Source organism: Polypterus senegalus, chromosome 1 (assembly GCF_016835505.1).
Source record: "Polypterus senegalus isolate Bchr_013 chromosome 1, ASM1683550v1, whole genome shotgun sequence".
Lineage (NCBI taxonomy): Eukaryota > Metazoa > Chordata > Cladistia > Polypteriformes > Polypteridae > Polypterus > Polypterus senegalus.
In genome coordinates this window covers 79,123,676-79,238,925 of record NC_053154.1, presented here as the reverse complement: position 1 = coordinate 79,238,925, position 115,250 = coordinate 79,123,676, and the positions used below count along the sequence as shown (strand labels likewise).

General features: G+C 37.2%; 3 protein-coding genes across 9 annotated transcripts; 1 reads left to right on the top strand and 2 right to left on the bottom strand.

Moving 5' to 3' along the window:
• Positions 1–20,938: 20,938 nt before the first annotated feature.
• Positions 20,939–52,967, bottom strand: LOC120527772 (membrane-spanning 4-domains subfamily A member 4A-like). Of its 4 annotated transcripts, XM_039751589.1 has the most exons (9): positions 52,622–52,967; positions 52,398–52,497; positions 49,461–49,506; positions 47,361–47,513; positions 46,352–46,459; positions 33,667–33,723; positions 29,605–29,742; positions 23,150–23,269; positions 20,939–21,752 (listed from the first exon to the last, which is right to left on the bottom strand). In XM_039751589.1, the coding sequence occupies exons 1-9, from the start codon at positions 52,647–52,649 to the stop codon at positions 21,627–21,629; spliced, it is 876 nt and encodes a 291-aa protein (XP_039607523.1). In that variant the 5' UTR covers positions 52,650–52,967; the 3' UTR covers positions 20,939–21,626. The 4 variants fall into 4 exon arrangements, with proteins under 4 accessions (XP_039607523.1, XP_039607545.1, XP_039607538.1 ...); XM_039751611.1 differs by having other exon boundaries at positions 49,461–49,566; positions 52,398–52,967; XM_039751604.1 differs by lacking the exon at positions 46,352–46,459.
• Positions 52,968–58,476: 5,509 nt separating this feature from the next.
• Positions 58,477–75,305, top strand: LOC120527762 (membrane-spanning 4-domains subfamily A member 4A-like). Of its 3 annotated transcripts, none has more exons than XM_039751557.1 (7): positions 58,477–58,579; positions 63,768–63,986; positions 66,071–66,172; positions 66,594–66,644; positions 69,037–69,177; positions 74,111–74,218; positions 74,855–75,305. In XM_039751557.1, exons 1-7 carry the CDS (start codon positions 58,481–58,483, stop codon positions 74,924–74,926), a joined length of 792 nt encoding a protein of 263 aa, XP_039607491.1. In that variant the 5' UTR covers positions 58,477–58,480; the 3' UTR covers positions 74,927–75,305. The 3 variants fall into 3 exon arrangements, with proteins under 3 accessions (XP_039607491.1, XP_039607511.1, XP_039607501.1); XM_039751567.1 differs by having other exon boundaries at positions 58,551–58,637; XM_039751577.1 differs by lacking the exon at positions 69,037–69,177.
• Positions 75,306–81,655: 6,350 nt separating this feature from the next.
• On the bottom strand, positions 81,656–114,281 carry LOC120517975 (membrane-spanning 4-domains subfamily A member 15-like). 2 transcript variants are annotated; one of them, XM_039740521.1, is made up of 8 exons: positions 114,206–114,281; positions 108,013–108,215; positions 105,487–105,564; positions 99,911–100,018; positions 98,130–98,186; positions 89,750–89,917; positions 85,293–85,406; positions 81,656–82,926 (listed from the first exon to the last, which is right to left on the bottom strand). In XM_039740521.1, the coding sequence occupies exons 3-8, from the start codon at positions 105,559–105,561 to the stop codon at positions 82,906–82,908; spliced, it is 543 nt and encodes a 180-aa protein (XP_039596455.1). In that variant the 5' UTR covers positions 105,562–105,564; positions 108,013–108,215; positions 114,206–114,281; the 3' UTR covers positions 81,656–82,905. The 2 variants fall into 2 exon arrangements, with proteins under 2 accessions (XP_039596455.1, XP_039596462.1); XM_039740528.1 differs by having other exon boundaries at positions 108,029–108,215.
• Positions 114,282–115,250: the final 969 nt, after the last annotated feature.

Below are 115,250 nucleotides of genomic sequence, written 5' to 3'. Positions count from 1 at the left end.
TGGGTCACTGCTTTTGCAGATGATGTTGTCCTGTTTGCTTCATCAGGCCGTGATCTTCAGCTCTCTGGATCGGTTCGCAGCTGAGTGTGAAGCGGCTGGGATGAGAATCAGCACCTCCAAATCCGAGAGCATGGTCCTCAGCCGGAAAAGGGTGGAGTGCCCTCTCAGGGTTGGGGGAGAGATCCTGCCCCAAGTGGAGGAGTTCAAGTATCTCGGGGTCTTGTTCACGAGTGAGGGAAGAATGGAGCGTGAGATCGACAGGCGGATCGGTGTGGCATCCGCAGTGATGCGGGCTCTGCATCGGTCTGTCGTGGTGAAAAAGGAGCTGAGCCATAAGGCAAAGCTCTCAATTTACCAGTCGATCTACGCTCCTACCCTCACCTATGGTCATGAGCTATGGGTAGTGACCGAAAGAACGAGATCGCGAATACAAGCGGCTGAAATGAGTTTCCTCCGCAGGGTGTCTGGGCTTTCCCTTAAAGATAGGATGAGAAGCTCAGTCATCCGGGAGGGGCTCAGAGTAGAGCCGCTGCTCCTCCGCATCGAGAGGAGTCAGATGAGGTGGCTCGGCATCTGATCAGGATGCCTCCTGGACGCCTCCCTGGTGAGGTGTTCCGGGCACGTCCAACCGGGAGGAGGCCCCAGGGAAGACCCAGGACACGCTGGAGGGACTATGTCTCCCGGCTGGCCTGGGAACGCCTTTGGGATTCTCCCGAAGAGCTGGAAGAAGTGGCCGGGAGAGGGAAGTCTGGGCCCTCTGCTTGCTGCCCCCGCGACCCGACCTCGGATAAGCGGAAGAGGATGGATAGATGGATGGAGGCTGACTGGAATTGGAAGAGTGAGGAAGGAGTGGACAAAGTGCGTATACTGGACCAGAGAGAACAATTAAAAGAATGGACAACAAAGTTAAAAATGAGAATGAGATAGCAGGTAGTTGGGAGCTCCCCAAAAGGGTGTAATCTCAGGTGACTGGCACTTACTAACATTAATTGACTGAAATTAGAGAAGTAACAGTTAGATTCAGGTCAGTTTAAAAGTATTCATATTTGTTATTGTAGATGCGTTCCAATTGCTCTTGCAGCAGAGAAGTTTGCATTAGAGTTCGGAGGTAGTTGGGTTGTCATAGTTCTCTCCTGTTCCTTTTGTTGTTCCAGCTGGATGCAGGAGGAAAATCTGGGGAATCGTTTGAGAAACTTTTGGTACCTCAAAGTATGTTTTCATCAGGTATGGACTGGGAAACAGAGAGGCCATAAGACTCAGAAGTGGGGCCCCAAAAGTATAAGTAACAAAAACCTGTACAGTTAGGGCCATAATGGTTGCATAAGAACCATTGTTTCCAGTCACGTGATCTTGGAGTGGAAAGTAAATGGACAACCTGAGTACAAAGAAGTTGTATTGGTATAGGACTTAGTCTTTGCAAATGAAACTGAAACATATTTTTACAGCTTTTGGAAAAGTCAAAAAACAGTAGCAATCCTGCTTTTTTGTAGTTTTACAAAGGTGACTATTACGGAATTTTTAGTTTATATATAAATATATATATATATATATGTATTAGTATTTTACAATTTATTACATATATATAAGTTTTTACTATAAATTATTAAAACATAAAGAAAAGGACTGACAGTAACTCAAAGTTTAACTAAACATAGTTTAAAGATTGAGCTCCTGAGGTCTTTACCCCCTTGAGAAACCAGCAACTTGAGTTTTCCAAGGTTAGAATGAGGTAAATGAGTAACAAACACACCTGTAGAAAGCGGGGATAAGATAATGGGAAAACCCAAACACCCCTCCTATGAAACGGTGCTAAGATCAATAGGGCAATCTAGAAAACACCCCTATCAACAAGGCAGCATTTGGAATAATAGGAGAATCAACAAGAGTCAGAAATTACTTGTGGCTTTATTTGATTAGATAAAAAAGTCAGATGACATGATGTATTAGATGAGGTAATGACAATTGAAAAGTACCGTATAATTGAGAATGTATTGTTTTATTGATTGCTGTGTCCATGGACTGAGACATTTGTGCATACTCTGTGCAAACAAAGAAAACTCCTGCATTTTCATCTGGGCTCCGTTACTGCCTTCTTTGAAGACAGTGGAATGTTTTTTTCCACAACACTACTAAGATTCATGATGCTAATAAGAAAGCATAGTTGGAAAATTTTTAATAATAAAGGCAGATTTAATTTATTATGGAGTTGCTGCTGCATGCTTTTCATCTCTGGCTACTGTCATGGCTCCCAGTGGCCACAAGGGCAAAAGTAGCAATAGTTGTCAAGTGAGCAAGGAATTAATACATGAAGTCTTACCATTTGTTTTAATTTTGTTAATTTAAGACTGCTTTTCTATAAAAGATTGTTAGCTCTTTAAACTTTTCATTCGTTTATAGCTTGGGGCTGGAACAACTTCAATTAATGTATCTTCAGTGAACATGTGGCAATGGAAAATGACCCATTTTTTTGTCTTGTTGCCATTTCTTTTTAAAGGATTGTTAGCACGGGTGTCAAGGTGGTGCAGAGGTTGCGCTGCTGCTTCACAGTTAGAAGACCCGGGTTCGCTTCCCGGGTCCTCCCTGCGTGGAGTTTGCATGTTCTCCCTGTGTCTGCATGGGTTTTCTCCGGGTGCTCTGGTTTTCTCCCATAGTCCAAAGACATGCAGGTTAGGTGATCCTAAATTGTCCCTAGTGTGCGCTTGGTGTGTGGGTGTGTGTGCCCTGCAGTGGGCTTGTGCCCTGCCTGGGGTTTGTTTCCTGCCTTGCGCCCTGTGTTGGCTGGGATTGGCTCTATAGATAGGATATAGCAGGTTGGATAATGGATGGATGGATTGTTAGCACTAAGGTTATAAAGTAAGAAGATCCAAAAGGTTGTACTCAGTACTTAATGCTGCTATATTTTGTGGTGGAAGTATAAAGATTTGAAATTCTATTCACTTTGTAATTCATAAGTAGCATTTGATGAATAAAGTAAAAATGTATAGAAAAACATGACTTTTTTACACTAATTACAGCAAATAAACCGAATCATGTACTTCTTATTCTTTGCAATAAACAGTCTTCTTTCTTCTCAAAAGGCTTTTACATTTCCAGTTAAATCTGATGCTAACTTCAAAATTAAACAGGTTACTTTATAAACAAGATTAAAACCTTATACCTTTTAGCTCTTAGTTCAAAATTACCCTTCAGTAATGTAATTTGTCCTTTGCTCTCATTACTTCAGCTCATTAAAACTACTTACTTCTGGCTAGACACTATTCATATATCATTTCTGATGAATGTACTCCCTGTTAATCTTTTACCTGTAATTCTTAATTTCTTCAGTGTGTTAGTTTATCTGGTGTAGTCCCTAATAGTTTCAGTACTGCAGTTACTTAATATGTCCTGAAAAAACAAAAAAGTCTGGATTTGAAAAGGCTCATAGCGCCGAAACTGCTCTGGTCCAAGTTGTGCTGTGCCTTTCAACTGTTATTTGACATTTAATCACCAAATTTTGGAACTTCACTCTTTCCTTCATGTTCAGTAGTTCTTTAGGGAATACTAGCTGTGTAAGCCTCTGGTGTAAAAAGCACAGGGTCCTAGAAACTATTGAAGTTTTCAGTTAAGTCTTAAGTTATAATGATTACATTCAAGCAAGCAAGTCAAGTCATAGTTGAGAAGACAAGTAAAAACGTGCTTACATTTTCACCACTCTCTGCAATTAATGTAATTATCAAAACCTAAGAAAAATTTAGACAGGAACAAGCCATTCAGCCCAACAAACCTTGCCAGTCCTACCGACTTAGTTCTTTTAAAAGATCAAGTTTTGAAGTTCCCTAAATTCCTGCTGTCTACCACACTACCTGGTAACTTTTTCCTTATGTATATGGTTCACCACTCTGCATAACATCCTTGGAGTTGTACTCTACACATTGTGCTATATGACCTAACATTCTGTTAGCCTTCTTAATGGCTTCTGAACACTGTTTGGAGGTTGATAGTATCAAGTCCACTAGATTCCTAAATTCTTCTCATAAGTTGTAAAGTTCAGACATCCCATTGTGTATTGATATCTAACTTTTTTACTTCCTAGATGTAATACTTTATATTCATTTGCATTAAATTTCATCTGCCACAAATCTGCCCAAACCTGTATGCTGCCCAATTCTCTGTAATGATTCAACTGATTCTAGATTATCCAGCAATCCACCTAGCTTTATATTATCAGCAAACTTAACCATCTTATTTTTTTTTCTATCCAAATTATTTATATATAACAAATAGCAGTAGCCCTAGTACTGACACCTGAAGGACAACTCTCTTAACATCAACTATAATAATGTTTAATGTATAATAAAATATAAGATGAAAATAGACTTTAACAGTGAAATCTATTCTTAATAAGAAGCAACAGCGATTGGTATATTCATCTTTTGCCCATCACTTTGATACTAGGAAAAGGGGGAGTTGTTGATATCAGAGGTAGTGAGGGTGTGCAATCCTCACTTCACTTCCTGTCAGGAATCCACATGGCAAGCTGTGTGCATGATGACGAGAGATAGCATGAAGTTGCTCCACTTCATATCGATACTTGGTTGGATTGGGGTTAGAGTCAGTCTTAGTCAAGACCTCACCTCTGACCTTACTGCCATAGATGGGTCTACCAGGAGCACACACCACCTGATGGCATCAGTCTGGGTGATCATTGACATGCAAACCACTCCCCCATATTAAGGAGCTGACTCAGTGGAGGGGACTGGCATTTGTACTATACATTTTCAACACTTTCCTCATACTGTTCATGCCTTGTGTTTAAAACATACTGTATTTACAGAAAACATTGAAAGGCTATGCCATTTCAGAGCAATACAGCTACATTATTAATTTTCATTAACAAAAAATTCAAAACTTCTTCACATAATATTCTCTGGAGTTTAGTTGAGTCTGTTAAATAGGCAAATATTTTCCAGGCACCTATGACAATCTGAGCAATGTAAAATAGGACATTAAAGAAGGTTAGCGATAAGAGCAGGTGCAAGGTTCCATTTCGGCAGAAGAAGGTTAAGGCATGTATTGCAAAAGCTGATCAATTATATGCTATATTGGTGAAAGGTGTCTAATCTATATACATTATTGGTAAGAAGAATATGTAAAGAGCTTATTGACTGTGCTAAACAGATAGAAGAACTTAATCTATATATTGAGTAATATTGCTCATTAGAAAGTGTTCATGTCTACCTTTAGAATGAGCATATAACACTAGGCTGACCCGCCTTTTAAGGCGACCGACTTTTAAGTTGACCACTTCTTAAGGCAATTCAATATGTAGATCAATTTGATATTTTATACAAACTCATTAATTTGGTTATATTGCATTTAAGCGGTATTACTTTAATACTCGTAGTTTCTGTTATTTTTGTGATGAAATTTAAACTTTTTTTCTACATTGAGGTCGCCCTTTTGAACCCCCTGATATTTATTATGCGGTGAGGCATTTGTACTCCATCAACATTCATTATTTCCAGAGACATAATTTTGTCTATTTTTCCAGCGCATCGCGCACAAAAAGCAAGGGAACGATGGGAGAACCAGAACTCTGCTCATGTCGCTTCGTACCGCAAGCTGCAAGTATTAAGTCTGTGATAAGTGGAATACCGCTACGCTTTCCACTCACGGGACGGAAGGACAATCCCGACCGCTTTTATATAGTAAGAAAGAAGAAGATATCGCACAGTCTGGAGTAGAAAATCATCTTTTACCTGGAAAAACGAAACTACAAATCCCATCGTGCATTGCAAAATGGACGGGGCGTGTGTGAAACTCCGTGCCTGCGTAACACTCACGGGACGGAAGGACACCCGACCGCTTTTATATAGAAGGATTTGTCACAGCCTCATTGAGCCAGGAGCCAGTTTTCAGAGATGGAACTCATTACATCAGGTCCGTGGCTAAGATAATTGCTTTCCACTACTCCGAAGATGGACGTACAATCATCAAAGACCCTTCTGAAAATGGACAAATAATCATCAAAAACACAAGTAAAGAACTGTAAGAGAGTTGAATCATTCCATTGTTTCTTATCAGCTCTATGTATGCTGTCATGTGGCTCAACCGACTAAGGCGATTGATTTTTGCATTCTGCAAATAGTATTGACCCAGATTCAAGTCCTAGAGAAAAGAACGTTATTAAATATCATATATTGCAGAGGCAATTTAAAAGACAAATAAAATGTTAGGTTATATCATATAAACCGGTGAATATTAATCGTGGGATGTTATACTTGGACCATATACAGTCATATGAAAAAGTTTGGGAACACCTCTTAATTCTTTGGATTTTTGTTTATCATTGGCTGAGCTTTCAGAGTAGCAACTCCCTTTTAATATATGACATTCCTTATGGAAACAGTAGTATTTCAGCAGTGACATTAAGTTTATTGGATTAACAGAAAATATGAAATATGCATCATAACAAAATTAGACTGGTGCATAAATTTAGGCACACCAACAGAGATATTACATCAATACTTAGTTGAGCCTTCTTTTGCAAATATAACAGCTTCTAGACGCCTCCTATAGCCTTTGAGGAATGTCTGGATTCTGGATGGAGGTATTTTTGACCATTCTTCCATACAAAAGCTCTCCAGTTCAGTTAAATTTGATGGGTGCCGAGCATGGACAGCCTGCTTCAAATCATCCCATAGATTTTCGATGATATTCAAGTCAGGGGACTATGACGGCCATTTCAGAACATTGTACTTTTCCCTCGGCATGAATGCCTTTGTAGATTTTGAACTGTGTTTTGGGTCATTGTCTTGTTGGAATATCCAACACAAGCATTTGTGACTGATGCTTAAACATTATCCTGAATAATTTGTTGATATTGGGTTGAATTCATACGACCATCGACTTTAACAAGGGCCCCAGTCCCTGAACTAGCCACACAGCCCCACAGTACAAATTTGATAGTAGGTAGCAGGTGTTTTTCCTTGAAATTCGATGTTCTTCTCTCGACACTCAAAGCACTTTTTTTATGACAAAATAACTCAGTTTTTGTCTCTATAGTCCAAATCAATCAATCAATCAATCAACATTTATTTATATAGCACATATTCATACAAAAAAATGTAGCTCAAAGTGCTTTACAAAATGAATAGAGAAATAGAAGACACAATAAAAGATAAACATAAGTTAACATTAATTAACATAGAATAAGAGTAAGGTCCGATATCCAGGGTGGACAGAAAAAACAAAAAAAAACTCCAAAAGCTGGAGAAAAAAATTAAATCTGTGGGGTTCCAGACCACGAGACCGCCCAGTCCCCTCTGGGCAATCTACCCAACATAAGTCAAACAGTCCTCTTTGTATTTAGGGTTTTCATGGAAGGACCTGATGATGATGGTCTTGTAGACTTCTGGCTTTCAGTCCATCAATGTTGGTGCATCATGATGCTTTGAGTATATGGTGGTGGCGCAGGCCGCCACCACAAAGAAACCGGAAAAAGAAACAGAAGAGAGAGTAAGGGTCAGTATGGATTTTGGAGCCACTGTGAATAATTATTATGAAGAATTGAACATACAGAGTATCAGTATTAAGTTAAAGTGAAGTTATAAAAAGGCCATGTTAAAGTAATGTGTTTTCAGCAGTGTTTTAAAGTGCTCTACTGTATTTGCCTGGCGAATTCCTATTGGCAGGCTATTCCAGATTTTGGGTGCATAACAGCAGAAGGCCGCCTCACCACTTCTTTTAAGTTTAGCTTTTGTTCTAACAAATGTTCTTTGTGCAAATAGCGCTGAACTGTATAACGATGTACAGAAACACCATATGCCACAAGATGTTCTTGCAGGTCTTTGGAGGTGATTTGTGGGTGGTCTATAACCATTCTCGCAATCCTGTGCATATGCCGCTCCTATAGTACCAAATTCCACCACAACTCTTTCAGTAAAGAAGTACTTCTTGACTTCAATGTTATTTATCAACACCTTTGAGGATTTTGAAGACATAGGTAAGATTTTTACGTGGTGTCTTCTGCTTGAGATTAAACAGGTTCTCTCAGCTTTCAGAGTAGGAGATGTTCTTAAGATCCAGGGTGCACTTAGTTGCTCTCCTCTGCACAGATTCAAGTGCTATTGTGTCATGTTCCTTGCATAGTGATCAGAACTGCCACAATACTCCAGATGTGTTCTCATATAGTACCATATAAACTGCCTAAAGAAGTAATTACTTGACTCCAAATGCACACATACATCCATTTTGAAAACAAACGTTTATGGAAAGGACCAAATTTATAGTGCATACTGGTGAAAGGGCTCTCTGGAGTGTATGCAAATGCATTAAATACTATACTACTTTACTTTACTGTTGGTGCACTCCTTCTAGTCTAACCACTGTTTTATAAATTCATCCTATTTCTGCATGAGTTTTTCTGATAGTATTCTAGTTTTCCCTACACACTAGAAATTTGCAGATTAGGTTACCTGCAAGTTTAAACTTTCAGTATTAGGAAGAGTAACTGTTATTATACCATGATTAGTTCATATACTGTTTGTGTTTGTGTTGCTATTCTGGTTTACCTCCCACATCCATAAAGACAACCATGTTACATTAGCTGGTGAAAAGGCTGGTGAAAAGTGACCTTCTCTGACTTCAATGAACAGGGTATTTATGAACGGAACATGCAATTGTCTGTGGTTGGAATAGGATTTGGCACCACATAGCCATAAACTGGGTTAAATGAGTTTTAAAATATTTTTTATTATACCATAATAGAAAAATAATTATTGTTATTTGGTAGACAACTTTATCCATGGTAACTGGCAGCATTTGCAAGATAGAATTGCTTAGTGTTTCTTTTGTTTTTCCATTTGGAGTATAACTAGGTAAAGTGAGTTGTTCATTGTTACACACTGTCAGTAGTGGGATTTGAACCAAGAACCTCAGGGGTTCAAAGCTAAAGCCCTTAACACTACTACACTGCCTGTCACTACCAGTGATTGTATAAGACTGTCCAGATAATATGTTAAATATTTATATTCTATAAGAACTAATACATTTTTAATTGTACAATTGTTGGTTTTCATCTATGATTAGGTCCTTGCAGGGACTGACTTGTAGTAGCAGCAATCATGAATCAGAAGAGAGTTAATCCTGTCAGTTTCTAATGCATATATAGTATACTATAATAAATCAAGACTACAAATATAGAAGAAAATCATTTATTACGTACAAAATAATGGAAAAGACAGTACAATCAACATATTGCTTTACTGGTCATAAGTAAACATGGGTATGAACCCTATTTCCCCAGTAAGACGGTATGTTCACTTTATGTCTCTTTAAACACTTTTTTGTGTTTGTGCTGTATTGCTCTTTCTGTCTGCCTTTCTTTGACCTCTCTTCCTCTCAAATGTTCAGCAATATGCCATCACCTGTCCTCCAGATGCAGTGCTTAAAGATAAGTGGATGGAAGGGGCTTTAAAGCCCAATCTAGAGACTACTGCCTGGGAAAGCCCAAAGATTAATTGCAGAGTCCCTTAGAACCTATAAGTAAATAGTTACAGGGCTATACTCCTAGCATCTTTCTTAGCCACCCCAAGGTGTCTCTGTAATCCTTAACTCTAATTATTCCTTAGAAGGCCAGGTCACCTTCAGGGCACCTTTCTATTATAATGGGAAGTAAAGAGCTTCCCATCAGCTTTGGGGATATCTGCTCAACTTCCTTATGTCTATCTAAGACAATTCATTAGCCAAATCTATTGTCCAGGAGTAATTCTATTCTAGGCTGCATACATTATAATGGGGCTTAGTACCTGTTATTGTTGCTAGTTGGTTTTTGTATGTGCAGTACAGTAGCAGGGAAGAGGATGCAGGTGCTGGCTGTTCGCCGCTTCTCCATGCTATATTCATTATTTAAGTATTATTTAAGTACTTGTATTACTTGAATGATTATAGCTGTTTTTTTGGATACTATGCAGAACTTTAGCATTTAGCGGCTGTAATTTGCTGCTAACACTTTACAGCGTTTAATATTGTTGCTTTTGGGAGAAATCCTACCTGCGGCAATCGTTGGCCCGATTTGTGTTGTGTTATCGGCGCTGGCCTGTATCGGTCTCCAATTTACTGATACTACTTGAGTTTGCAGTGGATGGCATTTGGAATTTCTTCTGGTATACTGTCCACTATTACATTTCCTGGATGTCGGCTTTGTTGCTGATGATTGTCTTGCTTCTGGAGTCCTCTGTAATTTGCACCACAGCTGTCCAACTGTGCACATAAGGACTTTGGCCGACTATTTACATCGGGACCTATCACCTCCACTCCTTGGCATGCTTCAGTATCTGCTATCGCAACTGTTGGAGCTCAACAACCACAGCCTTACAGACATAGACATCACAGTCATCAAACAAGTTGGACTCCTCCGTCGACCCCGCTACATCCATAGGGGGTCTGGTCGGCGGTTTGTTTACATCAAGACCGGGAGCTCCGTTCCGTCCTTTTGGTCAGCAGCAACTTGCTCCGTCACAACCCGAACACGTCATCCAAGCACCATCACCATGGAGACTAAAAACACTGCCTGGCGGTAGTCCAGGCAAGACGGAAAGCCTGGAGTGGGTTTCAGCTTTCTTCATTCTCTGGTTATAAACAACACCTCGCTAAACATCAAAATTAAACTTTTTAATGTTCAGTCCCTGACAAATAAAAGCTGTCTAATTTATTATCACATTGTAGAAGGGGATTGACATTATTTGTTTGACTGAGACCTGGCATTAATCCGAGGTATACTCAGTTTTCAACGAGTCTTGCCCTCCTGGGTACACCTACTTTGAAAAGGCCCGCAGCTCTGGACGTGACGGTGGTCTGGCTGTAATCTATCGGACAGGTTTACAATTTTCACTTCACCCCCTTCCACAATTCTCAACTTTTGAATGTCTGGCAATAAATTGCAAGCATCCACAATGGATCTATCCACATATTCACTGTACTCTAAATCACAGCGCTGCATCCGCTTCAGAAACTTGAAAAACGTAAATTTGACTGATTTAAATGCTGATATCAAGAACTGTTCTATTGCTCCACACCTTTCTTCTGTTAATGAATTAGTTGATCATTACAAAAATAGGCTCCAGAACATCCTTGAGACCCATGCCCCAGTTAAACCACGAGTGGTCTCTTTTGTAAAATCTGCCCCATGGTTTACAAGTGAGCTTTGACAAATGAAAGCAGTTGGGCGAGCCCTTGAGCAGTGTTTTGTTGCAACCAGTTTAACGGTCCACAAACTAGCTTATTGGGAACATCAAAAAAAAACTACTCCAGAGCACTAACCACTGCCCAATCTCAATATTATTCAAATTTAATCAACAACAGACCTGGAAATTCCAACTTTTTTCCGTAATAAATCATTTACTTAATCCTCATATCTTCGTCTGTAATAATTCCACAAAGGAGCAGTGCAATAATTTTATTGAATATTTCACCTCTAAGCTAGACATCATCCGCTCTTCATTGTCTGTCTCCAGCGCTCCATCGTTGGATCTTAACACATCAGAGCCAATGGGCTGCCTCTCCCAGTTTCACTGTATCACAGTTAAAGAAGTTGAGGGCATCATACAGAGGATGAGGCCTTCAACGTGTTCTTTGGACCCCTTTCCTACTCCTCTGGTAAAATCAAATGTATCAGACTTAAGTCCTCTCATTGCTGATATCATTAATAACTCTCTCCAGAGCGGCTTAGTCTCACTGGCCTTGAAAATCGCAATTATTAGACCTCATTTAAAAAAATCCTCTTTGGATTCTGAAGTGTTAGCAAACTATCGTCCGATCTCCAACCTTGCATTTTTGTCTAAGGTTTTGGAGAAGGTTGTTTTGGTTCAGCTTCAGGACCACCTCAAAAAATTCAATCTGTTTGAAAAATTTCAATCTAGTTTCCGAACTTCTCACAGTACAGAGACAGCCCTGGTCAGAGTCACCAATGACCTCCTGATGGCTGCTGACCAGGGCTCTTCATCACTCCTTATCCTCTTGGACCTCACAGCTGCATTTGATACGATAGATCACAATATTCTCCTTCATTGTCTTCACTATATGATTGGACTTTCTGGCTTTGCTTTGGAGTGGTTCGAGTCCTATCTTACTGATAGGGCTGAGTATGTGGCCCCGGGGGATGCTAAATCTCGTACCCACACTGTCACCTGTGGGTTCCTATATGCTACCCCTGGGCCACATCATCCGCAAGCATGGAGTTTCATTCCACTGTTATGCTGATGATAAGCAGCACTATGTAAGACTGGATTCGATTTCTCTTACACCCTTATCAACTCTTTCTTCCTGCTTGGATGAGACTGAGGCCTGGATGTCCAAGAACTTCCTCAAGATGAACAGCACTAAAACTGAATCTCTTTTAATTGGCACCCCCCATCAACTTCATTCCTCTGTAAATTGTATTTCCTTTTCTGACCATACTATTACCCTCTCTCCTTCTGTTACAAATCTGGGTGTCAAGTTAGACTCCCATCTGACATTTGAGGCACATGTCCATCACCTTTATAAAACTGCATTTTTTCATCTACGAAACATAGCCAAACTCCGTCCCTACCTCTCCCTCTGTGATGCTGAAAAACTGGTTCATGCCTCTGTTTCATCCAGACTGGATTATTGTAATGCCTCATTGGGATCCCCAACAAAAGCCTTCAAAAGCTCCAACAAATTCAAAATAGTGCTACAAGAATCCTGATGAGGGTGCGGAAATATGAGCACATTTCACCAGTCCTTCAGTCACTTCATTGGCTCCGTTTCCACCTCCGTATCGAATACAAACTCTGTCTGCTCATTCACCAGTGTATCCATGGAAATACTCCACAGTATCTGAAGAAACTCCTAATACTACAATTCACTACAAGAAACCTCCGCTTTGCAAATACCCACCACCTTCGCCCCTCTGTGACCAAACTGCATACAATGGGTGACCGAGCCTTTGCAGCCGCTGCACCACGGCTCTGGCCTACCAGAGAGCCTAAGAACAGAGCAGACTATGGCCTGTTTTAAAAAACAGCTAAAGACTTTTCTATTTAGGAAAGCATATTAACAAAAATGCTAAAATTATTGTTGTTTTATCTCTGTTTTTATCTTGCTTGTCGTTGTTTAAACTTTTTATGTAGCACTTTGAGATTTACTACTAATGTAAAGTGCCCTATGATTAAAATGTACAGTATTATTAGTAGTAGTAGTAGTAGAAACTATACCCACAAGCCATAAATTTCCATTCTGTCAAATATTTACAAGCAGTAAGAAATTAAGGAGAAATCTCAGGCAGATAGGTAAAGACAAAAAAGGAGTTACAAAAGAAAAAAAACTGTATAAGGCATGTAACATTAATATCTCCAACGCAATCCGAAGGACATATGAGAGTATGAGAGCTGTGGTTAAAAAGAATATTAGGAAGGCAAAAAGGAAGAGAGAGAAATATTGTAGATAAGGTTAAAGATATCTCAAAGAGATTCTTTCAACATTTCAGTAGTAAAAGAATAGTCAAAGAGGAGGTGTAGTTGACATAAAACATAAGGACACAGAAACAGCAAATTGCTTGAACTTGCATTTAATTGAATTGTATACATGTGACTAAGTTCATAACCTCCCAAGAGAAATAAAGAATTCTATAGAGGTACTTAGAGATTTGAACATTGTGGAGGGAGAAGTGCTGCTTAGATTAAATAGGCTAAAATCAAGCAAATCATAAATAAACCCTTGGCACATTTTTTAGAAAATGTGGCACTGTATACTTGAGAAATTTATATGGTTTGGCAGGCGGCCAGGTACAATGCCTGGCCGGGACATCCCTTCTACATATATTCCGGGGGAGCAGCCGTGGACTCCTCAGTACCTTCCCCAGGATGCTTGGTGGCAGCCTCCCTGGGTGACGCTGGTGCCTCAGTTTCCTGCAGGGCTCAATGCGAGATGGAGTTCTCCACAACCCTGTGGGGATCTGGGGTGGCCACCAGGGGGTGCTGCATGGATCCCGGAGCCGTTATGGACATCTCTACAGCCCTGCCTGGAAGTGCAATTAGCCATAGGTGATCAAGCACCTAGAGCACTTCCGGGTGGGCTATAAAAGGGGGCCAACATCCACCACTCAGGGCCGGAATTGGGAGGATGAGGACGAGGTTGCCTGAGAGGAGTGGTGGTGCTAGAAGAAGAGTGTTGTTTGTGTTGTAATTAAGTGCTTTGGGACTGTATTGGACCGGTGGGACACGGGGAAGGCGTGCCCCACGGTTGAAGAGAAAAATAAAGAAAGCCTGTGTGTTTTAACACATGCCTCTGCATCAGTCTGTGCCGGGTCGGGCGCCATATAGCACCTTATTACAGAGGACTGGAAAATATCAAGTATTAAACCATTATTAAAAAAAGCATGACCAGGCAGATCCAAGTAACTATAGTCCAGTAAACTGATTACGCGCCTTAGGTAAATTAATGGAAAGAATTATTAAGGAAAAGATCGAGCATCATATGGCAGGAACAAGGAGTAAAGTAAACAGTTAACATGGGTTCAAATGAGGGAGGTCATGTTCAACTAATATGCTGTAGTTCTATGAGAAAGCAACAAAAGCATATTATTAGAGAGGTGCAAATGATGATTTATCTTGATTTTCAGAAGGCATTTGATAAGGTTAGCACATGAGACATTGGACATCAAACTAAAAGAAGTAGGAACTGGAGTGTAGGATGTAGAGGGTTGAAAAACTGTTTTAAACACAAGAATGAAAGGGTTATGGTGAGATGGAACTTGAAATCTGAATTAGTTGATGTTAAACATTGTGTGCCTTAGGGGTCAGTGCTGTGGTTGCTGCTGTTTTTAATGTATAAATTATATGAATAGGAATAAATACAACAAGCTGGCTAAGGTTTCAGATGATACCGAACTAAGTGGAAGGACATATGCTGCAGAATAAGCTAAATTATTACAAAGGAGCATGGACAGCATACAGGTTTGGGCAGATTTGTGGCAGTTGAAATTTAATGTAAGTAAATGTAAAGCATTACACATAGGAAGTAGAAATTTTAGACTTGAATATACAATGGGATTACAGAAACCCAAAAATACCCATTATGAGATGGGCCTGGGAGTCATAGTGGACGTATCACTTTCTAAATCCAGATAGTGTGCAAAAGTGATAAAGAAAGCTAATGAGATGTTCTTACAGTATGTTTCAGGATGTGTAAAGTACAACTCAGGAGAAGTTATGTTTAAGTTGTAAGGTGGTAGTGTAGCCTTACCTACAGTGAAACCTCACTCTGTATTTTATAATGAGTAGTTTTTTCTCCCCTTGTCTCTGTTGGTTTTCCTCAAGGTACTTCAGCTTTCTTCCCACATTAGGTTAAGTTGGCAATTCCAAATTGGCTTTTTGTGAGTGTGGCTGGATTGCTTATACAGAACTGGTCTCTGCTTTGTGCCTGGTGCTCTGGAGTAGGCTTCAGCTTCCAGTTACACCAAGCTGTACAAACTGGGTTGGGTATATGTATTTAATGTAAGCTCTGAAACAATATGAATAATGACTACTGACAGAGGCCTTTTCAAATCACCCATGTTTGCAAACAGGGTTTTATACTTAAATATTTACTTTACTAAGGAAAAATTATCTGTTGTGGCTAAAGTAAATATAGGTCATTTATTCAGAGCATTTTTAATATAGAGAACTAGGAAACGTGTAGTCCAGAGTTTTCCAACTTCGGTCCTGTGGCCCCTCTGTGGCTGCAGGTTATTGTTCCAGCCAGCTTCTGCTTTTAATTGGTCTCCTGTGCTAATTAAGTGATGTGTTATTTCCCAGGTTCTGTGTCTTGGGAACAATATAGAAATAAGAAAACTAAGTTTGTTAAAATATATATATATATATATATATATATATATATATATATATATATATATATATATATATATATATATATATATATATATATAATAAAGGCAAAGCCCTCACTCACTCACTCACTCACTCACTCACTCACTCACTCACTCACACTAATTCTCCAACTTCCCGTGTGGGTGGAAGGCTGAAATTTGGCAGGTTCATTCCTTACAGCTTCCTTACAAAAGTTGGGCAGGTTTTATATCGAAATTCTACGCGTAATGGTCATAACTGGAAGCTGTTTTCTCCATTTACTGTAATGGAGATGAGCTTGAACGCCGTGGGGGAGTTTCGTGTGACATCATCACGCCTTCCGTAATCACGCAGTACATAGAAAACCAGGAAGACCTCAAAAGCGCTGAAGAAAACATGCATTATATAATTGAGAAGGCAGCGAAACAATAAGAAGCGGCGAGTGACATATACAACCATATTCATGAGTTCTGCTACCGGAAACAAAGCACGATGTAAACCTACACTTTAAATTAAGTTCATAGACAGGCTGCCGCTGGCGTTTGTAATTTAGTGCCTGCCCATATAAGGCCGTCCGTCAGCGGCAATCCAATAGCAAACTCCACTAAATATTCACGGGTTAAGGACTGTGCTTATGCAGAGGAAGATGAGATGGTCAGGGTGGTGTTTGGTACAAACTCAGCGAAACTGCGAGAGAAAGTTTTAAGTGCCAGGACTAAGGTAACATTAAATACAGCCATGGACATAGCACGAGATGGCACCAGCACAGCTGGGAAACTTCGATGCATGTACACGAGCGGCTCACGTGAACTGGCGCAGTGCACAGATAAAAGCAACAGTTCCAAAAGGCTGAACAAAAGCGAATTACACAATTGAAAAGGCAGCAAAAAATATGAAGCGTCTGATACATACAAGCATATTCATAAATCCAGCTACTGCGGAAACAAAGCACACGGTGGAAAAAGTCAATGTCCGCTAAAGGAAGACAGTGTAAAAAAACCCGTGCATGCAGTGTGTCAGGTCTCAGATAAAGAAGAAGGCGAGCTGTTTATTGATGCAGTAAGAAAGCGAATCGATGAATGAAACCTGTCATCTTTACAGCGATTGACAAACACGGAATGTAACTTGAACACAACACATCCTACAAATACGAACCTGATTGAAAGAAATAATGATAATCAAATCCTTGATGACAGTAACACTCACAAAACAAATACTGTATATTGACAGTCATGTTACGTTATTTTTAAAATGTTCCCTTTTCTTTTTCTAGCTTTTTAACACACTACTTCTCCGCTGCGATACACGGGTATATATATATGTATATATATATCCCGATCTACATACTCGAATAATGGATACTTTATTCGCCATCAATGATTGTTTTGGTAAAGCCATACTCAGTGTATTCATTAGATGAGCGGTAAAAAGTAAGAGCGAGGGAGGATGACTTATTGAGGCATGCAGGCTGTAGTGCGTCAACTCTATCTGAATTGCGATCACATTTGAAAAAATATATCTTTTCAAGTTCTATTTAGTCCATATGTGTCAAACTCAAGGGCCGCGGGCCACATCCGGCCGGCGTGTAATTATATCCGCCCGAGATCATTTTATATACTGTATTATTGTTATTAATGGCCGGGTATATGAAGCGCTGGTAACACAATAAACTACAGATCCCATAATGCAGCGCTTCAGCTGCCTTGCGAACACTTACGCGTTAATCAAGTCTACCTTATGATGCTGCAAGTTATTGCGAAGCTAGCTCACACGATGCTGAAGAGAAAAGTTGATTCTGAAAATAGAGCCTTTAAAACCGATGGGAGGCTGAGTATATGTTTACTGAACCCGTGTGTCTCATTTGTGGAGCTAATGTGGCTGTAATTACAGAATTTAATCTAAGGCGGCACTATGAGACAAAACATCAGGGTAACCTGAATGCAATGCAGAAGATACAGAAAGCAGAAGAATTAAATAAGAATCTGACACTTCAGCGGACGTTTTACCGTGCACAATCACAAAGTGATTTCAAGTGAAGCTGCTTTTATGGGAGACACAAATGCACCAGTGCACCTTGCCCCACTTTCCCTGTTGCCAAGTAATGTTAAACCAAGTCGTCACTACGGTGTTCCCAAATCGCACTTTGCTGATAAACTGGCGCACTGAGTTTGCACGGCGCTTTGGTGACTTTGAAGAACAAAAAGTCCGTCTACATGCGGCTCGAACCTTGTGCATGTTTGGTAGCACATATCTGTGTGAGAAGCTCTTCTCAGTGATAAAGACTAACAAAACAGCACACAGGAGTCGCCTCACTGATGAGCACCTGCAATCCATCCTGAGAATCTCCACAACACAGAACCTCACACCAAACATAAACGAACCTGTTGCCAAAAAAAGATGCCAGGCGTCCAGCTCTAAAATGACATATGAGCAAAGACAACTGAATGATTTGATTTGTTATTGCTGAAAGGAACACATTTTATTTATATTTCTAGGTTTTGTTATGCAGCATGTTCATATTTGAATTTGTATAATTTTGACAGGATATATTTTTATGGAGAGCAAAATCTTTTGGGATATTTAAAATCTAAGTTTATTTTTTATATAAAATTACATAAGAGTAAAGAAATGTGAATGTTTGTTCTTTTAACGTTTACTTTATTTCTAACTTGTATAATTTGGTATTTTTATGGAGAGCAAAATATTATAAGTTGTTTAAGGTTTGAGTTGATTTATTCAGAATAATATTCCTGTCTGTTTTACCATTCCTACCAAAGATATTTCTGTCGACTAAATAAAAATTCCTTCTATTTAAAATTTAAATAGAACTTGAACAAATCGATAGTTCATAATATCCACGCAGACTTGCGTAAAGCGGAGTTATCCGTTTTAACAAGCAGCGTATTGCACTGATACGAAATAGCTGAGTGTGTATATATGTAGATATGTATGCATATGTATATATATGTTTATATATATGTGTGTGTATGTATATATATATGTATTTGTGTGTATATATGTGTGTGTGTATATATATATGTGTATATGTATAGATATGTATATATATGTATATATGACAGCAACACTCATCACTCACAACAGTGACAAAACAATTACATTGACAATCATGTTACGTTATTTTCAAAATGTTTCCTTTTCTTTTTCATTGCTTCTTTAACACACTACTTCTCCTCTGCGAAGCGGGGATTTTGCTAGTATATATATATATATATATATATATATATATATATATATATATATATATATATATATATATATATATATATATAAAAATGCACCAAACAGTTGTATGGGAATAATGCTAAAGTACTTGCAGCCTTTGATTATTCAGTGTTTTTTGCCAGTGTGTCTGTGCTGCTCATTTTTAATTGTCATTAATAAGATAGAACAAAGGGGAAAAACTGCACAGAGAAAGGGCAAAATATAATGAAATAACTAAAGAGAGTTACGTATTTAAATCTATAGCAAAAGCAGAAATATTTTTAGATGTCTTATAAATGTAAAAATCATGCTGCTGTGCTTTCCTGAATGTAGAATAAAAGAAAAAAAAATACCAGCTAATTAAGTGAGATCAGTGCTACCAGGTGTTGTAACTGATTAGGAACCTGGTTGGAACAAAAACCTGCAGCCACAGGGGGTCCACTTAACTGGGGTTGGGAAACACTGGCGTAGTCATAACAAGAATATTTGCAGTTAGTAATAAGTAGATATAAATTTCTATTTTATCATACAATTACACAGACAAGAAAAGAAAATAAAATACCTCACAATGTTCCCTTTTCATTCTTACATTTCCTACTTCCTGGTGTGGCTCAGAGGGACATCTCAGTAAAGTTCAAACTTTAAAACTATCTAACAGTAAGTATGAATGAAAGGCGAAGGCGCAGGTTTTGATAATACACATAGAATAAGGTTTCACAAAATCCATCACTGTACAAACATCTGAAAGTTTCATTTATTAATACAGAATTGTTTTACTTAATATACTGTATTGTACAAGTTAATATGAAAAATTTCAGATTGGGAAAGTGACTGAGCTTGTAAGCTTCAGGCGATATTGAAACCTTATCTTGTGTTTATAGTTTATAATTATTGGCACTTTATTTTTCTTTTTCAGGTTTTGTGATGCGCAACTTTCGTACGTCTACATGTAACACAAATACAGTGGTTATGAGCTTTTAACTATATATCCATCCATCCATCCATCGTCTTCCGCTTATCCAAGGTCGGGTCGCGGGGGCAGCAGGTAAGCAGAGAGGCCCAGACTTCCCTCTCCCCGGCCACTTCTTCCAGCTCTTCCGGGAGAATCCCAAGGCGTTCGAGGCCAGCCGGAGACATAGTCCCTCCAGCGTGTCTTGGGTCTTCCCCGGGGCCTCCTCCCGGTTGGACGTGCCCGGACCACCTCACCAGTGAGGCGTCCAGGAGGCATCCTGATCAGTTGCCCGAGCCACCTCATCTGACTCCTCTCGATGCGGAGGAGCAGCGGCTCTACTCTGAGCCCCTCCCGGATGACTGAGCTTCTCACCCTATCTTTAAGGGAAAGCCCAGACACCATTACGGAGGAAACTCATTTCAGCTGCTTGTATTCGCGATCTCGTTCTTTTGGTCACTACCCATAGCTCATGACCATAGGTGTGGGTAGGAGCGTAGATCGACTGGTAAATTGAGAGCTTTGCCTTACAGCTCAGCTCCTTTTTCACCACGACAGACCGATGCAGAGCCCGCATCACTGCGGATGCCGCAATCCGCCTGTCGATCTCACGCTCCATTCTTCCCTCACTCGTGAACAAGACCCCGAGATACTTGAACTCCTCCACTTGGGGCAGGATCTCTCCCCCAACCCTGAGAGGGCACTCCAACCTTTTCCGGCTGAGGACCATGCTCTCGGATTTGGAGGTGCTGATTCTCATCCCAGCCGCTTCACACTCAGCTGCGAACCGATCCAGAGAGAACTTTCATTCATACTTACTGAGAGATTTAACTATATAAGAAAAGGATAACAATATATAAAAACAAATTATTTTAAAAACGGGAATAAAGTGATTTTTTTTAAGGCAGGAATTTACAAAACATAAGACATTGTTACACAGATATAAGAAAATAAGTCAAGATACAACATATACAACATATAAAATAATGAACAATACACAGCAATAACTCAGAACTCACTAGAATCTCTAGAACTACCAGAATGAAAAAGCACATAGTTCTGTGGTAAAAGAGTTCTTAAATCTGTTGCTCTTCACTTTTGGGAATCTAAATCTGCAAGTGGGTGGCTACAAATCAAACTTAGGAAACCAGGGATGGCTGCAATTTGACAGAAATGATTTAGCCTTCTTTCAAATTTCTTTGTGATACAGCACAGGAAGAGTGGGCTGCTGCAAGCTAGTAATTTTACTGCTAATTTTAACAATGTTGTTCAAACAGTTTTTGTTCTTATTATTAAGATTCTAACACATAAAACCAAAAGAGAAAACAGACCTAATAATAGTCGATAAAAAGTATCATTGCAGTTTTGTCGATTATAAAGCAAATGATTTTCCTTAAAAAGAACAGCCATTTTTGTTCCTTTTTGTAGATTTGACCTATAATTAAATATTCAAGAAATCTCATTGTACATTCATTTTATAACAGAAATAAGACACTAAGAAGATTGTACTGTTTTTCTCTAAAATCCTTTTTACCCCTTTTCACTCAACAGATGCACCGCTGAATTACTTGTAGGGCCCTGGCATTCCAAGAAGTTTGCTGTATATATTAGTTTATGTTTGGTGAATTGCAAGATGATGAAACAAATGGATTCTGAGTTTCAGGGATGGTAACTGCCTGGATGTTTGGCACCTGGAAGGCAGCATTTACTGGGTTCTGAATGATAACCACAGGCTACAGAAAAAAATAAAAGAAATACATTAACCATACGCAACATTCATAATGCAATGCAGTAAGTGAAATTGTAATTCATGTATGAGTACATACCCCACCTCTATATGCATTAAGTATCTTTAGCCATGATTATATAAGTAAACCTAACTTTATCATAGTACACAGAAAAGTTAAATGATTAGTTAGGTATAAAAGCTGATTAATTGCCAAGGAATTATATAATGGTAATTTCTCATCTAGTGACATTATAAGAAGAGGCAAGTGGCCCAGGCTTATGCTGAAACCTGATGAGACAATTCTACAATATTGGTTGTCAACTTTTTAGAGGAGGGTGAGACTTGACAAAATCTCTTGGCAAAAAGTCTTGTCTCGTGGAACCTGAAATTATCTCTCACAGATTATCTCATCCCAGGATTTCCTTTTATAATAGAGAGATAAGGTGAGCTGCACTGGACTTTAAGAAGCAACTATAAAATGACTTATGGCTTTGCAGTGTTTCATTTAGTACTATATTTTGGAACCAGACCTGGAAGAGACACCAATCCATTGCAGTGCACATTTGTGCTGACATTCATAGATGGCCAGTTTACAGGCCATAAACCTGATAGCATGTCTTTGTAGTCTCCAGAGGAAACCAACACAAAACGGGCACGAGCATGTGTTGGTGTTATACATAGACAATCTGACTGTCAAATAAATTATAGTTTAAGACTACCTGAAATGCAACCACTCTAATATCATCTTTCAATGTATATTATAACTTAAATTGTGACTGCAGTATTCTTTACATCAGGGGTGTCTAACTGTGATTCCAGGGGGCTACAGTTGCTGTAGGTTTTCATTCCACCCATTTTTTAAATTATTGACCAGTTTTTGCTGCTAATTAACTTATTGCTTTCATTTATTTGGCTTGCTCTTTAAGACTCAGACCCCTTGTTTTTTTCCTCACTTAACAGCCAAACAATAATGAGGTACAAAATGAGCCAACGCATGAGACAGCTAACTAAATTTCTCAACACAATATATGAAATAAAAGAAAGGTGAAAGGTCTCAATAATGTTGATCTGCTGAGGTCCACAAAACACCCTGACAGTGCTTTAAGAAAAATGAAAATTGACAGTTTTGGAAATGTCTACTGTGGCAGAATGAGTGCAGCAACGAGCAATGGAATTGGTTTAATGGGTTTAATTAACAACAATTGGGTGAAGGTTGAGGTCCCAACTTAGCTTGTGATCCGTTGGCTCACTTCACGTTTCATTTTTGTTTAGCTGCCAAAAAAGTCAGAGTTCTTAAAACAAAGCAATTAAAATGAGGGTAAAAGAAGTGAATTAATAGCAGTATTTGGTCATCTATTTAGAAAGTAGCAGAAAGGAAAGTTTAAAGCCACTGTAACCCACCAGGATTGTATCTTTAATTTGACAAGCAGCTGTGCATCCATAAATAGACAGGGAAAAGGCAATACAGAACTCCAGAATAGAAAACAGTAGCAGAAGAGATTTTATTCCATTAGCAACACTCTGCAAAAAATAAATAAATAAAAATAAATAATCATTTCATCTTGTAATTTAAGTTTTATAATAATAGTCTATCAATTGAAAAAGTAAACACAAGTGTTATTATAAAAAAAGAAAAAAGACAATAATAGCTTGAAATTACATTATAGTCCTTGTCACACAAGTGTGCATGGGAGACAGTTTAAAAGCTCAAATAACTGTCATTACCTGCCAAACCAGGGGTTGGTGCTGTCCTCTAATGCTTTCTTTCTCTCTCTCTCTCCAGACCAGCAGTCTGACTGTTCCACAGCTAACATCACTTTCGATTCCTCTTCCTCTGGACCTGTCTCATTTTGTCACCCGGCCATATAAACCACCATTTTTGTTCTGTGATCAGTTCTGTTATGAGCTCCCCTCTGAAAAGACTGTTTATTTACTTGCCTTTTTTCAAGTATACAGGGTTTCCACATTGGTAACCCCAACTCTTTATCTTTTGTCATGTGCTTTATCACATCCTATTACAATTATGCAGCTAGAATATACTGCATCTTTCTGTATTATAGATTTTAGATTTTATTGCATAAATTCACAGGTATTACATTCAATAAAATCCAGGTTTGTGTGAATGTCATTTAATGACAAGCTGATACAAGAAATTATGGAAAAACTTTTTTGCTACAAATGATAAAAGACAGCAGTTAAACTCCTTAAATGGGGTTATCTAGTTAGCTAGTGTTAGAGAAGATATTTAGTTAATACAAAAGTTATGTTTTCCTGTTTGACAATATGGTAAAAGACATACTGCTGGCTATTGAAAGTTACATAAATATAAGTAATTAGGTTTAGCCATCTTGGAAAGCCAGGCAAATTCAAAAGCTTGACTATAACAGTGATTGAATAATATGTTGCTTTAAGAAACATTTGCCTGCAAAAAAAAAGCATTTCATATGAAGTGGGAGAAATACTTTTAACAGCTACTTAACACATTTTATTTTAGGAAACTGTACCTGAATCCTTCTTGGATGCAGACTATTTATTAGTCACTGCTCTTTTTACTAAACTCTGTAGTAACAGATTTACATGAATAGGTGAAATGTACCCAAATTGTCAGGTCTCACCAATGACCAAGCACATTTCGCAACATCTCAATTCACAATATAACTCTGGAATTACCTGTGGTCATTTAACTCTTAGTTAATTTAGAATATAAAAATACATTTCTACTGATTGAATTCTTTGTTATTTAATCTAATATACTTTGTATAAAGCTGAACGTGTGTTTGGCTGGAATGCGTATACACACCATCAAACCTATCTCCACCAAATTTTGCACATATTACCCATTTGTAAAAGGTTTGACTGTTTGCCATGTTTTGTTCCAAAATTTATATTTATATAAGCAAGAACTACTACCCCTTGTGGAAGGGGTTGCCAGAGTACAAAATGTTACCTACAATACTATGTCACTTTGATCCCCATAAATGCACGAGTTAAAGTTGTTGACGGACAGACAAGAGATCAATGTGCAGCTAATATTTGACAACCATTGGGAATGTGGACTTATAGAGGACATCTTTCTTGTTGGAAGATGTTTGCTTAAAAGGTTGCATCTTTGTCCTAATCCGTCTGTGTCATCGTGTTCAAACTTAACTGGTTAACTCCCAAATGTGGCTTGATTGTAAACAGATTTAGCTCCTCCAGATCTCAGCTAATGATGCTCTTAAAAAGAAGTACAGTACTCACTGATTAATTTACTTAAGAGGGAAAAAAAAGAAAAGGATCAAGAAAGATTCAACTGCTTGTAGCAGAGAAGTCTGAGTGCCTCAGAGTCGGGTTCACAGTTGGAGATGGGGATAGCAGTAGTAACTAAAGAATTTATGCAATGTGAAAATGAGAGCAAAAATCAGAAAATGCATGCATGATGTAACATGTAGGTGCCTAGGGGAAATAGTTAACTGTTTTTCAATACATAGATTTCACTTTTTTTGTTTGTTAAATATATTTGTAAGAATTAGGATTACATGACCCTTTGCGCCAGATAGATGCAGACTAGAGCAGCTACTCTGAGATGCCCAAGTTCTTCTTTTCTTTGCCAGTCCATCCTCCCTGTGTCCAGTAATAACTACAGATTTCAGACTTCTTTTTCTTGGTGGACGATGCTATAAAAAATTATGATGATGATATAAAAAATATTGTAAATGACATTCTGATATTCTCTGATGAAGGAAACTCCACTGTAATTATGTTGCTAGACTTAAGCACAGCGTTTGACACCATTGACCATTCCATTTTACTGCTCAAGCCAGAAAATAATCTTGGGCTTACAGTCACTGTCCTTGCCTGGTTTAGCTCTTATTTATCAAATCAATTCCAGTTTAGACAGAAATGAGCTGATAGCACTCCATCATTATACACAGTAGTTCAATATGATGTCCTGCAAGCCTCAATACTGGGACCTTTACTGTTTTCACTTTACATGCTTCCACTGGGATCTATCATTAGAAAACCTAATGTTAATTTTCAATTATGTGCAGATGACACCCAGTTATACCTTTCTTTTAGACCAAATTAAGTTGCTCCAATGTTATCTTTAATTAGTTGTGTTAATGAATTAAAGGAGTGGATGAATGAGAGCTACTTGTCTTTAAACACAGATTTAAAAAAAAATATGTTAAATATTGGAGGGAATGATGCCGATCACAACAATATTTTGTCATCATTTAACTCGGTTAGAATCACTATTAATTTTACTGAATCAGCCCGCAATCTAGGAGTTATCTTTGATTCCAGCATTTCATTTAAAGTACACATTACAAAGTATGTCTAAATCATGTTTCTTCCATCTTAAAAATGTTAGGAAATTAAGGTGTTTTCTAAATAAGCAGGATTCTAAGATATCAATTAAGAAATTTCTAGTAGGATTGACTACTGCAATTCGGTGTTCACTGGATGTTCAAACTGTTCTTTATACAACTTCCAGTTAATCCAAAATGCTGCTGCAAGAATTATTACAAGAACAAGAAAATACGAACACATAACTCCAGTTCTTAAATCTTTACACTGGCTCCCGGTTAAGTTTAGGGCAGATTTTAAAATCCTCCTTTTAACATATAAAGCCTTAATTAGCCAAAGACTGGCTTACTTATCTGAACTTATCATGACTTACAAACCAGAATGTACATTAAGATCTCAGGATGCCGGTCTGCTTATGATTCCAAGGATTAATAAAATAACAGTGGGAGGAAAAGCTTTTAGTTACAGGGCCCATAAACTGTGGAATGCTCTGCCTGCTACTATAAGAGATGCCCTTTCGGTCTCAGCTTTTAAATTCCAGCTGAAGACTCACTACTTCAGTTTAGCTGCTGATTAACTGTACATACCGCATCTCTGTTGTTAGTCGTTAACACTAAAACATAAGTAATATGATAATTATAATTTGTTACTAACCCTCACCTATTCTGTTTTCTTCTTGTTGGTACTCAAATATGCCACTTGGTGCCACTGCCTTAATGCCAAGTTGTTTTACCTGCCTAAGGTGTGGAATGGCCAATAGAGGGAGGCAGCTTTGAGGACTTTGAACAAATCCAAATCATATTATGTAATATAATCTACTGTTGAATTCTGCTCTGTACTTATAATATTTCTATTGCACTATTAAATTGTATTGAGGATTACTTGTGATCTGTTCTGTATATTGTATTGTGTTTACCCCCTTTTTTTGACACCCATTGCACACCCAGCCTATCTGGAAAGAGGTCTCTCTTTGAACTGCCTTTCCCAAGGTTTCTTCCATTTTTTTTCCCTACTAGGGTTTATTTGGGAGTTTTTCCTTGTCTTCTTAGTGAGTCAAGGCTGGGGGGCTGTCAAAAGGCAGGGCCGGTTAAAGCCCATTGCGGCACTCCGTATATAATTTTGTTGGGCTATGCAAAAATAAATTGTATTGTATTGTAACTTCATTGGCTTCTTCATTTTGCTTATCTGTTTCTAAATTTCCTCTTCGCTTCCTTTTCTATCATCATTACTTTTCATCCTCAAATCCGTTTTCTATGGTACCTCTAATATTTATTTTTCTCTCTCCACTCCAGCTGAAGTTATTTTCTGTGCACACAATTGTTGCCAAGTTAATTCTAGCCTTTAGCTGAAAATCTGCTGATTCTCCTTCTTTTCACCAATGGAAAACACCTCTCCTCAATCTTATTTTACGTGAAGTGACAGCTGCATGGATTAATGAGTCTTCCAGCCATGACATTAATAACTATACTATTAACAACCATTTAGCAAAGGGATAGGTGTCATGTGATCCTCGTCACCACTGTCTATCTTAATCTTCTTGCTCGGTATTTGGATTTTACTCCTATACTTAGCATAGCCAGGCATTGTCTTCCCATTTAAATTCCAGCACCAGATCTTCAGGGTCATCGTAAGAGGTGGTGAAATGAGTGAGCAGGGGGTTTTCAGTGGGCAGGAATCCAGTTCTTATTTCATTGTTTCTTTTCCTCTTTCTCTATTTGATAGTTTGGACAAAGTTATTGAATATTAATTTCTAAAAATCCTGCATCTCTTCTACCAACCTCAATAAAAATTTGGTCATAAAAATATTTGAAGGAGAATACTCAAATGCATTTTTAATACCATTTTACAAAGTCATGTAGTTAGGAACCAAGATCATATATGGCTTGTGGTTGCTAAAGCACCATGTGTGAATAGTTAAGAGGGAAGCAATGAAGAATGTGTTTCTGAAAACAGCAGAAACCTACGGTTGTACAAAGAGATTTCTGAGATAAAAGCAGATGAGTATGGAATGCTGAGTTAGAGGTGGCATTAGAAGAAAACTGTAAATGCTATAAGTAGTTGAAGAACACAAGAAGAAGGTGAAAGGATAGAAGAAAAGTGAAATGTGAGAGAATTAAATGATATCCTTTAAACCTGCCCTAGATAAATGGGATGGATAGTGATGAGCGAAACAGCATAGTTTCAAGTAGCTTACAGTTTCTTAAAACTGACACTAAATCTCCTTCCAAAAGTAAATGGCATTTATGAAAGACAAAAGTCACTAGGAAGATTTTTTTGGAGGTTTTAGGTTTTTTGGTGGTGTAAAACAAGGAAAACGGCTCCCTAAAGCTTCAGTCACACTTTACCTGTGTTTCTTTTCTATATCTGTGAAATGTATGTTATCTGTCACTTACCAATAAAATCAATTCCATTTATGCCTCTAATTCACAACACTATGGAAATGTGACATGCTGAATATTTTCCACACAAAGACACACTAAAATGTACCATCTAGCTCCCTAATGTGTTTTTTGCAAAGGAAAATCTCACTACACGGAAAGCCTTGCAATTGCCCTCTCTTGTCTTTTGATTCCTATAGAAGAAACTGAAGAAATGCATATTCTATTCACTATAGAGCTTTGAGTTTTTTTTCTATCTCTGATGCCTCTTTAGAACTGTGATTGTCAATGCTATCATCATGAATGGCAAAGTGGGGATCATACCACTACTAGAACACAACTGGTATCCCAACAAAATGTTTACATATAACAAGAAATGAGTCAGGTGATTTTTTCCCTATTGCAGATCTTAATAGTAAATGATAGGCAGTTGTATGCAGAATTAATGCATGTAAATCCTTCCAGACAAAACTAAACACTTTTCTTCTTGTTTTAATGGCAAATTTAAATGGAAGCAAACACTTTGTTGCTAAATTGCTATGCAAATTAAATTTTTTGCAAATTATTTTATTCATCACTAAACTTCATGACAATTTCAAATTTCACTGAAATTGGCTAGCTGGAAACCAAATGTTTAATGTGGTCAGACAGACAGAAATACATGATGACGAATGTGCAGCTAAATGTGTCATTCCCAATAAGGTACTTGGCAGTACAGTACTCTTTAAAGGATGACAGACTTAGAAATTACATTGAATTTTGTGGTAGAGCTTTTGCTCCTTTTTTCATAGGAGTTAAATGAGGTTGTTAATGCCACATAGAAATACTTCCTGGATGTCTACCACTGGAGATAACCAGGTATGGTCTACTAGGAGGTGGTCAAGGGCAGGAGAATGGCACGTTGAAGAGATTACATTCTTGGCTTGTCTGAGAATGTACAGCATGGAGATGCTAGAATATATCTTTATTTTTCCCTATTTCATATATCTAATTTTCAGAAAAAACTTTGTTATTTATTTGTTTATTATTTTTTGTAATTATTAATGTCCTTCACTTAGAAATTTTTGATGCCATTTGTTTTAATTCTTTTGCCATTTAACTCCAAATCCTACTCTATCAAGATTATCCACATTAAGTTATTTATTAAAATTAATTAAAAAGTAAAGCTAACAAGTATCAACAAATTACCTGTATCAATGCTGGTACACAGTTTGAACCATCACATTCCATTAAACCATAATAAAATGGTATGTCCAATGAGTACATGCATATTCCCAGGATGGTGAAAATTGCACTGATGATATTCATGGATAAAGCTCCTTTCATCTGCAAACATATAAAACAGCCATTTTTTAACACAGTTTTTAATTTTCTTTCCTTCCAGCAACTTATGTAGCCAATTTGTGCTGTTAAAGGAGCACCTTTGCTTAAATTCAATTGAACGCCCTTTCTTGTTCTTTTTCAGTTGGGTCAAAATGTCTTTAATGTGTGTATTTAAGATCAACAAATTAGATATTTAGTACAGTTCATTGTTTTGCCATTTTTCTCTTATACGTCTTTCCACATAATGATGGAAACAGCAACTTTAAGATTAACCTAAACAATTGCAAATGATGCCAACTTATAAACTATTTTGCTGTTTAATTATTTATTGTTTGACAAAGCAGTGGCCAGCCCATTATTCTATGGTCGAATCCCACAAATGAATTTTGTCCATTTGGAAATTTCTTGTTCTTCCTGATTTCAGAGGGTGTTCCTCTGCATAATCTAGTTTTATTCCCTTATATCAAAGTTATGCAGTGGAGTTAATTGACTCTTTCAAACTGAACATTGCATGAGCGTGAGTATGTTTGTGTTCAGGAATTGACCCTTTAATTGACTGGGGCCCTGTGCAAGGCATGTAATTTTAACTAACACAAAAAAGGAAGTTGGTTATTTAAGAAATAATTCTTTAACACTTAAATATTTTCCTTAAATAATCTGTAATCTCTCTGCGGTGGATTGGCACCCTGCCCAGGATTGTTTCCTGCCTTGTGCCCTGTGTTGGCTGGGATTGGCTCCAGCAGACCCCCGTGACCCTGTATTCGGATTCAGCGGGTTAGAAAATGGATGGATGGATATTGCTAACTTTTACCTCCAGGTGTCCTCAAGCATGAGCAGATTTTCTACTGCAGAAGAGAATGATGGAATTTAAACATAGAGTATCTAGTGTGTATGTATCAACCTATGATTATCAAGAGTAACATATGATGGAATAGATAATAAACTAGGCAGAGTAATCGTTATTGGAAAAGCATGATATCTTCAAAGGGTACAAGAAGTAATCTACAACTACAATGACATATATTTCTAAAATATTTTTATACCAAGGATGTAGCTCTAACTACTTTTCAAGATGTCAAAGAAATAGTAACAAGAAAAGTCAAAACAAATTAAATTAGGTAAGAATAATAATGAATAAACAACACAAAATAAATTAATACAAGCTCACATAGCATAGATCCAGGTTAAATCCCATTATAGCAAATACTGAAGTAACAAAATTTTTAGAACAACAAATATTTTTTGTAGGCCCAGACAAACGTTCATAGAACATCATGTTAAGTGAATCTAGTTTTAATGAAATGTAAATCTCAGTATAGTTAATGTTTTTTCAACCAAAAATGGCCACCAAATATAAAAATGCGATGCAAAAAATACAGTCTGTTGCGAAGTTTCCCATCTCAGGCAGTCTCAGTGAGCATGTAGGCATGACATCATACACACAGCCAAACTGTGAGTCAGTGCTCCACTGAGTGTCCGGGTGGTGTTGTGTGCGGATACTGTAAAGTTCGGGTTTCATAGCACTTCTCAAAGTTTTCTTTGAGATGAACAAAAAAAAAAAAAAAGTGAGAAACAGTTTCAGTTTACGCTGAAAGAAAATTTAACAAAGTTGATTCTGGAATCAAGAAAAATGACGTGGCAAAAGCATTTCCGCATCATGCATTCATCTCCATCTAACAACTTGTTTTCATTCTGAATTTTCATATTTCTGTTTAAAAAAGTTACATTTAACATCTTGTCTTCATTCTGTATTAATACCTGTATTTCTATTTAAAAAAAAATTACATCTAACATCTCGTTTTCATTTTATATTCATACCTGTATTTCTATAAAAAATACATCTAATGTATCATTTTCATTCTGCATTCATACCTGTATTTCTATTAAAAAAAATTGCATCTAACATCTCATTTTCATTCTGTATTTTCGTACCTATAATTCTATACAAAAAGTAACATCTAACATCTCATTGTCAAATAAAATATTTTTTGCTGTTTAAAAAGCACTGTTTTTCTAAACAGGTATTGTAAATGTTGGGTAACAGAGTTGCACAAGAGACAGGAAGGTGAGTCCAGGTTTCCAAGGAAAATACAGGTACTTTATTACTGTATAGAGAAGGCAGGTACAGTGTCAAGACTTCATTCAAAATAGGAGCTATTAGGAGCCGCAGCATGGGCAATTGTCCTGCTTTAACTCCCAACTTTAGATTAGAAGAACCCCAGCAGATTGGAATCACCGCTGTGGCAGACACAGTCTGGAGAAGACTGATCAAGGAGAATGTGAGGAAGAGCAGATCAAAGCCCAGTGTTAAATGTTAAACATTGTGCGGCAAGCACTTTATGTGGTAGCCCTGATGCCACAGAGGACAACCAATTGATTTGCCCTTGGTTTACTGTTTACCAGATGTAGCTGAGCAACTACAGAGATGTCCTTGCGCCACTGCCATTAAACATGGTGAATCGTTGGCGTTCCTGGTCACAATACTATACGCATTTTTCCGATATTCATTTTAATGAAATTTCCGTTTTAACGAAATAATTTTATGGTCCCTTGAGTTTCATTATAATGGGATTCCACCTGTATATAATTAGTAGAAACATATACAATACATACATCATATTGTAAGCCTCTAAAGATGAGTCCGATGGTAAGGTCAGATGGCAAGGATAATATCTGACCTTATCTAGAAAATTAATAAGTGACATTCATAATTTTATTATCATTTGTATATGCATTTATCATTATCATTCATGGTGGCTCTGAAATCCATACTAACCCCTACTTTCTATGCTGATCTTTTTCCAGTTTTCTGTGGTGGCGATCTGGTCATTTTACTATGTGGCAGTTGCTTTGTTGTTATTTTTACACCAATGTACATTATTTTTCTTTAAAAGAACTGTTACTAAACTATATACAGTACATGTATATATATTCACATATGTATGTCTGTGGATCATCCTCTGGGCTCGTCTTAAACAGAGAGGGAGTGTTCATGCTAACCTTCTTCTTTTCTTTTCCAATGCAGACACCCACTGAGGGCAATTGACTCCTTCTCTTCCAGTCTTAAAGCCCTCAGCTGGTGGAGAGAGGCAGTCAGTTTTGACTCGACTGAGCCAAATAACAGAGCTCTGAATACCTTTGTAAACATTTGCCATATTTGCATATTTGTTTGTTATTATATATTACAGAAGCACACATATCATTCCTTTTTGTTTTATTTGTTGGACTATACTATAAAGGGATGAACAGGTTAGTGCCCAAGTCCTTCTTCTGCGACCCAAAGTACCTCATTTTAACCACAATATTTATATTTGCCCTCTTTGTAAAAGAACTTTAATTTCCACAGCATTATGTGGGAGGCTGCTACCACATTCCAACAAGTTTGCTAGTTTACCTTAAAATGCACAAAATAAAGTTTAAGCAGATGGTGTTCTGGATTTCAACTATTGTACTGATTCAATTTACTTAATGCTATGAGAGAGTAGTAAAAGTCCTTTTAAAATTAGGAACCTATTCATATTTCATAAAACTGTTATCTTCTACCCATTACATTACCTGTTATGGACCTAAATAGATAAAGGTTCTTTCTTTAACCTTCTTGTGGCATCACTCTAAAGAACTGCTCTGGCACCTTTATTTTTAAGAGTGTAAAGCCTACATGAAGAGCATTATCGAGAAAGTAGAAGCTAATGATATGGAGCAATAGTACATTACATGGTAACTCTTATGCACCCATGCTTTTGGAATAATCAAGAAAACCCATGCAGACATGTCAAGAGTTTATCTGCTAGACTAACCACTATAATACTATGGCACAGTATCGAAATAATAAATTAAATAAAAAAATACCAAAATTAAAGTGCATTGGAAGAATGAGGAGAACAAAAAATTAAAATTAAACAGTTTTGCCAGAAATCTTACACTCACCAAACAAGGAGTAGGTTTTTTTGTAGCAGCAACAGAGAGTGATCCAGAGATGATGTACTGTTAGAAAAGCAAAAGAAAATCTGAGCAGATTTAAAAAGATTTTGTAAAGTCTTAATTGTTATGATTCTCGTGTATCAATTGATTAAACCTGCTGTCTTCTTCATGAAACCTTTATTCTATGAAACACTTTAAAGAACATTTCTTGACAAAATTCACAATGCAATAAAATAGTATTATTAGAAATGTCTAATCAGATTTTACTTGTTTTTTGAAGTACAGTATAATATGCAGTTTGTGAATCATTATATATATGATAATTATGTTTCGTAAAAAAAATGCATGGTTTGCATATCAAAACGAATAAAAATGTGTCACATCCAAGTACATACCGTACAATATGTAGTGAAATTATTAGTTTCTGAATTCCAAAACTTAAAAAGAAGAATATAAAAACTCAAGAAACAAAAAAATCCATGACTCTAAAAAGATAAATAAATATCTAAATATACATGATGGCAACAGTAGTATGCATTGCAGTAATTTGAACATATATATATACATATACAGTGGAACCTCGGTTTACGAGTAACTTGGTTTACGAGTGTTTTGCAAGACAAGCAAAAATTTTTAATAAATTTTGACTTGATAAACGAGCGATGTCTTGCAATACGAGTAGTATGGATACACTTCGTCTGCTGAGCGTCATGTGATCACAACTGAGCTGATGGTTCTTCTCTCTCTCTCCTTATCTCGCTTGCTCGCCCAGCGCGTCTCTCTCTCTCTCTCTCTCTCTCTCTCCCTCCCCTTATCATGCGCGCGCGCGTGTGTGTGTCTCTCTCTCTCTCTCTGTGTGTCTCTCTCTCTCTCTCTCTCTCTCTCCTTATCTCGCTCACCCATCTCTCTCTCTCTTTGGCAATCATCTCCTATTCTCCGTCTGAGTCTTTGTGCCTCACTCATATAGTCAACATCTGTACGAGCGTATACTGTTTACTACAGCATTGTGACTGTGTGTGTGTGCGCTGTGAAGTGTGAGTCCCCATCTTGCTCCCCAAAACACGAAGCTGAGTCTCAGTACTTTAACACCAGCTTTATTCAGCTTGAAACAGCCACAGCGCTGTTATTTATTGTAGCGGGATCTTTATAATGTTCCTTGTAAGACCCATTGACGACAGGCACTTATACGGCGAACTGCTACAGCGCTGGGAGACTGCGATTGCTTTGGGACGCTCTTTCGCGTGTCGTCCCGTTGGGTGGAATCCCACATGAGTTTAGAAACTCACACCAGCCATGATTCTTTTTAAAGGAAAAGTGCAGGTTAATTTGTATTATGTATTTTACTTTATATTTTGTATTAATCATTTTTATATGAATAGTTTTGGGTTGTGGAATGAATCATCTGAGTTTCCATTATTTATTATGGGGAAATTCGCTTTGATATACGAGTGCTTTGGATTGCGAGCACGTTTCCGGAACGAATTATGCTCACAAACCGAGGTTCCACTGTTTATATATATATAGTGGTACCTCGGTATATGTTCACTTTAGAATAAGTCCAACTTGGTATACGACCTTTGTTTGGAATACGACTCACGTGCTAGAACACTGCGTGCTACCCTTGTTTTTCCTCTCTCGAGACAAAGCCACAACTGCCCACAAGCGTCAGTACGCTGGTTGCTAGCATTCAGTGAACAACCCGCATGCTACCCTTGTTTACCTCTCTCAAGACAAAGCCACGACTGCCCATGAGCGTCAGTATGCCAGTTGCTAGAATTCAGTGAACAACCCGCGCAATAACTCTATGTGAATTTTCATGTGATTTTGTGTTTTTTTTCGCATAAATTTGAATTGATTGTTGAAAAGTATAAAAGTGGCATGCGTATCCGGGACATGGCTGCTGCATATCATATGCCGATAACGACGATATCTACGATTGTGAAAAACAAAGACGTTATTAAAAAGTAAAGTAAGGTTAAATTTTCATTTATTTCTTCTAATTGCTTTTGTATTTATGTATATTAGTAGTAAGTAGTGTTTAAATTCTTTTATACAACCCCATTAATGTATAATATGCCAATAACAATAGGATTTTTTTTCATGGGAACAGATCAATCATTTTCCCTTTAGTTCTTATGGGAAAAATTTGTTTGGTATAAGTCAAAGGATCTGGAACGGATTAAGGATGTATACCGAGGCACCACTTGTATATATATAAATGTTCTTGCATTCTATACAGTATGTATTAGCAAAACATTACTGTAAAAAGTAATTGGCACCTCTGGATTAAAGCAGAATTCTGCTTTTTTTTTTTTAACAGTCATTGTTATCCGTGTTCCCATTGTTCCGTCCCCTGGTCATATGGTTAAACCCCCAGTGCCTTGAATCTGAAACTGTGCAACGGTACCATTGCATAGGGCACCACAACTGCATATTAGGATAAAAAACAAGCAGTTAAGTCTAAAGAACTCTCTGTAGACACCAGTGATAGAACTGTTGAGGAACCAAGCAAAGTAAGGGTATTAAACCATTTCAAAATCTTTAAGTGTTCCTAAGAGCACAGTGACCACAATAATTGTGAAATGAAAGATGTCTAGAACCACCAAGACTCTTCCAAGAATTGATCATCTAGCCAACCTGTTTAACCAGGCAAGAAAAGCATTGGTTAAGAAGGTAACCAAGAACCTATTGTTCACTCTAACAGAGCTTCAGAACTCCTCTACTGAGATAAAGGAACCTGTTGGAAGGACGGCCATCTCAGCAGTGTTCCATCAATCAGGCATTTATGGTAAAGTAGCTCAATGGAAGCCACATTTGAGTGAAAGGCATACTGTATGACATGCATGAATAAAATGGTTCTCTGGCCTAATGAAACAAAAATAGAACTCTTCCGAAGTCCAGGCACTGCTCATCACATGCCTAATAATATCTCTATGGTAAAGCATCACACTATGGTAGTGGTCCTCAGTAGAGGTTCAGGCAGTCTGGTCAGAATTGAGAGAAGGATGAATGTACCTAAATACAGAGAAGTTCTTACAGAAAACTTACTGCAGAGTGCATGCAATCACAGACTAGAGTGACTGTTCAATTTTTGAAATGGCAATGACCTAAAGCATACAGCCAAGACAATGCTGGATTGGCTTAGAGAAATCTCTGACTATGCCTGAGTGGCATACTAAAATCCCAGACTTAAACCCCATAGAACATATGTGGAGAGACCGGAGGACGGCCATTTAACGTGAGATTTTTTAATAGACATTTTGGATATTGCTTGCTGTTGTCCAGCACTGGGCACCAAATGCTCCCATTCTATCAGAAACATGGTTATAAAAAATTACAGTTTTATGGTGGAACATTCCTTCAAATTATATTTATTTTTGAGTAAATTACCTTAATATTTCAGGCAGAATTTTATAGTTAATTAGTGCCAACCAGTCCTATAATGGAAAAGTATAATGTGCCATCTTGAATGTAGTTACACCTTACAACTATTTGCTGACTGGAAGAAAGTATGCAAATATGCATATGTCAAAATAACAATTTTACACACATGTATGTGGAAGTTACTCTTTAAAAAATCACATCATTTTTTAAATTTGCATAAGTAAATGCATCTGGAACATTGTCTGGTTGCCACTCTGAAGCAGTTATATATGAACTATGCTAATAAACCTTGTATGTATGCAACTGAGATTCTGTGGACCTAGTGCAGTAGCCACCCACCTGATATATCAAGACACTACCACCTACATCTTGCCTGAATCTGAGGAGTGCAACGGTGCACTCTGTACATCACTGAAGCACAAGGTTGGATAAAGGCATAATGAGCTTGATTTGGGTAGCCTCTATCACCTGGCACATGTAAAGACATGATTGCTATTAAAATGAATAGTATAGGCCATATGATAAACTGTGGGTTCAGCCAGTTACTTTATCAACAAGCCAGACATCACATATAATACCCTCAGCAAGTTAATACTATAATAATAATAATAATAATAATAATAATAATAATACATTTTATATTGTGTGGCAAATATACTTTGCCTCAGAATAAATTAACCCAGGCCACCAAGTCATGACATTTGTCAGTCTCATCTTAGCCTAACAAACAGCTTCAATCTCGCTAGGTACAATTGTTGGTGTGAATGCTGTCAATTGACATAATTACTTTAGAAAAACTGAAGCAAATAGATTGGCTCAAAAGTCATTCATCATCATGAGCAAAAAACATCATATCTGTCTGTTAGAGCTCATTCCTTTTGAGTATGTCCATTTGTATATTTTCAAGCAGCGGCAAACAATCCATACTGTGCCAAACTATTAAGATATAAATAGGCTATAAGTATGATATTTTGAATTTTCTTTACACAAGGAGTGAATTATGCTTGGGTTTTTTACTGCACTCTGGTTTCTAATCCTGAGAAGTGACAACAGGTAGGCTTATATAAACTAATGTAAAAATAAAAACATGCTTCAGTGCAAATACACAGCATCAACCCTAATAAAAGAGAACTAAAATAGTCTATTCAATTCAATTCTTTATTGTCATGTGTATAAGTACAAGTAATTCTTACTTGCATGTGCCTCCACACACAGGGAACAGACAAGTCAAGTCAAGCTGGGGAGCATGCACCCACCGCATGACGAAACAGCTCAGGATCCCAGTTGGCAACCTCCAGGACAGACACGCAGTACAATCCCACCCTCTGGAAATTACTTTCAATCTGCAGCAGCCAGGTGTTACGTGGGCAACCCCTTGGCCTGGTCCAATCACTTGGGAACCAACAATGAGAATCCTGCGAGCTGGATCACCCTCAAGGAATCACACAACATGACCGTAGTGTCGTAACTGACGCTCCCTCACAGGCTGGTCATGATATCCAGCAACCTTGAGGGGATCCCGTAAATCCTCAGTATGTCCCTCAGGGAAGCTCGATCAACTGAGTCAAACACTTCACGAAAATCGAAAAAGGCTGCAAAAGAACTCTGCTGATATTCGCATTTGTGCTCCATGAGAACCCTCAGTGCCAGAATGCGTATATGGTAGACTTCTTAGGTGTAAACCAGACTGCTACAGTCACTTGTAGGTGAGTAAGTGATCACGGATCCTATTGAGGATGACCCTAGCAAAGACCTTACCTGGTACCAAGAGCAGTGTTATCCCTCTGTAGTTGTCACAATCCAGGCGATCACCCTTCCCTTTCCAAATAGGCATGACAAGTCCCGTTTTCCAGTCAGATGGGATGATCCCAGTCTTCCAAATGGAAGCAAAAATTGCTTGCAATGCCAGGAGGACAGCCATACCACCAGCCTGGAGAAGTTCACCTCGGATACAACAGATCCCTGCATCCTTGCCTCCCTTCAGCTGGTTCACCACCTGTGCAATCTCAGTAAGATTGGGTGGTTCACAGCTAATTGTAGGATCAGCCTCAAGAACCGTGGACCCAGAGATATCCAACATCCTATCCGGAGGACCAGCTTTGAACAGCTGCTCAAAGTAGCCAGACCAGTGGGTCACAACTGCAGTGTCATCCGTAAGGACCGTTCCATCAACTGCCTTGACAGCGACTCTCAGAGGAACAGATTTGGATGTGCGTAATGCTTCGATTCCTCTGTAAGCAGGACGTGGGTCGCTAGACCACAGATGGTGTGTCACTTGCTCAAAGATTCCTCTAACAAACGCCTCTTTATTTGCCCTGAAAGCCCTTGCAGCCATCCTACTCAGTTCCCTGTACAGACCAGAGTCGCCATGCACTGTGACTCCTCTCAATGATATCTGGGGTGCCCTGCGAGATGAAACACCTCCTTCTGGGAACTCCAGTAACACCAACCCAACCCTCAGCAACCTTCAGGGTCTTGTTACGGACGGCCTCCCACATCACTTTACGATCAGTAGTCACACCCAAATCCACAAGTTCCTCACACAACCTGCGTGCAGACTCATTAGAAACAGCTTGGTCTTGGAGTCTGGCCAAGTCCAGGCTCATTTACCCAATAGGTGATATCCTACTGGACGTAAGTTGGATCTTCAGAGTAGCAACAACAAGTTTGTGGTCAGAATTCACAAACTGGGTACTTCTGTATACCCTGCAGTTTTGCAAAAGCCTCCAGCATCTGACCATGAGGATGTGTCACCGCATGGGCATCCATCAACCACTGTGTGAATACAATGTCTCCCTTACCGAGACATCACTCACTGTGGTCGGAGAATACAACAGATAAGGCAGCCAGGGAGTGCCGTAATCTGAGTCTCATAATACGCTCGTTGAAAGGAGTGACATCGGACACCATTGAAAGAAGTCAATCTTCTACAGCAACAGCTACTCTCCGAGTATGACAGCCATCAGAGTGACCAGACCAATAAAATGTGTATACACCTGCAGAGATCTGACTAGTCCCAGGTCTGTGCACCTCAGAGAGTGCCGCCACTGAAATGCGGAGTTTATGCAGCTCCTCCGACAGCAGAGGAAGATGATCATCCACACACCTACCCAGATGGGCCGCCTCAAATTGGGACTCAAGTGCTGCTGTGTAGCGGGCAACGCCTCGGCACCACACCAGTTCTGATCCCCAACAGACCTGACCTGATTGGCTCTCTGGCGGTTTCGACTCTCCCGGGTATGGGGCTCCCAAGGACTTTTCCCCATTCCCTTCATGATGTGAGCAGGTTTTCTATGGGCAGCTGCAGCACAGCTACTCCCACGGAGAGCAAAAAGGAGTCCCTTTTGTCGTCTCACAGCTGTGTGAATTTTTTTTTTTACTGTGGCTGGAGTGCTAATCCTGCCACCAACCCCCATGACTTCCAAGCAAGTTGGAGGACAGCTTGCAGGGCCAGATGCAATTTAACGTCATACCCAGGACATCAGAGACAAAATATTCATAAGTCTAATTGCACTTGGTAAAAACTGTTCTTGAATCTGGAGGTACATCTTCAGATGGACTTTAGACACTTCCTAGATGGGAGGACAATGAAAAGTGGCAGTGCAAAATGGCTGGAGTCCCATCTGATACTGTTTACCTTCCTACCTGAGACAGCACGTGGTGTGGATGTCAAGGATTGCAATGAGCTGTGTGCCTGTGATCTACTGTGCTGGTTTCACCATGTGCAGCAGAGCTCTGCAATCCTGAACTGAGCAGCTGCTGTACCAGGACAGTGGTGTCATCAGCAAACTTGAGGATGGTATTAGAGCTGTACTTAGCCATGCAGTCATAGGTGAAGAGAGAGTAAAACAGGAGACTTAGCAAACTGCCCTGTGGGGTGCCAGTGTTAATGATGATGGTGGATGAGGTTTTTCCACCAATATGCATATACTGAGGTCTGCCAGTGAGGAAGTCCAGGTCCCAATTGCACACAGAAGAGCTCAGCCTCAGATCCAGGACTTTAGGGATGAGCTGCGATGGGATGACAGTGTTAAATGCAGTTTTGTAGTCCACAAACAGCAGCCTGGCATAATAGTTCTTGTTCTCTCGGTGAGACACAGTAATGTGAAGTGCCACATAAATGGCATCCTCAGTGGACCTGCTCCAATGGTAAGTAATTGGGAGGGAGTCCACACTGTCAGGGATTATGTTCTTAATGTGTTCCAGCACCAGGCTCTCAAAGCACTTCATTTCTATGGGAGTAAGTGCTACTGGTTGTGTTCTTGAAGCAAGTGGGGACAGATAAAACTCTCAAAGATGTGTTAAGAATGCAGAAGACTGCAGCTAGCTGATTGCATTGTGTTTTTAAAATGCAACCTGAAACTCCATCTAGACTGGCTACTTTCTGGATGCTGACTAAGGAGAAAGTCCTCCTCACTTCATCCTCAGAGATCCTCAGTGTAGAGTCTTGCAGCTCTGCAGGAAGTTGCACAGATCTGTCCAAGTTAGCGATCTCGAAGTGAGCGAAAAACATGTTCAGCTGGTCTGTGGCTGAAGCAGTGGTAGTTGTAGCCATATGTGTCCGGGGTTGGTAATCTGTAATTTTCTGGATGCCATGCCTTGCGACAAGTGAGAGTATCTGTTGTGCAGTTAAACTGAGAGTCCAGTTTGTGGGCTTACGGCGCTTTGTGTGTTTAATAGCTTTCCAGAGATCACACCTGCTCTTTTTGTATGACTGCATATCTCCAGAGTGAAATGGACTGCTGTACTCGCGGATCTGCCAGAGGACTTCTGCATACATCCAGGGCTTATGGTTGGGAAATACACGTACAGACTTTGTGGGCACACAGTCATCCATACATTTCTTGATGAAGACTGTGACGGCTAAAGCATACTCATCCAGATTATTGGAGGACTCTTTGAATGAGTACCAATCCACAGAGTCAAAACAGTCTCTAAGTTTTTCCTCCATTGCTGGGATCCAACAGTGCCCCTCTCACAGGGCTTGCTTTCCGTGCTCCAACTGCTGCTTGTAGGGAGGAGCAATACAGTGTAATTTAAAATACTTGCCATTTCAATTCATGTTATAATAATAGCGTGGTGGTATAAATTATTACATACAGGACATGCATTGTCATTTAGGTAGTTTGGCTGCAGTTTCCTGTTTGGTTAATGGTGTCGCCATTTCCCACTTTTTCATGCTATGTTGTTTACACCAGTGTTTTTCAACCGATGTTCCACGGCACACTAGTGTGACGCGAGATGTTGCCTGGTGTGCCGTAGGTGCAGACAAGACAAGACACTGAGACAGACTGTGTTTTTTTTGTGTTTTTTGAAATTCACGCCTAGACTCCCCCGGTCCCCTCTGGGACACCTTCCACTTCCTGGCTCCCTGATGCCCGGAAATCGTCACTGCCTGTGACGTCATCCGGCATCGGATCCAGGAGGGCGGAGCAACCAGAGAGGAGAGGCAGCACTATCTTGCCCTGGCACAACCCGACCGGGGGGAGCAACTGCCCAGGCCCTGCCCCGACAGACCAGATCCACCAGGGCCAGGCCCATGCACAGACAGAGCTGTCATCTGGAGCTGTCAGTGACAGTGAGATACTGCAGTGATGGACAAGTTTTTGAAAAGGAAAGAACTGGACTCTGAACAAAATTTGGAGGCAGATGAGAGCCCAAGTATGAGTGGGGGTCAAAAGAAAGCAAAGATGGTTAACGCAAGCAAATTCTCTGGCGCAAGGCAATATAGCGAAAGCTATATTTCAGTTGGATTTACTTGCACTGGAGATACAAACAAACCAACTCCACTGTGCGTGGTGTGTGGTGAAAAGCTAGCTAACAGTGCTATGGTCCCAAGCAAACTTAAACGCCATCTCCAAACGAAACATCCTTTGCTTCAAAACAAGAATGCGGACTATTTTATTCGCCTGCGTGACAACATGGAGAAACAGGCAACTTTCATGAGAAAAACCACAAAGGTAAATGAAAGAGCTCTTAAAGCTAGCTATCAAGTTGCTGAACTTATAGCCAAGTCAAAAAAGTCGCACACTGTGGCAGAGACATTAATACTTCCTGCCTGCAAAGCTATTGTAGAGGAGATGCTCGGACCTGAAGCAGCTAAGGAAATAGCCAAAGTCCCTCTCTCAGACAACACAATTTCAGACGTATTAATGACATGTCTGCAGACATCGAAAGTGTGGTTTTGGAAAAGATCTGTATCAGTGAGAAATTTGCATTGCAACTTGACGAGTCTACTGATATCAGTGGACATGCTCAACTCTTGGCCAATGTGCGTTTTGTTGATGGTGATGCAATTAGAGAAAACTTCTTTTTTTGCAAGGCATTGCCAGACAAAACAACAGGAGAAGAAATTTTTCGGGTCACATCAGAATACCTTGAACAAGGAGGACTTAAGTGGGAATACTACACAAGTGTCTGCACCGATGGAGCTGCAGCCATGGTCGGGCGCACCAAAGGCTTTGTAAGCAGAGTGAAGGAAAGAAATCCAGATGTGATTGTTACGCATTGTTTTTTCACGCGAGGCCCTCGTAGCCAAGACTTTACCAGCAGCCCTAGTTCATGTGTTGGATGATGTTGTGCGCATGGTAAACTTTATAAAGTCACAACCCGTGAAAAGTCGCATATTTTTAGCTTTGTGTGAGGAGATGGGAGCGAAGCATAAAACCTTGCTGTTGCATACGGAGGTCCGGTGGTTGTCGCGTGGCAAGGTCTTGGTTCGTGTGTATGAGCTGCAGGAGGAACTTAAAGTGTTTCTGACAAATGAGAGGTCAGATTACGCAAAGCAGCTTGCAAGTGATGAGTGGTGTGTAAGGCTGGCATACCTGTCAGATATATTTTATCATCTGAATGAACTGAACACACGAATGCAAGGCCGAAGTGAAAACCTGCTTACAAGTACAGATAAAATAAATGGATTCCGTTCAAAGGTGCAACTCTGGCATCAACACGTGGAAAGTGGCAATCTTGAAATGTTCACACTCACCAAGCAATGGCAAGGTGTTCACACTGCTGCACTGTGTGAGATAATAGTTAAACATTTAAAAACTCTTGAGGAGAAGTTGTCATTTTATTTCTCTTCAGTCTCCACTGAATGCCCTGACTGGGTTAGGGACCCTTATAGCTCAGCATCAGTTGGTGGAAAGGACAAGACTTTACAGGAGCAGGAGGAACTAACTGAACTGAGACAAAATCGTGGTTTCAAGCTAAGATTTGCTGATCTACCTTTGGACAGTTTTTGGTTGGATACCGCCAAGGAGTTCCCCCTTCTGGCAAATAAAGCTATTTTGACATTGCTCCCATTTTCCACTACATATCTGTGTGAGATTAGCTTTTCAAGCATGATTGCTATAAAAACCAAATACAGAGAGAGACTGAGAGCTGTCGATGAAGAGCTACGTGTGTGTCTTTCTTCGATTCCAGCCAGAATATCAGCTTTGTGTTCAGCCAAACAGGCCCAGGTTGCGCACTGAATTTTATAATTTTTCACTATTTTGTTTACTTAATATTTCATAATAAAGTAATTATAAAATACTTTCTTTGTGTTTATTTGATTCCTATTCAAGAGAATTACTTTATATATAGTCAATATAGGCACAGAGTTAAAATTTTTTAACATTTTCTAATGGTGGTGTGCCTCGTGATTTTTTTCATGAAACAAGTGTGCCTTTGCCCAAAAAAAGGTGAAAAACACTGGTTTACACCTTGGTCAGAGCTGTCGTAAATAATTGCAAGTTCTCCCTTTATGTTTTCTTTTATAAATTCTGAATTTTGCATGGAAAGTTATGCATGCACATTTCAAGCCTCTTTTCTGTTTTATAAATCTGACCACTGATCTGTAAATTTTACTGATTACTCAACTTGTTGATTTCTGCATAATGAGGGTTTTTATAATTATGATTCTGCTACTCATTATAAATGCTTGGAAAATAAACACCTTCTAGATTTGGTTTTTCCAGATTAAAACTTGAAAGACAACAAAGAAAATATGAACTCAGTTTTATGAATCTTATTATGAACCTCTCTGCTGCATTCATAAACTATCTTCAGTATGAATATTCATATCAATACAAAAGCTCAGCCTTGAGGGGCAACTGGGCAACAGACTACTCAGCAAAAGACAATTTGGCAAAAAGGCAACTCGGCGAAATCCTTTGCTAGTTAGGTAATAGGTTCAAAGAGATTTTTTAATGATATTTAAATGACAAAGTAGGGCGCTGAAAAATCCACAGAATCACCTGCTTTATGAGAGTCCCAATACTTTGAGAGTAAAGATATTCCTTAAGCCGCACACCTTTTGTATTCTAAATGATGTTATCATACGATTACAATCAATACAATTTATATAAAGGATTAGCAATTTTGGTTGCAGAAGATAATGTAAGATAGAGTTTGTTCCATCTGCAGAATAAAGTTTGTTCGTCCATTATATGCATATATTTTCAACATTTTAAATCTTATAATTTAAATATAATTAAAAAATCTCTTTGAACCTATTATCTAACTGGTAAAGGATGTCACCGAGTTGTATTTCGCAAAATGGCTTCTTTGCCGAGTTTTCTTTCCGCCGGGTTGTCTTTTGCTGAGCTGTCTTTTTGCTGAACTGTATTTTACCTAGTTGTCTTTCGCCAAGTTGTCTTTTGCCGAGTTGTCTTTTTGCTGAGTTGACTGTCGCCCAGTTGCCACCGAACCAAGTTCAGCTTATATAGAACTAATAACTCCTCTTCTAATACAATCACAGTTTTTATTATGCTGTACTAACTTGTATACATTTTTAATTTAATACTAGCACCAACTCTTAATTATTTTGTGGTGAATATTAAAAACTAATCATATTAATTCCTTTGTAATGTACATTGTCATTGTTCTACATTTCATATCTCAGTTAGTAAATTCTGAATACAAAACATGTGACAAAATTAACAAAAATATGTTATTCCCTATTTCTGCTATTTATCATTCATCACCAGAGAATTCAGATGAGCACTGATTTACTTTTGTGGCAGTAGTCAGTGCCGCCTCACAGCCCTAGATACATTATGTCTGTTCATTTCTTATCTATAAAATTGCTTGTGTGTAATTTTTGGTTTTCAGCAATTACTTATTAGGTAAATTAGTGACTCTAAATTGACCAAGTATTACAGAATGTTAGAGAGTGAGTGTATGTATGGCGTCCTGTGTCCCTGTTTTAAACTTAGTGGTTTCAGAATATGACTGGGTGTTCAGTTAAAGGGAATTCAGCAAAATGGTGACAATTATTAAAGATTTGGCACATAATACATGAAGACACTATCATGCCTCTCCTTACCAAAATACTTGGCCAAAACGGGATTCCTCCTATAAATGCCATGGAACCAGTTAATCCCAATAATGCTCCAAAAGAAATGCTTAAAACAGCAATCATAATCTGTACTGCCTATAATAAATAAACAAATAAATATTATTATTTGCTTTTTTATAATATGGAAGCAGAGATTTCAAAATATGTCTTTTGTTTCAGAACCAAATATCAGGCTTGTGAGATGCATTTCTATTTTCTGAAACAGAGCTATGATGTAGACATAGACAAGTACAGTTGAATGTATAAGGAAAATTAATCCTTTATTTACATATACACTCCAGCAGTTCAATTTGTAGACCTTTCACTCCTCCTAAGGGACCATACATTAAATGAAACATAAATGTTTGTGTGTGTGTGTGCGTGTGTGTGTTGGGGGTTTCATTCCCAAAACCCCAGACTCTTGACACAACTACAAATACACCGGTCCTCATTTAATGAGATCTTTTATTTTAAGAAATACCTTCATGCAGGTTTCTCCAGAATAAGCACAAGGCTTTTTCTTTTTATTTCCCTTTCATTGACAGAAGGTAGCAGGGTATCACTCTTGACTCCAGGGTTTTAAATGGAATCTTCCTGGGTAATTTGTTTAGATGGTTTTAAAAAAAAAGTTATATTTGTAAAATCCTTGGGTATCACTTGGTTTGTAAATTTGTAATAATATGTAAGGTTTATTTATTATGGACTCTGTTTTCTATAGTACTCAATACAGCCATTAGCTCTATTGCACTCCTACATTACAAATGTAGGAATAAAAGGAATAAGAAAATCATATGAGGAGGATTAAATTTAACAAAGCTCATTTCTTATAAAGAAACTACATTAGTAGTTGGAAAAGAAAAAGGTACTGTACGTAATTTCTTAACATCGGTTTGAACATTAAGTGGACAAATTCACAGAAGCATTATTTTGTACATTACTTTATATACATAGTCAAGTAACACATATACCTAATAGTGGTAAAATTGCATTAACTTACACCCAGTGCCTTTGGTTCTCCCTTGAGAAATGCCTTTAATGATTGTTGCATTCGAAGAAGATTGCTGCTGACTGGTGATTCTGCATTCTGTGGAATAACTTGGGTGATGACAAGTGCTCCGTTAACATCTGTGACTGTTGTGGAAATGTTCATCTGATGTCGATAATATAAAGAAAAGAAAGAAAGTATACAGGGTATTCATAACTGACTATGTCAAGCACTCCTTTGCATTCTCAGATACAGTCCACACTAAAACAAAGTCTGATTGAAAATCAAGTAGCCAGAGTGGTTGTTCAGAGTAATGCCTTAGGGGAACCAGTTTTGGTTCCCCAAAAGACCCATCCACTTGAAGGTTCCAGAAAGAAACTTTAATTAGATCTGTAACAGGCTCGATAGAGTTATTAACCATAAATTGTGAAATACCAATAGCTCATGATTTTAAAATGAATCTTGCTGAATACAATGATACAGGCCAAGTCCAGTTTTTCTTAATCCATTAGTGTCCTGTTAGGTAGCCTGCCAAACAATAAAGATTTCATTTTTTTTCTACATATTACACATTTTTTCCAAGTGCAAACAACCAAATTCATAAGCAAAGAACCTTTCCTGATTGAAATGGTGCTTTGCTAAGTATTAGTTTCATGAGGAACCACACAACCCAGTAAAGAACCTGAAAATGCCATTAAAGAACCAGTATTTTTAAGAGTGAATAATGTAAGAGGCAAAGCAGTCTCGGCACCATTTCAAAGCAGATAAGCACCGCATATTAATTTGTAGTCATAAGTTGTAACCAGAAGATGCCAGTTACAGTTGCTACCAATCTTTAAGCAGTTCTAAATGGTGGTATTATGGTACCACCTTAATTGTATTATGGTTTTAACAAGCATTGATGTGTATGTTTCTTTCTTTCTTTCTTTCTTTCTTTCTTTCTTTCTTTCTTTCTTTCTTTCTTTCTTTCTTTGCTGTTGTTAAATAGGATCATGCACTGGTTATCCCTGCTACATCATGGTCTCATAAATGTTTGATTTCAGTCCCAGTCTAGTCACTACCCGTGTGCCGTTTTCTTGTTCTCTTCATGTCTGTGTGAGTTGTTTTTTTTTTCTTGGGAACTCTGTTTTTTTCTCCAATATCTTTAAATATGTACATGTTATGTTAATTGGCAACTTCAGATTTTCCAAGTACAAGTAATGTTGCATGTGTATGTGTAAATGTCTTGCAATGGACACCCTCATCCATACTGCCTTGTGCCCAGTACAGCTTGAGATAGGTTTCAACTCCTCAAACCCAGAAATGGTTCAGCAGCTTAGAAAATTAACAGATGGATGCATGAAAATACAATAAATAACTTTGTAGTATATTTTCATATACAGTTTATTTTGTTAAATGTGTGTTAGTTCTCATAACAAACAATTGATATATATTGGAAAAAAAGTACAAGTGAATTTCTGTTTGGGGAGAATTCTTTGTGTGCTTGTTTTCAGTCCAGACAGCTTTATGATCAGAAGTGATCTCCTTTTTGAGTAATTTGCCTGCTATATACATTAAAATTTTGATTTCTAGTTACTTCCTTTAGCATTTTAAATTACAAGATAACCAGCAATGTGCTTTTCACCTTCGAAGCAAGACCACAAATATTTATGTTTTAAGAATATTTTGCTCTACTGTTTGAAAATGGTGATGGGGCAAATAATACATACTAGGATTTTTATTTAAACCCAAGTTTTAAATGTTTACATTTTAAATCAGATAAACAAGTTAGAAGTGATTAGAAGTTTCAGACATTATTTAAACCAAGTAAAATAACAGACAAAATAGACTGTTTATAAAATGATAAAGCAATACACAAATTTAAAAAGCTAGAAGTGTGAAATGCACAGATTGTAATTTCTGAATTTTCAGATTACATATTTAGAAGTAGGAAAGGAACTGGTTAAATTATGCAAGGCTTGTCACTAAGACAGCAAATGGACCTAAACTTTAAAAAATGACTGGACTGAAATCCATCAGGCACAGAGTTCCCTTAATAATTAGAAAGCACCCTTACACAAAACAGTTCATTGGTTTTAGAAAAAAACAAATGATAGAGAGCGACTGACCTACCTTTTTGTTTGTTGTGTTCTCCTCAGTGTGGATAACGATAATAGTGCTGGAAACCAAACGGGAGATCTTATGTTAACAAAGTTTACCTGGGCGGCATACAGTTACACTGAAAAAAACAGATTAGACGTAAGGCATTATGTTTAAAGACAAGCAGGAAGTGACTTTTATGTTTTCAAAGCTCAATATAATTCTTAGTTCAAAGGTCATCCTCACTTGTCATGTGAGCTAACTAAATGAAGTCTGATTATACCCAATAAAAACATTCTGCTTTGATTTGTCATATAAAATAATATAATAAACTGAGTTAGTGCATATCATGATTTTCACAGAAACAATGGTATTTATTTTCTTAATTTTCTGGCATCAATATATTAGCATTGACAGAAGTATGGAATTATGATTTCTAATCATTTTTGTAATCATCTATGTTGTAATGCAGTAATGTAATGCATCTGATTTAATGCAAATTATAATATCAGAGCAGAAATTGACAAAACTAACAAATATTTATAAATAAAAATGATCACAATTGCATTGATAAAGACTTATGATACATAAAGCATTAGTCTTCAATAATTTTTGAAACAGGCAGCAATACAATGGAGATGCATTAACACCTTAGTGCAAAACAATAATTTAAACAGTTAAAATGTGCTTTGCCTATAAATGTATAAAGAATTTGATATTAAAATACTTTTCAATTATTTTGTAATAGCTTAAGCATTTTTTAAAATAACGCACATGAAACAAATGCTTTGCAGGCTTTGCAATGATTTTTCAATTGTCTAGTTCTCATCACCTACTCAGATATAAATAAAGGAAAAATATGTTAACACTGCCTGATGTACTATCCTAAAGAGCATGTCTTGATAAACATACAAGTAATTTTTGTGTGAGGCAGTATAACTGAAATAGATTTATGGAGGAGAAAGGCAGGAATCAATTATGGAAAAATGGCTTGATCACAAGTTACTATGTCTAACAAACAAAATTAAAAAAGATCTATGAAAATCACCTCAGAAACAAAGGATTTGTGATTAGGGGGAAATTAAAAAGAACCCTTTTTCAAATAAACTTCAAAAATCATTCCACACGTAAATAAAAAGTAATAATCATTTCTGTACATATGTATAGATATTAAAATGAGATATTATAGATATTAAAGTACTCCATAGCAGTCACTAGTGCAATTGAAGTAGTAAATAGGCCGTGTGGTGTAGTGGCTAAGGCTTTGGTCTTCAAACCCTCAGGTAATGGGTACAAGTCCTGTCACTGACATTGTGTGACCATGAGGAAGTCACTTGACGTACCTGTGCTCCAATTGGAAAACCAAAAATGAAATGTAACCAATTCTATTATAAATGTTGAAAGTCACTTTGAATAAAGGTGTCAGCCAAATAAGTAAACATAAATAGCATATGCATTTTGGAGAGCTGGTGAGCTCAGTTTCTGAACATAGCAGATACTAGAGTCACCTTTGTAATTTTAAATATGACAGAAGGCCAAAGGCTAGCACATGTCTAATGTGTGAAACTGCTTTGTTGTGGTGTATGGTGATTACTGTGGATTCCCAGGTTGAAAAAAAAAATGTCATTGCTCCATCATTAGTTGTTTGACAACATTAAACGTTGTCCATTGCCACATGAAGGAAAGTAAAAGAGACCATAATGGGAATTTCAGTCAGTCATTTGCACCTCACATTAGCATTAGCCGATGATAATGGAGCAACCAGGCAGTGAGTGTACACAGTGATGTTGGCATTTTACTCATTTTACTTTAACCCAAGTTGTGTAATATATAATTTGCTAGTATAATAATTGGAACTTCAAATACTGGAAATATGAATTAATACTGTTAGATTTGTTTCTAGTGGATGACCACTATTTTCACTTATATGATAATTCAAAATTAGATTTGGGAAATAAAGTGATACAACTTCACTTCATTATTCATTAGAATGTATTGTAGAACAAAAAAAGTAACAGGTCAATTAAAATGTATTTGATTGATTATTATGTGTTGTTAAACAAATTTAATTATTAAGTATATCATATCTTTTTAGTTAGCCAATAAAAGGTGTCATTTGCTTGACTTCTCACTACATTCATAATGGCTAACACGGTACAACACGCTAGTACTATGTCAATATTATAAATACATTCTAAAAATAGGTTTTAGGCTCCTGCTCGAATATACTCCATATGATTTGTGCCTGTTCATTGTATTTACTTATTGAACTGGTATAAGTCTAATGTAGGTGTCACAATAATGTACTAAATTGTTTAATATTCTGCTATACATACGGGCCTGAAAATGCAATTCCTTGTTTTGGACTGCCACCTGCTGGTTGGATTGCAGTTATTACTATTAAAGAAAACCTAAGGGAGAGCAAGAGGCAGTTGGTGGAGAATTGAGTGTTTTAAGTGTGGAACTGGCGCTTAACTGTTTCATTAACAGAGCTAGGTTTGGGTCTACTTCCCTTATTCTTGGTATGTATGATCACTAGCAGAACACTTCCTTCTGTTTCACAGTACCACGGACAGGAATTTTCTGTACTTTAGAACATCAAAACAGCCTAATGGATTTAAAGTATGAATATATAACAATACATCTACTATACGTATTGGCTACAATGTTTTATATCATTTGTGTTGACATGCTTTACTACATAGTGAAGAATTTATGTGCATGATTTTTTATTATTATTAAATATTTGGATGATTATGTAAAAGAAATCCAGATTATTGTATTTAGTGAATGACTTTTTAATATCTTGGACTTTTAATTATACGTATATCTATTTGCTAATAAATACATTGTCTGATTGGTTTTGAATATTAATAATCTTCTGAAAGTTAACTGATTTTAGGTGCTTTAATTCTGTAGTGCCTTCAAGAACTTATTAATTTAAAAATCTAGTGATTCCATTATACTTACTAATAGATGGATCCACACTTCAAGATGAGCACTACATGCTGGAAGTCCCCATCAGTTGTTTTTGTTGAACTTCTGCTCTTTCTGTATGAAGGGTTCTTGGCTTGAATTTGCAGATTGTTTTGTAAGACAAGGGAAAAGATGTAGTCACAAATCTCAAAGTCTGTACAGTATATAAAGATAAATACAAAGATAAAGATATAAAGATAAATACAAAAGGTGCCCACCTAAGTCAAATGTTATGAAATATGTCATTGTCTGCCTCTAGCCAGCACCCACATTTTTGGATTCCAGGTATTGATAGTAATGCTTACTGAGATGTGGGTTCTAGTGGCAGAATTCCTTCCAGCTCATGGATTGTTAGAAAGAGGTCTAGTTTGATGTTTCTGTAGCAAGAGTAGGGCCTCCTCTTACCTTGAGAATTATCTGGCTGGCCTCAAAATGACCTCTGAAATGGGATTATACCAAACTTAAGCCAGGTGGTACTTGTTTCCTTTAGAAGAAAAAGCTCCCTAATTGGAATATGTACTTTTACATTGCGGCATTTTAAGTAACCAAAAATATATAGATATGATAGTAAAAGGCGATATCCCTCCCATAGTGATTATGGCGGTACAAAAATCACATAAGAGAATTATACTTAGCTTTCTTTAATAACAGTTTACGCGACATTACAGACGGGAAGCCTATGGCAAACTTTATCAAGGTGGGAATCTTGATCTATGCAGTCTGCCATCTTTCGTCCGCTGCGCAGGAAGGCTTTTTCCGGGCGGAGGACATATTCTTCTGTCCACCGGCTTCAAAGTATCTTGCCAACAGTCCAAGCCTTATACACTGTCTGCTTCACGTGCAGGATCTCTCTGGTCTCTAAACAAGGAAATGGAAGATCTCAACCCACCTCCAAAAAATACAGGAATAGCACAATGCCTACACTGCAGTTTGTTCATTCTTCAAACTGCTAAAGTAATGGTTTTCTAAATGCAGGCAGACTAGCCCCTGTGTGCCAAACTTAGCCTGCACATGTGAATGAATCCTTTAAAAGTGTTTACAGAGACAGTGACATTAACCTAAATATTATAGCAAACATATTATAACAGTACTTTAGGTATTACATGCAGGTAAACAGAGGTCAGAAATGAGAGAAAGAGTTAGTTTAGAAATATGCCCTCAGACTACAGACTGCTTTGTGGACAGAGACAGAGAAAGGTAGGCTAAGTTGTTTCTTTGATATTTTGTGTTCCTTTTCTCATCTTTCTCATGTGCTTATGAATTAATAAATGTCCACCATTTTTAGGTTTTAGCAAAAAAAGGATTTTAGAAGTTTTTTCAAATTCTTGGGTGTTTTTTTTCTGCCATTCTCCTCTGCAGCTCCTCTCAAGCTCTCTGTCAGGTGGGATGAAGACCACTTGTGGACAGCTAATTTCAGGTCTCACCAGAGGTTTTCTATTGGATTCAAGTCTGGGTACCTCAGGGACATTGCTAGAGTAATCCCTACGCCAATTGGTGCTGTCTCTGCTTTGTGTTTAAGACACTTCTTTTGTAAGGCGGACCTTCTGCTCAGTCTGAGATCCAGAGTGCTCTAGAACAGATTCTAATTAAGGATCAGTGAACTTTATTCAGTTCAGCTTTCCTTCAACCCTAGTCTTCCAGATCCTGGTGCTGAAAATGACCCCACAGCATGATGCTGCCACCACTAGGGCATGTTTCACTGTTGTTATACATTTGATGAGTGGTGCCTTGTTTCCTTGAAATGTGATGCTAATCTTGGTTTCAACAAATCAGAGAATCTTGTTTCCTGAAGTCTGAGAGTCCTTCAAGTGTCCTTTTGCAAACTCCAGGTGTGATTCTGTGCGTCTTTTACTGAGGAAAGGCTTTTGCCTGGCCACTCTGTCATAAAGCCCAGATCAGAGTATTGCAGTGATGGCTATCCTTCTGGACGTTTCTCCAATCTGTGATGCTTCAGTGTGCCCACTGCCAAGACCATCAACAGTCACAGGCGAGGATGGACCAGACCAATGAAATAATCAAGCGCTAGACTTGCTAGTCAAAAAAATAAGTTTATTTAAAACTCCAAGAATATAAAGTGAATTTCAATATGATGTGCAATTTAGAAGTTAAAAAACTTTCACAAAGATAAAAATCAATAAACTGTCTTAAAGTTCAAATAAATAATAAAAAAGTTTAAATGCTCAAAACTTTTGTGATAAAACCTTTACATCATTTCTTGTACTTGTTTGGTCCTCGCCAAAATAAACTGAGACATTAAAGTCGCAACCGGTCACGTCTTCGACCTATCATGCCGGTCAGAATTGCAACATCCACGGCCTCCTGGATTTACAGTCCGTATACCAATTTTGCAACGACGAGCTCTTTCCTTGACGCAGCCCTTTGAGTCCATGATCTGAGCCTCTGTCACAACGGCTTCCTCGCAGCTCCCAGGGCGTCTCGTCAATCTAACAATGCCATCTCTCTCTCTCTATTTCTGATGGTCAGCCAGACCGAAGCAAACCCTTTCCACTAGTGATCGCTGTTAAAGGGTTATGCTGCCATCTAGTGGCAGACACTATATAGAGAGACGAAGAGTCATTTTGGCAGCTGTTTACTTGACAGGCTTGTGGAAACCGGCTCAGCGTGGTTTTTAAGTACAAACAATCGCTCATAATTCGATCATTTCTTCTTTACTTTGGAGCTCACTCTCACATTCTAGCCACTCTGTAACCTGCGCCTGCTGATTAGCTTGTGTAACTGCAATCAGATTATTAAGCCGCTGCCTGCTTCCACTTGCTTACATCTCACTGGCACGGGACAAAACGGATGCTAAATGTATTAAATAATTAAACAAATGAAAACACCCCTTAATCATACCACACCATCTCCACACAGGTTTTCTGGAGGTCAGTCAGAGTGAACATTGGGTTCTTGGTCAACTCTCTTACCAGGGTCCTTCTCCAACAATTGCTCAGTTTGGCCAAGTAGCCAGCTCTAAGGAGAGTTGCGGTTGATCCAGATTTCTTCCATGTAAATCTTATGAAGGCAACTTTGTTCATGGGAACCTTCAATGCAGCAGAATTTTTTAGCCATCCTCAAATCTGTGCCTTAACACAATCCTGTCTCTAACTCTGCAGTCAGTTCCTTTGATTTCATGGCTTGGTTTTTGCTCTGATACACATTATCATCTATAATAATATATAGACAGGTGTGGGCCTTTCCCAATCGTTTCCAATCAATTGAAGTTATCACAGATGCACCCCAAACAAGGTGTAGAAACATTTCAATGATGATCAAAAGAATGGGCTGCATCAGATTTCAAGAATCATATTAGAAGATTTAAATGCAGTACTTGTGTCAATGTGATATTTCAGTGTTTTTTTTTAATAAATACATACATTTTTTTCACTTTTACATTCTGGGATATTGAGTGTTGCATGATTGAGTGTTGGGGGGAAATATTTAAATTATTTTATCATAAGGCTGAAGCCTGTTGGTTTTATTTCAGCACAAAATAAACATGTTAATATTGCACTCGATTAATTTATATACACTGCTCACAAAAATTAAAGGAACACTTTAAAGAAACACATTAGATACATCAGATCTCAATATGAAGTTGGATATCTATACAAATAACGACAGGGCAATGTCTTAGGAACAAAAGGATGCCAAGTCTTTTAATGGAAATAAAACTTTTCTGCCTACAGAGGGCTCAATTTTGTAGACATCCTAAAATCAGAGTGAAATGAAGATGTGGCAGGCTAGTCCATTTTTTCAAAAACTTAATTTCTGCTACTCAAAATGCTTTTCAGTATCTTGTGTGGCCCCCACGAGCTTGTATGCATGCTTGACAACGTCGGGGCATGCTCCTAATGAGACGACGGATGGTGTCTTGTGGCATTTCCTCCCAGATCTGTATGAGGGCATCTCTGAGCTGTTGTACAGTCTGAGGAGCAACCTGGCGGCGCCTAATGGACCGAAACATAATGTCCCACAGATGTTCTATTGGGTTTAAGTCAGGGGATCGTGAAGGCCATTCAATTGTTTCAATTCCTTCATCCTCCAGGTACTGCCTGCATACTCTTGCCACATGAGGCCGGGCATTGTCGTGCATTAGGAGGAAACCAGACTTACTGCACCAGCGTAGGGTCTGACAGTGGGTCCAAGGATTTCATCCTGATACCTAATGGCAGTCAAGATGCCGTTGTCTAGCCTGTAGAGGTCTGTGAGTCACTCCATGGATATGCCTCTAAGATCATCACTGACCCACCACCAAACCAGTCATGCTAAACGATGTTACAGGCAGCATAATATTCTCCACGGCTTCTCCTGACCCTTTCACGTCTTTCACATATACTCAGGGTGAACCTGCTCTCATCTGTGAAAAGCACAGGACGCCAGTGGTGGACCTGCCAATTCTGGTATTCTATGGCAAATGCCAATTGAGCTACCCGGTGCTGTGCAGTGAGCACAGGGAGCAGTAGACATTTGGGCCCTCAGGCAACCCTCATGAAGTCTGTTTCTGATTGTTTGGTCAGAGACATTCACACCAGTGGCCTGCTGGAGGTCATTTTGTAGGGTTCTGGTAGTGCTCATCCTGTTCCTCCTTGCCCAAAGGAGCAGATACTGGTCCTGCTGATGGGTTATGGACCTTCTATGGCCCTCTCCAGCTCTCCTAGAGTAACTGCTTGTCTCCTAGAATCTCCTCCATGCCCTTGAGACTGACACAGCAACCTTCTGGCAATGGCACGTATTGATGTGCCATCCTGGAGAAGTTGGACTACCTGTGCAACCTCTGTAGGGTCCAGGTATCGCCTCATGCTACCAGTAGTGACACTGACTGTAGCCAAATGCAAAACTAGTGAAGAAACAGTCAGAAAGGATGAGGAGGGAAAAATGTCAGTGGCCTCCACCTGTTAAACCATTCCTGTTTTGGGGGTCATCTCATTGTTGCCCCTCTAGTGCATCTGTTGTTAATTTCATTAACACCACAGCAGCTGAAACTGATTAACAACCCCCTCTGCTACTTAACTGACCAGATTAATATCCCATAAGTTTCATTGACTTTATGCTATACTCTGATTAAAAAGTGTTCCTTTAATTCTTTTGAGCAGTATATTTTAAATGTATGTGTAAAGCCAGGAAACTATTATTTTGACAGAAAACCATTAAGAGAACTATTGTATATGACATATCCCGAAATTATTTTGAAAGTGTAATTATCAATGCCGCAAGACTAGGAAATGCCTAAGAGACCTGGTAATGAATTCAGTTTATTACAATGGCTTCTCCTGTCCCCAGGTCTCAGGCTAATACAGCATGTGTTGGATAAGATGGAGCGAGCTCTTCAGATTGGATGCTCAGCCCCAGTTAATTTACATTGGCTCTGGAACACATTGGAGCCCACATATATTCTTTGGCTACTCTTTTCGCCCACAATACAGATCAGTTATAGTTATTTGACTGGATATTTTAAAATGTTGCTGCTTTTTGAAATGTAATACAGGTGGTCCTTAGACATACCAAGGTTTAAATCCTAGCAAAGAACAAATCCTACTAAGTTTACTTTCAAAAAAAAAAACATTGTTGATTGCCTTCAGAGTAAACTGGGCTGTCAGTAATATCCTTCGAATTAATAAAAAGATATCCGTGATTATATTAGGCAGTTCAGAATTTTTACGCTTTAATTCAGCCTTATATTACAGGGCTAAGAATAAGTAAAAATCGTATATTTTTACATAATCATTTGTCACAAAATTAGCAGGGTAAATACTTGATTGAAAAATGCAAAGGGATCATTACAGTCCTTACATTTTGTGCATTCTCAGTAGTGTTTTCTAGACAGCAGTCTTTCTTCTTCTTCTTCTTCTTCTTCTTCTTCTTCTTCTTCTTCTTCTTCTTCTTTTTCTTCTTCGTGATAATACTGAGGGATATTAAACTTATTTGAAATTTTCGTTTTGACTTCATTTTTACGAAGGCTTAAACGCTGAACGTGATTGAACTAGCGTTCAACACGTAAAAGTCAAATTACTAAGAGCTAAAAAAGAAGCAAGTCAGCAGTTCCTCGAAATTCTTCTTTGTACAATCGTCACATTATGGGAGGAGATACAATGCATTTCCGGATCGTTACTCTGTATACTGCTCTTTCAAGGATATCATCATTAAGTCAAGGCTTTCAACGTTTTAACTGCCTGGTAAGAAAGTCAGACAGCTGTTGAAAAAAAATCTTTACTTCTACGGATTACACTCTCTGTAAGTCTGTGTAACGGAAATGGGTGTTCTGTCTATAACGAAGATGAATCCGCACTCAGTAATAACACAAACATTTGAAGAGCGAGTAATGATTATAGTTAATGTTACTTGGCGATCTCTTCGATGATTTGAGTATTTTTAGATAATTATTTATACTGGATCTTTACAAAACGGCATGTTTCTCAACAAATTCCTAACTAGAATCTTCTAATGTTGTGAATGTTCTTTCTGCATAGTCTGTACCTTTCACAGTTTATAACTCCGAAATGCTTACTGTTCACTTTAGCTCTGTTATGTTGGGCTTCTTCAGAAATGTATATTTAAACGCATTGCGCATTGGAAACGTCTGTGTGAACCCAAGATGGTTGGAATATATGCGACTTCTCAAAACGATTTCATTTTTTCATAGATTTACTGGGGACTCTCCTTTTACTTAAAGATGGTTTATTATTGCATAAGAAAATTATTATTATTATTATTATTATTATTATTTATTATTATTATTATTATTATTATTATGCTAGCTGGTCGATCAATACAGAAACTAAGCTGTTTAGGATACTCTTGCCATTTGTGTCACTCACCCTTAAATACGCTCGTCTTGAAATAATGTGAGTGTTCTGTATGTGTGTATTTGTGCGAATAGACCTTAAGAAAAAACGCACTTTTAAAGTGGAATTTTGTTTACAAAGATTTCAGTTAATATTTCGAACGCGCATCTTGATTACAGAATATATCTTTAATAAACGTCTCTAGCAAATATCATCCAGCTTACATTGTTCCCTACATATATATCCATATCTGCATATGTTATACATACATTTAAAAGGGGATTGCATTTTGTTTGAGCAGTATTACGATGCATTTCTAAGCTAAGCATCAAGTAACATAAAACTGAGCATTGCAGACATGGTTGCCGACTAAATAAGGTTTATGTTTATAACTTTATACTGCCAAAATTCTATTAGATCCTGAACAGGCTCCAAAACATTGTTGCTGAAGGAGTAAGTACAAATATATTTAAAATAAATGTACGGTCATGGCCAACTGACAGTACGTGTGTTCGAAGAGGAATATATTTTACAGTGATCTATTTAAAGACTATAGTTAGAAAGACAAACTGATGTTCATACATAGACGTGAAATTCACCCTTTACTGGCACTTGTAATCGGAACTCCGCAATGTTAGATCGACCCTCTTGTTACTAACCCTTGTTAAAGGTCAGCATTTTTTTTTTTTGTGAATATCAAAGTAGAAGTATTACAGGACAACGTATTATCCACCAAACGCACAGATACGAACCGTCAATGCATACAGTTTTAAATCTTAAAAACCAATATTACACTACAATGGTGTTTTGTTTAATGAGGTGTCATAGGAGGGACAATCAACTATCGAATGAGGTTCACAGATAATAACAAGAAGAGATTAGAAAGAGGAAACGCATCCACCTGACTTTGATGTATTTGTCATAATTAGAAACTTTAGGCAAATCGGAACTTGACCTTGCTGTATTTCTGCAATGGGCAGATTCAGAAGGCCCAAACGGAATACTGGTCTGATTACTGCCTTTGTGAATTTTTTTTTTTTTTAAACGACCGATCATATCCTTAAGACTGGTTGATTGATGACTAAATTACCAGAGTGCTTGTCAGTGCCCTGCAGTATGGTGTGCAATGCAGAGTTAGTTGTGCTTTGTGCCCTTTGTTTTATTAGTGTGTTTAGAAACACTAATGGATAGAAATAAGAATTGCATATCACTCATCAATTATAATTTAAGAATGCATTTTCACATTAAAAGAAAAAAGCAAAGTAATGCTAATTAGGCATAGGTTTGTGGTGAAACCATTCTCCTCATTAAATTAGTGAGTAAAAATTTGAATCAACAGCTTCCTACAAATGCCTTTAAATTACTCCAATTTAGAATTGCAAAGCTTATGCTAGCACTGCGGTGGCACAGTGGTAGTGCTGATGCCTCGCAGTAGGGTTCACTTCCCGGGTCATCCCTGCGTTGAGTTCTCCCCGTGTCTGCGTGGGTTTCCTCCCACAGACCAAAGACATGCAGGTTAGGTGCATTAGCCATCCTAAATTGTCCCTAGCGTGTTTGTGTGTGTGTCTGTGTGTGTGTGTGTCCTGCGGTGGGCTGGCGCCCTGCCCAGGATTTCTTCCTGCCTTGCACCCTGTGTTGGCTGGGACTGGCTCCAGTAGACCCCCGTGACCCTGTATTAGGATATAGCGAGTTGGAAAATGACTGACTGACTGCTAGCACTGGGCACAAGGTTGTAAACAGGTCTGGACAGGACACTATGGTATTGCAAAGCTCAATCATTCACACACACCAACGCTGGGGTCACCTTACAGACGTCATTTAACCTAAACTACCTGACTTTGAGAATTTGGAGAAGAATTAGTGAACTTGACAGAAAACCAATGGAAACACTAGGAGAACATTCAGATTTCACAAGTAAATGACCTGGGGCCACATGTATAATGCGGTGTGTAGAACTCAAACTATAACATGGCATAAGCACAAAAGCAGGAATGTGCGTACGCACAGAAAAATCCAGATGCATAAATCATACATAAATCCCAATTTGTGTGAAAAGTAACACACGTGCATGCGCCTCCTGCCCCACCCCAACTCCTCCCAGAATTATGCCTCTTTGAATATGCAAATCAATATAAATAGCCCTTAAGCTCAGTGTTCTGTAAAAAGGCAATGGCAAAAACATGAGGGAAAATAGAATTTCAGCGAATATCAGGTGGAGGCAAGGAAAAACATACTAATTGTTGGTTTAAACAGTGGAATAAATAACAAAAGGAAGTTGATCGAGTGACATAGCATGTTGGAGAAACTTGAAAATTGAAGTTCACAAAGTCGCACAGTGCCCAAAGTAAAAAAGAAGTTGTCAGATATCAAAATCACTGTGAAAAGGCGAGTTGTAGCCCACCGTCTGAGTGTCATATGAAAGCTTATTAGGATACAGAGAAAAAAAAGCCACACAGTGGGAAAAAAGAACGAAATGTCAACTTTAATCTCAAAATTTCCACTTTAATCACGTAGTTTATTTTGTCATTAAAGTAGAACATTATAAACTTAATCTTAAAATTGTTTAATTTACTAGTTTCTCAAATCCCATCGTAATTAAAATAGCACGTTAAATGCTTTGTTTTGTATTTGTTCTTCTATGTGCTCTTTGTGTGTGAATCACTACATGCTTCTGGGCTTTCTCTTCCTCCGACAGGACACAGAATCCATTACATTCGTGATATTACAGCCCTCTGAATAATTACAATACTGAGATGTATGCATGATATCATTTTCATGATGATAGGAGTTAAAGCATGTTATTAAACATGGGAACACGGTGGCTCAGTGATTGTTCATATCTCATGCAAGATGCTTTCTGCGCCATGCGTGACCTTCGATGAAATACTTTATTGTAGCAGTACTGTCTCTTTCAAACATACTAACCTCCAATTCCTGTCCTTACTTTTCTTTCTCCAAATACCCAATCGCCATGCAATCAGCTCTGTAATAGATGTTAAGCCATCTGTAAGCTTATAGCGCTGATTCTTCAAAACTTTTAAGGAACATTGAAATATCTTCGTAGTACGTGTTTAATTATTCTATTCATCTATCCTTCCAGTGTCACGCCAGCCCCAGCAAGAATACAGCGCAAGACAGGAACAATCTGTGAACGGAGCGCCAGTGGCTCACTAGCGTTGTGGCAACGTGTCTTCACAAGTTTAATTATTAACAATATAGATTATTTAAATGAAGCTAAAGTTTTATCTGTATAATATAATAAACATATTTTGCTGTATTTCATCTTAAAAATGATATCTTATATGTAAATGCGCGCTTTATAAAGTGGCTCAGGTTTTGCAATATTATAACTGTATCGCATGTTTACAGTGAGGTAATTGTTCTTATAAGTACTAACAGTTCCACAAGAAGCACTTGATAGACTGATTGAGTACGTTTATAGTTCTTGGGATGAAACTGTTTCTGAACCACGAGGAAAGGCTCTGAAGCGTTTGCTGTATGAGAGCAGTTCAGCAGACAACATTCCTGAGACAGCGTGTGCTTGATGTTGCATACCGATAATTCTCTTTCCAATCAGCTGCTGTACAGCTGTGATTGACATTCAGATACAGTGATATAAATACTCCGAGTGGTGCAGTTAGAGTAATATGGAAAAAGATGATCCGATGTGGCAACCCCTAATGGGAGCAGCTAAAAGAAGAAGAAGAAGGTGCAGTGAGAGTAACAATGCTAAAGCAGTTATGGTATTTGGAATAGTTTGACCATTCTGTGGGCCATTATTTTGTTACAGGTTAATTACAAGCAGATGCATTAAACTAATAAACAATATGTGGTTAATTTCAGTGTATTTATAAAGCTGTGTTGGAAAAGAAAGGGTAACCAAACAGGAACAGCAGCACTGTTTTGACGCTGGGTGCTGCCAGTCTGCAAAACCGAGCGCAGAACTTGCGTACACCAGGGTATGAGCTACTGTGGAAATGTGCGTGGCTTTACGCCAAGTTTAGGTTTTATACATCGCGATTTGAATGTGGAAACGTTCGTACGCAACATTTTTGTGTGTACACACCGTTTATACAGTACATGAGGCCCCAGGTGAGGTATTCAAACTAAGAACCTTGGAAAGGAGTAGTTACCACTGTGAAATCATGTGAGTTGAAAAATATTACACAACCGTTGCTGAAATAATTTTATGTAAAATAACATTACTTAATCAGTTCCCAAAAGTTGCATGTTATGACAATTAGCAGAAGGCTATTATATATATATATATATATACAGTCTTACACCCTCATCCTGCTTTAACTCCAACCTGAGCTATCAGTTAGTACTTTTTCGTTATTTTGTGAGTTGTTGGACTAGTCAGATTACATTCTCTTGTGTTTTACAAGTTAATGAGATCAGAAATTGGGCTAATTTACAATCAAAAGTTAAATACATATATTTTTTAGGTTGCAGACGTCTCAGTGTCTCTCTTTTATGTACGTTATTAAAGATGTAGTATAGGCTACATAATCCTGAAGTTCAACATCCCTGGGGATAATTAAGAAAGGATTATTTTCATTTAATGCTTTGATTGCAGAAAATACTTCAGTATCTTAGAGACATGACAGTGGTTGTCACAGAGGAGGTGCCAGGCTTAATGCCCATCCAAGTTATTTCTCAAGACTCCATTCCTGTTGACCCATCTCCCAGTGCTGGACGCACTTTTCCTTTTTCACATGCAAAACTCGCCAGTGACTTCAATGAGATAATCCTCAAGTTAAATAAGTTCAACAGAGGAGAGCCACAGTCTCTAGGGGTAAGTTATAATGCAAATTTAATAATGGATGTGAATAATTAATCCACAGTAGTTGAAAGTCATATACCAGTGGTGTTTGGTCCCCTGTTTTTATTTGTATTGTTAAGTGGCACACTTATTGACCACTGTTGGCTTTGTGCTGTGCTGTTTATTTTCTTCCACCACTAATATGTTATTCAGTAATGCAATCAACTTTAGAAACATTCAGAATTGACAGATACGTGCCATGTGAACACTTACATGGCATGTTTGAGTTATACCTTTCTGTAATGTTGCTCCACTGGACTTTATCATTAGGCAATGGTGTCATATTCTGTTTCTGCAAAGCATTATTAAGATAAAGTTTTATAAGGATTACAAGCAGGTATGCTAGTCTAATGCACTTTTATGTTATATGTCTGAGTTTACATTATCATCAACTGTTAAGTCCATATTCATGCAAACTTAATCAAAATGGTTTTCAGATTTATGTCTTCAAAATCTACTTTAAGAAGCCTGTTGTATACCACAATGCGAGTGCTGCATTGATCACAGCATAATGTCAGACTATCAGTTACAATAAAAATATGAACTTGTACATACTAAATATGAATTAGACATGATGATTATGTAGTAAAGCTGCAATCTAATAGCTTCTGTATTTGTACTTATGTCTGGATTTGTCTTACAACTGGGCCTATTATTGGAAGACCTTTAATTTTTGCTTTATATGTGTTCTAAAAATATATATAGTAAATTTATAAAATGTTGAGGGATGTTTGCTAAAGTTATTATATATTTCTGTATTTCCATTTGAAAAACCTACTAAATAAATATTAGATTTGGGTAGTGTACATATCATGGGCAACATAACTACCATTATTGATTAGCAAATTTACTTCATTCATTCACAATGGCTACAGACTTTCCCCAGGACACTGAATGCCGGGCAGGAATCAGACCTCTTTTAATCTTCAGTCCATCACAGGCTACATGCACTCATATGGGGCAAGTTAAACACTGATTATCATAACTAGTCTTTAAGAGGAAAACCTATGCAAATACAAAAAACAAATGTGTAAATGCTAAGTCTACTTTACAACATTCATATCATGTCATCTAAAGAATTAATATGTTATCATACATGGACTCCTGCACTTATACTTTAATGCACTTGGCAACAGTCTAATACATAAGTAGATGCAAATTGAAAATGGTTAAAGGTGAGATAAAATGTTATAAAAATTAAAGTGAAAGACATAAAGGCATTTCGATGCTTTCAAACGAAACCTAAAAACTTATCTTTTTAGAAAGGCATTTTGCTAAATTATTTCTATAGATTATCTCGTTTGTTAATTTATTCTTTTTTTTGTAGCACTTTGAGATTGTTAAATATAAAGCGCAATATAAATAAAATGTATTATTATTATTACCCATCCATCCATTTTCTAACCCGCTGAATCCGAACACAGGGTCACGGGGGTCTGCTGGAGCCAATCCCAGCCAACACAGGAACCAATCCTGGGCAGGGTGCCAACCCACCGCAGGACACACACAAACACACCCACACACCAAGCACACACTAGGGCCAATTTAGAATCACCAATCCACCTAACCTGCATGTCTTTGGATTGTGGGAGGAAACCGGAGCGCCCGGAGGAAAACCACGCAGACTCGGGGAGAACATGCAAACTCCACACAGGGAGGACCCGGGAAGCGAACCCAGGTCTCCTAACTGCAAGGCAGCAGCGCTACCACTGCGCCACCGTGCCACCTATTAGTATTATTATTATTATTATTATTATTTTACTAAACTACTTCCGAGTGGTTAAAATGCATTACATGTTTGGGATCTTTTGAAAAGTTGTTTAACTCATGATGGCTTATAATGTTAAAATCTAATTTAAAATGTACAATAAAAGATTTGATAAAAAATGAATGAATTCAGCAGTTAAGCATATAAAACAGAAGTTAGATGAATAAAAGTTTAATGCATGTCAGTAAGCACAGTGGGATTTCAGACATGTTCTGTTTATTAAGAGACGTTTTCAGCATTTTCAAATTAGTCAAATGAATACAAGTATAAACGCAATCTTGTTTTACAGATTGTTGAAATCATGATTGGACTAGTAAATATTGTGTTTGGCTTCATATTTTCATTTCCTTTGACATATGCCAATGGCACTCCATTCTGGACAGCTCCAATGGTAAGAACATTGCATGTATTTTGTTATTTATGTACAGCAAAGCAAATCAGAGTATGAGTAATTAAATATATATAACTTTTTTTTTTTCATGGACATAATTTCCTCTGTTATATAATGGCACATCTTAGGCATTTTAAATGTGTGGAAAGAATATTCCAGGAAGCTCAGAAGAAATGGGCAAATGGGTCTGATATATGTTTGGTGGTGCTGGCTCATGTACATCCTGTACTATTGAATTGAAGGAAAGTTCTTAAACAGTAGGGAACAGATGGGTGCTAAATCTATATTACCATTGCTGTTGTAAAAGGATTATTCTTTGAAAATATTTTTTATGTTAATAATAATTAATATGTAAAACATTGAAGAGACACATGTTGTTGAAAAAAATATTTTAGAATATCACTCATTCTATATTTATTAGTATATCATTTCAGGTTCTGTCTGTATTATTGCTAACAAGAATCCTGGTGTGGTAAGTAATGATTCAGAAATGGCATTTCTTTCTCATATTTTTCATTTGTCCCGTGGAATTAGCCGTTGCCTTTAATAATATTTATAGTTTCTGTACCTTCTCTGTATGCTGCTCAATGTCAAAAAGAAGGACATCTCTTACAAAGTAGACATAAAGAGCATGTAATTAAAATGCTCAAAAAGTAAATAGTTATTAATAAAGTGGTTTAAATAAAAAAAAAAAAACTACAGCCCCTTCACACCCCACACAGCCCAGAATGAATATGAGATTGTAAAATGACTCTTCATAAAGAGTGGGAAAGGGTTTTTTTGATAGCATTAACGAGTCTTAATTATGGTCAATCAAACATGCCTATTTTACTCAATACTATTTACAACAATAAAATTTAACAATATTAGTTATTATATGTAAACTATTTAAAAATACTGGGAAACTTGCTATATTTTGGTCCTAACAGTTCAACTACTTATACTCCCTGAATCCTATCTTGATTATTTCAGAATATTAAGTTTAGACAGGCTTCTTTTCTTCTGTGTTTTAACATGCTGTCTTAAACAATTGCTAATTTTATCTATGAATTCCTGTTCCTGTGTTTGCTTTTTAGGTTTTTAATTTTATACTTGGAAAAAATCACATTGCTATAGCATCCTGTTGTAAACGTACGTCTAAAACTCAATATTGACCATTTGCTTGAGGGAGGTTAAAAACTTTCAGTTTCATGACTACCTGTGCTGCTTTGTAGGCACTAACATGTGGCTCATCACCAGTTTGAAACAGAAAAGTGGTTACCCCTCCACCTTTTTAATTGGCATGTCTTTTCTAAATAATCTGTATCATTTTGTATTATACTATCCCCAGTTTTTCCTGTTGTATTTATGCCTATCTCTGGCATTTAGTCAGGTTTCTGTTACTGCTATAACAACAAACTCCAGCCTGCCAATCTCCCAGCCCCTCCAACCCTGGTCTGGTCTGGATTAAGCAGGTGTAGATTAAGCATCTACGTTTTGCTTGTCTGAAACTTTCTTCTCTAAAATCTCTACTTGAAACTGTCCTCAATAACATACTCATACTTCAATACGCAATACTCATACTCAATACTTCAGTTTCCTTGTGGTTCAAATATAAGCATTCTCAGCAGTACAGGTTGCAGATCTTCACAAGTTGCTTAAGTGTCCCATAAACCTGTGCTCCTCTACACACCACGTAGATTTGATATCTGCAATAACCCTTCTAATCTCCTAGTTTACCTAGGTAAATGCAAGGCACAGGCTGAACTTATGAAAATTTATCAAAATTTTTCTCTTTAGCTTAGCACCTAGCTGTATAAAATTTTCTTGCGGAATAGGCAGTTGACTCTTAACTATAGTATGTCATTTCTTCCAATGCAGGCGATGACAGCATCTGTACTAGAGCATTTCCAGAGATTAAGGGATGTCTCCCATCTGTGCATCAAGGAGACAATACACTGTATGAGATGCTCTGTAACATAAAGGAGTGTAAATTTTCTTATCACAGAGACCTTTACTAACACTGCCTCCCTCTTTTTCTGGGCTAGTTGAGGCTCTTTATTCCTGCCTACCACTTCAGAATTACTGGAGCCACTGTCCATCTCCATGATGTGCTGAAAATTGTTGGACACCTCTAAATCTAATGATCCTGAACAGTGTGTGTTAACATCTGGCAGTAACTCAACTGGACAAGGACATACTTAATACTTAGTTCTCTTTATCCTGCTGTTAATATGATAGTTTTACTTCCTGATGTGAAGTGATTTCACAGTTGCCTCCAGGCCCTCACCTGCTCCCCTAGTTTTTTTAATTTTCCATCTCTTGCTGACTTGCCTGTATGTCTGTCTCTCTTATTGTTTTTTAACAAATCTATGTTTTTATGTGTACCAATTCTGTATTTACTAATTAGTATAATCAATACATGCATTTTAACAGAATTGTTCATAGCACTCTGTTCCCACACTCTACAGTATACAAAAATAAGTTGTATTGTATTGTATACTTATGAGAAACTGGCTAGGCCACAGTATATTTGATTAAGTGTCCTCTTCCTCTTTAAATGTACCCTTTGCTGTTCTTCCTAGATTGAATGTTGACAATATGCAAATTCAAAATAGAGTAATATCATTTAGTTACCACAGAGATAGATATTAATTCTCTAAACCATATCTACCAAAATTGTCTGCTGATTGCAGATAATATTTTAAAACACAAAAGAAGTATTTAAATAATAAAAATTAATAAAATAGTCATAGAAGGAGCTCTTGTTACAGTGAATATTTTAAGAGATTTATTATAATTGTATATAAGCTAAAATAAGCTTATGTGCTGTAATATGTGGAAATTCTTTAATCGTGTTTTGTTTTTTTCCTTTGCCCTTTCAGATTATTGCAGCCTTAACTTGCAACATTGTCACTGCAGTAATAAGTGGAAGTACCATCTATATATATTTGTTTGATTCAGCTTTTCGATTTTCATACTTTTACAAAGTTTCTGACTGCCAGAAATTAATAGACTTCTTAATGGTAATTTCTTTTAACTATTAACCTTGAAAATCTTTGCACTTCAGTTTAGCCGTCATGCTTTATGTGACCTGCCTAGATTTCCAATAGTGAAAATTATTATAGTGTCAGTGAAATGACTTTCAAAAAATAATAAATCACAACACTTTATTTGAAATACATTTTCCAAATAATATAAACATTTTCATTTTTAGACATAGACATTGTAGGGATATGGATACAAATGCTACTTTACAGCACATGGAACACAGTTTGATACCCACTTAGTTCCAGTTAAATGTCTGCTTGAGCTCTGTTTATGAATAGTTTTTCTTAAATGAATGGGAATTGTTTATAAACTATTTTCAAGTTCATGATTTTCATCCATTATAGTTCTTTGATACAAAATGGATAGTTAAAAAGTATAGATATTTTCAGATTCTTGTATTCAGTTCCCAGCCTGTAGAATTAGCAAATTCTTCCCGTCTCCATGGGTGTGAATATACTTCCTTCCACATCTGAAATATATGTGTGTTGGACTGATTAGCAATTCAAAGGTGGATGTATAAGAGAGCAGGTGTGTGAGTGATAATGTTTTGTAATGAACTGGCGTCTAGACTAGAAATGGTTCCTGCCTTTATGCTTTTTTTATTTGGCCATCTTAGCCTGAATACGCACATGTGAACATAAACTCTAAATACTACATTCACTTATAGCATTTCCGTAGTAGTAGAAGTCTTCATAACTTCATTAAAGAAGTTTATTGTTTAGGTTGGTTCTTATTAACTCCCATAACTTCAAATTAGAATGAGGTCACCATACCTTGTGCTTGTTGTAAAAGACAATTAAAGGAGGTATCTCTGCCATTCATTTGTTCACAGAAAATACGTAATTAGAAGCACATGCAAATTGTCACAACAATGATACAATTTTGCATAGCCAGAAAATGCACAGTTCTAACCTTTTATCTCATCATGATGACGACTGCATGTGTTGTACATGTGCCATCTAATTTTCATAACAATAAAGAACCAAACCACAAAATCATGGCATACATAGTAAACAAAAATGAAATTAGGAAAAGATAGGAAAATATTAAAAAAAAAAACAACCAATGTAAAACATATATCAGAAATAAATTCAGCAACATTCAAAACTGCACTATCTATACACATTTCTCAAAAAGACACAAAGTGTTCAGAAAATGAGCAAAAAATTAATACAAAAGACAAAAATCATAACAATCCCTGCAAATGAGCATGACAAAGTTGCTGGCCATTTTAGTTAATCCCAAACATGCTCTTTAAGGTTAAAGTCAGAACAGAAGGTTATCCAAGGCAGCACCAGAAAACTAGCAATCTGTCCTTCGGACACTTGTGAGCACAGTAGCTGCATATTGCCTGGTATTATCCAGCTGTCTGGTCAGATATCTAGGAGGTTTGAGCAAAGAGTCTCTGACAGGTTGCTTTGCTCTAAGGCCAGTGTCTTGAAGTCTGTCCCTCACTGGAAGCTTTTAGTAGTAGTTCAAGAGGCAGATCTGAAAGTGTCCCTCATAAGGTCCATTTTGTTGAACTGGCTCTGTTGTGGTCATTCAAGATGAATGAAGATTTTGGATGGTCATACTGATGAAACCTAGAGTGCTGTTGGGACACAATAGAGTGGCTTAATCATTAGCATCTGGCAACACTGGCACATGACATGTCTGCCTGCAAAGAGCCAATGGCCAAACCCCCTACTGTGTACTAATTAGCAAATTCAAGTAAGAATTATACTGAAAATTTTACATGTGACAAAACTGACCATATAAAACTGCTTCTGGTGATATTTCAGGTATTATGAAATGCAAAGAAGACTAAGTTTGGCTTTTGAATTGCTCTGGCCTAAGCATTGATTTAAGATATTTTAAAAGTTTATCTTTTTGGGTAAAAGAGCATCTAACAAGCTCTTATGTGTTTAACAAGTTGCAGTGCACCATAAGCTGCCAGGGGTTTCAAAACAAACTGACAGTCTTTTGTGAATGTACTGTTCTGTAATGGGTTCACAAACACAACTTCACCTGTTTTTCAGTATGAATTTGCAGATATGCCAGCCACAAACCTCTGGATTCTAATGACCCTCTAAATCAACCTTCTTGTCAGTGTTTTGAGCTAAAAGAGAAACTTTCTTCTCACCAGGTGCAAGGACAGACTGTAAGCAAGTGAAATGGAGTGCTTCCTGGTGATGTCAGCTTGGCTCTCCTCTCTACTGCGCAACTCCACACCAACACCACAGTACACCAACAATAACTTATAATAAAAATAATAATAATAATACATTTTATTTATTCGTAGGCACCTTTCTAAACACTCAAGGACACTGAACAACAGATAAAACACACATTATAAACAAAACTTAATACAAAATTTAAAACCAGACAGAACAATTGTATTCAGAGAGAAAAAGCAGTCTTACACAAATGAGTTTTAAGTTTAAATTTGAAAAGTGAGAATGATTCAATTTTTATAAGCTCAGATGGTAGTGAGTTCCAGAGCTGGGAAGCAGAGCAACTCAATGCTCTGCTCCCCATTGTGGTAAGACGGACGAAAGGGACAGTCAAGTGGATGGAGGAAGAGGATCTAAGGGTGCGGGAGGGAATGGCAACATGGAGAAAGTCGGACAGATATGGAGGGGCAAGGTTGTGGATAGCCTTAAAAGTTAACAGAAGAATTTTGAATTGAACTTAACTGGAAGCCAATGAAGCTGCTGCACGACTGGAGTGATATGGTGAACAGAGGGGGTTCTAGTAATGATGCAGGCAGCTGAATTCTGGACCAGTTGAAGCTTATAAAGAGATTTGCGAGAAAGACCAAAGAAAAGGGAATTACAATAATCCAGTTGGATTGGGGAGTAGGGGAGGGGCGAAAACGATTAATGTTACGCAGGTAGAAATATGCAGAACGAGAGATGTTATTGATGTGGGACTGAAAAGATAAAGTACTATCAAGCATGACACCCAGATTCTTAACCTCTGGGGAACGAGAGACAGAGGAATTATCAATAATAAATGAAAAATGATCAGTTTTGGATAATGTTGATTTTGTACCAATGAAAGGAACCTCAGTTTTGTCACTGTTTATTTTATGAAAATTTGAAGAAAACCAGGATTTAATTTCTGCTATGTAATCAATAAGCAAGGAAGGTGGAAAGGAAAAATGAGGTTTGCTAGTCAGGTAGAGCTGGGTGTCATCAGCATAACAGTGGAAGCTAATGTTATATTTATGAAAGATATTGCTGAGGGGAAGGAGGTAAATAATGAAAAGGAGGGGCCCGAGGACACAGCCCTGGGGCACACCTGAAGTAACAGCGGTGGGTTGGGATGTAAACGTTTTAAGCTGAACAGTGTAGCCTGAGAGATAAGATCTAAATCAATCTAGAGTGTGGGTAATGCCAATTGAAGATAATCTATTAAGAAGAGTAGTGTGACAAATAGTGTTAATGTCCGCACTCAGATCAAAGAGGATGAGAATAGTGATTAAACCAGAATCATCTGCCATTAGGAGTTCATTAGTAATTTTGATAAGTGCCATTTCTGTTCTATGGCGGGGGCGAAAACCAGACTGGAACTGTTCACACAGATTATTTTGAGATAAATGAGAATGAAGTTGAATAGCCACTATTTTTTCAAGAATTGTGGAAATGAAGGGTAAATTAGAAATAGGATGAAAATTACTGAACTTAGTAGGATCAGCACCAGGTTTTTTTTAGAACTGGGGTTATTGCAGCAGTTTTAAAAGATGAAGGAACAGTACCAGGGGAGAGAGAGTAGTGACTTATAGCAGAAATAAGGGGGACCAGAGAGGGGAGGCAGGCTTTAACCAGAACTATGGGGAGGGGATCCAGTTGACAAGTGGGTGGTTTAGACCTACAGATGAGATCTGAGATTTCTGAGAAAGCAGGAAGCTGAAAAGAGGAAAATAGGGGAGTAGGTGGGTGAAATTCAAATAAAATACTGAAGGAATCTGTACAGAGAGACTGTTGTATCCTCTGGATTTTTACATTAAAAAAGGACATAAGGGAATTGCAAAAATCAGTTGAATAAAGGTGAGAAGGTAAAGAATCCGGGGGTTGTGTGATATTATTAGGCAATGAAAACAATGACTTGGTGTTGCCTTTATTGGAAGAAATTATGTGAGTATAATAGATTTAGTTCAAGCAATACAGTCCTTATTAATCTTCTTCTTCTTCTTTCGACTGCTCCCGTTAGAGGTTGCCACAGCACATCATCTTCTTCCATATCTTTCTGTCCTCTGCATCTTATTTTTTCCTTCAGTATACAATATATCCCAGACATTCATTTTATGTTAGCATCATAAAATGATGTTCCCGATTTGTCAACGAGACCCTTTCTGCCTTGCTTTGGTAGACTTATTATTAATTCTTTATGATTAATTGTTTAACTAACCTTCCCACCTGTCCATTTCAATCTTTATATTTTTTGTTTCTTTTACTTTCCAAAAATACAAAAATAACATTGCTGAACATTTGTTGTAATCGTAGGTCAAAACATCAGGGAAATTCTACTACTGCAGTAAGAAGGTCAAAGTTTCCTGTGGCTGGAGTGGGTGATGTGTTAGATTAGGCAAAGTAGACATTAGTCACTATTTTTGCAGTTGCATGACTGGTTTGTAGACTGTATTTAACAGTGTACCCATTAGTAGCATCATAAATTGAATGACAATAAATTATCTGTTGGCAATAGAGATGTTTAATTATTTAAAAATCTTGATTGACAATGTTGTAAAATAAAGCATTCTCCATTTAAGACAAAGCTGAAAGTCTTATAAAAGAGAAAAAAAATCACTAGCTTTGTGGACACGTTTAGTGAGAAAGAAATGTTTATGTATTTCACTTTAAACAAGTTTTTTTTTAACTATTGTCCTTATATTTTGAATTAAATGTTTTTGTTTGCTTTCTGTAGAGTATAGAAAATGGAATCAAAGTTGTTTTGCTAGTTTCAGCAGTCTTAGTATTTTGTGTTTCCACCTCCATTGGAGCCTTTGGATTGAAAGAAGTTTGCGGTATAAAGGTATCTTGTATTTTTAATTGAATAATGTTGCCTAAACAGGAGTTAATTGATATATATATATATATATATATATATATATATATATATATATATATATATATATATATATATATATATATATATATATATATATATACTGTATATATCAATTATTTAGTTTCCTTTCAACACATTAGTACAATAAGTCTTTTAAAGCATTTGCATTTTTTATGTGGTATTGCCAAGCAGTTAAATATAACACAGTTCATGTTAGAATTAAGTAAATAATATACAGAAATCTAGCATGGTTTATGTACTATGAGATAAAGCAGCATAAGTGTAATATTAATATTTAACATCCTGGTTGGCCTTGAGTAACACCAAAGAGCCACTGCCATAGTGTTTAAAGAAACTGAAGGAAAACTTGAATATCCCATTAAAATCTTATGTTTATGTTATAAATTACATAGATTATAGTTTATTAAAAAAAATGACTTTTTTATATAAGGACACAAATCTTTAAGTGATATCCCTAAAATTAGTGCTTGACTTTTGTGTAATTATACTTCATTGTACATAGCATTTGAATACTGTAAAACCTGGATCTGGCACTGCAGTAGTAGTACTGAGATTGTGTTTCATTCCATTCTATTCTAGTCTAAGTGTGTTTTCAAGCCATGTTTTGAAGAGGCAAGACCACTTCAGGTGCCTTCAACCCAAACAGTCTAGAAGACTTTCTATGTTCCATGTACCGAAGTCTGCACTGAAGCTATATCACTTCTATTTTGTTCAACATTAAATCTGGCTTATATCATATCAAATAAGACAGTTGACAAGCAAGACCTTAGATTTTGGAATTTCTGAGATAGGTAGCCATATGATAGTGCTAGTAAATGCTAAGCATTGTTTTTTTTAAACTTATACTGAAATGCTGTTCACTCCATTCTTTCTATGTTGTTCATTATAAATGTATGAATGAAACTTTCTGTTTCAAGAAATCTGAGTCAAGTGAAGATAAAATGTTTTTCAGTTTATACCTTGGTTTTGTACTATAGTTTTCCATTTTCCTAATGTGACAAAAATAAAAAAACTTTATTTACTTTTGTTATCGAATAACATTGTACCTTTCTGTAAATGTAATATTGCTGTCATTTTACAACTCATAAAAGATGTGCTATTTTCAGTTTCCAGAAACAGGTTTCTCATTGGATGGACAGGTGTACTTGTCATATTGTTTCTCTTTTTGTAAAGTACATTAACCTATCTAGGCCAGTCAATCTACCCTGCATATCTTTTGCTTGAGTGGATGCTGCTGTACGTGCAGAAAGCCCATGTAGACACTGGGAGAATGTACAGTTTTTACCTAGACAATAATAGGATTTGAACCAAGGACTCTGCAGCTGTGAAGCAGTAGTGCTTACCACTGTGTTACCCTGTCACTTTTAAAGGTTCTGTTTGTGTTTATTTTGAAAACTGCATATATTTGCAGAGAATCTTGCTCAAAGAAATGCTTTGCATATTCAGTATATATAGAGTTCATTTTGGTAATCCATTTCAGAAAATCTTATATAGCTTCTAGCTCAACAGGCAGTTCACCTTCTTTTCACTAACTGTCATGTCCATCAGCACACTGAACTTTGACTTTCACATCTCACATCCTTTAAAAACATCCTTCTGGCAGTGATGAAACAAATGCCATGCCAGTACAGTCCTATCTCTCCTTTTCTGACACAGTAATTCTGAGTTGCAAGTATAATTGTACCAGTCTTTTTCATGGACCTGATAAAACATACATAATATTACAACAGGGTCAAAAAGCTCCTGCTAGGGTCTTGACTCCGACCGGATCAAATAGACACATCACCCCCATATAACTCACATGGACTGATTTCCTCTTTTATAGCTTCATAGTTTTGTAATCATTGCTAAACCAAATCATTCTGCTCAGATTTTCAAGCATCACAGAACCTGCTTATACAATTCCAGGTGAATGGCTCTTTAGCTTTGTGATCCTAACTCCTTGCAATTTTCACTCTAGGTCTGTCTCTGAGGCTTGATCAGCATTAATGTTCAAATCTCTTCAGAAAAGCTTAATTTTTACAAACTAGATTTTATTGTTGCCATATTAATTATAATATGTAATGGACACATTTATACCTATTGTACTATTGCCCACTTCAACATGCTGTTCATCAAATCCTTTTTAGAATTTTCCCCAATTTACAGAATTAAAGCCAATCCGAAGGTCATCAGCCCAAGACAAATGACATCAGCACAAGACAAAACCCAGCCTTGAATGAAATACACATGCATTATAATGTACACACATGCTGCCATATGGAGGTAATTTACAGAAATCAGTTAATCTAACATTAGCTCTTGGAATGCGGAGTAAAAACAAAGTATCCATGAAAAACCTATGCAGACAAAAGGAAAATATGCAATCTCCACAAACACAGTGGCAGGACCCTGGGTCTTGGAATTCTGAACAAACATGATCTCCACTGTAGTATTTTGTGCAATGCATATAACAGACTGTTTGAAAATTAAATGTTATTGGCAATTATTGATTTATTCTATACTTTTTCACACAGCCAAAACCATGGTTAGTGCAGTAATTAGCTCTCATTGCTAATGAGACTTGGCTTCAGACCCTGGCTCAAGTATGCCCTGTATGTGGGTTTCAGGTTCCCTCATATCTACATGGGTTTTTTTTCTTTGTCCTCTGGTGTCTGTTTCACATCCCAAAGATGTCAGTGCTAGGGTAACTGGCGACTTTAACTTTAATGAGTGTTCCCTGACATACACTGGTGCTTAATTCTGGCCTCAACAATACTGAACTGTATTGAACAGCTTAAGAAACAGATGCCTGTTAAATCATATTTTGATTTTTATGTAATGATTCCCACTTGTTTCCTACTGTGTCATTTTCTTTCATAATTTAATTATATTCATTTTTTATGACATAGATAAATAGTCCTAACTGTGAATCTCCAAAAGATGTACAGAAGTATGAACCAAGATCCTTTGGCAAGCTGCCTTTTAAATATTAAATCAAATCAAATAAAGAAAACGACATATGTGAAAAATTCCTTTTTTAAATTAACAAAACTCCTGTACCCTGCCATTACTAATACAATAGTTAATAATGAAAGAGCAGGAATGCTTTACTAAAATGATGAAGGTTTAAAGCATTGTCTATTTAGCAATGTTGTATCAGTTAGAATTAAAACATGAGTATGAACACATTATAGCTCTCATATTGGTATACTTCTTTGGCATTGTTTGAAAAATGATGGATTCTGACCTAAATTTTAAATTGCATGTTAAGTATATTACTGCGACTGCATTTTTCTATTTAAGGAACATTGAAGTGTCAATTTAGCATCACCAAATCCCCTAAACTGTATACCTTTAGAAGAAAAGCGAAGTACATGGAGGAAACCCACCAGAAAAAACATACAAACTCCAGGCAGAAGACACCCAGGGCATGAGCACTTCTTCCACTCCAACATGAACCACATGTCTAATTGTTAACAGTATATATTATTTAAATGAAGTTAACAATTTCTCTGTAAAATGTAATATACATTCTTTAATGGATTTTATCATAAACATGATATCACATATACATCCTAGTATTCGAACAGTAAACAGCTTCAAGAAGATAGCTCTTGGAAATTAAATTTAACTTAGAAGTCAGTCATCTTTATGGAACAGTAAATACGCACTCAGTTCTTCCATTTGCTAAATCATCCATGGTAGTTGGAATAGTTTGGGCATTCTGTGCACCATTATATTGTTACAGAATCATTACAATCAAGTAAATTAAATTTGTAAATGATATGTAATTAATTTCAGTGAATTTAACAAAGCCCATGTCATGGATGAAAACCTAAAATGAAAGGGAGCCCACAAAGAAACAATAGCACTGCTTTGATGCTGGGTGCTGCCCATTTGCAAACGAGCCGGATGCATGTGAAAATATATACATAGCTTTACGCCAAGTTTAGTTTTAGTTTAGTTTAGTTTTTATACATTTCAATGTAAGTTTGGAAATAAGTGAGGCCCCTGGCATCTGTCCAAACTAATTATGACAGATAATAAATTTATGTAAATTTTTTAATCTGCTGACAGCCCACTGATCCAAATGAAAGTTGTTATGATAGGAGCAATGAAAGGGAAAAGCATACCAATCCCTAGAACTCCCTGAAGTCCTTCTAGCCAGACATATTGAAATCATAATGGTAAATGAGGCCTATCATCTTCCTTGAGTCGTGCTACTGTACCAAGAATTTGTCACATCTGACAGTATCTTTGAGAATATGTTGCCCAAACTTAAGCTACTCTTCAGACTTCTTCTCCATGTCAGAATAAGTGTACAGTATACAAAGCGGATAATGGCAGATGTCAAATTGGACAAGGATATTCCTGATCCATAAAAGGCTTGTTGTGTGATGTATTTAGCTTTGGTTATGTAAATCAGAAGACTGTCAATTGTTATAAGATCAGCAGCTTCAAGGCAGAAGGTATCATCTGTTTAGTTAGCAATTGATTGCTGAATATTCTCTTAAGCTTCTTGAAAGTCCCTTGAAGTCTCAGAAAAAAAGTAATACATGTTAAAGAGATTCACAGCTTTTCAATAACATTTACAGTTTTAATAATTTCTTTATTAGAGTGAAAGAAAGAAAATTGCAAGTAACAAGGAAAGATTTTTTTTTCTTCTGTAGGAAATTTGTGAAAACAAAAACAAAACCTTCATTTCATGGGACAATAGTTAAAAATAGTATGTTCAAACTTTAAAAATCTTTGTTTATATGATACATTTTTATGTACATTAAAGTGCAATTCAAAGCATTTTACAGGTAGGAGATATAAGACATGTGACATATGGGCCAAAATTTCAAAAAGAGATTAAAATAAAATAGGTGGACATTTGGTTTAAAAAATAATAAACCTAAAAATAAATGTAAAAGTAAATATATTTGCAATAAAATAAGATATATAAATAATGTGAACAAATAAACTGCTTAAAAAAATTAAAGGAACACTTTGAAAACACATCAGATCTCAATGGGAAAAAGAAATCCTCCTATATATCTATACTGATATAGACTGGGTAATGTGTTAGGAACGAAAGGATGCCACATCGTTTGATGGAAATGACAATGATCAACCTACAGAGCCCTGAATTCAAAGACGCCCCAAAAATCAGAGTAAAAAAATTATGTGGCAGGCTAGTCCATTTTGCCAAAATTTAATTGCAGCAACTCAAAATTATACGCAGCACTTTGTATGGCCCCTGTGTTCTTGTATACATGCCTGACAACATCGGTGCATGCTTCTAATGAGATGACAGATGTGTTGTGGGGGATCTCCTCCCAGATCTGGACCAGGGCATCACTGAGCTCCTGGACAGTCTGAGGTGCAGCCTGGTGGCATTGGATGGACCAAAACATAATGTTCCAGAGGTGTTCTATTGGGTTTAGGTCAGGAAAGTGTGGTGGCCAGTCAATGGTATCAATTCCTTCATCCTCCAGGAACTGCCTGCATACTCTCACCACATGAGGCCAGGAATTGTCGTGCACCAGGAGCCACTGTACCAGCATAGGGTCTGACAATGAGTCCAAGGATTTCATCCTGATACCTAATGGCAGCCAAGGTGCCTTTGTCAAGCCTGTAGCGGTCTGTGTGACCCTCCATGGATATGCCTCCCCAGACAATCATTAACCCACCACCAAACTGCTCATGCTGAATGATGTTACAGGCAGCATAATGTTCTCCATGGCTTCTCCAGACCCTTTCACTTCTGTCACGTGCTCAGGGTGAACCTGCTCTCATCTGTAAAAAGCACAGGGCACCAGTGGTGCCTCTGCCAATTCTGGTATTCTATGGCGAATGCCAATCGAGCTGCATGCTGCTGGGCAGTGAGCTCAGGGCCCATTAGAGGACATGGGGCCCTTGGGTCACCCTCATGAAGTCTTTCTGGTTGTTTGGTCAGAGACATTCACACCAGTGGCCTGCTGGAGGTCATTTTGTAGGGCTCTGGCAGTGCTCATCCTGTTCCTCCTTGCCCAAAGGAGCAGATACTGGTCCTGCTGATGGGTTATGGACCTTCTATGGCCCTCTCCAGCTCTCCCAGAGTAACTGCTTGTCTCCTAGAATCTCCTCCATGCCCTTGAGACTGTGCAGGGAGACACAGCAAACCTTCTGGCAATGACACGTATTGATGTGCCATCCTGGAGAAGTTGGACTACCTGTGCAGCCTCTGTAGGGTCCAGGTATCGCCTCATGCTACCAGTAGTGACACTGACTGTAGCCAAATGCAAAACTAGTGAAGAAACAGTCAGAAAAGATGAGGAGGGAAAAATGTCAGTGGCCTCCACCTGTTAAACCATTCCTGTTTTGGGGTCATCTCATTGTTGCCCTCTAGTGCATCTGTTGTTAATTTCATTAACACCACAGCAGCTGAAACTGATTAACAACCCCCTCTGCTACTTAACTGACCAGATTAATATCCCATAAGTTTCATTGACTTTATGCTATACTCTGATTAAAAAGTGTTCCTTTAATTCTTTTGAGCAGTATAGTATATAAAATAACAATTAAGATGTTGGATTAAGCAAAAGTAATGTATAAAAATATGTTTTTAAAATATCTGTAGTGTCCTTAGATCTGACAGAAGGTTATTCTAAAGCTCGGGTTTACAATATGCAAAAGATGCCTCATCAAAAGTTCTATGTACACTACTAGTACATGTAATTAAATTCTGTTATCACTGTTATTTTTGATTTTGACTTACTGTTACAAAAACATGTAATAAACAAAATTGTGATAGCAAACTCTTTGATGCAGTAATTTGAAATTTAAAGTGTCCAACTCTCAAGTCTGAGTGCACTTGAATGTTATACCATACTTACATTTTATTATTTCTTCATTTTAGGAGATAACAAAATGCTACCTTCCAAAAGCTTTTTATTTTCAAGAAATTTGGCTTGATCACCTTTTTTGATGCTGGAGCAGTTTTATCATTTTTTTAACTAGTCAAAGGAGAAGTTTGTTGCTACTCAAAAATGAGTCACCTGGGGTGACAGGTTTCATTCTAAAGATTTTCATGTTGAGTTTACTAGTGAGTGCAAATTGACCTGATTTGGGAGAGTACAAGAGTACAGTGCATCAAGCTCTGTCTTATTTAACCTTGGTTCTGCTTTACTCCTAATAATATCTACTACATATCTCTGCAAGATGACAATGAAAATGTAATCTTATTAGGTGTTTAAGCTCAGAGCTTCAGAAAATAAACTATTTCAAAAATTATTGTAATTTTTACATAGGATTACTTTATGCTTTCTTTTTGAAGAAGACAATGATTGAAGTCATCACTTGTTTTGCAGCATGGCATTACTAAAGCTGTTTTACAATAACCCTTCAAGTAAAGTGATTAAATATTAGTGCCCATCTTTATTTAGAAACACAAGACAAATCAAATGTATCTGCAATACTACAGTGCCAAGATGCTGCTAAAATGTTACACCTGTTCAATATAATACTGCAGTATTCAGGCAGAGTTTACAGTATTGGACTGACTATTTGTCAATTATTTTTAGTTACCATTTTCTACTAAAATAATATGCTTCCGTTCCAAAAAGGGTTAAGTTCAGGGTAGTTTTAGAGTTACCCCAAAGTATAAGGTTTTATTACATAACATAAAATATTTAACAAATTTTTTATAAAAATGAAAAAAATCCCACAATTTTTCATAAGTATGAGATTTGGTACAAGAGGGTTATTACATGCCATTTAGTGTCACACATTAAAAGCATTTTTTTCACTTTTCCAAGTAGGCCTTTACTTTTATTTAATTTATGTTATGGCTCTGTTTCCAGGAAGTCTTGTAATAACTGTTAGCACACAACAAGAAGACCTATTCAAAATGTGATGACAAGTATTGATGAGTGTTTATTTTACATGCCAGTGTGTATTTATCATTAAATATGCCATCATTGCATTCTCCATAGAGGCACATCTGCATCGTGTAATGTAGATTCATAGGAGGGCTATCTTTGAAACAAATGTGAACCCACTTTTATAAAAAGTAATGTGAATTAAAACATTTCAGGAGAGTATCAGCACTGAAAAAAGGAGATACATTTGGTTTGAAGTAAAAGTGATACAGAAGCTTCAGATTTTTCAAACTGATCATTTTATTTTTAAGCAGAATATTTAGATTTTTAAAAATTCTGCTCCTTTTACTGCTTGTTGAGGCTGCTTCACATGCTCAATGAACAAATTAAACATTATATATATGATGATATTCAATATATGTGTGGAAAACATAAAAAGTATTTAAAGATTACTCCATAAACATTACATTTGACCATATATAGTATATGTAAACATACACCTTTTTGCATGTAGAGAATCATTAATTTTTCTTGTCTGGCAAACCCATTCATTAATATTGTCTCACTGTGTACAACTGTATATTTAAAATGATTTTTAGAGTGGTAGTAAACATTAAAAATGTCTTTACAGTTAGTCATTAGTCAGGCAAGAATGAGAAAGCCTGTAAAGGAATAAAGCCAAAATATGTGGTATACAGAATGTAGGAAAATATGATATCATGCCAAGGATGTGACTTTGAGAAACTGAAGTAAAACAATGTCCTTTTACAGGAACCTTCTCATTATCTTTTGCTTTTTAAAAATCTAGTGGATAGTAACTCCAGTCTGAAACAAAAAAGAAAATTAAACATTCAGTGTGTAGCACTAGCTATAAAACATTCACACAAACATTCACATTCAGGAGCTGTAATTCAGTCTACCTTATAGTCATTATAATTTAAATATTAGTGAGGTTACCTTTTCCATATTTGTACAAGACATAACTAATGCTAAAGATTTTATTAATCACTGAAAAAAACATAAGACTTTCAGGCTTCATATTTATATATAAACCAATACTTTTGTTATTATTCTTTTTATAGTGCACAATTATGACAATTTAAATAAATATTTATATTAACAAAGAACTTCAGATGAAATGTTGGAGAAACAAGAAATGTAAAATGAATACACTTCCAGGTCCTTTCATAAACTGCCTGTTCTGAATGATTAGTGTGTCCACAGACTTCTATTTCTGATTAAATGTTTTACATGAATTTCTCAACTAAAGTATGAAATAACAAGGAATATATATTTATAGGAATTATTTAGTACTTAAGCAATTCACAAACAACAAACAGCACTGGAGCACTGTAGGGAACAGTCCTGCCTGCCGTTCTCTTCACTGTGTACATTTCCAGCTGTAAATATAACACAAGGTCATGTCACTTGCAGAAATTCTGAAGTGATTCTATACTCGTGGGGTGTATTAATAAGGGGGATAAGACAAGAGTATTGGAGTCTGATAGATAACTTTGTTTCTTGGTGCATAGAGAATTGTCTGCACCTTAACATCAGCAAAGCCAAAGAACTGCTTATTGACTTTTGCTGCACCAAACAGCCGCTATGTCTGGTCACTATACAAGCAATGGATTAAGAGGTGGCGCACTCCTACAAGCACTAGGCGGTCAATATTCATGACAGGTTTAACCGGTCTCAGAAGACAAAGGGAAGAGCTGGTTTATTTTTCATAGGGAACTGTGTCATTTGTTGTGGGAAGTGACATCCTTCACATCTTCTATAACTCTGTGATGGCCCGTGCGATTTTCTACACTGTGGTGTGCTGCCCTGGTAACATTACTTCAAGAGAGACCCACCAAATTAACAAGCTAATTAAAAGGGCCAGTTAAGTTATGGGACACACTCTGGACCCCCAGGTGGTAGCAAAGGAGATAATGAAGAAAATTATGAACAATTCTGCACATCCTTTCTCTGATACAGTAAGACTGAAAACTTTCAGCCAATGAATTATTCAGCAGAAGTATGTTAAGAAACGCTATTGGGGTTCTTTATACCAACAGTAATACGTCTGCATAATGCCTCACTGTGACAGTGACTGCCAAGTTGGAAATTTTATTTTCTGTCCACTTCATTTTTTCTTCCTTTATAGTGAGAAATCAAGCAAAATTACACCTTTTATTGGATAACTAGAAAGATTACAATATGCAAGCTTTCAAGGTACCTCAGGCCCCTCCTTAAGGCAAGATGTAATTAGGCCTGAGTTGCCTTGAAAGCTTGCATATTGTAATTTTTTAGGTAGCCAATAAAAGGTGTTATTTTACTTGACTTCCCACTACATCCATAATGGCTAACACGGTACAACACCCTTGTACTTCCTTTATAGTCATTCTGGTGTGTGTGTTTTCAGATCATAGTATTTCTGTGTTTATTTATTTATTTATTTGGGGACAAATAAAGTTCAGAAGTATGCTGCAAAATCATGACAGGGGCTAAGTGTGGATTTATTTATGGATGTACTTCCAGGACTAGTTCTTTTGGGAATGTCTTAGCTATTGTAACTGTTTTCAATCCAATCAATTCCTTTTTCAAATTTAAATTTCTGACTTTAACTAATTCCCAGTGTACTTAAATCATTTATTTTCCATTTGATAACTAAAATTTTGTGTTTCACTTCTTATGAAAGTTAGCAAAGATGTTTTACACACAACTGGATTCTCTCATTTGAATCTGTGTAAATTTAGCTCTCCTTTAATTCTTTTCTAAGCGTTTTAGAAAATGTTAAATGACACAAAAGTAAAGCATTAGTAATTTATCTTTGAATTTTCCTAAAAAAGTAAAATATGTAACATTTTTATTTTAACTTTTCAGGTTAAATCTAAACGCAAATATTATTATGCAACCGTTTCATTAAAGTCATGAAACAGCATCTGAATGTGAAACAGATTCAACTGAAAGCAAGGAACCATGATGTTCTTCCAACACTGATAATAGGATACATTAGTATTCAAACAACAGAACTCTCTTAATATTAAAATGGATTTTAGTTCCCATACACATAGATCTAAATTCAGCTCAATAAGCATACAGTATTTTAAAAATAATCACAACAAAATGAATTACACTTTGAGCACCTGTCACTTGAGAAGTAAAAGATTATAAAAAATGGTATATCTGAGTTGTATGTTCATTACCGTTTCAACCTTGTATGAAACAGCTTTTATTCCACAGTAAGATATAACAGTAGCCACACAGAACTCCAGACATGAAAATGTTAAGAGAGCACCTGCAATTCCATATTGTCCAATCTAACAAAGAAAAAATAGGTTAACATGCAAAATGTCACTAAAAATGCTATCTTACATATTTCTACAAACAATTATCTCTCTTACCATTGTGTGAAAATTCTGAATTATTATCTGGATATCAATAAAGTAATAGAAAATATAAAAATGTAATAGTAGTTCAGTCTTTTATACCATTATATTTTACTCAATATGAACCTTCCTGATGCACTCTAGTGGAGGTATAATACAGTGGTAATCAAATACAATATGTTGTTCAATGACTAGCATCATGGTACAATGATTATCACTGCTTATATACAGCCCTAGGAAGCCATGTTATAATTCTAATTTTTCTTACAAATGGAAGGTTTGTACTTGAATAGTTAGCCATCTTTAACTCCTGCAGATATTCATACTGTTGCTACTGTAAGATGACAAAATTACCTTCAAACATGTGAAGGTGAAAGAGTGTGTTATCCAGTTGGTGTCAAAGGGCAATAAATAGAAGAGTGTGCCAAAGCTAGGAAATATCGTTTCAAACCACATGACATGTTCTGTTCTTTAACCAGTCATTGATTATGTCAAATAATGAGAATTTATGTTACAATTTGAATGCATTATTGCAAAATCTCTATCATGATATTCATAGAGAATGAGACTAAAATGACAAAATCTCCAAAAATGTAAACCAAAAAATGCACAATATATTTTGATTAATTAATGTTAACAAGGAAAAATTAAAGAAATAAATTAAAAAATCTTAATAACACTAAAATGACTAAAGTCTCAAATTGAAAAAACAAATATTACAAATAAAATGTCTTGAAACAGAAGAGACTCAAGCCCAATCATATAAACAGTAAAATAAAAACTTACTAATGCCATACAGATGTGCTAGGGCAAATGAAAGTTATTGTGTATAGTTCTCTTAAGTAACTACAGCCATAATGACTGTTACATCAGAGAGTCATAATTGAAATTGAGGCCCACAGCCCTTAAATCAATTAAATCAACTGTCCACTAGAAAAAACTGTCAATCCCTGGCTAGCCAAGAAAACATATAATCTCTCTATTATAAAAAAAAAAAATTCTGGAGAGAAACACAAGGGCCTAGAGACGTGATCTTCAAATTAAGATCCCGGAAGACATTTAAAAGAAACCACGAGATGAAAGAGATTAGCCACAGAGCGTCTCGCAGGGACCTTAAACATGAGACTTTGTGCCAAGAGATTGGCCCAGGACCATCTCGCGATGACGTAGAACATGAGATTCTTGCAAGACATGCCCTACTTACAATCAATATCAAATAAGCCAAGAGGCAGCAAAACATTCAGTCATCTAAAGGATTTGAGCACACACAGATCCAGGACCCTCAGTGCATATAAAGCGTATAAGGACAGTACGTTATAAATGAAACATCGACATCTAAGCAAGAAGAAAGCAGCGCAGAGAAAAGTGACTCAAAAGCGTTTGAGAGAAAAAAGCAAAAAAGAAAAAGAATAATCTAGGTGCAAATTCATAAAATAAGGAAAGTAATTATCAGCCGGGAACAAGTGGAATTGAAAAAAAAGTATGTCCAATCCGGCTCAGAATTAAAAGACAGAGTAAAAGACAAAGTAGAACTTCATAAAGACGTTCAAAACCTGCAGAGGTTAGAGATTATGAAAGCAGTGGAATTCGAAAGACTCAAAAAAAAGCCGCTATACACATGTGGAGAAAGTTAAAGGATATGAAAGTTGGAAAATTTGAAAGTATTAAAAAAAATAAGTAAAGATCACAGTAGCGCAAAGAAACTGCACCTGTCTAACTTTGGTTTTGCACAATAATCACTACACTATTGCACCTTAACACTTAATTCTACTTTATTCACATAATTTTACCTATCCTTTCAATCTATGACTTTTTTTTAATCTAACTGATATTCTTCTAACTTTGCACAGTTTTTGATAAGCGGATCAAGATGCATTTCACTGCGTGTTGTCCTGTATAACTATGCATGTGACAAATAAAGAATCTTGAGAATTTCAAAAATGGAGTTTACCGCACATGCATTTATTGCTTACTTTGTAAAAAAAAATGATTAAATGCTGATGATGTAGATCATTTTGTCTGTGCTGAAATTCCAAACAGAGAAATCTATCCTGAATTATGGTACAAATTCATTAAACACATGTCTCACTGACCTCATTAAAAGATTCAGCATATTGGGACTTGCAAGATTACAAATATTGTTTTTACAGAAGTTCTGAAATAAAAGTGAAACTAATGAAATAGCAACAATTCAAAGAAAAAAAAATCTTAAAAATATGTATCTGGAAAACCAAACATGGGGGTTGGCGAGCAGGGGGCGAAGCCCCCTAGTTTTTATTAAAAACACACAAAAAAAGATTATAAAAAATGTTCAAAAACAGTGATGCTCCAAAGAGAACAAAAAAAAAGGAAGAAAAAAAAAAAAACACAGAAGACAATGCCTCTAAGATATGCAATCCCAACAGCAATTATAGTCCCAACACAAAATCTAAAGAATGGTCAAAAGACAGATGCAAGATCACAAATATCCATTAAATCACAAAGAGCAATGGACACAGGAGAACTTACCAACTACCTAACTCATTCAATGAACCACAAAGGACTGTAGATTTTTCTCAAGTTCTATAAGGTCAAGGGCAGTCCCTTGCAATTTTGGACAGGTGGCCCTACCTCTTGAGGCATCATCCACAAAACACAAAGAACATGACAGAAGATACTTAGAAACACATAAATTAAATAATGCATACTCTTAACATAAAAAAATGAACAAAATAGACAAAACTTTTGAGGGTAGACCCTACTCTAGGTTAAACACGGCATAAACAGCCAAGGAAAAATCAAAGCAAAAAACGTCTGAAGTAGTGTAAGCCAACCTAATTCAGGATGTTAACAAGAAATGTAGTGATTTAGATCAAAAGGTAGAAGTACATAATTAAGAATAGTTTTGTCAGATATTTGACATATTAAAATGGGTACTTCAATGTAAATGTTTAAAGTCGAAATATTCTCAATTGTAGTAGAATATTGTAATTATTTTCACCCTCTGATCGAGGTCCATAGAGGACTAGATCCTTAGTAAAGGATGAAAAATAAAAAATAGCACCATATTCATAACCAATGACCTTGAAATAATGTAAAATGGTACCCCTAATACTTATATTTGAAATTTGTCATTTATAACCATCTGGAAGTGGCTTTTAGAGGGCTAGGACCACTGGTAAAAAATCAGATTTCAAAATTTATATTAAGTTTAAATTATATATGTTCTTGTTTTGCACATGAACAAGGAGTATGTATGAAGATTCAAACAAAAATGATCCATTTTATTAAGATTACTAATATATGTCAATATGATATTATTATAACTATAATTAATATTTCAACAAGCCTCCAGTTTTAGTTCATTAAAGAAAGTTGAAGCTTGCTGGGTATATTGACAAGTTCCTAATACAAGTAACCTATTAACTCTTAATAGGCCCTCAGTATCTGATGTGATGTTGTCAAGTGCTGCACTTATATTTTTCAGCTTGCAATGTAATTAATTTACTTGCATAACAGTTGACACAATCACACAGTCTGAAAGTATTTACCTTAGCGATGGCTATACCCTTTCTGTCCTGATTGGATGCTGATGGCAGAAAGAATTGATTACCCATGATGCAATCTCAGAAAGAGTTGACATAAACAGTTGCCCGAGGGTGGTAGATTGTGAAGAAGCACATTGTAGAGTCTCCTAGGTGTCTCCCTTTTACTGACTTTTGTTATGTGTCATTCATAACCCCTACACTACCAAGTTTTTATTTTCTACAAGGCAGTTTACGTCAGTCTGTGCCATTTAAAGTCCTTAAAAGGAATGGTACAGCACTATAATAATAGTAAAAGATTGTTATAAAAAAAAAAACTTCATAGGTAATTTTTTTTTTATTATCAGTGTTATATTACAGTTTATCGTACGCAATTTTACATTGAGGTTATTTAGCATATTTGCTTGAAAAAGGTGAAAATATAAGCACATTCAAAGAGAATAACAATGTGACTGATGAAATTTATCACAGCATGTTATTTAAAATCTTCATTGGCTTTATACAAAGTTTCCATTCAACTTAACTACAGATATTTAACTTTAAAAAAAAACTTTTTTCATTTCAGAAAATATAAAAAAAAATGTGGTAAAAAGTTTTGTTTTTTTTTTTTTTAATTTTGATCCAAATGGTATTAAGGTGTTATTTTAAGTAAACATTTTATCTTCTAACACATATAAAGGATAGATTATGCTGTGATCTGTCTCTAAACATTCAGTACTACAGCATGTTTAGAAAAAAGAAATTACTTACCATTGCCATGCTTCTGATTATTAGGCAGTTGCTGGTGTTTGTGGAATTATTAATGGGAAAACTGCTGCATTGGTAAGGATACGGAGTCATTAAATCAATTAAATACAAAGCTATTGCAGCTGCACTTAATATAACAGCAATGATGTTGAAAAATAAGGCGATTTTGATCTGCAAGGGTACAAAATATTGATTAGTTCCGTCAGTTTTCTTCCTCTAGATGAAAACCTCATTAATGCCAAAAATATACATTAAAGCTGTAAGAATACATTATGATTAGCTAGGGCAAAATCCATACTTATACATGTATAATATGAGTTATCCACTTTCTTCTCAATTATATTCAGAGTGGTTCATGTAAAGCTTAAGTACAGTCAAAATAATAAAAACCTAATGCCCAATAAAAGTAGATATGAAAGTATACAACCATTTCTTGAAATTTTGCTTATTAAAAGGTGTGAATTATGATAAGTTATTTTAAATCTTATTTCAGGTATACTAAGATATTATAAACAACAAGATTTGTTTATGAAAAATAAATAGACAATATTAAGAAAGTCTATAAAAGAAACTTTGAAAAATAATACATACTTTTGAAATGGTCATGTCAAAGTCAACTTCTAAATTAGATGTGACAGGAACTAAAAGTTCACATTCATAAACAAAAAAAAAGTGTATTCCTGATCACTAAGCTACATTTAGCTCCAATTTTCCCTCCACAAAGAGAATTGTTCTTTCAGCAAAAGACCTGACCTGACCTAGATCACCCTTAAATTAAATGCTGCCAAAAAGGAATAACAGAAATCACTGATAAACTAATGTTTCATGGGGTGAAGAAAAATGGATGTGAAGTGGCTACAATCAATGCTTTCTGACAAGTTGGCTTTTGAGGAGGATCTATCATCATAGAGACATCAAGAGAGCTGGGCAGAACAAGCAGGGGTGGGATGGAATGAGGGTGGAGCTAGGGGAGGAGACAGGGATCTGTGTGATTTTTTTTAAATAATTTGAGTAAAAAAAGAAAGAAAAGTATTTGGAATTGATGGTCTCCAACCAGGAAGCATTGCAAAATAAAATGCATATGACAAAAAATGTTCAATAATGACAACAATAATAAAGCAACGATGAAGCAAAAACTAAGATGTTAAACTAAGCAGGCCGTACTGTGTCTTCCCTTAAATCCAAACCATTTGGATATATATATCTTCTTTCTGCTGTTCCCATTAGGGGTTGCCACAGTGGATCATCTTTTTCCATATCTTCCTGTCCTCTACATCTTGCTCTATTACACCCATCACCTGCATGTCCTCTCTCACCACATCCATAAACCGTCTCTTAGGCCTTCCTCTTTTCTTCTTTCCTGGCAGCTCTATTGTTGACATCCTTTTCCCAATATACCTAGCATCTCTCCTCTGCACATGTCCAAACCAACGCAATCTTACCTCTCTGACTTTGTCTCCCAGCCTTCCAACCTGAGCCAACCCTCTAACGTACTCGATTCTTATCCTGTCCATCCTCGTCACACCAAATTCAAATCGTAACATCTTTAACTCTGCCACCTCCAGATGAATGTATCTGAACCAATGGATGTACATGAACAGATGTGTATATCTAAACCAATTTATTAAATCATCATATTATATATATATCTATATATATATATATACAGGTATATAGTGAGATGAATATAGTGCACTGAAACAAGCAGGAATTGGTTGTCCACTGCAAGTTTGCAGGCTTGATGCGTAACGTGTCTGTTGCCTGATAGTTGATGTGGGGAACATTTAATAAAAGCCTCTGACCTGGCCATGTGCTCAGAGCAAAAGGGGAAATACATAGGATCATCAGAAGGACTAATTTTCTCAAGCACATCTCTGGGATGGCTAAAGATAGGAGCCCCTGCAAGCACCTCATGCTGCGGAGGCAGTTGGGGATCCATCTGGTACCACTTGTGATGTTTGGGTCTCAGACTTGCACAAGAGAGAAGGAGATGAGTCCAGTTTTCCAAGAAGATTAGCTTTATTGTTGTGAAAACAGGAACAGTCTCATGCATTTTATTCAAAGGGGAGCTGTCACACCAGTAGACGAAAACACAGCAAGCATGCAGCCATATTGTCAGTCATCCTGTATTCACTCTTTTCATCAGATTATAGGAACAGTTAGCCAGGTCAGTGGCCAATTTCAAATGTCGGGCGACAGATACGTTATGAGATGAGTTTGTGAACTTGCAGTTGAACTGGGAGCAGACAACCAATTCCTGCTTGTTTCACCGCACACAACAGTTGGAGGGTTGTCAAGTGCCCATTGGGGCAGGGTCTCAAAAGTTTCACTATATATATATATATATATATATATATATATATATATATATATATATATATACTAATAAAAGGCAAAGCCCACACTGACTCACTGACTCACTCATTGACTCATCACTAATTCTCCAACTTCCTGTGTAGGTAGAAGGCTGAAATTTGGCAGGCTCATTCCTTACAGCTTACTTACAAAAGTTGGGCAGGTTTCATTTCAAAATTCTACGCGTAATGGTCATAACTGGAACCTATTTTTTCGTCCATATACTATAATAGACTTCTGCTTGATGCCCGTGGGAGGCAGAGTTACACCTCCCACGTAATTTATTGCCTGCCCATATAAGGCCGTCTGTCAGCGGCAATCCAATAGAAACACTGCCGCTAAATATTCACGGGTGAAGGACTGTGCTTATGCAGAGGAAGATGAGATGGTCAGGGTGGTGTTTGGCACAAACTCAGCGAAACTGCGAGAGAAACTTTTAAGTGCCGAGTCTTAGCTAACATTAAATACAGCCGTGGGGCGGAAAATGTCAATGTCACGCTAAAGGAAGACAGTGTAAAAAAATACCTGTGCATGCAGTGTATCGCGTTTCAGATAAAGAGGAAGACGACCTCTTTACTGATGCAGTAAGAAACAACCACACGCCGTGGCGCAATGGTAAAGGCTTTGCCTCTAGCACCGACGTCTGAGGTTTGATTCCCGAGTATGTACGCGCGCTTCCCGATTTATTTTACCCTCGCATCCCCTTGGTTTGAGACATATGAAAAAATATGCGGTTAATGCAGAAAGACAGATCACCAATTGAAGCTTTATGAATAATGAATACTTTATTCGCCATCAATGATTGTTTTGGTAAAGCCATACTCAGTGTATTCATTAGATGAACGGTAAAAAAGTAATAGAGAGGGGAGGGTAACTTATTGAGGCACGCAGGCGAAACCACAATAGCATGTGGGCTCAATGCGTCGGTGCGCGTCTACTCGATCTAAATTGCGCGATCACATTCGAAAAAATATTTCTTTTCAAGTTCTATTTAGTTGACACAAATATCTTTGGTTGGAATGTAAGGCGAATTTACTCTTTACATTTGTATGGTGAAGAAAAATGTATGCAATGATGCCTACATTTAACTTACATTCCTACCAAAGATATTTTGTGTCGACTACATAAAAATTCCTTCTATTTAAAATTTAAATAGAACTTGAACAGATACCATAGTTCATAATATCCACGCAAACTTGCACGTAAGAGCGAGAGTCATCTGTTTTAACAAACAGCGTATTGCACTGATACAAAATAGCCTGCCCATTTAATTATTTAGGAATGGATATACAAATAATGTTTTTCATTTTTCTTCCCTGATTGATTCTGGCACCCCAAGCAACAGTTGCTCGCAGTACCGCCGCTCCCTATACGCAGAGTATGCAGTCTGCGTAGGGCACCAACTCCCACCAACTCATTTTTATATATTATAATAATAAATTAATATTAATAATATACATATACAAATAAACAAAAATATAAACGTATATATTGCATTTTACAGTGAACGCAGAGTAGGCTAAGCACACATGATGACGCGTGCGGCGCGCCCTCACCTCTGTTACGGCTGCCTATTTGGCCAAAAATGATAATAATTGAACAATATGACTGGTCCTGTTAAGAGACATCAACAGTCCGGCGCCGAGAAACGAAAGAAAAAAAAAAGCCCAAGATGAAGCCCGTGCATCACTTTCAGATGCGTTCATAATCCTGTGAAACTTTATTTTATTCTGTCGGCGTTAATAATGTGTTTTAATGTCGGTAATAATTTCACGACTAACGCATCTTTCTTAATATGAATACAAGCAGATCTAAATAAACAAAATGACTTAAAATGCATTATATTAAAACACAGAGGCAATTATGATTATTGATTAATAATGACCATATGGTGTCATTAAGTAGGTGTTTTTTTTTTATTATTTTATTTTTACTTCCGTAATATTTGGGGGAGGGGGCACAAAAGTAAATTTCTGCTTAGGGCACTCATTTGGCCAGCAGCGGCCCTGGTTGCTCGCACCCCAAAGAGTGTATATATATATATATATATATATATATATATATATATATATATATATATATATATACTAATAAAAGGCAAAGCCCTCACTCACTCACTCACTCACTCACTCACTCACTCACTCACTGACTCATCACTAATTCTCCAACTTCCCGTGTGGGTGGAAGGCTGAAATTTGGCAGGTTCATTCCTTACAGCTTCCTTACAAAAGTTGGGCAGGTTTTATATCGAAATTCTACGCGTAATGGTCATAACTGGAAGCAGTTTTCTCCATTTACTGTAATGGAGATGAGCTTCAACGCCGTGGGCGGAGTTTCGTGTGACATCATCACGCCTCCCGTAATCACGCAGTACATAGAAAACCAGGAAGACCTCAAAAGCGCTGAAGAAAACATGCATTATATAATTGAGAAGGCAGCGAAACAATAAGAAGCGAGCGAGTGACATATACAACCATATTCATGAGTTCTGCTACTTCGGAAACAAAGCACGATGTAAACCTACACTTTAAATTAAGTTCATAGACAGGCTGCGCTGGCGTTTGTAATTTAGTGCCTGCCCATATAAGGCCGTCCGTCAGCGGCAATCCAATAGCAAACTGCCACGGGTAAATATTCACGGGTGAAGGACTGTGCTTATGGAGAGGAAGATGAGATGGTCAGGGTGGTGTTTGACACAAACTCAGCGAAACTGCGAGAGAAAGTTTTAAGTGCCAGGACTAAGGTAACATTAAATACAGCCATGGACATAGCACGAGATGGCACCAGCACAGCTGGGAACCTTCGATGCATGTACACCGAGTGGCTCACGTGAACTGACGCAGTGCACAGATAAAGGCAACAGTTCCAAAAGCTGAACAAAACCGAATTACACAATTGAAAAGGCAGCAAAAATATGAAGCGTCTCATACATACAAGCATATTCATAAATCCAACTACTGCGGAAACAAAGCACACGTTGGAAAAAGTCAATGTCCCGCTAAAGGAAGACAGTGTAAAAAACCCGTGCATGCAGTGTGTCAGGTCTCAGATAAAGAAGAAGACGAGCTGTTTATTGATGCAGTAAGAAGCGAATCGATGAATGAAACCTGTCATCTTTACAGCGATTGACAAACACGGAATGTAACTTGAACACAACACATCCTACAAATACGAACCTGATTGAAAGAAATAATGATAATCAAATCCTTGATGACAGCAACACTCAGTAACACTCACAAAACAAATACTGTATATTGACAGTCATGTTACGTTATTTTTAAAATGTTCCCTTTTCTTTTCTAGCTTTTAAACACACTACTTCTCGCTGCGATACGCGGGTATATATATATGTATATATATATAACCCGATCTACATACTCGAATAATGGATACTTTATTCACCATCAATGATTGTTTTGGTAAAGCCATACTCAGTGTATTCATTAGATGAGCGGTAAAAAGTAAGGGCAAGGGAGGATGACTTATTGAGGCATGCAGGCTGTAGTGCGTCAACTCTATCTGAATTGCGATCACATTTGAAAAATATATCTTTTCAAGTTCTATTTAGTCCATATGTGTCAAACTCAAGGGCAGCGGGCCACATCCGGCCCGCGTGTAATTATATCCGCCCGAGATCATTTTATATACTGTATTATTGTTATTAAAGCCGGGTATATGAAGCGCTGGTAACACAATAAACTACAGATCCCATAATGCAGCGCTTCAGCTGCCTTGCCGAACAGTTACGCGTTAATCAAGTCTACCTTAAGATGCTGCAAGTTATTGCGAAGCTAGCTCACACGATGCTGAAGAGAAAAGTTGATTCTGAAAATAGAGCCTTTAAAACCGATGGGAGGCTGAGTATATGTTTACTGAACCCGTGTGTCTCATTTGTGGAGCTAATGTGGCTGTAATTACAGAATTTAATCTAAGGCGGCACTATAAACAAAACATCAGGGTAACCTGAAAGACCTGAATGCAATGCAGAAGATACAGAAAGCAGAAGAATTAAATAAGAATCTGACACTTCAGCGGACGTTTTTACCCGTGCACAATCACAAAGTGATTTCAATTGAGGCTGCTTTTATGGGAGACACAACCACTTGCCCCACTTTCCCTGTTACCAAGTAATGTTAAACCAAGTCGTCACTACGGTGTTCCCAAATCGCACTTTGCTGATAAACTGGCGCACTGAGTTTGCACGGCGCTTTGGTGACTTTGAAGAACAAAAAGTCCGTCTACATGCGGCTCGAACCTTGTGCATGTTTGGTAGCACATATCTGTGTGAGAAGCTCTTCTCAGTGATAAAGACTAACAAAACAGCACACAGGAGTCGCCTCACTGATGAGCACCTGCAATCCATCCTGAGAATCTCCACAACACAGAACCTCACACAAACAGAAACGAACCTGTTGCCAAAAAAAGATGCCAGGCGTCCAGCTCTAAAATGACATATGAGCAAAGACAACTGAATGATTTGATTTGTTATTGCTGAAAGGAACACATTTTATTTATATTTCTAGGTTTTGTTATGCAGCATGTTCATATTTGAATTTGTATAATTTTGACAGGATATATTTTTATGGAGAGCAAAATCTTTTGGGATATTTAAAATCTAAGTTTATTTTTATAAAATATAAAATTACATAAGAGTAAAGAAATTTGAATGTTTGTTCTTTTAATGTTTACTTTATTTCTAACTTGTATAATTTAGACAGGATATATTTTTATGGAGAGCAAAATATTATAAGTTGTTTAAGGTTTGAGTTGATTTATTCAGGAATAATATTCCTGTCTGTTTTACCATTCCTACCAAAGATATTTCTGTCGACTAAATAAAAATTCCTTCTATTTAAAATTTAAATAGAACTTGAACAAATACGATAGTTCATAATATCCACGCAGACTTGCGTAAGAGCGGGTGTCATCCGTTTTAACAAACAGCGTATTGCACTGATACTGAAATAGCTGTGTGTGTATATATGTAGATATGTATGTATATGTATATATATGTATTTGTGTGTATATATGTGTGTGTATGTATGTGTGTATGTATATGTATGTGTATATGTATAGATATGTATATATATATGTTTGTGTGTGTGTGTAAATATATATATATATTATATATATATATATATATATATATATATATATATATGACAACAACACTCATCACTCACAACAGTGACAAAACAATTACATTGACAATCATGTTATGTTATTTTCAAAATGTTTCCTTTTTTTTTCATTACTTCTTTAACACACTACTTCTCCGCTGCGAAGCAAGGGTATTTTGCTAGTATATATATATATATAGCGAGAATAGTTTTTTATTCCTAAAGTTTTGAAAACCTACTAGGTGTTATCATCAGAGGAAAAATGATTAGACATACAGGTGTATACATGGGACAAACATCTAAAACACCCACAACACATATACAAGAACATCACAATGCTGTCAGAAGGAAGGACCCACAGTTTCTGATATAGGCACATACTAATTCTACCAAAACACATTAAGTGGGTACATTGCAAGTACAATTCAGGGTTAATATTAAAAGTGTGAGAGAGCTGGCTGTATTGTGACTATCAGATGAAAATGCCATTAACAGAGACTTAGACATGAACCCAGCATATGCAGGATTAAAAAGAAGAACACCTAAACAATAACAAAGACTTTATGACCAACATCCTCCGAACTGCACCTTATCAAACTTATAGATAGATAGATAGATAGATAGATAGAATACAACCTGAATATCTGAACAAATGTATTCAAACCAATGTACTGTATATATTCAAACTGTTGCATCTGAACCAATATATATTTAACCAATTTATAAATTTATGAAGCAGTATTATTATTTTTTTTCAGAACAGTACCTCATATGGAATTTAACATATATTTCTAGAGGAAGTTGTGATTAAAATTACATTTTCTGATATTATAAAGCAATGCTGATCTAGTGTGAAGAATTTTTGATTGTAGCCAGCCAATCATTCCTCACCGAGGCTTTTTACTTACCAGTTTAGAAGTAGGATTCTTGATAGCAGCAAGGCATTGGTATCCAGAACACATACTCTGTAAAGAGAGACATTTGAAAAAGTAGTTATTAAAATATTTTTAACAGAATTTTGTTATTGCCTAAACAGGGCAGTTAGGTCAGATTATCTCGAGGCATAACATGAGCTACCACAGCTATGCTGATGACATACAGCTGTATTTATCAATAGCATCTGACGACTCCGACACTCTTGATTCACTGACACAATGTCTCACTTGTGTTTCTGAATGGATGAGTAGTAATTTTCTCAAACTAAATAAAGAGAAAACAGAAATTTTAGTGATTGGCAACAGTGGATATAATGAGGTTATCAGAAATAAACTTGATGTATTAGGATTAAAAGTCAAGACGGAGGTAAAGAATTTAGGGGTAACTATTGACTCTGACCTGAATTTTAAATCACATAATACTCAGATTACTAGGACTGCATTTTTTCACTTAAGAAATATAGCAAAAGTTAGACCTCTTATAACATTGCAAGATGCTGAAAAATTAGTTCACGCTTTTGTTTTCAGTTGGCTAGATTACTGTAATGCACTCCTCTCAAGACTACCCAAAAAATACATCAATCGATTACAACTAGTGCAGAATGCAGCTGCTAGAATCTTAACTTGGAAACGGAAATCCGAGCACATCACCCCAGTTTTGATGTCACTACACTGGTTACCTGTGTCATTTAGAATTGACTTTAAAATACTGCTTATGGTTTACAAAGCCTTAAATAATCTCGCTCCATCTTATATATCGGAATGTCTGACACCTTACACTCCAAATCATAACCTTAGATTTTCAAATGAGTGTCAGATTAGAATTCCAAGAGCTAAACTTAAAAGAAGTGGTGAGGTGGCCTTCTGCTGTTACACACCTAAAATCTGGAATAGCTTGCCAATAGCCACATGGCCATCATCATCAAATTCTTTCATGAGAAACCCTGAATACCATGAGGACTGATTGAGGTCATTTATGTCAGGTAGAATGCCTAGAGGGGGCTGGGTGGTCTCGTGGCCTGGAACCCCTGCAGATTTTATTTTTTTTTTGTTTTTTTCTGTCCTCCCTGGCCATCGGACCTTACTTTTATTCTGTTAATTAGTGTTCCCTAATTTTAATTATTTATTTTGTCTTTTTCTCTTTCTTCATCATGTAAAGCACTTTGAGCTACATTGTTTTTTATGAATATCTGCTATATAAATAAATGTTGTTATAACAGGTGAATTTAGTGTGTAATGAATATCACTATATTAAACTGTTTATCGCAACATTTTCATTTACACTTTGGTTTTTCGTCCTGTAGCTTACTTGTTAGCCCACACATAGGTGGGGTTCATAAAAAGAGAAATGGTGTTAAGTGGTAAATAAACGGAAAATACTAAAATGCTAAATAATGAAGAAAAAAAGTGAACTGTAGATGGAGTATTGGTATATAAACCATAAATCTTTTTAGAGAACATTTCAGCATTATGAAGGATTTGGGGAAAATCATATAAACAACAGGTAGCAAAAAGTATTGTATTGATATGTAAGATAATACATTAAATGCTGTTTCAAGAGTTTTCTATTTGTGGATTAAGTTCAAGGTTAACATAAGCAAGTCATTTTATTTATCCCCGTATATGTTTAAAGTGAGTTTTAAAAAATCAGTGACAAAGGAATTCCATTTTTCCGCAACAAAGCAAAATGAAGTTTATTTTACTGTCATCATAAAAAATAACGTCACAGTTACTATCTTACAGTAAAATCTTACCACTGAACTTGCCCAATGTGGAACTTTACAATAAACTGCATATGAATGTAGATTTCCCAAAACTGCACCAAATACAATGTGATTTATTCCGATCATGATCTGCACTACCTGCAAGAAAGCAAACATTTTCAGTTTTTAAATGTGATGCATTAGACTAACAAATAAATAGTACTGCTAGCAATATGAAACCCATCCATTGAGCATGGCAACTTGTTTGCATCCTATCAACTTTAAACCTTCAAAAAAAGTAATATTTTACCTGAGGAAAGGTTTAAAAATGTGTAATTAACCAAGCAGGTTGACTTTAAACAATCAATATATTCATTTCAACGTACGCTGTTTGTATGTACTGCATTGTCATTCATTTTTGGTAGTCATTTATTTTAGAAGAGGGATGTGGAGTTTGTGAACTTATCCTAGCAACTATCTTTGTATTGGACTATACCTCACTGCAGAGTACACTTTTGAATACTATCCTTTTTTAATCGTTTATTGAATTTATTAAAGGCATGTAACATTCCATACAACCAACTTGACAAAACTAAATTCAATTTAACCCCCACCCATGAGAAAGAGAAGAAGACCAAAAGACAGAGTAAAACTTAGTAAGGAGGAAAAGGAGTCCTTTTCCGGAATATAAATGCTTATTCTAAAATGTTATAGATTAGATCCTGCCAGATTTTTAAAAAAATTTGAACAGATCCTTTAAGTGAGAATTAGATTTTTTTCCAAATCAACTGTATATATTGATATTTTCTGTTCAAGTCCTTTTCTGAAAATCCTATTTATCTCTGATGCATTTTGAAAGTGAACAGCCAACGGGTCAATGGCAAATGCAAATAGCAATGGTGACAAAGGCTATTAGTACTGCATTCAACCTTGAAGTAGTCTAAAATAATGGTAATGCAAACTGAAGCTTCTGGACTGGTATACAGCAGTTTGATTTAAGCACATATGTTTGGGCCAAACCCAAATTTATGCAATGTGATGAATAGGTAGTCACATTCAACCATATCAAATGCTTTTTCTGCATGCAAAAATAATAAGATCTCCAGAGTGTTAGACTTTATGGGTGAATATATTACATTAAATAGGTATCGAAGATTGGAAGCTGGAACAATCCGTAAACTGAGCATCAGATCCTTACTAGCGCAGCGACACTGTGTCCTCACATGTTTAATTATTAACAATATAGATTATTCAAATGAAGTTAAAGTTTTATCTGTATAATATAATAAACATATTTTGCTGCATTTCATCTTAAAAATGATATCGTCATCATATGTACTGTAAATACGTGCTTTATAAAGTGACTCAGGTTGTGCAATATTATAACTATAGTGCAAGTTTATAGTGAGGTGACAGTTCTACAAGGAGCACTTGATGGACTGATTAAGTGCGTTTATAGTTCTTGGGATGAAACTGTTTCTGAACTGCGAGGTCCGTACAGGAAAGATTTTTGAAGTGCTTGCCATGTGAGAGCGGTTCAATAGACAGCATGTCTGAGGCAGCATGTGCTTTATGCTGTATACTGATAATTCTCTTTCCGAGTGATGCAGAGATAGTAATATGGAAAAAGATGATCCGCTGTGGCAACCCCTAACGGGAGCAGCTGAAAGAAGAAGAAGAAGGTGCAGTGAGAGTAACAACGCTAAAGCAGCTATGGTATTTGGAATAGTTTGGCCATTCTGTGGACCATTATATTGTTACAGGTTAATTACAATCAGATGCATTAAACTAATAAACAATATGTGGTTAATTTCAGTGTATTTATAAAGTTGTGTCAGGGATGTGGATCTAAAAAAGAAAGGGTAACCACGCTGGAACACTGCTTTGATGCTGGGTGCCGCCAGTCTGCAAAACCGAGCGCAGAACTTGTGCACGCCAGGTTATGAGCTACCGTGGAAATGTGCATGGCTTTACGCCAAGTTTAGGTTTTATACATCGTGATTTGAACGTGGAAACAGGCTTACACAACATTTTTGTGTGTACGCACTGTTTATACATGATGCCCCTTGTGTTTTCCCACTCTGAAGTGAGTTTATAGTGTCTTGTAATTTTGGTAGTGTCAGAGGTTTATCCAATTCCTCTGCACTGAGAGTATCTAGCTGTGGTATCTATAAATGTATCAAAAAATACATTAGATTGTGTCTTGTATTCTTTAAACTCAGTAGAATATAAGGACTTATAGTAGTCACTAAATGTGTGCGTTATAGTTTTATGGTTAATGATTTTATCTCCATCTTTCTTGGTGATTACTGATATTGCAAACTTCATGTTTGTGGAATAGTTGAGCTAAGATCTTATTAGCCTTCTCTCTCATAGTAATGATGTCATTATTTAACACTAGAGTTCCTGATGACTACAAAAAAACTTGTAAACCTGGCCCACCTTAAATTCCTTTACACCTCTCCATCAGCGTCTTTTGTTTTGTAAATGTGTCGATCAGCACAGTGCTGTCAGATCTAAACACTAGCGTGACGAATTGCTTGCGTAGTGAAGTGACTTTAGCTGCAGGTGAAAGTCCCAATTTACTTTATGGTGCCAAGCAGAGTTACGTTGTGGTTCAGCCGTCTATTAGCCAGCAAAAGTGCTGTGAGGCCTGTCTGTTGCTATGGTCCTGCCTTTGTCCAGTCTGATAGCAGTCACGAGACATCATATCTTTGATTGCCGGTACAACAAATAGTTCTGAGCAGGCATCAGCCACAGCGCTGTTCTTGTGAAAAGAATGGAGATAAATGCCATCAGCTTAGCGAGGGAGAGGCAAGTTCATTGTACCATGTGAACGTCACTGAGAGAATAAAACTGAATAATAAAAAAACAAGCACTAACATTTACAAGTAGACAGCATTTACACTGGGTGTTACAGACTCAAATCAAATAGATGTTTTTATTTTATTGTAAAAATAATAATAATAATAGCAGCTCACTACTCAAAACGTAGAACACCCAGTCTTAAACCTGGGACCTTCAGGTTATAAGGCAGCAGTTCTTACCTCTGCACCATTCAAGAATATGTGTAGACTCCCTGTTGATTGATATTTGAGCTTGGGTTTTTAACTCATTGACAGCAACATGTGTATCGAATGCTTTTATTTTTTTTCTTTGGTTATATTCTTGAGTAAAAGCGCACATGTTTATTTGATATTAGGACTAAGTCTTCACACATTGTACACTTCATGTCAATATTACAATAACATGGAAAAAGTTTCTGCTTTAGGTATGTGTTCAGCATTTCTTGCATTTCTCACATTTCCTTTCTTCCTACACTTACTCAGATATTTGTAGACACGGAGCGCACATGAAATGCAAGTATTCCAAATAACAATGTACTATATTATTTACCCTATACAACGCCAGGAACCTCACACACAGATAAGGAGTCTAGGCTTGAGCTGGAAGAACTTTTTGCCTGAGCTAAGGTCCGTCAGTCCAGGGGATGGGACAGCAGGCTGCTGGCTGCTTATGCTGATCGATGTATTTATAAAACAAAAAAAAATGTTGTGTAAGCCTGTTTCCACACTCAAATTGCGATGTATACAACCTAAACTTGGTGTAAAGCCATGCACATTTTCACGGTAGCTAAACTTGCGATAGAGCTATAATATTGCACAACCTGAGTCACTTTATAAAGCGCGTATTTGCATATGATGACAGTATCATTTTTAAGATGAAATGCAGCAAAATATGTTTATTATATTATACAGATAAAACTTTAACTTAATTTAAATAATCTATATTGTTAACAATTAAACATGTGAGCACACGGTGCTGCAGCACTAGCAAGGAGCTGGCGCTCCGTTCATGGATTGTTCCTGCCTCGTGCTGTATTCTTGCTGGGGCTGGTGCAACACTGGAAGGACAGATGGATAGAATAATTAAACATGTACTACAAAGATATTTCAATGTTCCTTATAAGTTTTGATGAATTGGTGTTCTAAGCTTACAGATGGCTTAACGTCTATTACAGAGCTGATTGTGTGGCGATTGGGTATTTGGAGAAAGAAAAGTAAGGACAGGAATTGGGGAAAATTATATCTCCCCAAGTATACAGCTCAGTATTTTAATTATTCAGAGAGCTGTAATATCACGAATGTAATGGATTCTGTGTCCTATCAGAGAAAGAGAAAGCCCGTTTAAGAAGCACGTAGTGATTCACACACATAGAGCACATAGAAGATCAAATACAAAACAAAGCATTTAACATGCTACTTTAATTATGGGATTTGAGAAACTAGTAAATTAAGCGATTTTAAGGTGAAGTTTATGATATTCTACTTTAATGACAAAATAAACTAAGTGATTAAAGTGGAAATTTCGAGATTAAAGTTGACATTTCGTGCTTTTTTCCCCACTGTGTGCCTATTTTTTTTTTTCTCTGTAACCTAATAAGCTTTCATATGACACTCAGACTGTGGGCTATGACTCGCCTTTCACAGCGACTTTGATATCTGACAATTTCTTTTTTATTTTGGGCACTGTGCGACTTTGTGAACTTGAGCTTTCGAGTTTCTCCGACATTCTATGTCACTCGATCAACTTTCTTTTGTTGTTTATACCACTGTTTAAACCAACAAATAGTATGTTTTTCCTTGCCTCCACTTGGTATTCGCTGAAATTCCTTTATTTCCCCTGTGCTTTTGCCATTGACTTTTCACAGAACGCTGAGCTTCAGGGCTATTTATATTGATTTGCATATTCAAAGAGGCGTAATTCTGGGAGGAGTGGCAATGTGTGTTACTTTTCACACTGACCGGGATTTATGGAGGGGAAGAACGTGGAATTTGACAAACGCACAGATTTATGCACCTGGATATTTTTGTGCATACGCACATTTCCGCTTTTGTCCTTACGCCATTTTCAGTGTGAATTCTACGCACAGCGTTATTCATGAGGTCCCTGCCGTGATTTTGTTCTATTCTGGTAATTTCACTGATTAACTCTTGGCCTTCTTGGTTTCCGATTTACTTTTGTAGGAGAGATATAAGATAATCTGTCCTCTTTGTGTTTAGACCTGTTAGGTAAAAGAATAATTTCTTCCTCTTTAACTTGCAATTGAGACCTTTGACATTTCAGCTCACAAAGTTCGCTATTTGGTAATAGAGTGATTGCTTCTGAACTTTTGTTTTTCTTCATTTTATAGTCTTAAATTAAAGTTATACATTATTACATTATGAAAGCTTTATCCTTAATTTCCAATATTTCCAGGTGTTATGGCTATAACGCCTATTGTGTTGGCACGTAAAATTGTGGAGATAAAAAGGATTGATCAGAAATTGCTTACTTAATTGACTTAATTGGCTTCATTCTTGGGTTTCAGGTATGCTGAAAAAGCATCCTTGGGTTCCACAGTATATAAAAAATGATTTAATGATGTTACATAAATGGATTTTGGAAAGCACAAAAATTCAACAGAGTTCAAGAAAGGTTGTAATTTATATGTCATGGAAAAAAAAATATAGATGAAAGTTATTTCAATACTGAAAAATGTTCAACCAAAACATTGGTTTCTCTATTTTTTTTTCTTTGAATAGAATTAACATTCACTTACTGCTTAGTAATAATATATCACTTACCCCAAGTGCTAGTGGCTGACCTTTAAGAAATAACTGGAATTCTGGTGATAGCTCAAACCTTTCAGGGGTATGCATCTCCTATTTTTTGTAAAGAAAATTCATTACCATGTGCAATAAAGAATAACAACATTAAGAACACATTGAAGTTAACAGATCATTCAGTCTTCTCTAGGTATACTAATTAATTGCCTTATTGTTCAATTTGCCTTACTTCTACATTCAAATAATTTATTTGTGACGTGTCCCATACCTCATAAGTTTCACATGTTAACAAAATAAAAGGTACTCATAATCAAAGCTTTAGTTTCAGTCTTCACAATATTATCGCTGTAAAAATTCTTGTAGTTCACATTTCCTTAGGATGAGTACATTCAGCTCCTTCTTTTTTCAGACAATTACCTCCTCTGTCAGTTTCTTTTCTAGCATTCTTATGTTTTTATATAATATAGAAACTAAATACACACAACAGTACTCCAGGTGTAGTCTCACTAAAGAAATAAGCACAACCTCTCTTGACATAGAATATGCTATACTTTTAAAATTTTTCTGAGTGAGCACTCTCAAGTAATTCTAAACTCTCAATCTGTAAAATGTGCATGTGGTTTTGGCTTTCCTTCCTTCTTTATCTATAATTATTTTTTCTTTTGTCACATATTCACACACACATTTTAATTTTCTCCTAATTTACCTATAATAATTATGTGCTAAAATTAAGTAAAATGATTTAATTTTATTAAAAAAATATTTAAAAAGTATATATATTATATATTTATATAAAGTATACATCCTCTTTAATAAAACCCCTGTGTGTGTCCAGGTGTCCGTGTGTGTGTCTTCTGATGAAGTGCGCATGCGCGGGGCTGCACGTGTTCAGTCTCTCCCTGTGCAGAGAGAGAGAGAGAGAGAGACAGACACACACATACACAGATACACACGTGTGTGAGAGACACACACAGGCACGCTAGAGAGAGACGCACACACAGGCGTGAGAGACAGACACACACACACACACACGGATTGTTGCAATGTTACTTTTCTTGGTTGTTTATTAAATTACGGATTTTTCAAATGTTCATTTTTTTCCCTGTGCTTAAAACTCATTAAAAAAAGTGTTTTTAGTGAGTGTTTCGTATTGCTATAGCGTGAACTCTTGCAGTGTTAGTTTTCTCTGTTGTTCAAGGTTTTCTCAGTGTTATTCAATGTTTTTACATTTAGTTTACTATTACACTGTGCATTCTATGGTATAATTAACTATATTTGTTCTTAAAAACATAAAAAAATATATATTTACATACAGTTTGTACAGTCTGGAACAGATTAATTGTATTTACATGCAATCCTATGGGGGAAATTACTTTGGTTCACAACCAAATCGGGTTTACCACCGCAGTTTGGTATGGTGAAAGTAGCCAATCCGAGAGTGTTATTCATTTCTCCTTGCTGATGATTGACTGCTGCTTTGAGATGAATCTCCAGCTGAGTGTCGTCGTGTTTTCCATTTTGTTATTGTTTTGTTTGATTTGCACAAGAAGAAGTTTGAAACACTATAGGAGAAGGATGAACTACTGGATTTGCTCCGGGAATTAAAAAGTTATGCTGCAGTAGCGCACCACTATGGCATTAATGAAAGCACCATACTGTATGCTACATAAAGAAAAACGACGCAGCAATCTGGAGTACCATATCTGTAAGTTTCTGTGATACTGCCAAAAAGGTAATGAGAATAAGGAATAAAAATATTGTCAGGATGGAATCTGCCTTGGCACTGTGGATCACCGACTGCAGGAAAAACATCCCCTTGGATGGTAACATCATTTGTGAGAAAGCACGGAAATTGTACCAGCAGTTCGCTATAGGAGACAATGTAGCAACTTCCTATCACAATGCCAGCACAAAACCCCACCAGAAGAAGACCCGTACAAAGATACGACTCCTCCTGAAGCCCCTGAAGAAGAGGCGCCACCTGAGGAGTTTTAAATCCTGTGCATTGTACTCCATAGCTACTTTATCATCATCATCAATATCATTCATAATTGGTGAGTACCCCTAAATTTTACTGTATTTTAATTAAATGAAATTATTATGTATTTACTCTACTTATAACAAAGAAAACTACATTGGATACCAAAGAAAACGCGCTTGCATGAATTACAGTACGTATAGCGGTAACATCAGTATTTTACATTCTAGCACCACGGGAGACATAACAGTACAGTACTGTACAGTATACGGGTTTACCTTTACATTCTGTTTTTAACTAATGTATTAAGGTAATTTTTTAGGTAATGTATTAATGTATTAAGCTGCGTTTGCAATAAAATTAAAGTGCTTTGGGGACATACTGTATTTAGGCTTGAAACTATAAAAATAGGCATTTAAAAGGCATATTTTAACCACGTCCAAAAGTCGCGGTTTTTCACAATTCGCGGGTGCTCTAGGAACGTATCCCCTGCAAATTTTGGGGGTGTACTGTATTAATGCCTTTTTCCCTTCCTCAACAGAAAAAAGAAAGGTTAAAGAACATACCTTATGTAAAGCCCACCTGGTAAAGTCCTTTCTGAATCCCTCTGATGACTGCACTTCTGGGTCTCTTTCCAAAGATGTCACTTTCAGTTCCAGTTGATGACTTCACTTCCAGTCCCTTACTGATGACTTCTTTTCCAGCTCCAGATTATGATGTCATTTTCATCTCACCATCAACATCACTTCCATCAAGATTAATTTCCTGTCTTGTATACAAAAAAACCAACGAAACATTATATTGGTTGTCAAATATCTGTGTTACTCCTCTTTGATGATTTCTCAGATCCACTGACATTATACAAAGAATTCCCCCAACACTTTGCCTATTTTCTTTGTGCTTTATTTCTTCACAGATTGGCGTAGTTAGCAGGATTCGCTGTTTGAAACATGACTGAGCAATGGGATCTCAATACAGTGCTGGGGACCATTATAACAGAGCTTCAATCCGTGAAACTACAGCTGGGAGCGACCCAGACACAATTTGCAGAGACAGAGGCTCAACTCGGCACAGCAGAAGTGAGAAATCCGGAGGCTGCTCGACCTCCCCCTCCTCCGTTAGTGGAACTTTTGGAAGGAGATAATATCAAGTCATATTTGTTGATTTTTGAGCGCACCACTGCCCATAACCATTGGCCGAGGACGGAGTGGGCACACATACTTGTGCCGTACTTGGAAGGGTGACACGCAGCAAGCTTATTATAATCTCTCTGAGGAGGAGTCCACTGATTACAACACCCTTAAGGACAGATTTTTAAATGCTACAGCGTTACCTTGGACCATCAGGCAAGGGAATGGAGGCAGTGGAAGTTTGATCCAACAAATTCACAAGAGCCCAGGCTTTCGAGAGCTGGGGGAAAATGGGGCGTTGGATACGGCCTGACAAAAAAAATGCCAGACAGGTCGGGCAGCAGCTTGCCTGTGAGACTTTGGTCAATGCCCTGCCAGGCTGTCTTGCCCAGCATGTCCATAGACAACCCTACCATAACTTGGATGCCATAATTGAGATGGTCAAGCAACACCAGGCGGTCTCCAGGGTGGAGAGGTTTGAATGGTCTGCTTGCCTAACCCAACAGGGACGCATAAGTAGTAGCCTCTGGAGAGGACCACTCCTTGAGGTTGGCAAAGATCCTTTAACCAGCCTTCAGTTTGAGTTAGATGTACTCCCTCATCTTTTAAACAGGAACAGTGGAATAATGATTTGCTAACATTTGCAAGAAATTAGATAGTTTTGGATAATGGGCAACCCACCCAGAATCCCATGCTTCAAGGGCCTCACTTTGTATTAAAAAATTATCTGTTGTATCGAGTAGAGGAGCACGAGGGTGAGGTGAGGTCACGGCTTCTGGTACTGTGAACCTTCCGGCAGGAGGTTTGTGAACTAGCACACACCCATCTCTTAGGCACCCATTTTGGATTTGAAAAGACATTGGAGAGAATCTAGCTCTGATTTTCTTGGCCTGGAATAAATGAGGAGGTCTGACAATTTTGTTCTTCCTGTCTGAAATGTCAGCTTTGTACGATTCCACATAGGAACCGTGCTCTTCTTATTCCTCTCCCTTTGATTGAAGTCTCCTTTGAGCAAATCAATATCGATCTCGTGAGTCCCTTGGAACCCTCAGCAAAAGGACATAAATATATATTAGTCATAGTGAATTACACTACTCAGTACCCAGAGGCCATTCAAATAATAGCACGAGGGAAATTGTAGAGGTATTTGCAAGAATCAGAATCCCAAAAGAAGTCCTTATGGACCAGGGGACTCCTTTCACATTGCAGACATTCAGGGAGGTTGCCAAGTTACTCCACATTAATCATCTTAAAATGTCTGTCTACCACCCCCAAACTGACAGGTTGGAAGAGAGATTCAACCAAACTCTTAAACAGATGCTCCGCAAGGTAGTTAGAGAGGATGAACGGGACTGGGATCAGTTACTTCCACTCATCCTTTTTGTATACTGGGAAGTACCACAAGCCTCGATGGGATTTTCTGCTTTTGAATTATTATATGGGTGGCAACCCTGGGGTATTTTGAACATACTAAAAGAGGGGTGTGAAGGAAAGGCTCTCCCATCTACTAATATTTTAGAATATATCGCACAGTTACAAAATAGATTTGGAAAGATTCAACCTATGCTAAAAGGACACATGGAGAAGGCTCATTCAGCTCAAGCTTGAAATTACAATAGGAACACCTCGCTCCAGGATTTCCTTCCGGAGCATCGTGTGATGGTGCTCATACCCACTTTCCATTCAAAATTGCTGGCTCATTGGCAAGGTCCTTACGAGATTACAGAAAGAAAAGGACTAATTTTTTCATTTGGTTAAATATCTGAATCATCGTCTGAGTAAGTGTGGTAATCATGTCTGTTTGTTGAAACTATCGAAGGACAGGGAGGCAGACCTCCCCTCTGGTCAATACCACTCCCTTTTCTCACTAAAAAAGTTCTTAATCTTGGTCCAAACATGACCCAACAACAAAGACGGGAGCCGGAATCTGCTTTAATGTCTGTCTGGGAAGTGCTTAGTGAGCTACCTGGTCGAACTTTGCTGATTCAGTATGACATTTTTACAGATCCCAGGGTGATCGTCAGGGAATGCCCCATCACCTCCTGGAAGCAAAACGAGCTGAAGTGGAGTTAGAGATCAGATTGATGGTGGACCTAGATGTAATTGAAGCGATCCACCGCCCTTGGTCTAGTCCTCTCATCTTGGTCCCTAAGCTTGATGGGAGCTGGAGGTTCTGTAACATCTTCTGATGTTTCAACCAGGTCTCCAAATATGATGTGTATCCGATGCAATGAGTAAATGAACTCCTTGAGAGGCTACGGAATGCACAATATCTCACTACTCTTGACATGACAAAGGGATACTGGCAAATTCTCTTAGCGAACTCCACAAAAAAGAAAACTGCCTTCAGCATCCCTAGTGGACACTGGCAGTATAAGGTACTCCCATTTGGATTACACAGGGCTCCAGTGACCTTCCAACATCTGGCAGATAGTGTGCTAAAACCTCACAATTCATATAGTGCTGCCTACTTGGATGATGCTGTCATTTATTGTGGCACATTGGAAGATAAGAGGTTATCTGGTGGGCAGGGGAACAGTTAGCCCATAGTGTTCTAAAGTTGATATCCCCGTCCGATTACCAAGTGGCATGTACAAGCTTTTCTTGGATTAGCGAGCTACTACCGCCAGGTTGTACTTCATTTTTCAGAAAGAGCTACACCCTTGAATGATCTCACAAAGAAAAGAGCTCCTTTCAATGTGGCTGAACTGGCATTTCGTGACTTAAAAGATGCCCTTACTTCAGCACCTTTATTGAAAATTCCTGATTTCTCTTCTTCCTATATTCTCCAGACCGATGCTTCAGACACAGGCCTTGGTGCTGTGTTGAACGAGAGTATTGATGGTGTTGAACATCCCGTGATGTACAGTACCTGAGCTGGAAATTGCTTGACGTCTTGGTGATCAAATGGGCCTTGACTCAGCTATGGTACTATCTGTTGGGTCGGTAATTCACCCTGATTAAGGATTATGCTGCTCTTCAGTGGATGCCTGTTCAACTCCTCAGGTCACCAGTTGCACTTGCAGTCCTATAGGTTCAAGGTCATTTATCACAGAAGTACTCTCTAGGCTAACACCGATGCCCTTTTTCATGTTTTCGACCTCTTGGTTTAGGCTGCCCAACCCGACGGATCTGGGCTGGGGGGGTGGACTTTGGTCTTGTCACACATGCGCAAGTATGGTGGCAGCCAAATTACCCAATTGCACGTGAAAGAACGAAAGATGGGGAATGTAACAGAGTATTATTGCCTTTTTCCTTTCCTCAACATAAAAACAGAGGATTAAAGAACACACCTGACGTAAAGCATAAGTGGTAAAGTTCGTTCTGACTTCCTCTGATGACTGCACTTCCAGGACCCTTTCCAAAGATGTCACTTCCGGTTCCAGTTGATGATTTCACCTCCAGTCCCTTACCAATGACTTCATTTCTGGCTCCAGATTATGATGTCATTTCTGTCTCACCATCAACGTCACTTCCATCAAGATTCATTTCCTGTTTCTTGTTTGTTAATCACTTCCTGCCATGTATACATAAAAGACCCGCAAAGAATTGTTTTGGTTGTCAAATGTCTGTGTTACTCATCTTTGACCGCAATATAATTTTTTTATGACTTTTTGGATCCACCAACAGTATACAGGGAATTCCCCAAACACCTATTTTTTTCTGCTTTATTTCTTCACAATATATATATATATCCACATATACATATATATAAATGCACACATACACACACACACACATATATATATATATATATATATATATATATATATATATATATATATATATATATATATATATATATATATAATTTGATGAGGTACATCACTTCTGGGTTCTGATCCCCTAAACCCGCCTTAGTCTTTTCTATGACTCTCATCTGGAAATATGTTAACGTGTTTTTTGGTCTCAAACCTCTTTGTTATTTTCCAATCAATTACACATGGAACTCCAACTGGTCCTCCAGCTCTTTATGATCTCTCTGTTTGTTTATTATCATATACATATCTATACTGCACTGTAACTCTTAATCCTGAAATGGGTTTGTCTTGACACTAGCTGCTTAAAATATAGTACAAAATGGTTGATTGTAAAAACAGCACTGCAGTCCAGCACATAAGAACTATGCTTCAGTTTGAAATGTTGACAATATTTTAGTAAAACCAGGCACCTAACTACTATATTTTAGCTTTCAGTTATCTTAAAACCTATAAGATGAATTAAAAATACAGAGAACAAACATTACAAATGAACTAAAGGATAACCTGCTGCCTGTTTGAACAAAAATCTTCTTTAAGCTACCTGAATTGATTTTTTGATTGTGCCGGACAGCCGGAGTCCATGCCTGGGCGGGACGCCCCTTCACTGTATATTCAAGGGGAGCAGCCCTGGACGGTGCAATACCTCCCCCTGGGTTGGAGCAGGTGCCTCGGTTTCCAGCAGGGCTCCATGGGAATTGGAGTTGGGTGCAGCCCTGTTGGGTCCCACAGGCACCGCCAGGGGGTGCTGCAGCTGAGTCCCCTGAGCCCATCTGGGCAGCATATTCACCACACCCGGAAGTTCAGCCAGATGTCGGCAATCCAGCACCTGGAGCACTTCCAGGTGCCCAATAAAAGGAGCCAGCAACCACCACTCAGCAGCCAGAGTTGTGTGGAGGTGGACAAGGTTGCCTAGGTGGAGTGGTGGTGGAAGAAAGAGAGGAGTGTGGTGTTTTGGTGTGTTTGTGTTACACTTGGGACTGTGTTGTGCCTGTGGGGATTATGGGGAAGACGTGCCCCACAGGTGAAGAAAAATAAAAGTTTATTTATTTTATACGTGCCTCCATGTCCATCTGTGTCAGGTCAGGCACCTATATAGCGCATTTTGTTGCAAGATAAATGTGTTGCTATTGACTTATTGAACAATTGTAAACTGTTATCAAAGGTTTTTTGAAAGTTGAATAACTGACACACATTTTGAATTGAGAGAAGAAAGAGCATCCCACAATAAATACCTACTTGATAGAACATTGATAACCTTAGCATTTCATTACAGCAATGTAAGGTTGCTGGGGGAATTTCCAAAAATGTAGACAAAGTGAGCAGTGACTCAATGACTTAAAAATTTCATATAAAACTCAGGGGCTTATTTTTTTTACTGGTCACGATCTAATACCTGTTAGCAATGCTCCTGATCTTTTAAGGATTCCTATTTTTAATAAATGAAAATTCCATGAGGTTTTCTTATCTGTTAAATCAATTTTTGCCAAGACTTCTTCAATATACTGTATGTGAATAGCTGTTTCCATCTAACACATTATACACACAGGTCTTAAATTACAAACTAACTTATTAAACTTTAATACTTATGGCAGAAATGGAGCAGCACACTGATATGACAACATTGTCTCATGTGAAATATTATACAAGTCACACCAGGAGAAATATGAGCTTAGTTTTAATGAATAATAAATTTACGTTATTTTACCCTATAAATGCAAATTATAAAGTCTATAATATAAGTATTTATTTCTTAATTATCTAGTTTAATAATGCATCAGATAGTAAATATGATTTTACCTTTAATCTAAAAATACAATAAATGATCATAAATAATTTAATTCCAAAAATTGAATAAAGCATATTCTTACCTGCTGCAGCACTTGGAGATGTAAACAAGTCGTGTTGCCGCTGATGCTCTCCAGAGTCTTGTTCAGCTGAGGGGAATTTAACACGTGTAAAGGGAGGGCAGAAAAGAATCCAAGGGAAACAGGAAAAAGAAAAAGGCTGTCACTACCATTAACCTTTTCATTCCCTTCTTATTTGCAGCAAATGTGAAGAATTGCCACATTTTTCAGTTCATAGTACATATTCCATCTGTATGTTTTGCTTGTTTATAACTCAGAAACTAATCCAGCTTTTTTTCCAATGTGTTACAGTGTGTTTTCTTTAAGAATGACAATGGAAACAAAGAACATGTGCTTTGGAAACATAAGAATGCATACTAGTATCAAGTATCCCGTTAAGTATATAAGGTCATCAGAATGTTGTGTTGAGTTTTTCCAAGTCAATATAAATAAAAGTGTTTTAAAATTTGGCCAATGAAATTAAAACATTTTATGGGTGGCCTGGTGGAATAATGAGAAGTACTTCACCTTCGGTTCAGGTATTGTGTAAAGTAATTTTACGTGTGAGGTCCGGTGCACACACCCTTCACATGTCTGCATAGGTTTTCCTCCAGCATCACTAAGATGTGCATGTTAGGTCCAAACTAGCTTTGTGTGGGTGTAGGGATGAGTAGTGTTCTGTCCAGAGCTGGTTTCTACATCGTGCTCAGTGCTGCCAGGGTTGACCCTGATTAACTAAGTTTCATGACAATATGTTCTGCTATCCCCTTGACCCTGTTTAGACTTAGGAAATTATATGGTATGCTTTTTTCATTTAATGAGGAACCTTTGAGAAGTGGGTTAAAAAAATTAGGAGAAACAATCCTCAGAATGATGAACTTTCCTTTGTTTTGTTCAAACATTATTTTATACATTGCCTTTCTATGGCAAACATGATTCCAATAACTTTACAGTCATTCATATAATACAAATATTTCTAAAATTTTACAGTTCAATTTAAGCTGGTTGCCCCCATTTTTGTTTTCCTTAATTGCCTATTAACTTATTGGTTCTCAACCTGTGGGACGGG

What these genes read in the sequence shown, in the direction of transcription:
- LOC120527772 (XM_039751589.1), bottom strand. Translation starts at nt 52,649, where the DNA reads ATGACATATTTCATAACATTTGACTTAG. An exon ending in TTTCATAACATTTGACTTAG is followed by an intron (nt 52,498 to 52,621) that starts GTGGGCACCTTT and finishes TGCAAATTCAAG; the next exon opens with CCAAGAACCCTTCATACAGA. An exon ending in GAGAACCAAAGGCACTGGGT is followed by an intron (nt 46,460 to 47,360) that starts GTAAGTTAATGC and finishes TATTTATTATAG; the next exon opens with GCAGTACAGATTATGATTGC.
- LOC120517975 (XM_039740521.1), bottom strand. Translation starts at nt 105,561, where the DNA reads ATGCATACCCCTGAAAGGTTTGAGCTATCACCAGAATTCCAGTTATTT. An exon ending in CACATTGGGCAAGTTCAGTG is followed by an intron (nt 98,187 to 99,910) that starts GTAAGATTTTAC and finishes CTCTCTTTACAG; the next exon opens with AGTATGTGTTCTGGATACCA. An exon ending in TTTCATACAAGGTTGAAACG is followed by an intron (nt 82,927 to 85,292) that starts GTAATGAACATA and finishes TTTTTGTTTCAG; the next exon opens with ACTGGAGTTACTATCCACTA.
- LOC120527762 (XM_039751557.1), top strand. Translation starts at nt 58,481, where the DNA reads ATGGGAGGAGATACAATGCATTTCCGGATCGTTACTCTGTATACTGCT. An exon ending in TTCAACGTTTTAACTGCCTG is followed by an intron (nt 58,580 to 63,767) that starts GTAAGAAAGTCA and finishes CTTTGATTGCAG; the next exon opens with AAAATACTTCAGTATCTTAG. An exon ending in AAGAAGTTTGCGGTATAAAG is followed by an intron (nt 74,219 to 74,854) that starts GTATCTTGTATT and finishes ATTCTATTCTAG; the next exon opens with TCTAAGTGTGTTTTCAAGCC.